Source organism: Odontesthes bonariensis, chromosome 14 (genome assembly GCF_027942865.1).
Source record: "Odontesthes bonariensis isolate fOdoBon6 chromosome 14, fOdoBon6.hap1, whole genome shotgun sequence".
Classification (NCBI taxonomy): Eukaryota; Metazoa; Chordata; class Actinopteri; order Atheriniformes; family Atherinopsidae; genus Odontesthes; species Odontesthes bonariensis.
This window is the reverse complement of record NC_134519.1, coordinates 14686807-14830985: the sequence shown is the minus strand read 5'-3', so window position 1 is coordinate 14830985 and position 144179 is coordinate 14686807. Positions and strand designations below refer to the sequence as shown.

The 144179-nt window shown below is 42.0% G+C and overlaps 2 protein-coding genes and 2 long non-coding RNA genes across 10 annotated transcripts; 2 read left to right on the top strand and 2 right to left on the bottom strand.

Moving 5' to 3' along the window:
- Nucleotides 1-5996: 5996 nt before the first annotated feature.
- LOC142398854 (uncharacterized) lies at nucleotides 5997-10758 on the bottom strand. The gene is made up of 2 exons (XM_075483067.1): nucleotides 8038-10758; nucleotides 5997-7824 (listed from the first exon to the last, which is right to left on the bottom strand). Exon 1 carries the CDS (start codon nucleotides 10704-10706, stop codon nucleotides 8046-8048), a length of 2661 nt encoding a protein of 886 aa, XP_075339182.1. The 5' UTR covers nucleotides 10707-10758; the 3' UTR covers nucleotides 5997-7824; nucleotides 8038-8045.
- Nucleotides 10759-25230: 14472 nt separating this feature from the next.
- LOC142398279 (uncharacterized) lies at nucleotides 25231-26054 on the top strand. Its single transcript, XR_012772776.1, has 3 exons — nucleotides 25231-25449; nucleotides 25622-25711; nucleotides 25831-26054. It is a non-coding gene; the product is annotated as an uncharacterized LOC142398279 (long non-coding RNA).
- Nucleotides 26055-45059: 19005 nt separating this feature from the next.
- On the top strand, nucleotides 45060-45884 carry LOC142398850 (uncharacterized). 2 transcript variants are annotated; one of them, XR_012772831.1, is made up of 3 exons: nucleotides 45060-45271; nucleotides 45444-45530; nucleotides 45654-45884. It is a non-coding gene; the product is annotated as an uncharacterized LOC142398850 (long non-coding RNA). The 2 variants fall into 2 exon arrangements; XR_012772830.1 differs by having other exon boundaries at nucleotides 45444-45533.
- Nucleotides 45885-50138: 4254 nt separating this feature from the next.
- On the bottom strand, nucleotides 50139-98315 carry LOC142398849 (uncharacterized). 6 transcript variants are annotated; one of them, XM_075483061.1, is made up of 6 exons: nucleotides 95992-96096; nucleotides 79180-79268; nucleotides 75222-75278; nucleotides 74876-74932; nucleotides 52240-60396; nucleotides 50139-52026 (listed from the first exon to the last, which is right to left on the bottom strand). In XM_075483061.1, the coding sequence occupies exon 5, from the start codon at nucleotides 60339-60341 to the stop codon at nucleotides 52248-52250; it is 8094 nt and encodes a 2697-aa protein (XP_075339176.1). In that variant the 5' UTR covers nucleotides 60342-60396; nucleotides 74876-74932; nucleotides 75222-75278; nucleotides 79180-79268; nucleotides 95992-96096; the 3' UTR covers nucleotides 50139-52026; nucleotides 52240-52247. The 6 variants fall into 6 exon arrangements, 4 of the variants coding, with proteins under 4 accessions (XP_075339176.1, XP_075339177.1, XP_075339179.1 ...); XM_075483062.1 differs by lacking the exon at nucleotides 95992-96096 and adding an exon at nucleotides 80405-80454; XM_075483064.1 differs by lacking the exons at nucleotides 79180-79268; nucleotides 95992-96096 and adding an exon at nucleotides 98226-98315.
- Nucleotides 98316-144179: the final 45864 nt, after the last annotated feature.

Genomic DNA, 144179 nt, shown 5'->3' with positions numbered 1-144179 from the left:
ATTTCAGGATGACGTCGTCTCTGGAGGAAGCTAAGAGCACAAGAGATAGACTTGCAGCAGAAAAGATGAATCACATGATGAATGATGTCACTGAGATGAATCTGCGGGAGGACCTGTTTTCACAGTACTGTGAAACTCTTCAAGATATTTACAAGAACACAGATGGAGATGAAGAAAGAGCTGTTGTTGCGATCATGAACGAGTACTGGGGGATCTGGCTGCAAACTAAGTCAGAACAAATTGACCAGCTGAAAAGAGATGAATTGCAACAGAGTTTGAAAGCAGATTTGACAAAGGCAAGATGTCAGTCTCAAAGTCAAATGTCACCATGTTCTAGCATTTATCACTACATCAAGTTTGGAAATATTGCTGTGGATGAAAAACAATGGGACCTTGGCGCCAGGCTCTTTGAAAAAGCCATGAATCAAGATGAAACTTGGGCAGCTGTAGCTTTTTACAGCCACGCATACTGCACTATCAAGCAGCAGAAGGCAGAATACCTTAGTAATGCTGGAGAAGATCTAAGAAAGGCACAGGAGTCTCTGAAGTATCTCACTGAAGAATCCATGGCCTGTTTGCAGTTCATAAAAATGGCCTCTGCAGACTCAACAAACAATGAATCAACCAGCCTTGAAACACAGTTAACAACCAGGTGCTGTATGTACAGATTATTTGATGAAAACATCAGTGAGGCCATCCAAAAGCTTGATGAAATTAAAGAAAGAGATCGGGATGCATTGGCCAAAAAATCACCAGTTTTCTCTTTGGTGTCAAATGCTGATGAGGAACTCCAAGTGGAAGCCTACAACCTCTTCAATCAAGGTCTGAAATATGTATTTGCTGTGGAAGAGGAGCCTCGTTTCTCATGGGGAGGTCTGCTGGTGTTCTGTTTAGGACTTTTGCAAATTGTTGGAGGAGCATTGCTCACTGTATTTACATGTGGTACATTAGCTCAAGTCGGCAATGGGTTGATCATTGAAGGAATATCAGACTGCATCTCTGGCGTAGAGGCCATGGTAACGGGAGAGTTCAGCTGGAAATCATGGGCTATACAGAAAGCAATTTCTGTTTGTGTATCTATCATAACATTTGGAGTTGGGAAGTTGATTGCAAAGGGCTTCAAACCTTGCAAAGTTCTAATTAAAAGTTTAGGCAAAAAGTTTAAGTCATTGCCAAAGTTCTTCTCAAGGCAGACTGCAAACAGTTTAAGTGTTGTTGCAAAGGCAAACATGAAGAATGCAGTAAAGCACACGGCTAAAAAGGTAGTAGAGGAAATCATTACCTATGGACTTGGGAAGGCAGAGGAAGAAATACTGAAACAAATCTTAAACAAGATCAAAAGTGAAGTGCAGAAGGGAATAACTGACGACGTAAAATCCAACATAGAAAAAAAGCCTTTGGCTACATTAGTGGACTCCATTATCCTCTCACACCTCCAGGATAAAGATCAACTCAATGATCTGCTGAGTGACAAAAACCGAAGGAGTGATCTGCTGGCCATTTTCAGACAGTTAAGCAAAACTGCAGTCAAGCCATTCCATGCAGACCTCAAGTGGCAAAACAAGCTGAACTCATCCCTCATCAAAATTATGGATGCTGCGAAAGGCAATGAAAATGTGAAGAAACTACTATCAGCCATTCAAGCTATCCACTACATGACACTTGCAGGAGATGCCATCGCTGCAGTACTCACCCTCTCCAGCAAATTCTTCTCAAACCTTCAGGAAGAGCTGAATGAATTCAAAGAAGAAAAAGTAAATCCAGAGAAAGTGATGGTAAATGATCTATCTTCCTCAGACACTGAGATGTTGAAGGCATTTAAACAAGATTTAGCCAAAGTCATCAGTGATTTATTGGCTGATGCTTTAGTAGAAGTCTTCCACCAGAAGTTCTCTGGTCACATTGTTTCTCGTGTTCAAAGTGAAGTGAATGGTGTCGTTCGGAAACATGTAAGAAGTGGATTAAAGAGTGACAGAACAGATGAAAAACTCAGAGCTGGACAAAACAAATACATTGCAAACATCATAGTAAATCTGAATTCTAAACTTGCAGGAGATGCAGGTAAACAGTCAAGGTCACATGCTGAGAGGATCAAGAACCCTGAGACTGCGGGCACCATTCTCGATGTCAGAGTCCTGTCAGAGGCCACTGGTACTAAGGTTGTCATCCTAACAGAGGATAAACGTGGCAGACTCAACAAAATGCAGGAGGTGAACCCAAGTACTAAACCTGCAAGCCAAACTGTGACACTGATCTACAGACCAACGACTTCCCAATATCCCAGTGGCCATTATGATGTGCGCATCAATAATGAGACAATGATCATTGAAGGAAAGGGCAAGAGCTGCCTGTTTCATGCTTTGGCACGAGGCATGAAACCAAAAGCTTGCGAAGAAAAAATTGCTTTGGAGGCAGACCACCTCCGATCTCTGGAGGCCGCAACTCTTCTTGGACATCCAGGTCAATGGGAGCCTTTCATTAAACGAAAAGTGTGGACTGAAACACTCACAGGAGGAGACTGGTACATGGCAGAGGAAACTGTGCCAAGAAATCTCATGAAAGAAAAGAAAACTGTACTTATGACAGAGATTGGAATGGTACAATTACTCAAACAAAGGAAAAACTATCCAAGTGAAAGTACAAGACTAGGACAAATCATTGGTGTAGGTCACCAACCACCAATCAGTAGTATATTGAAAGCCAGACTATTGAACCAGAATAGCAAACTAGCAGAAGCCATGTTTGATGTGGGAAAAAAGTCATTTCCTCTGGATCCCAGTCAGATAACTGATGTGCAGAAATATGATTTCCGTGAACTTCCAGCTATTTATGTGCCTAAAGAAATGCATAGTGAGTTTCCTGGTCCAAAATCAAAACCCTTCTAACTGTACTTAGCTGACACTAAGTAATGATGATGTTGTGGGAACCTTCAAACTGTCGATCCTTGGTGCAATGGTGAAATGCCAGCTGGATAGCAAGAAGAATTTCAAGACCTTTCAAAGCAACCAGAAGAGTAAAACCAGACTTACCACTTTCGAGAAGAGTTTTCAGGAACACAGCATAAAGATGGTGCAGGACTGGTTTAACCAGCTTCAAGGAAAGGATGTCATGACAAACACCAAACTCAACACCATAATTGAATGGATCTCAAACAAAGGCTACGACAATCAAAATGATCCACACAGGAAGTGTCTCACTTCCGGTCAAGAAGAGGTAACAGCACATTAACTACAATACTACAATCAAACATATTCACATCACTACTTTTTATATCCCAAATACACATATTTGTTGAAAAGTAACACATTTAGAGACCACTGTTACGCTGTATAATTCAAATAACAACAGCTGACAATGGGTTTGTATTTCCTTTACAGTGTGAACACCTGAGAATGACCAGTCAACAAGAAGAATGACAGCAACAGAGATCTTCCACTACCTGATCTCACCGGATATGTATCATATATATTTAATGGCTTTTCTTTGTAGTTCAATTCAAAATTCTTTTTATTTACAGTAAAGTTCAAATGTCAGTTAGTATGTTTGTGTACTAAATACTAAATATTATACTGGCAGTCAGGAACATAAAATCATAATCATTTGTATAAATCATCTTTAGATCCAGATTTCTTGAATGTTTTAAAACTGACTATAACTTATTTGCAGGATTCATAGCTGAGAAATGTGTTTTGCAGGTGAAGGTTGAGGTTTTATTAACTTATCAGTTATCAATAATATTAACATCTTGGTGATAATTTTGAAATATGAGCAAACATGCTATTTAAATATACTTATTTGTAGATCAACAGTGATCTATTCTTGTCATTTTATTTGATAATATATGTTAATCGTGTTATTCCATGCACTTAAGTTAAAATAGAGTACTATTTGAGATTTTCATTTTTTTAATTATGATTATATTATTCAATTATTATGATATGTTTATGCATCTTATGCTTATGCATTTGGCAGATGCTTTAACAACAAGCGACTTACACTCATATCCCAGTTAGACAGGCAGTGAAAGGGGATCTTGCCTAATATTATGATATTATGAAATCATAATAACATTTCATGTTTGGCTGTTTTATGGTAATAGGCACTTCACAAACTAATATGTATAAATTTAATGATTCACTGGTATAGATTTTTTTTTAATTCTTCTGGACAACAAAAGAGTCGTGAAACCAAACATCAGCTAAATTTATCACGTCCTTTCTTGCACCATTGGCCTGCTTAAAATGGATTTTGCAGCAACCTTCCAAGTCAGAGTAAAAATTTAAAAATCTGTTTGTTGACTGATTGTTTATTATGTGGTTATTCAAAACTGCTTATTTGTTGTTGGTAGATTTTAAGATTAATAAATATCCATAAACCAAGTTGTTGTTCTTTATGTTCCTTTGTGTGAGAAAAGTGACGAGAAGTGAAAATGACAATACTCTGTTTTATTTATATTTCTAATTAACCAAGTATTCTAACTACAGACCGATTCAAATTCATCTGATTTAACAAGAATGTGATGCCTTTTAAAAATGATGGTGAGTGGAAAAATAATATCTTTGTGAAGGATGCAGGTTTGCCTAGCAGAACATTGCATTTTAACAAAATCCTTTGTGTTAACAGTTTGGCTGATTGGTGTATTTTTCCTCTCCACTTAGCCTAGAAATGTTTCAGGTCAACATACCTGATATAACAATCTTGGATTAGTGTTGCCAGATCTTCAGAGTGAAACAGGAAACCCACTCACTACTGAATTAAAAACATATCTACCATGCTGCTTGCATCCAGGAATAAACTGTTCTTGGTATTTTTAAGTCAAAGCAGAACATTATAATTATTTGATGGTTCATGTATACATATTAGCCGCATTCACACTGTAGGAACCTTCTGCAGTTCCTATAACCTTTTAATCCACGGGGCCGTTTTTTCCCGCTTTCGCACATATAGGAACTCGGGACCATCGCCCTCAGTTCCTATAACCATTTTAGCTCCTTCTCCGAGGTCGGGTCTTTTCATGGTTCTATAGAACGCATCTGACGTAGGTGTTTGGTGGTCGGTAGCTACGCCCCATGTCATGCCGTCACGGCTGAAATGTTTACTCATACGACACAGACACAACCTGCGCGTGTTTAATAAGTTAAACTTACACGTTGTCTCCTTTGTCTGCGGCGCTCTGCTCTCCTTCCTTCATGAAACGAAGAAGTATCGCCTGCGCTCCATCCTGACTCTCTCTGTGTGCTGTTCCAGCCTAGATTGTTAGACGCCCGTGATGTGATCGTCCATGATTAATATCACCATCATGCAGACCATGAACACGGTGGCCTCCCCGCTCTCCATATTAGCTTCTTTGTGGTGTTTTTTTCTTCTCTCCTTACTTTTCGCGGGTTTTGTTTTGTTGTTGAATGTGGCGCTAAAGTAACACGTCACTGTCGCAGACGGTTGCGTCCCATCAGTCCCGACCTGGTCCCGACTCATGTGCGAATGCAGACTGAAACAGTTCCGCCGGGGAAGGGCAGCTATCACAACGAAATTTGAGGAGGACACTCTGTCCGAATGCGGCTATAGACATCCCGAATAAGATTGACGATTTTCATCCTGTATCACCACTAGGGAGAGCTAAACTGAAATGATGAAGATTGCTTTGGAATAACTAATATTTCTGTTAACAGAAAGAAACGCGTTTTCAGTTTCAAGATGTTGAAAACATTCTGCTCCCAATTATTTAGTTATTGTTTGTACAATATCGCATGCATAAAATCAAAATCATTTGTGTGCACGTTATGTTTTCCGTGGATTATGTGTAAGTGCATACTACTGTATGTTTACAGTTTTTAAAGTTTACCAGTATATATGACGGATGTGAAAATGCCTTGTGTCGTCTATTAGACTGAAGTTACGTTTGGATTTTTTGTCACTTTTCTTTATTTAAAGAGAAAAATGAGGTCTGATTAGAATGGTTATTTCTTGGGTCAATGTAGAAAGAACTGCGCTACCAGTTTTGTTGCATACGCAGTTTATTACAGCCTTCATTTGAACATGTACAGTTGTTACGAGAAAAAATCTGACACAATTTTCAAGATAATGCATGAGATGCTACTGACACAGCACAGTGGCTCAGTGATAAACAGAATGATCGGAATTAAATCAAAAACATTTCTGTAGCAAGATTACTTTATGGTAGAAGATTTTATTGAGGGTTAAATTATCTTTGTTAAAAGCATTGTTGCAATCCAAATTGTCTGAAGTCTGTTTCACTGTCTTAAAACCCTGCCTGTGTTCACTTCATCAAATCAGCGATTCAGTAAATTAAATGTCCACATCTGCAACATATCTTAAGCTTTATCCTAAAATATTCCCCTAAATTATTTCCCAGCATTATTCTCAGTTATTTTCTGTAAGCATTTTATTAGCATCAAATATTGCACTAGAAAATATTTACCTCTGAATGCTGGGTTGCACTTTGTTGTCCTATGTTTTAACACTTTTCAAATTAAATTCAGTTTATTTATATAGCGCCAAATCACAACAAATGTCATCTCAAGGCACTTCAATGATACAGTCCTATTCAAGCCAATTAGAGTTAATTAAGTATTTTTAATTACTCAGAGAAACCCTTTATATGAATAAAGCACACTGGCTTTGGATCTCAGAGCAGCAGAGCATTTACATTCAGTTTCATTTGTTCTACAGCAAGTCAGAAAACATTAGCTTGTATATATGAGTACCCGCTGGCATGACAAACACAACTACAACACAACACAGATAAGATGAATAGGTGCATTTCTTACATTTCTCATTTGGTGCCTGCTGACTGTCCATTCAAAGACTTTACTGTTCAGAGTAGCTACACACTGAAGAAATGTCACCTAGCTGCACGCGAGCACACAACACAAAGAAATACTGTTGCATTAATGTGTAATATTCATGCACATTTCACAAAACATTATGCTAATTTGATATGGAAGACATCTTTATCATCACTGTGGGTCTAAAACAATATCATATCAGAAATCGCTCAGTAAAAGCATATGATTATTAGCAACAACAATAATAACAATTAGTACTGATATCATGGCTATATATCATGGCTATGTCTTATGGCTTAGGGCGTCAAAGCCACCAATACAAGTATCATCTGTGTTGTATAACACATTGAGCTGTCAGTGAACCTTTTGCACAGAGGACACTCAAGTGTCCAGCAGAAGAACCTTGATGTTATTGGGTAAAGCTCAAATCAGAGAGAGAACACTAGCCAATCAGAGGCAATAAAGTGTTGATGGCCTACATACCATCCATCCATTAATCCATTTTCTATTTCCACTTAAAGCAATTCAGGATTGCACATGTGCTAAACCCTTTCCCAGCTGTCATTGGGCAAAAAAACAGGGTTTTTTGTATTTTTTGTTATTTTATGTATCAGTCTAGAAAACGAGACAAGGACATACATTGTCTTTTTTTATTTTTTTACTTTTACTCCAAGTCCAATATGAAAAACACCCCATTTCTGTTTCTGCAGGTGTCATTAATACTGAAAACAAAATCAAATGGTGCAAATGTGTCTTGGTTTTCAAACCCCAATAACCCAATAATGGCTACAGTTAAAAAATGGGGAATCTGAAAGCCAAACTTTTCTTAAATTTGAAACCAACTATATCTTTTCTATGTCTTTGAAAAATGGTGAAACATAAACATATGCTGGGGAGATAAATAGAAATATGTATGAAATGAGCCCCATTTTGATTTCCAAATATGTTTCTATCCAATCCACATTCCAGAGCGGAGAGGGAGGACGACACTGGGCGGGTCGCAGGTCCATCACAGGGCCTGTCAGTACATCAGTACATGTATAAAAAAGAGCACAGATTCACTCTGGTCAACTGTTAACTGGTCAACCATAACACAAAGTATATAGCTACAGTTACTCCTCAATAATTGTTAACACCATAGATTATTATAAATGATAATATTTTAGATTTAAACAAAAAATGATTGATATCTATGTGCTTTAATTTAGTATTATGTCAAATGGGATCTCACCTTTGTCATTATAGAAGGTCGGCAACTTTGTTCCTGAGAGGATCGTTTTGATTGTTGTAGTCCTTGTTGTTGATCCATGTTTTAATGGTGTCACAATCTTGCTGAGTCATGACATCTTTTCCTCTGAACTCTTTAAACCAGTTGTCAACCATCTTTTCACTGTGTTTCTGAAAACTATTTTCAAAAACATCTCGCTGGAATTTAGAGCGATTATCTTTCTTAAAATCCGGAAAGCCCTTGGTGGAATTCAGCTGGAATCTGGGCATTGACCCAAGGATCGTCAGTTTAAACGAATCCACAACATTGTCTTTGCTGATGGTTTCAGTCAGCAATTTTCTGAAGGCTGGTGATTTTGTACTGGGAAACTCATGATGACAGTCTGCGGGCACAAAAACAGCTGGAAGTTCACCGCCGTGGGATTTCTTCACACCAGGAATCAGTCTGTGATTCAGAGGAGAGGAGTTTGTTGCCACTTCAAGCATGGCTGTTGCTAATTTGCTATTTTGGTTCAAGGTTATAGCTCCTCGTATACAGCTGACTGGTGGCTGGTGATCAGCATTGATGAATTGCCCCATTTTTCTTTTTTGTTGATGTTTTTGCATTAATTTGTATTTTCCTACTCCTCCAACCTCTTTCATACATATTTCTTTCTGTTTTTTTGTGAGTTTTGGTGCAGCTCCCTCTGCCATGTACCAGTCTCCTCCTCTGAGTGTTTCAGTCCACACTTTTCGTTTGATGAAAGGCTCCCAATGGCCTGGATGTCTGAGTAGAGTATCGGCCTCCAGAGATCGGAGGTGGTCTGCCTCCAAAGCAATTTTTTCTTCACAAGCTTTTGGTTTCATGCCTCGTGCCAAAGCATGAAACAGGCAGCTGTTGCCCTTTCCTTCAATGATCATTGTCTCATTATTGATGCGCACATCATAATGGCCACTGGGATATTGGGAAGTCGTTGGTCTGTAGATCAGTGTCACAGTTTGGCTTGCAGGTTTAGTACTTGGGTTCACCTCCTGCATTTTGTTGAGTCTGCCACGTTTATCCTCTGTTAGGATGACAACCTTAGTACCAGTGGCCTCTGACAGGACTCTGACATCGAGAATGGTGCCCACAGTCTCACGGTTCTTGATCCTCTCAGCATGTGACCTTGACTGTTTACCTGCATCTCCTTCAACTTTGGAATTCAGATTTACTGGCATGTTTGTGATATATCTGTTGTTTTGTCCAGCTCTGAGTTTTTCATCTGTTCTGTCACTCTTTAATCCACTTCTTACATGTTTCCGAACGACACCATTCACTTCACTTTGAACACGAGAAACAATGTGACCAGAGAACTTCTGGTGGAAGACTTCTACTAAAGCATCAGCCAATAAATCACTGGTGACTTTGGCTAAATCTTGTTTAAATGCCTTCAGCATCTCAGTATCTGAGGGAGATAGATCATTTACCATCACTTTCTCCGAAATTTTTTTTTCTTTTTTAAACTTATTCAGCTCTTCCTGAAGGTTTGAGAAGAATTTGCTGGAGAGGGTGAGTACTGCAGCGATGGCATCTCCTGCAAGTGTCATGTAGTGGATAGCTTGAATGGATGATAAAATTGCCCACACTTTTCCTTTGGCCCCTGCTTTAGCGCCTGCTTTAGCTGCATCAATCACTGTGATGAGGGATGAGTTCAGCTTGTTCTGCCAGTTGAGGTCTGCATGGAATGGCTGTATTGCTGTGAGGCTTAACTGTCTGAAAATGGCCAGCAGATCACTCCTTTGGCTTTTGTCACTCAGCAGATCATTGAGTTGATCTTTATCCTGGAGGTGTGAGAGGATAATGGAGTCCACTAATGTAGCCAAAGGCTTTTTTTCTATGTTGGATTTTACGTTGTCAGTTATTCCCTTCTGCACTTCACTTTTTATCTTGTTTAAGATTTGTTTCAGTATTTCTTCCTCTGCCTTCCCGAGTCCATAGGTAATGATTTCCTCTACTACCTTTTTAGCCACATGCTTTACTGCATTCTTCATGTTTGCCTTTGCAACAACACTTAAACCGTCTGCAGTCTGCCTTGAGAAGAACTTTGTCAATGACTTAAACTTTTTGCCTAAACTTTTAATTAGAACTTTGCAAGGTTTGAAGCCCTTTGCAATCAACTTCCCAACTCCAAATGTTATGATGGATAGACCAACAGAAATGGCTTTCTGTATAGCCCATGATTTCCAGCTGAACTCTCCCGTTACCATGGCCTCTACACCAGAGATGCAGTCTGATATTCCTTCAATTATCAACCCATTGCCGACTTGAGCTAATGTTCCACATGTAAACACAGTGAGCAATGCTCCTCCAACAATTTGCAAAAGTCCTAAACAGAACACCAGCAGACCTCCCCATGAGAAACGAGGCTCCTCTTCCACAGCAAATACATATTTCAGACCTTGATTGTAGAGGTTGTAGGCTTCCACTTGGAGTTCCTCATCAGCATTTGACACCAAAGAGAAAACTGGTGATTTTTTGGCCAATGCATCCCTACCTTTTTCTTTAATTTCATCAAGCTTTTGGATGGCCTCACTGATGTTTTCATCAAATAATTTGTACATACAGCACCTGGTTGTTAACTGTGTTTCAAGGCTGGTTGATTCATTGTTTGTTGAGTCTGCAGAGGCCATTTTTATGAACTGCAAACAGGCCATGGATTCTTCAGTGAGATACTTCAGAGACTCCTGTGCCTTTCTTAGATCTTCTCCAGCATTAATGAGGTAATCTGCCTTCTGCTGCTTGATAGTGCAGTATGCGTGGCTGTAAAAAGCTACAGCTGCCCAAGTTTCATCTTGATTCATGGCTTTTTCAAAGAGCCTGGCGCCAAGGTCCCATTGTTTTTCATCCACAGCAATATTTCCAAACTTGATGTAGTGATAAATGCTAGAACATGGTGACATTTGACTTTGAGACTGACATCTTGCCTTTGTCAAATCAGCTTTCAAACTCTGTTGCAATTCATCTCTTTTCAGCTGGTCAATTTGTTCTGACTTAGTTTGCAGCCAGATCCCCCAGTACTCGTTCATGATCGCAACAACAGCTCTTCTTTCATCTCCATCTGTGTTCTTGTAAATATCTTGAAGAGTTTCACAGTACTGTGAAAACAGGTCCTCCCGCAGATTCATCTCAGTGACATCATTCATCATGTGATTCATCTTTTCTGTTGAAAGTCTATCTCTTGTGCTCTTAGCTTCCTCCAGAGACGACGTCATCCTGAAATCCTGCTGCATGTGTTCAGTGGACATGATTATCTGAGCAGATCCAGGTTTACCTTTTCGTGCTGTTCGACCAAAAGCCTGCAGTTCCACTCTTGTATTTTCAGAGAGGAAGGAGAGGATTACAAATAATCCTCCACTTTTGTTCACCGTTTTGGACACTTTAATGTCTGTGCCACGCCCAGCAAGGTTTGTGGCAACAAGGACATCACCAGGAAGCAGTTCCTTGTCTATTTTGCTCAAACTTTCCTTGTCACTGCGGCAGTAGAGAACGATTTCACCTGGAATGCTGCTTTTCAGCTCGTCATAGATCTCTTTAGCTTTGTTGATTGTTTCACAGATTACCAGGGCTGCTCTTCCATCTCTGTATGAGTTTGGGAAAATCTGAGCCATAACCACACGTTTTATTTCAGATTTCCACTCTTCAGATGATTTCTTCACAGTACCTTTGACTTCAAACAACTTCTTCCTGTTGAATGTTGGCATTTTTTAGGCAGACAAATTTGGATATAGATTCTGCAAAAACAAAATGTCTGTTTTGCTGCCAAGTGTACCCGTTGTTCCATACATCTTCCCCTGGTACTTTTCAAAGAAGGAGATGTTAGAAATGTAGTTTGTCACTGTTGAAATTGTGCTCAGTTTGATTTGATGTTTAATCTCAACGAACTGCTGCAGGCCATCACCCCATTTCTTATTCAGTTCTACAATTCCAGTAGATCTGAAGTCCACAGGACAGACATTGTTGTTTTCTGTAACATAATCTTGTCCTTCCCTCAGCTTCATTGCCAGAAAGGCATTCTGAACCCACACTGACACTTTCTGCTCAATCAGATACTTCAAGAATCCAGGTATACTGATTTTGTCTTTATTGTTTGTACAAGGGGTGTACTGAATTTTGTCTGAGATTAACTCTGCAATGGGCTTAATGAGAATATCCTCTGAGTCATAGAGAGCACAGCACACGCCTTCTTCCAAGACAAGAAACTTCAGCTCTGGAATGTGGTGTTTGTTGTACGGGCTGAGCTTTTTCAGACAGAGCAATCCCTCTTCATTTAAAGTGTACACGGTAAAGCCATAGGGGACATAGTTCTCCAGTTCTTCAAAAAGATCAACCACAGCATCCTGACTCACAGTTTTCAGTTTTCTAAGAAGTTCATCCTTTCCACTTTTGTAGATATCCTCTGTAAAGCCTTCTGGTACAGTGTTTGTTTTCTCAGCAATGTATAAAATGTCCATTGGATCATTAATTTCACTTTCTTCTGTGTTGATTGAGTCAAAGATGGCCTTGAAGAATGAAGCAGGAGGACCCTGTACAAGTACCTGGTGCCCTGAAGACAGGTAGCCATACTGGCTGACATGGCCCCAGATCATGGCCAGAATAGTGTTCAGATGCTGCATGGAGACCATGGGGCTGGACAGGTAGGTCAGCTGCACTCCCTGATCCAACAGTAGTGAGTCTACTTCATCAATTATGATACACTGATAGCTGCGATCAGATCTCACATCCTTCATCTCAAATACCTGGCGAAGGTGATCTGCAGCAAAGGTTTCAATAGTTCCATAGACAACATCCCTCTGGTAGCACTTTTTTCTATCCTTGTCCTCAGTCTTATTTGTGTTTGTGTCAACTGTAATGCCAAAGTACTTGTAGAATTCACTCCATTCTTCTGCATCTCTTTGACATAACACTGACGAAGTTGACACCACATCTACTTTTTCGCCTCTAAGCACACGCAGCGCTGCAAACATTGCTATGACACAAGACTTCCCCTCTCCAGTGCCCATTTCCAGGAGCTTCCCAGTGTCAGACAAGGCCAAAAGGCACCAGCTAATCATCTGAGTGGCTCTGGGCCACCACTTCCCTCCAGCAATTCTCAGGTGAACTGCATTGCATAAGACTGCCAGGAGCTCCTGGAGGTTTTCTGTTTCCATGTCGTGACTCAGATTTTTTGCTTGTTGTACATCTTTGTGTTGTTCAATTTCACCAGTTTTAATCAGATTGGCTACATGAGTTACTACACTGTATGTTTTACTCAGTGTTTGTTCATCGATGTCTTTCATCTGTCGTATTTCATCAAAAAGAGTGTAAATATCTTTCATTTTCTCATCTCTAAGGTTCTTTTCTAACTGTTCAACCAGACTCTCAGTCTGATGTGAACCTAAGAGTTTGAGAAAGGACCGGTTCCTCTCATCTGTCCACTTGGAAGAAACTTGGTATGTTGCCATCAAATGTAAAATCTTCATGATGGAAATACATCCTTCATCATAATGGTGGTCAGTTAATTCTCCAAGGAGGTTCAAGGTTTCTGCTGGTGACCAAAGTCCAAGGTCTGAAACCATCTGAAAGATGTCTTTGACTTCTTCTTTTAGGCCCAGGAGTTCTTCTGCACAGGCAAATAAAACCTCTAAACACCATCTGTCAGCAGATGATGTCAGGTTTTTTTCAGCCTCTTTTTCACCAGTGACAAATCTCAGGAGGTTCTCAAGAAAGGTCAAAATGAAGATCTCCTTAGAAGACAATCCCTTCCCAGTAGTTTTCTTTAAGATGTTGGTGATTTTACTCTCAGGATTTGTGTCTTTGTTTAGGTTCATGTGGAGTAGCTTGAAAAAAGCCTTGATAAAGCTTTGTTTTTGTGCCATGTCATGACTTTGGAATTTACGCATGAGGTTTTTCAAAACTTTGGCAGCAAACTCCAGGGAATCATTGTCATTGAGCCTTGAAAGTTTCAGATTATGGAATGAACTCAAACATTGTTCTTCAATGATGTATCCTCGAATACGCTCAGGAATCCCTGTTTCCATCAACTTGATGCTGTTCTCAAAGTAATCTGACACAAAGTTTTCCAGTGTACCATACACAATGTCTGCCTGATACACATCCTGGAATGCTGCATCGTTTTCTCTTGTGTTTGTGTTGAGAGAAACTCCAAGATTCTTGTAGAAGTCAGACCACTCATTAGTTTGCTCTTCTGCCTGACCATCCGAGCTCAGCACAATGTCCACTTTGTTTCCAAAGCGGACTTGTATGGCTGCAAACATGGCTATAGCACAAGGGTCTTCTTCCACACCAACTAGTTGTGGCACTCCAGTCTTCTCCTTCAGCATCAGTACGCACCACTGCAACATGTGCTTCACCGTGGGCCACCAGCCTTTTGTGTCAAAGACTGCTTTGCAGAGCTGAGACAGACATTTCTGTAAGTCAGCAGCATTTAAGGCTCCACATTTCAGGTCATCTTTTTGTAGCATTGCAACCTTTTCTGAATGCCGCAAGACATCAGTGGTGATGTTTTCTATCATATCAATCACACACTCATCCAATTTCTGTGACAAACTTAGTTCTTCCAGAGCTACACGTAGACTGCTCCCATCTATCTTTCTGAGAATCTTTTGGAAATCTTCATGGAACCTTTCAGAGTCAACAAAATCGAGAACCTTGAGGAGAGAGTGCCCAGACTCATCTGTCCATTCTGGTGATATGTCATATACTTGAATCAACATTAGGACTTGAGTTATTGACACATCGTTTGTACATTTCCCTGACAGTACTTTGAGCAGAGCCAGTGCCTCCATTGGGGTCCATTGGTTTGTTTCCACAATTCTAAGGACCATTTCAGTGGATTCTGAGTGGGTTTCTTTGTCATTTAAATGTGTGAGTGTGGATAAAAGAAGCTTCAAGCACTGGATCTCCATATTAAAAATAAACATGGAGTTTCTGTTAACTGCATCATCCAGTGATGATGTGAGGATGCTCAGGAATTCTGTAGCAATGAGGTGCTCAGTGGTGAGCTCACCTTCAGCCCATTGATTGGCTATCAGAACTGCGTCAGTGTCAGAGCTATTGCTGTTGGTGAAAAAGTGCATCAGGGTAAGATACAGGGCTTGAGTCAACATGAAACTCTCAGAAACATTACATGCTGATTGGCTGATGGACTCCACCAGGGACTGCACATGATTGCAGATGCTTTCTAGAGAAATTTCCTCAGATATTTCCAGAGACAGGGCACACAGCTCTGTGATGTACACTTGAGCGTGCTGCAGAGTGCCGAGAGATGGAGGAGCACTAATCCATTCATCAAACAGAAGTTTGTCCAGAGCTGACAAGATCTTTCCCAGCTGATCAGCTGGCAGCTCGGTGAGACTGAGATCTGAAACCTCAAAATTACATTTCAAAGAGAGGATTTCTAGAAGCTCATCATTGCCACTGTCTGAGTCATAGTCAATCTCAAATTGATCAAAATGACCTTTCAGAACCTTTTGCTTGGATTCCTGCTCCTCTGATATGCTGCTGCTCAGTTGTCTGTCATATTGCTCTTTTGCTTGTTGCTGTGATTCTTCAAGTCTTTGATTCAGTTGTTTTTGTCGTTCCTCTTCTCTTCTCCTTTCCTCTTCTCTCCTCTGTCTTTCCTCTTCTCGTCTCCTCTCTTCCTCTCTTTTCCTTCTCTCCTCCGCTCTTCTTCTTTCCTCCTCCCTTCTACTTTCCTCTTGATCCCTGATTGGCTTATGAAAACAGTATGCACACTCGTGTAAAAAAATATCATATGGCCTGTAGTATTCACCTCTGTTGAACACATATACGTATTTTCCATGAACGGTATCACAATACAAATCATTAAAGGATTTGCATGGAGGCAGGACTTTATTACACTTGCAGCATCTCAGCCTGTCGCCCATGTTACTCTCTGATGGTACTTTGTTCCCCATTTTTGTCAAGCAGTTATGTGGTTGTTTTCATGTGAATCCACGTATTCCTGCAACAAATATACACCCATGAGAAACATTTAAAAGAACACATACAGTGCCTTCCATAACATTTGTGACACAGTATTATTTTTTCTAATTCCTCCTCTGCTCTTCATTTTAAAATTCTAAATCAAATCATTCATATGTGATTAAAGTGCACATTCCAGGCTTTAATTCAAAGTAATTTTCATTAATCTAAGTTCCACCATGTGAAATTACAATACTTTTTATAAACAGTCCCCTCATTTCAGGGCAGCATAATTTAGGATGCTTGGCTTCTCAGGTATTTGTGATTTGATATGATTTCATCTGTGGGGTTCATTGTTCAACATGAGGAGAGAAGCTGTGCCAGTGAAAGTCAAACTAGACACGAAAAAAAAGAAAAAAACTTTAAAGACATCGGTCAAACCTCAGGAGTACCAAAATCAACTGTCTGGAATATCATTAAGAAAAAAGAACGTACTGGCGAGCTCTGTAATCACAAAGGGACTGTTAGACCAGGGAGTACCCAGAGAGAACCCATGCATGTACAGGGAGAACATGCAAACCACATACAGAAACACCTGCAACAGTGCTACCAACTGCACCACTGTGCAGCCTCAAAACTGTAAATTTACACGTAATAATAGCCGCTTTCGGACAGAGTAGTTATAAGAACGCAGTTATCAGAACTGTCCTACTCGAATTTCGTTCTGATAACTGTCCTTCCCCAGCGGAACTGTTTCAGTCTGCATTCGCACGAGTCGGGACCAGGTCGGGACTGATGCGCCGCGCGCAGCCGTCTGCGCCAGTGACGTGTTATGTTAGCCGTTTAGCGCCACATTCAACAACAAAACAAAACCGGTAAAAGTAAGGAGAGAAGAAAAAACACCACAAAGAAGCTAATATGGAGAGCGGGGAGGCCACCGTGTTCATGGTCTGCATGATGGTGATATTAATCATGGGCGATCACATCAGGCGTCTAATATCGAGGCTGGAAAAGCTCACAGAGAGTCAGGAGATACTTTTTAATTTCATGAAGTAAGAAAGGAGAGCAGAGCGCTGCAGACAAAGGAGACAACGTGTAAGTTTAACTTATTAAACACCCGCCGGTTGTGTCTGTGTGGTACGATGAAACATTTCAGCCGTGATAGCATGACATGGGGCGTAGCTACCGACCACCAAACACCTCCGTCAGATGCGTTCTGTAGAACCATGAAAAGACCCGACCTCGGAGAAGGAGCTGAAATGGTTATAGGAACTGAGGGAGATAGCCCCGAGTTCCTGTATGTCCGAACACGGGAGAAAATGGCCCCGCGGATTAAAAGATTATTAGAACTGCCAATGGTTCCTACAGTCCGAAAGCGGCTATTAACCCAATTTTAGGTCTTTTGCAGCTTCACAATAAATCATTTTCAGGTGTATAAGGCTAAATTGGTGTGATTTTTATGGAGTCATTTCTAGTTGGTAAGCAAGTTTTTATCTGCATCTACTTTTGTTAATAAATTCATAATAAATAAAGGTTCTGGACCAAATGAGTCCACCTCCATTATAAGTATCATACATGGACCCGAAATGGCTCCGGGCCGGATGATGCGTTCTATGAATGGATCCAAAACGGATCCGGGCCAGATGATGTGATCTATGAACGGAACCAAAACGGATACGGGCCGGATGATGTGATCTATGAACGGATCCAAAACGGATCCGGGACGGATGATGTGATCTATGAACGGATCCAAAATGGATACGGGCCGGATGATGTGACCTATGAACGGATCCAAAATGGATACGGGCCGGATGATGTGACCTATGAACGGATCCAAAACGGATACGGGCCGGATGATGTGATCTATGAACGGATCCAAAATGGATACGGGCTGGATGATGTGATCTATGAACGGATCCAAAATGGATACGGGCCGGATGATGTGACCTATGAACGGATCCAAAATGGATACGGGCCGGATGATGTGACCTATGAACGGATCCAAAACGGATACGGGCCGGATGATGTGATCTATGAACGGATCCAAAATGGATACGGGCCGGATGATGTGACCTATGAACGGATCCAAAATGGATACGGGCCGGATGATGTGACCTATGAACGGATCCAAAACGGATACGGGCCGGATGATGTGATCTATGAACGGATCCAAAACGGATACGGGCCGGATGATGTGATCTATGAACGGATCCAAAATGGATACGGGCCGGATGATGTGATCTATGAACGGATCCAAAATGGATCCGGGCCGGATGTGGCATTTAATGTGTGGATCCGTGATCTGGATCTGTTCCAGATCCGTTCCTGAGCCTACCCTAAATCCGGAACGAATCCGGTCTGGCGTCCGTTTGTTATCTGGGCATCCTAACTGGTAGCATCTCAGTGTGGTTCGGGAGCTGCACAGCCATGGACCGTAAGGCCCTACGCAGTGTGGTCCGATCTGCTGAGTGCATCATTGGTAGGAAACTACCAACCCTTCAGGACATCTACCACACAAGATGTCTTCGTAGAGCTGGCAGAATCCCAAAAGATTGCCATCACCCATCTTTCAGACTGTTCACTATGCTGCCTTCTGGTAGGCTGTACAGAAGCATCCGGTCTCGCACCCACAGAATGGAGAACAGTTTCTATCCTAAGGCCATCAGGCTTCTAAATAGACTATAATGCACTCTCATCACTTACACACTCGTCACTTTATACTTTACACATGCCTACCTCCACTGCTGTTTCCACTGCAACTTGCAATATTGCACAATATTGTATTTTTTAAGTTACCTTATGTTCTAGGTTAGTATAGGTCTTAGATTAGCATAGGCTATTATGTGTATTATATGTTCAATATAGCTCTTTTAATTAGCGTAAAATGTATATTGTAGTATCCACATTGCCTATTTATTGTTAATGTTTTTCTTAGAATACTTATGTCATGACATGTTACGGCATGTTATGTCTTGTTATGGTAGCTGCTATACGGTGTCCTGTCCTAAGAATTTCAGTGCCCAGTCCGACTCTGTTGTTCTGTGTATCTGACAATAAAAGACTTGACGTGACACCACTTTCAATAATATTATAGACAGGTTTCCTCCCAATAAATAAACATCTCCAAACGCAGTTCTGGAACAAGGTTTATAAATGTCGGCACAATAGATTTAAAATAGAAGGAGCTTCTTTAATTCCTGGATTGATTTGGGGCTAATCAATAACAGATTAAATAGTAAGTAAGTCTGATAGATTCCCAGCTCCAGTATCAGGTAAAATATGCATTGCTATCCACAGCTTGAGTCAATAAGTTAAACAAAAAACACTAAATAAGCTTGTTACATTACCTTAATGTGGAGGCTTGGATGGAGAGTGCTATCTGTGCCACAGAGCTGAAAGTGAAACTGAAAGTAACATTCCCAGAGAGAGAGAGAGAGAGAGAGAGAGAGAAGGAAATTCACCTCATTCCAGTAAACAGGGGTGAATGTCTGGCCCTAAACTTGTACTTCTTTCTTTAATCATGTTTCCCTGTTTTGCACTTTCATGCTGACATATAAATAGAGGATACATTTGATAGGATGGATTTTACACGGCAAAATTAAAGGGACCAATTTTGTCTCACCAAATAACAGATTAAATAAAGTCTGATAGATTCCTAGCCCGAATATCAGGTAAAATACATATTGCTGTCCACAGATTGAGTCAATAAGTTAAACAAAAAACACTAAATAAGCTTGTTACATTACCTTAATGTGGAGGCTTGGGTGGAGAGTGCTATCTGTGCCACAGAGCTGAAAGTGAAACTGAAAGTAACATTCCCAGAGAGAGAGAGAGAGAGAGAGAGAGACGGAAAATCACCTCATTCCAGTAAACAGGGGTGAATGTCTGGCCCTAAACTTGTACTTTTCTTTAATCGTGTTTCCCTGTTTTGCACTTTCATGCTGACATATAAATAGAGGATACATTTGATAGGATGGATTTTACATGGCAAAATTAAAGGGACCAATTTTGTCTCACCAAATAACAGATTAAATAAAGTCTGATAGATTCCTAGCCCGAATATCAGGTAAAATACATATTGCTGTCCACAGATTGAGTCAATAAGTTAAACAAAAAACACTAAATAAGATTGTTACATTACCTTAATGTGGAGGCTTGGGTGGAGAGTGCTATCTGTGCCACAGAGCTGAGAGTGAACCTGAAAGTAACATTCCCAGAGAGAGAGAGAGAGAGAGAGAGAGAGAGAGAGACGGAAAATCACCTCATTCCAGTAAACAGGGGTGAATGTCTGGCCCTAAACTTGTACTTCTTTCTTTATTTGTGTTTCCCTGTTTTGCACTTTCATTCCAACATTTGATAGGATGGATTTTACATGGCAAAATTAAAGGGACCAATTTTGTCTCACCAAATAACAGATTAAATAAAGTCTGATAGATTCCCAGCCCTAATATCAGGTAAAATACCTATTGCTATCCACAGCTTGAGTCAATAAGTTAAACAAAAAACTCTAAATAAGCTTGTTACATTACCTTAATGTGGAGGCTTGGGTGGAGAGTGCTATCTGTGCCACAGAGCTGAGAGTGAAACTGAAAGTAACATTCCCAGAGAGAGAGAGAGAGAGAGAGAGAGAGAGATAGAGACAATTTTGGCTCATCATGCAGGCATTGCCTTAGCTCTATACATGGGACAGTTTTATACGTTTCTTTTGAAAACTGTTTGTGAGCTTCGGTTATTGTCTAAACTCAACAAAGAACACTGAGCAACAACATGGTCTCTTGCCCAGCTCATGTGTATAAAGACTCCCTGCAGATCTTCCTCTCTCACTCTGCAGACTGCCATGTTTTCTGTATGACCGATGGACCTTTCTTACTTCGAACTAAATACACTTAAGACTCACTTAAGAAAAAAAAAACAGTGGTAATTTTATCCTAAAATAATGTTTTACTAGAAACTTTATTTGCAGATCATGATAGATAAGTATACCTTTGATAACATCTCCTGTCAACTTACCAGGTAATGGGGAGTAAGTGTTATCCATTAATGTCCCCTTCCTTGCAGTTTCATTACCTCTGGACCTACCGCTGATTGGATTTGACTTCTTAGAAAACCATCCCTGAAAGGATTCTTGATCAAGACAAGGAGTACTATCAAAGGTTTATGGCAGAAGGTTCATGATATATCTTCCAAATGCACTATAGGTGTAATGACCATAGACATGATTAGGATCAAGGCAGGTTGAATAGGAATCAGCTAGTGACAATGGATGACATTATTTAGAGTAAAAAATTATCTTTGTCAATGTATAACGTTACCATCATGAAATATCATTAATATGTAACTGTAAAACTTTGATCTTTGCTAAAAGGCATGAAACAAAAAGGGTATTTTTTGTGTCAAATTTTGAATCACAAGTGCTGGGAAGGAACTGGGTTACATACTAATAAAAAGGAGTTGACTGTTTACCACACTACTTATTTGGAGCCGTTTTTGTCACATTTTTGCGTTGCTTCATTATTCATCTGTGGAACGTGTTGGTGGTGAAATTATTTGAACTCCCACGCCCTGATGTGGCAATGCAGTCAAATCTCTGCAGGAAAGCACTCATGTTAAGTAACAGCCCACGTCAGACTGTACACATGCAACTTCATTGTTTCATCATGGATTTTTCCACAGCAATCTAAACACATACAGCAGCTTAACTTTCATTCACTCAAACTGGGAGCTGACCACAGTGAGTCTCAAAGTGTTTACATCCTCAGTGCAGAAAAGCGCATCCATCTGCAGTCGATAATTAAAGATGTAGCCTATTGTTAAAGTATTTTACCCCAAACTACCACTAAGTACCTATTTAGTTTCTGCAGTGTATGGTTTTGTTTGGACAACATATTAATTAATCTTGTTACGTCACAAAATGTTACTTTTATTTCACAAAGCAAGAGTATCTTGTTAAAAACAAACTTCAAGATGCAAGTTCACAGAAGGGCTGGAACCATTTAGAAAGCGAGTCAGACTACGTTCAGACTGCAGGCCTTAATGCTCAATTCCGGTTTAATATTCAGATCTGTTTTTTGTTTTTTTGTTGGCATGTTCTTTTTAATGTGGCCAATATCAGATTTCAGTGTGAACAGCTCACTGCACTGAACGACCCCTCGTGCAAAAAACAACAAAAACAAACGCACTCATGTGGTGACTTCCACCTGCGCAGAATTGTGACGAACGTCGATCGAGAGTGACATAGAGGTCGCATGAATTCCGATGTGACCATACAGACTGAGGTTGCATTGCAAAACATCTGATCTTTATAACCACATACTAAAGTGTCCCAAATCCAAATTGAAAAAATATGGTTCCATGTGATTTGTGCTGTTTACACTGACATGAAAAACTCAGATCTGAGTCACATAAGAGCAAAAAAAAAAAAAACAGATTTGGGCCACATTTGACATGAGGTCGGAACTATCCGAAGATGTTAATGGGGCTACTGCACATGACAAGTCAGATGTTTACCGATGTTGTTTTTCCCCCAAAAATATTCAATATTTCCTGTAGTGTCTGCAGCATTACAATATATATTCTATCGTCAATTGACTTATTGTAAGAATGTGGTTTGGTTACACAGGACCAAACTAGGGTTTGGACAGGAAGTCAGTAAAGAGACGCCAAAACCGGAGTGATGTGCTCTCGTTTTGCCTGCACCAGCCATCCAGGCGTGAGGTAATAAAAGCATGAATCACTGTCTCTAGGTGGCATCAAGACAGGAGGGACTTCATTTTTGACAGCTGCCTCAACTGAAAAAAAGAAAAAAACAGGAGATAAGACATGTTATGAAACGGCAAACTTTATATCAAAGTGTTGTTTATCACACTAGTATTCATACTAGCAATAACCTCCATTTTGTAATTTATTCTAAGACATTTCACTCCTAATTGAATTAATCCCACCAGAACATAAGAGTTTAGGCACTAACTCCGCTTAGATAAAACCTTAAGTATGAACTTAATTACTAAAAAAAAGAAATCCTGTGATTCAACAAAAAGAAGAAAAAAAAAGGTTTTAACAGTTTTTCATGTATTAAGCAGAACAGGTATCCTATCTGAATCTGAAGATCTTTGATATCTTATTTCACACATGCGCGCGTGCACACACAATGATATTAATTCATATATACCTTAAGAAATTGTGTATAAAATAAAGGGGAAAATCACACAAAAAAAAGATTTTCAAATAAAAATTGGTTGAAAGAAATAGGTTGAAAACCAACATTTGAAAACCTCACCAACCTATCTAAGAACACGTACAAACCTCTAAGATCATGTCTTCAGTACTTTGCTCACTCCAAAACAAATAAATGATCAGATTCACAAAGTTCCTGCAAAGGTTGACCAGCAACTTTTGAGCTAATCTTCATTTGGTGGAAAAAACACGACTTTAAAGTCGTGGACAAACACATGTATCATGTCGTTTTTCACAACTGTAAAGCACTCATAACCTCAGAGCTGAAAAACAAGAAGAATCTGTTTCATTTCAACTGAAATGAATTCAGTTTTATTTCTATAGCGCCAAATTACAACCAATGTCATCTCGAGGCACTTCAAAGATAATTGGTTTGAATCCGATTCAAGTCAATTAGAATCCAAGTCATTGTAATAGAATCATAATCCAGTTGCCCCCGAGGACTGAAGAAACAATCTCAATGTCAGAGTTATCTGAGTCACTTAACAAAGATATACCATCCCATTTTATTTCTAAAGCACCTTGAAAACAACGTAACAGTTGACCAAAGAGTTGTACAATACAGTATAAGAGAAATAAAAATAAAAAACATAGCACATACGTGAAATTAAAATGCAGATAGAGATAAAATGGACAATTAAAAAGAATGAAATAAAATTGAATAAAATGAAAACACAGGACCAGTGGTGTCAAAAGTACACACATTTGTTACTTAAGTAGAAGTATAGATACTGCAGTTTAAAAACACTCTGGTAAAAGTTGAAGTATCAACTTGACCTCTTTACTCAAGTAAAAGTGAAAAAGTATGTGCTCCAAAACCTACTTAAAGTATAAAAGTATAAAGTAACCTTTAAATAAAAAATAAAAAAACATTTAACGTTTGCAGTTTGTAGAACACTTGGTTGCTTCTGACGAATGACGATTTCCTTGTGTGTCAGCACAAATTTGACGAATAGCCTAACCGATGAGTGTTTGCGTTATGTGATTCATCCAATTACACTCGTTCTCACTAGGTGTGGATGGCGCCACTGATCTGTATCGGATGGCGCACATGACGTGAAATACATAAACATTAAACTGAATGCAAGAGTAACGAGGCTGTTTGTTTTGAACATGTAAGGAATAGAAAGTACAGATACTTGTGTGAAAATGTAATGAGTAGAAGTCAGAAGTAGGCAGAAAAATAAGTAATGGAGTAAAGTACAGATACCTAAAAAGTGTACTTAAGTACAGTAACGAAATATTTGTACTTCGTTACTTGACACCTCTGCACAGGACCTATAAAAATTTTGAAGAAAAGAGTACAAGAATAAGATTTAAATCACAGACAACGACTCACACTGGGTCAAAGGCCAGTGAGTACAAGTGAGCTCTTAAAAGAGTTTTAAAAAATGGCAACAGAGGGAACCTGTCTGACCTGCAGTGGTTCCACATTTGGGGAGCTGCAGCTGAGAAGCCTCTGTCTCCTATGGATTTATAAATGTTTTACATCCTGTTAAAAGCATCTGGTCAGCTGGTCTGAGAGCATGTGGTGGTACATAAGGATGAAGCAGTTCAGACAGATAAAAAAGGGGCAAGACCATTAACGGATAAAATCTTTTTAAAATGGATTCATGATATGGACAGGAAGCCAGTAAAGAGACGCCAAAACCGGAGTGATGTGCTCTCGTTTTGCCTAAACCAGCCATCCAGGCGTGAGGTAATAAAAGCATGAATCACTGTCTCTTGGTGGCATCTAGACAGGAGGGACTTGATTTTTGACAGCTGCCTCAACTGAAAAAAAGAAAAAAACAGGAGATAAGACATGTTATGAAACTGTGATTACTGTCATCATTTTGTCTGCACAATATTTGGGTCTCTGTAAACAAAACTCCATATTTCTCCATATACAATGTATATCAAACAGCTGTAATTTCTACACAACTTACCAGATATTTTATCACTCAAGATGTGGTCAAGCCCCAACTCGTGAAATACTCCTGTGACGACTTTAGATGGTGTAAAGCATTGGTACCGTTGGTGCTTCCTCTTTGTTCACATGAAAGAAGCCGGTGGGCAGCTAGTATATAAAGACCCGTGTGTTTCACACTCTTTAGTTCCTCAGCCATGGACAAAGGTTTACTGCTGGCCCTGTTGACTCTGGAGGTCTTCCTGCTCACCGCAGCCTTCACCTCTTCAGGTGAAGCTGCTCTTCTGACCGATGACCGTCAACAAGGAGAGCAACAACAGCCCGCTGATCTGGTAAGACAACGGTCAGACATTTTTATTGTGATGTCAGAACCTTGTGTTTTCACATCAGATTTGTTTACTTGTGAAGTAAAAAGTTTTAGTTAAAACTCATATTACAAGGTAACAGCATGAGAGGGCATTTTTTTCATGCAACATTGATACATTTATCTTTATTTTGTCACAGAATGTGAGAAAAGGAGAAGTGGAGAAGGTGAGGGTACCAGTCAGGAGATTCTGTAGCTTCAAACGAGGAGGATGCGGTCCTTTCATAGTGGTAAGCTTGCTTCGCTCTGAACGGATTTGTTGGTTAAGAAAGTGGAAAAAAACAAATCTAATCAAAATACTGAAAATGTGGATAACAGTTGGTTAACTCTTCCTCTTTCTACTATTTAGAAGCCAAAAACAAAACCCACCGAGGCTGCTTTACTTTTTTGAAGGAAAATGTCAAGATGATGGAAACACATTCATGTGTGCACGTCAACATCAGAAGTTCAAAGCAAGTTTTTAAGGAATTGCTATGTTATGCTTCAACCCACAAAGGAATCTCTGCTTTGCCATTTATTGCCATGCTTCTAATCTGCTGATTGTTATTACAAAAATAAAATATTTCACATTGATTTTGTGTTATTTCTGTCCACATTTGAAATGCCATGTATCAGATTAAAATCCTTTTAGTACCAACAGACTCTAAATAGTTAATAACCTGGCACATATTTAAAATCAATACTGATCTAAACTGGGAAGCTTTTTTTTAATAACAAATAATAAACGGCAAACTTTATATCAAAGTGTTGTTTATCACACTAGTATTCATAAGATTTATGCCAACCTACCTATAACCTCCATTTGGTCATTTATTCTAAGACATTTCATTACTAATTGAATTAATCCCACCAGAACATAAGAGTTTAGGCACAGCTACTAATTCAAAAGGAATGAGTCCAAACTGTTGAATAGAAGGTAAGGGACTAACTTCTCTTAGGTAAAACCTTAAGTATGAACTTAATTACTAAAAAATAGAAATCTGGTGATTCAACAAAAAGAAGAAAAAAAAGGTTTTAACAGTTTTTCATGTATAAAGCAGAACAGGTATCCTTTCTGAATCTGAAGATGTTTGATGTTTTATTTTTCCCCACATGATTATGATTTTTTATCACTGGATGGCAGTATAATACTATGAGACTGTTGACAAAGGGATGATACATTACTGATTTTATAGAGTCGTGGCAATGTTTGTTGCGGTTTGAGTGTTAATAATTTGTTACCTTCAGCACCATGGACAGAGGAGCCACGGAGGCCGCAGCTGAGGGTTCATTAACCCTCTGGAGTCTAAGGACTTTTCAGAGACTTTGAGGCAGTTGTCAACTTGTCACCACCTTGACATTTTCAAGTATTTCAACTAACTGTAAACATCTATGCAAAAGTGACACATATTGTTGTATTCTGAAAAGCCTAACAAAAAATAATATGAGAGTAAAGTGAATGTAATACAAACAAGTTTTATTTAAATTGAGGGTAAACACAACTGTACAAAAAAAAAAGTTTTAGAGGTCTTCAAACAGTGCAAGAAAACACACTATAAATATATCTAGCCAAGACTTTTGAACCTTGTAAACAAAAGTATTGGCTGAATAAAAGAAAAAAGTGCAGTCAGAAATGTTTTTTTGTTTCCACACAAACTGTAAAAAAGTAATTGTAACTCAAGGCAGTGTCTCTGTTAGTTGAATACTAATTAGATGGGTGTGTAACACCCCTGATTGCCCCCACTCCCCTGTCACTCTCCATGTGATAATTGTCTGTCTCGGGCAGGACATTGTTGTTGAATGGGGTGTGTTCTCACCTGTGAATAGCCACTCAATCATCTGGTATTTAACATGTGAATAGCGATAGGTGTGGCCTAGGAGGCTGCTGCAGTCAGAGAGTACAGAAAATCCAAAGATTTCTTTTCACTCTCTTTAAAAAGGGCCAGCTATATAGCTTATTTATTTATTTATATATATTTGAAAAGTAAAAGTTTTAAGGTTTTTAATGGTGTCACTTATATGTTTGAATGACAAAAACTCACAGAGTTACAGATGTGTTTTTGGAGAAGTGTCAAAAAAATCATGCCGGCGGGATTTAGACTCCAGAGTGTTAAGGGCTGATGTGCGACACCTGCGAGCAGCCACACAGAAACGCCCCTCTCGCCACCAGAGAACTTTTACCACCTACCCTTTCCCCTGATTTTATATAGGAATTTGTGAAGTAAATAAACTATCCATTTTTATTCTTCCAAACCTCGACTCCTCATATGTCAACGTTTATAAAAAGCAACCTGAAATCCACTTCTTGTTATGAGTGGGAATTCATGTCAAATAATACTTAGAACCTAACAAGTTAACTCCTTGTTGATGTTGATATTTTATTGAGCATCTGAAAATAACTGCTCATCTCAAACCCTCACACGAGCTGATTGTTTTTCTAGTCTTCCTCTAATCCTCTTTTAATCAGCAGAAAACTAAAAGAGCTTTGTTTAAGAAAAAAAAGTTTTAATCCCTGTCTCATGTAATTTTGTACATCATTTAGAAGTTTTCCAATTACAGATCAAACCCTCTCAACTGCTATAGAAATTGTTTTCAACCTTGCTTGTAGTCAGGATTCAGATGTTCCTGAAGCATCCTAAATAGCTAAGATAAAAAAAGCAACTCCAAACTTTAAAACAGTGTAAAGCTGCAATGAATATTAGCTCAATATGACTGCCCAGTATAACTAATATCATCATTGCTAAAAAAGATTAAGCATGATATATAATTATTCAACCATATACCGTGTGCAAACATGCTATTTAAATATTCTTATTTGTAGATAAACAGTGATCTATTCTTGTCATTTTATTTGATTATATATGTTAATCATGTCATTCCATGCACTTAAGTTAGTATAAGGTACTATTTGAGATTTTCATTTTCATGATTTTCATTTTTTTAAATTATGATTATGTTATTCAATTATTATGATATGTTTATGCATCTTATGCTTATGCATTTGGCAGATGCTTTTACAAAAAGCGACTTACACTCATATCCCAGGTAGGCAGGTAGAAAAAGGGGGTCTTGCCTAATATTAAGATATTATGAAATCATAATAACATTTCATGTTTGGCTGTTTTATGGTAATAGGCACTTCACAAACTAATATGTATAAATTTAATGATTCACTGGTATAGATTTTTTTTAATTCTTCTGGACAACAAAAGAGTCGTGAAACCAAACATCAGCTAAATTTATCACGTCCTTTCTTGCACCATCGGCCTGCTTAAAATGGGATTTTGCAGCAACCTTCCAAGTCAGAGTAAAATTTTAAAAATCTGTTTGTTGACTGATTGTTTATTATGTGGTTATTCAAAACTGCTTATTTGTTGTTGGTAGATTTTAAGATTAATAAATATCCATAAACCAAGTTGTTGTTCTTTATGTTCCTTTTGTGTGAGAAAAGTGACGAGAAGTGAAAATGACAATACTCTGTTTTATTTATATTTCTAATTAACCAAGTATTATAACTAAAGACCGATTCAAATTCATCCATCCATCCATCATCTTCCGCTTGTCCGGGGATCGGGTCGCGGGGGCAGCAGCTTGAGCAGAGAGACCCAGACGTCCCTGTCCCCGGCCACTTCCTCCAGCTCTTCTGGGGGACCCCGAGGCGTTCCCAGGCCAGCCGAGAAACATAGTCTCTCCAACGTGTCCTGGGTCTTCCCCGGGGTCTCCTCCCAGTGGGACGGGCCCGGAACACCTCACCAGGGAGGCATCCTAACCAGATGCCCGAGCCACCTCATCTGACTCCTCTCGATGCGGAGGAGCAGCGGTTCTACTCCGAGCCCCTCCTGGATGACCGAGCTTCTCACCCTATCTCTAAGGGAGAGCCAATTTTGCAATTTCAAATATTTATTTCAAATGTCCTTGAAATGGCTCGATATTTATGATTCTATAGGATGCAGTAATCTACAGATAGCTGATCTTTAGTGCTGTAAATTGTTCAACTCGCATATGCTGAGTTACATCGAGCAGTGACTCACATCAGGAAAAGACATCGTAAAACTGTTTTGGTTTATAAGCCTGAAACCATGAGGCTAGAAAAGCAAGTCTGATGTCTATGCAGTCATTGGTTGACTGCAGTTAATAAATTCATTATCTTAAATGGGGAAATGTGTGTGGCCTGCTGTGATAGAAAGAACTGCGCTACCAGTTTTGTTGCATACGCAGTTTATTACAGCCTTCATTTGAACATGTACAGTTGTTATGAGAAAAAATCTGACACAATTTTCAAGATAATGCATGAGATGCACTGACACAGCACAGTGGCTCAGTGATAAACAGAATGATCGGAATTAAATCAAAAACATTTCTGTAGCAAGATTACTTTATGGTAGAATATTTTATTGAGGGTTAAATTATCTTTGTTAAAAGCATTGTTGGAATCCAAATTGTCTGAGGTCTGTTTCTGTCTTAAAACCCTGCCTGTGTTCACTTCATCAAATCAGCGATTCAGCAAATTAAATGTCCACATCTGCAACACATCTTAAGCTTTATCCTAAAATATTCCTCTAAATTATTTCCCAGCATTATTCTCAGTTATTTTCTGTAAGCATTTTGCAAGCATCAAATATTGCACTAGAAAATATTTACCTCTGAATGCTGGGTTGCATTCTGTTGTCCTATGTTTTAACACTTTTCAAATTAAATTCAGTTTATTTATATAGCGCCAAATCACAACAAATGTCATCTCAAGGCACTTCAATGATACAGTCCTATTCAAGCCAATTAGAGTTAATTAAGTATTTTTAATTACTCAGAGAAACCCTTTATATGAATAAAGCACACTGGCTTTGGATCTCAGAGCAGCAGAGCATTTACATTCAGTTTCATTTGTTCTACAGCAAGTCAGAAAACGTTAGCTTGTATATATGAGTACCCGCTGGCATGACAAACACAACTACAACACAACACAGATAAGCTGAATAGGTGCATTTCTTACATTTCTCATTTGGTGCCTGCTGACTGTCCATTCAAAGACTTTACTGTTCAGAGTACACACTGAAGAAATGTCACAAAGGTCATCCCATTTTTAAATCAGGTATGATGTGCTTTAGTCACCAAGCTGTACGTGAGTACACAACACAAAGAACTACTGTTGCATTAATGTGTAATATCCATGCACCTTTCACAAAACATTATGCTAATTTGATATGGAAGACATCTTTATCATCACTGTGGGTCATAAAACAATATCATATCAGAAATCGCTCAGTAAAAGCATATGATTATTAGCAACAACAATAATAACAATTAGTACCGATATCATGGCTATGTCTTATGGCTTAGGGCGTCAAAGCCACCAATACAAGTATGATCTGTGTTGTATAACACATAGAGCTGTCAGTGAACCTTTTGCACAGATGACACTCAGTGTCCAGCAGAAGAACCTGTTATTGGGTAAAGCTCAAATCAGAGAGAGAACACTAGCCAATCAGAGGCAATAAAGTGTTGATGGCCTACTCACCATCCATCCATTAATCCATTTTCTATTTCCACTTAAAGCAATTCAGGATTGCACATGTGCTAAACCCTTTCCCAGCTGTCATTGGGCAAAAAAACAGGGTTTTTTGTATTTTTTGTTATTTTATGTATCAGTCTAGAAAACGAGACAAGGACATACATTGTCTTTTTTTATTTTTTTACTTTTACTCCAAGTCCAATATGAAAAACACCCCATTTCTGTTTCTGCAGGTGTCATTAATACTGAAAAATAAAATTGTGCAAATGTGTCTTCAAGCCCCAGAAATGGCTACAGTTAAAAAATGGGGAATCTGAAAGCCAAACTTTTCTTAAATTTGAAACCAACTATATCTTTTCTATGTCTTTGAAAAATGGTGAAACATAAACATATGCTGGGGAGATAAATAGAAATATGTATGAAATGAGCCCCATTTTGATTTCCAAATATGTTTCTATCCAATCCACATTCCAGAGCGGGGAGGGAGGACGACACTGGGCGGGTCGCAGGTCCATCACAGGGCCTGTCAGTACATCAGTACATGTATAAAAAAGAGCGCAGATTCACTCTGGTCAACTGTTAACTGGTCAACCATAACACAAAGTATATAGTTACAGTTACTCCTCAATAATTGTAAACACCATAGATTATTATAAATGATAATATTATAGATTTAAACAAAAAATGATTGATATCTATGTGCTTTAATTTAGTATTATGTCAAATGGGATCTTACCTTTGTCATTATAGAAGGTCGGCAACTTTGTTCCTGAGAGGATCGTTTTGATTGTTGTAGTCCTTGTTGTTGATCCATGTTTTAATGGTGTCACAATCTTGCTGAGTCATGACATCTTTTCCTCTGAACTCTTTAAACCAGTTGTCAACCATCTTTTCACTGTGTTTCTGAAAACTGTTTTCAAAAACATCCCGCTGGAATTTAGAGCGATTATCTTTCTTAAAATCCGGAAAGGCCTTGGTGGAATTCAGCTGGAATCTGGGCATTGACCCAAGGATCGTCAGTTTAAACGAGTCCACAACATTGTCTGTGCTGATGGTTTCAGTCAGCAATTTTCTGAAGGCTGGTGATTTTGTACTGGGAAACTCATGATGACAGTCTGCGGGCACAAAAACAGCTGGAAGTTCACGGCCGTGGGATTTCTTCACACCGGGAATCAGTCTGTGATTCAGAGGAGAGGAGTTTGTTGCCACTTCAAGCATGGCTGTTGCTAATTTGCTATTTTGGTTCAAGGTTATAGCTCCTCGTATACAGCTGACTGGTGGCTGGTGATCAGCATTGATGAATTGCCCCATTTTTCTTTTTTGTTGATGTTTTTGCATTAATTTGTATTTTCCTACTCCTCCAACCTCTTTCATACATATTTCTTTCTGTTTTTTTGTGAGTTTTGGTGCAGCTCCCTCTGCCATGTACCAGTCTCCTCCTCTGAGTGTTTCAGTCCACACTTTTCGTTTGATGAAAGGCTCCCAATGGCCTGGATGTCTGAGTAGAGTATCGGCCTCCAGAGATCGGAGGTTGTCTGCCTCCAAAGCAATTTTTTCTTCACAAGCTTTTGGTTTCATGCCTCGTGCCAAAGCATGAAACAGGCAGCTCTTGCCCTTTCCTTCAATGATCATTGTCTCATTATTGATGCGCACATCATAATGGCCACTGGGATATTGGGAACCCTTTGGTCTGTAGATCAGTGTCACAGTTTGGCTTGCAGGTTTAGTACTTGGGTTCACCTCCTGCATTTTGTTGAGTCTGCCACGTTTATCCTCTGTTAGGATGACAACCTTAGTACCAGTGGCCTCTGACAGGACTCTGACATCGAGAATGGTGCCCACAGTCTCACGGTTCTTGATCCTCTCAGCATGTGACCTTGACTGTTTACCTGCATCTCCTTCAACTTTGGAATTCAGATTTACTGGCATGTTTGTGATATATCTGTTGTTCTGTCCAGCTCTGAGTTTTTCATCTGTTCTGTCACTCTTTAATCCACTTCTTACATGTTTCCGAACAACACCATTCACTTCACTTTGAACACGAGAAACAATGTGACCAGAGAACTTCTGGTGGAAGACTTCTACTAAAGCATCAGCCAATAAATCACTGGTGACTTTGGCTAAATCTTGTTTAAATGCCTTCAGCATCTCAGTGTCTGAGGGAGATAGATCATTTACCATCACTTTCTCCGAATTTTTTTTTTCTTTTTTAAACTTATTCAGCTCTTCCTGAAGGTTTGAGAAGAATTTGCTGGAGAGGGTGAGTACTGCAGCGATGGCATCTCCTGCAAGTGTCATGTAGTGGATAGCTTGAATGGATGATAAAATTGCCCACACTTTTCCTTTGGCCCCTGCTTTAGCACCTGCTTTAGCTGCATCAATCACTGTGATGAGGGATGAGTTCAGCTTGTTCTGCCAGTTGAGGTCTGCATGGAATGGCTGTATTGCTGTGAGGCTTAACTGTCTGAAAATGGCCAGCAGATCACTCCTTCGGTTTTTGTCACTCAGCAGATCATTGAGTTGATTTTTATCCTGGAGGTGTGAGAGGATAATGGAGTCCACTAATGTAGCCAAAGGCTTTTTTTCTATGTTGGATTTTACGTCGTCAGTTATTCCCTTCTGCACTTCACTTTTTATCTTGTTTAAGATTTGTTTCAGTATTTCTTCCTCTGCCTTCCCGAGTCCATAGGTAATGATTTCCTCTACTACCTTTTTAGCCACATGCTTTACTGCATTCTTCATGTTTGCCTTTGCAACAACACTTAAACCATCTGCAGTCTGCCTTGAGAAGAACTTTGCCTTGAGAAGAACTTTGCCTAAACTTTTAATTAGAACTTTGCAAGGTTTGAAGCCCTTTGCAATCAACTTCCCAACTCCAAATGTTATGATGGATAGACCAACAGAAATGGCTTTCTGTATAGCCCATGATTTCCAGCTGAACTCTCCCGTTACCATGGCCTCTACACCAGAGATGCAGTCTGATATTCCTTCAATTATCAACCCATTGCCGACTTGAGCTAATGTACCACATGTAAACACAGTGAGCAATGCTCCTCCAACAATTTGTAAAAGTCCTAAACAGAACACCAGCAGACCTCCCCATGAGAAACGAGGCTCCTCTTCCACAGCAAATACATATTTCAGGCCTTGATTGTAGAGGTTGTAGGCTTCCACTTGGAGTTCCTCATCAGCATTTGACACCAAAGAGAAAACTGGTGATTTTTTGGCCAATGCATCCCTACCTTTTTCTTTAATTTCATCAAGCTTTTGGATGGCCTCACTGATGTTTTCATCAAATAATCTGTACATACAGCACCTGGTTGTTAACTGTGTTTCAAGGCTGGTTGATTCATTGTTTGTTGAGTCTGCAGAGGCCATTTTTATGAACTGCAAACAGGCCATGGATTCTTCAGTGAGATACTTCAGAGACACCTGTGCCTTTCTTAGATCTTCTCCAGCATTAATAAGGTAATCTGCCTTCTGCTGCTTGATAGTGCAGTATGCGTGGCTGTAAAAAGCTACAGCTGCCCAAGTTTCATCTTGATTCATGGCTTTTTCAAAGAGCCTGGCGCCAAGGTCCCATTGTTTTTCATCCACAGCAATATTTCCAAACTTAATGTAGTGATAAATGCTAGAACATGGTGACATTTGACTTTGAGACTGACTTCTTGCCTTTGTCAAATCAGCTTTCAAACTCTGTTGCAATTCATCTCTTTTCAGCTGGTCAATTTGTTCTGACTTAGTTTGCAGCCAGATCCCCCAGTACTCGTTCATGATCGCAACAACAGCTCTTCTTTCATCTCCATCTGTGTTCTTGTAAATATCTTGAAGAGTTTCACAGTACTGTGAAAACAGGTCCTCCCGCAGATTCATCTCAGTGACATCATTCATCATGTGATTCATCTTTTCTGCTGCAAGTCTATCTCTTGTGCTCTTAGCTTCCTCCAGAGACGACATCATCCTGAAATCCTGCTGCATGTGTTCAGTGGACATGATTATCTGAGCAGATCCAGGTTTACCTTTTCGTGCTGTTCGGCCAAAAGCCTGCAGTTCCACTCTTGTATTTTCAGAGAGGAAGGAGAGGATTACAAATAATCCTCCACTTTTGTTCACCGTTTTGGATACTTTAATGTTTGTGCCACGCCCAGCAAGGTTTGTGGCAACAAGGACATCACCAGGAAGTAGTTCCTTGTCTATTTTGCTCAAACTTTCTTTGTCACTGCGGCAGTAGAGAACGATTTCACCTGGAATGCTGCTTTTCAGCTCGTCATAGATCTCTTTAGCTTTGTTGATTGTTTCACAGATTACCAGGGCTGCTCTTCCATCTCTGTATGAGTTTGGGGAAATCTGAGCCATAACCACATGTTTTATTTCAGATTTCCACTCTTCAGATGATTTCTTCACAGTACCTTTGACTTCAAACAACTTCTTACTGTTGAATGTTGGCATTTTGCAGGCAGACAAATTTGGATATAGATTCTGCAAAAACAACATGTCTGTTTTGCTGCCAAGTGTACCCGTTGTTCCATACATCTTCCCCTGGTACTTTTCAAAGAAGGAGATGTTAGAAATGTAGTTTGTCACTGTTGAAATTGTGCTCAGTTTGATTTGATGTTTAATCTCAACAAACTGCTGCAGGCCATCACCCCATTTCTTATTCAGTTCTACAATTCCAGTAGATCTGAAGTCCACAGGACAGACATTGTTGTTTTCTGTAACATAATCTCGTCCTTCCCTCAGCATCATTGCCAGAAAGGCATTCTGAATCCACACTGACACTTTCTGCTCAATCAGATTCTTCAAGAATCCAGGTATACTGATTTTGTCTTTATTGTTTGTACAAGGGGTGTACTGAATTTTGTCTGAGATTAACTCTGCAATGGGCTTAATGAGAATATCCTCTGAGTCATAGAGAGCACAGCACACGCCTTCTTCCAAGACAAGAAACTTCAGCTCTGGAATGTCGTGTTTGTTGTACGGGCTGAGCTTTTTCAGACAGAGCAATCCCTCTTCATTTAAAGTGTACACGGTAAAGCCATAGGGGACATAGTTCTCCAGTTCTTCCAAAAAATCAACCACAGCATCCTGACTCACAGTTTTCAGTTTCTTATAAAGTTCATCCTTTTCACCTTTGTAGATATCCTCTGTAAAGCCTTCTGGTACAGTGTTTGTTTTCTCAGCAATGTATAAAATGTCCATTGGATCATTAATTTCACTTTCTTCTGTGTTGATTGAGTCAAAGATGGCCTTGAAGAATGAAGCAGGAGGACCCTGTACAAGTACCTGGTGCCCTGAAGACAGGTAGCCATACTGGCTGACATGGCCCCAGATCATGGCCAGAATAGTGTTCAGATGCTGCATGGAGACCATGGGGCTGGACAGGTAGGTCAGCTGCACTCCCTGATCCAACAGTAGTGAGTCTACTTCATCAATTATGATACACTGATAGCTGCGATCAGATCTCACATCCTTCATCTCAAATACCTGGCGAAGGTGATCTGCAGCAAAGGTTTCAATAGTTCCATAGACAACATCCCTCTGGTAGCACTTTTTTCTATCCTTGTCCTTAGTCTTATTTGTGTTTGTGTCAACTGTAATGCCAAAGTACTTGTAGAATTCACTCGATTCTTCTGCATCTCTTTGACATAACACTGACGAAGTCGACACCACATCTACTTTTTCGCCTCTAAGCACACGCAGCGCTGCAAACATTGCTATGACACAAGACTTCCCCTCTCCAGTGCCCATTTCCAGGAGCTTCCCAGTGTCAGACAAGGCCAAAAGGCACCAGCTAATCATCTGAGTGGCTCTGGGCCACCACTTCCCTCCAGCAATTCTCAGGTGAACAACATTGCATAAGACTGCCAGGAGCTCCTGGAGGTTTTCTGTTTCCATGTCGTGACTCAGATTTTTTGCTTTTTGTACATCTTTGTGTTGTTCAATTTCACCAGTTTTGATCAAATTGGCTACATGAGTTACTACACTGTATGTTTTACTCAGTGTTTGTTCATCGATGTCTTTCATCTGTCGTATTTCATCAAAAAGAGTGTCAATATCTTTCATTTTCTCATCTCTAAGGTTCTTTTCTAACTGTTCAACCAGACTCTCAGTTCGATGTGAACCTAAAAGTTTGAGAAAGGACCGGTTCCTGTCATCTGTCCACTTGGAAGAAACTTGGTATGTTGCCATCAAATGTAAAATCTTCATGATGGAAATACATCCTTCATCATAATGGTGGTCAGTTAATTCTCCAAGGAGGTTCAAGGTTTCTGCTGGTGACCAAAGTCCAAGGTCTGAAACCATCTGAAAGATGTCTTTGACTTCTTCTTTTAGGCCCAGGAGTTCTTCTGCACAGGCAAATAAAACCTCTAAACACCATCTGTCAGCAGATGATGTCAGGTTTTTTTCAGCCTCTTTTTCACCAGTGACCACTCTCAGGAGGTTCTCAAGAAAGGTCAAAATGAACATCTCCTTAGAAGACAATCCCTTCCCAGTAGTTTTCTTTAAGATGTTGGTGATTTTACTCTCAGGATTTGTGTCTTTGTTTAGGTTCATGTGGAGTAGCTTGAAAAAAGCCTTTATAAAGCTTTGTTTTTGTGCCATGTCATGAATTTGGAATTTACACATGAGGTTTTTCAGAACTTTTGCAGCAAACTCCAGGGAATCTTTGTCATTGAGCCTTGAAAGTTTCAGATTATGGAATGAACTCAAACATTGTTCTTCAATGATGTATCCTCGAATACGCTCAGGAATCCCTGTTTCCATCAACTTGAAGCTGTTCGCAAAGTAATCTGACACAAAGTTTTCCAGTGTACCATACACAATGTCTGCCTGATACACATCCTGGAAAGCTGCATCGTTTTCTCTTGTGTTTGTGTTGAGAGAAACTCCAAGATTCTTGTAGAAGTCAGACCACTCCTTAGTTTGCTCTTCTGCCTGACCATCAGAGTTCAGCACAATGTCCACTTTGTTTCCAAAGCTGACTTGTGTGGCTGCAAACATGGCTATAGCACAAGGGTCTTCTTCCACGCCAACTAGTTGTGGCAGTCCAGTCTTCTCCTTCAGCATCAGTACGCACCACTGCAACATGTGCTTCACCGTGGGCCACCAGCCTTTTGTGTCAAAGACTGCTTTGCAGAGCTGAGACAGACATTTCTGTAAGTCAGCAGCATTTAAGGCTCCACATTTCAGGTCATCTTTTTGTAGTGTTGAAACCTTTTCTGAATGCCGCAAGACATCAGTGGTGATGTTTTCTATCATATCAATCACACAATCATCCAATTTCTGTGACAAACTTAGTTCTTCCAGAGCTACACATAGACTGCTCCCATCTATCTTTCTGAGAATCTTTAGGAAATCTTCATGGAATCTCTTAGAGTCAACAAAATCGAGAACCTTGAGGAGAGAGTGCCCAAACTCATCTGTCCATTCTGGTGATATGTCATATACTTGAATCAACATTAGGACTCGAGTTATTGAAACATCGCTTGTACATTTCCCTGACAGTACTTTGAGCAGAGCCAGTGCCTCCATTGGGGTCCATTGGTTTGATTCCATAAGTCTAAGGACCATTTCAGTGGATTCTGAGTGGGTTTCTTTGTCATTTAAATGTGTGAGTGTGGATAAAAGGAGCTTCAAGCACTGGATCTCCGTATTAAAAATAAACATGGAGTTTCTGTTAACTGCATCATCCAGTGATGATGTGAGGATGCTCAGGAATTCTGTAGCAATGAGGTGCTCAGTGGTGAGCTCACCTTCAGCCCATTGATTGGCTATCAGAACTGCGTCAGTGTCAGAGCTATTGCTGTTGGTGAAAAAGTGCATCAGGGTAAGATACAGGGCTTGAGTCAACATGAAACTCTCAGAAACATTACATGCTGATTGGCTGATGGACTCCACCAGGGACTGCACATGATTGCCGATGCTTTCTAGAGAAATTTCCTCGGATATTTCCAGAGACAGGGCACACAGCTCTGTGATGTACACTTGAGCGTGCTGCAGAGTGCCGAGAGATGGAGGAGCACTAATCCATTCATCAAACAGAAGTTTGTCCAGAGCTGACAAGATCTTTCCCAGCTGATCATCTGGCAGCTCGGTGAGACTGAGATCTGAAACTTCAATATCGCATTTCAAAGAGAGGATTTCTAGAAGCTCATCATTGCCACTGTCTGAGTCATAGTCAATCTCAAATTGATCCAAATGACCTTTCAGAACCTTTTGCTTGGACTCCTGCTCCTCTGATATGATGCTGCTCAGTTGTCTGTCATATTGCTCTTTGGCTTGTTGCTGTGATTCTTCAAGTCTTTGATTCAGTTGTTTTTCTCGTTCCTCTTCTCTTCTCCTTTCCTCTTCTTGTCTCCTCTCTTCCTCTACTTTCTGTCTCTCCTCCGCTCTTCTTCTTTCTTCCTCTCGTCTCCTCTCTTCCTCTCTTTTCCTTCTCTCCTCCGCTCTTCTTCTTTCCTCCTCCCTTCTACTTTCCTCTTCTCTCTTCTGTCTTTCCTCATCTCGTCGCCTCTCTTCCTCTCTTTTCCTTCTCTCCTCCGCTCTTCTTCTTTCCTCCTCCCTTCTACTTTCCTCTTGATCCCTGAATGTCTTATGAAAACAGTATGCACACTCGTGTAAAAAAATATCATATGGCCTGTAGTATTCACCTCTGTTGAACACATATACGTATTTTCCATGAACGGTATCACAATACAAATCATTAAAGGATTTGCATGGAGGCAGGACTTTATTACACTTGCAGCATCTCAGCCTGTCGCCCATGTTACTCTCTGATGGTACTTTGTTGATGTTGTTCCCCATTTTTGTCAAGCAGTTATGTGGTTGTTTACATGTGAATCCACGTATTCCTGCAAAACAAATATACACACATGAGAAACATTTAAAAGAACACATACAGTGCCTTCCATAACATTTGTGACACAGTATTATTTTTTCTAATTCACCCTCTGCTCTTCATTGTAAAATTCTAAGTGAAATAATTCATATGTGATTAAAGTGCACATTCCAGGCTTTAATTTGATGATGATTTGATTTGATCTGTAGGGTTCATTGTTCAACATGAGGAGAGAAGCTGTGCCAGTGAAAGTCAAACTAGACACGAAAAAAAAGAAAAAAAACTTTAAAGACATCAGTCAAACCTCAGGAATACCAAAATCAACTGTCTGGAATATCATTAAGAAAAAAGAACGTACTGGCGAGCTCTGTAATCACAAAGGGACTGTTAGACCAGGGAGTACCCAGAGAGAACCCATGCATGTACAGGGAGAACATGCAAACCACATACAGAAACACCTGCAACAGTGCTACCAACTGCACCACTGTGCAGCCTCAAAACTGTAAATTTACACGTAATAATAGCCGCTTTCGGACAGAGTAGTTATAAGAACGCAGTTATCAGAACTGTCCTACTTGAATTTCGTTCTGATAACTATCCTTCCCCAGCGGAACTGTTTCAGTCTGCATTCGCACGAGTCGGGACCAGGTCGGGACTGATGCGCCGCGCGCAGCCGTCTGCGCCAGTGACGTGTTATGTTAGCCGTTTAGCGCCACATTCAACAACAAAACAAAACCGGTAAAAGTAAGGAGAGAAGAAAAAACACCATAAAGAAGCTAATATGGAGAGCGGGGAGGCCACCGTGTTCATGGTCTGCATGATGGTGATATTAATCATGGGCGATCACATCAGGCGTCTAATATCGAGGCTGGAAGAGCTCACAGAGAGAGTCAGGAGATACTTTTTAATTTCATGAAGTAAGAAAGGAGGGCAGAGCGCTGCAGACAAAGGAGACAACGTGTAAGTTTAACTTATTAAACACCCGCTGGTTGTGTCTGTGTGGTATGATGAAACATTTCAGCCGTGATAGCATGACATGGGGCGTAGCTACCGACCACCACACAACTCCGTCAGATGCGTTCTGTAGAACCATGAAAAGACCCGACCTCGGAGAAGGAGCTGAAATGGTTATAGGAACTGAGGGAGATAGCCCCGAGTTCCTGTATGTCCGAACACGGGAGAAAACGGCCCCGCGGATTAAAAGGTTATTAGAACTGCCAAAGGTTCCTACAGTCCGAAAGCGGCTATTAACCCAATTTTAGGTCTTTTGCAGCTTCACAATAAATAATTTTCAGGTGTATAAGGCTAAATTGGTGTGATTTTTATGGAGTCATTTCTAGTTGGTAAGCAAGTTTTTATCTGTATCTACTTTTGTTAATAAATTCATAATAAATAAAGGTTCTGGACCAAATGAGCCCACCTCAATTATAAGTATCATACATGGACCCGAAATGGCTCCGGGCCGGATGATGCGTTCTATGAATGGATCCAAAACGGATCCGGGCCGGATGATGTGATCTATGAACGGATCCAAAATGGATACGGGCCGGATGATGTGATCTATGAACGGATCCAAAACGGATCCGGGCCGGATGATGTGATCTATGAACGGATCCAAAATGGATACGGGCCGGATGATGTGATCTATGAACGGATCCAAAATGGATACGGGCCGGATGATGTGATCTATGAACGGATCCAAAACGGATCCGGGCCGGATGATGTGATCTATGAACGGATCCAAAACGGATCCGGGCCGGATGTGGCATTTAATGTGTGGATCCGTGATCTGGATCTGTTCCGGATCCGTTCCTGAGCCTACCCTAAATCCGGAATGAATCCGGTCTGGCGTCCGTTTGCTATCTGGGCATCCTAACTTGTAGCATCTCAGTGTGGTTCGGGAGCTGCACAGCCATGGACCGTAAGGCCCTACGCAGTGTGGTCCGATCTGCTGAGTGCATCATTGGTAGGAAACTACCAACCCTTCAGGACATCTACCACACAAGATGTCTTCATAGAGCTGGCAGAATCCTAAAAGATTGCCATCACCCATCTTTCAGACTGTTCACTATGCTGCCTTCTGGTAGGCTGCACAGAAGCATCCGGTCTCGCACCCACAGAATGGAGAACAGTTTCTATCCTAAGGCCATCAGGCTTCTAAATAGACTATAATGCACTCTCATCACTTACACACTCGTCACTTTATACTTTACACATGCCTACCTCCACTGCTGTTTCCACTGCAACTTGCAATATTGCACAATATTGTATTTTTTAAGTTACCTTATGTTCTAGGTTAGTATAGGTCTTAGATTAGCATAGGCTATTATGTGTATTATATGTTCAATATAGCTCTTTTAATTAGCGTAAAATGTATATTGTAGTATCCACATTGCCTATTTATTGTTACTGTTTTTGTTAGAATACTTATGTCATGACATGTTACGGCATGTTATGTCTTGTTATGGTAGCTGCTATACGGTGTCCTGTCCTAAGAATTTCAGTGCCCAGTCCAACTCTGTTGTTCTGTGTATCTGACAATAAAAGACTTGACGTGACACCACTTTCAATAATATTATAGACAGGTTTCCTCCTAATAAATAAACATCTCCAAACGCAGTTCTGGAACAAGGTTTAAAAATGTCGGCACAATAGATTTCAAATAGAAGGAGCTTCTTTAATTCCTGGATTGATTTGGGGCTAATCAATGACAGATTAAATAGTAAGTAAGTCTGATAGATTCCCAGCTCCAGTATCAGGTAAAATATGCATTGCTATCCACAACTTGAGTCAATAAGTTAAACAAAAAACACTAAATAAGCTTGTTACATTACCTTAATGTGGAGGCTTGGGTGGAGAGTGCTATCTGTGCCACAGAGCTGAGAGTGAACCTGAAAGTAACATTCCCAGAGAGAGAGAGAGAGAGAGAGAGAGAGAGAGAGAGAGATAGAGACAATTTTGGCTCATCATGCAGGCATTGCCTTAGCTCTATACATGGGACAGTTTTATATGTTTCTTTTGAAAACTGTTTGTGAGCTTCGGTTATTGTCTAAACTCAACAAAGAACACTGAGCAACAACATGGTCTCTTGCCCAGCTCATGTGTATAAAGACTCCCTGCAGGTCTTCCTCTCTCACTCTGCAGACTGCCATGTTTTCTGTATGACCGATGGACCTTTCTTACTTCGAACTAAATACACTTAAGACTCACTTAAGAAAAAAAAAACAGTGGTAATTTTATCCTAAAATAATGTTTTACTAGAAACTTTATTTGCAGATCATGATAGATAAGTATACCTTTGATAACATCTCCTGTAAACTTACCAGGTAATGGGGAGTAAGTGTTATCCATTAATGTCCCCTTCCTTGCAGTTTCATTACCTCTGGACCTACCGCTGATTGTATTTGACTTCTTAGAAAACCATCCCGGAAAGGATTCTTGATCAAGACAAGGAGTACTATCAAAGTTTTATGGCAGAAGGTTCATGATATATCTTCCAAATGCACTATAGGTGTAATGACCATAGACATGATTAGGATCAAGGCAGGTTGAATAGGAATCAGCTAGTGACAATGGATGACATTTTTTAGAGTAAAAAATTATCTTTGTCAATGTATAACGTTACCATCATGAAATATCATTAATATGTAACTGTAAAACTTTGATCTTTGCTAAAAGGCATGAAACAAAAAGTGTATTTTTTGTGTCAAATTTTGAATCACAAGTGCTGGGAAGGAACTGGGTTACATACTAATAAAAAGGAGTTGACTGTTTACCACACTACTTATTTGGAGCCGTTTTTGTCACATTTTTGCGTTGCTTCATTATTCATCTGTGGAACGTGTTGGTGGTGAAATTACTTGAACTCCCACGCCCTGATGTGGCAATGCAGTCAAATCTCTGCAGGAAAACAATCACGTTAAGTAACAGCCCATGTCAGACTGTACACATGCAACTTCATTGTTTCATCATGGATTTTTCCACAGCAATCTAAACACATACAGCAGCTTAACTTTCATTCACTCAAACTGGGAGCTGACCACAGTGAGTCTCAAAGTGTTTACATCCTCAGTGCAGAAAAGCGCATCCATCTGCAGTCGATAATTAAAGATGTAGCCTATTGTTACAGTATTTTACCAAAGCAAGAGTATCTTGTTAAAACAAACTTCAAGATGCAAGTTCACAGAAGGGCTGGAACCATTTAGAAAGCGAGTCAGACTACGTTCAGACTGCAGGCCTTAATGCTCAATTCCGGTTTAATATTCAGATCTGATTTTCTTTTTTTGTTGGCATATTCTTTTTAATGTGGCCAATATCAGATTTCAGTGTGAACAGCTCACTGCACTGAACGACCGCTCGTGCAAAAAACAACAAAAACAGACGCACACATGTGGTGACTTCCACCTGCGCAGAATTGTGACGAACGTCGATCGAGAGTGACATAGAGGTCGCATGAATTCCGATGTGACCATACAGACTGAGGTTGCATTGCAAAACATCTGATATTTATAACCACATACTAAAGTGTCCCAAATCCAAATTGAAAAAATATGGTTCCATGTGATTTGTGCTGTTTACACTGACATGAAAAACTCAGATCTGAGTCACATAAGTGCAAAAAAAAAACAGGTTTGGGCCACATTTGACATGAGGTAACTATCCGAAGATGTTAATGGGGCTACTGCACATGACAAGTCAGATGTTTACCGACGTTTTTTTCCCCAAAAAAATATTCAATATTTGCCTGTAGTGTCTGCAGCATTACAATATATATTCTATCAGCACTTGACTTATTGTAAGAATGTGGTTTGGTTACACGGGACCAAACTAGGGTTTGGACAGGAAGCCAGTAAAGAGACGCCAAAACCGGAGTGATGTGCTCTCGTTTTGCCTGCACCAGCCATCCAGGCGTGAGGTAATAAAAGCATGAAATGAATCACTGTCTCTAGGTGGCATATAGACAGGAGGGACTTGATTTTCGACAGCTGCCTCAACTGAAAAAAAGAAAAAAAACAGGAGATAAGACATGTTCTGAAACTGTGATTACTGTCATCATTTTGTCTGCACAATAATTGGGTCTCTGTAAACAAAACTCCATATTTCTCCATATACAATGTATTTCAAACAGCTGTAATTTCTACACAACTTACCAGATATTTTATGACTCAAGATGTGGTCAAGCCTCAACTCGTGAGATACTCCTGTGACGACTTTAGATGGTGTAAAGCATTGGTACCGTTGGTGCTTCCTCTTTGTTCACATGAAAGCAGCCGGTGGGCAGCTAGTATATAAAGACCCGTGTGTTTCACACTCTTTAGTTCCTCAGCCATGGACAAAGGTTTACTGCTGGCCCTGTTGACTCTGGAGGTCTTCCTGCTCACCGCAGCCTTCACCTCTTCAGGTGAAGCTGCTCTTCTGACCGATGACCGTCAACAAGGAGAGCAACAACAGCCCGCTGATCTGGTAAGACAACGGTCAGACATTTTTATTGTGATGTCAGAACCTTGTGTTTTCACATCAGATTTGTTTACTTGTGAAGTAAAAAGTTTTAGTTAAAATTCATATTACAAGGTAACAGCATGAGAGGGCATTTCTTTCATACAACATTGATACATTTATCTTTATTTTGTCACAGAATGTGAGAGAAGGAGAAGTGGAGAAGGTGAGGGTACGAGTCAGGAGATACTGTAGCTTCAAACGAGGAGGATGCAGCGCTTTCAAGGTGGTAAGCTTGCTTCACTTTGAACGTATTTGTTGGTTAAGAAAGTGGAAAAAAACAAATCTAATCAAAATACTGAAAATGTGGATAACAGTTGGTTAACTCTTCCTCTTTCTACAAATTTAGAAGCCCGAAAACCCAAAAAACAAAACCCACCAAGGCTGCTTTACTTTTTTGAAGGAAAATGTCAAGATGATGGAAACACATTCATGTGTGCATGTCAACATCAGAAGTTCAAAGCAAGTTTTTAAGGAATTGCTATGTTATGCTTCAACCCACAAAGGAATCTCTGCTTTGCCATTTATTGCCATGCTTCTAATCTGCTGATTATTATTACAAAATAAAATATTTCACGTTGATTTTGTGTTATTTCTGTCCACATTTGAAATGCCATGTATCTGATTAAAATCCTTTTAGTACCAACAGACTCTAAATAGTTAATAACCTGGCACACATTTAAAATCAATACTGATCTAAACTGGGAAGCTTTTTTTAATAACAAATAATAAACGGCAAACTTTATATGAAAGTGTTGTTTATCACACTAGTATTCATAAGATTCATAAGATTTATGCCAACCTAGCTATAACCTCCATTTGGTCATTTATTCTAAGACATTTCACTCCTAATTGAATTAATCAGCAGAACATAAGAGTTTAGGCACAGCTACTAATTCAAAAGGAATGAGTCCAAACTGTTGAATAGAAGGTAAGGGACTAACTCCTCTTAGATAAAACCTTAAGTATGAACTTAATTACTAAAAAATAGAAATCTGGTGATTCAACAAAAAGAAGAAAAAAAAGCTTTTAACAGTTTTTCATGTATAAAGCAGAACAGGTATCCTATCTGAATCTGAAGATGTTTGATGTTTTATTTTTCCCCACATGATTATGATTTTTTATCACTGGATGGCAGTATAATACTATGAGACTGTTGACAAAGGGATGATACATTACTGATTTTATAGAGTCGTGGCAACGTTTGTTGCAGTTTGAGAGTTAATAATTTGTTACCTTCAGCACCACGGAGGCCGCAGCTGAGGGTTCATTAAGGGCTGATGTGCGACACCTGCGAGCAGCCACACAGAAACGCCCCTCTCGCCACCAGAGAACTTTTACCACCTACCCTTTCCCCTGATTTTATATAGGAATTTGTGAAGTAAATAAACTATCCATTTTTATTCTTCCAAACCTCGACTCCTCATATGTCAACGTTTATAAAAAGCAACAAAATGACTGCTGTCACACCGCGGTGAGGTCAAGTGGGTTTTTTGTCTCCATGTCATGTCTCGTCACTTCCTGTTTTATTTTGAAAGATTAACTCCCCTCTCGTTTCAGGTCACTTGCTCTTCCTCTTGTGTTCCTGTCTGATTGTATGAGTGATTCCACCTGTTCCCCGTTAACCCTGTGTGTATAAGAGTTGACGTCTCCCTTTGTCTTGTGCCAGTGTGTCGTTCTTGTTGTAGCCAACGTACCTCACTCTTGCCTTCTTTTCAAAAACCTAAGTCCATGTTCCATGCCACGTTTCTAATCTCGCTAAGAGAGTTTTTGTTTTTGGATAACTTTTGTATTTATAGCCTTGTAAAAGTGCAATTTAAGTTTAATAGCATTATTGCTTTTTCCTCCGAGTGGAGTGATTATTATTTCTATAACTTTTCATAGATATACTTCTCTCATTTTGGGAGAAGTATATGTAATTATTGATAACTTATATATAGTCCTTTTTGTTCTCTCTTGGAGAGTTTGATCAACCTTGTTCCTCCTGAATAAAAGCTTTGGATTTACATCACCTGCTCCTGTGTCCTGCATATCTCTGGGTGTGACAACTGCCCAGTATAACTAATATCATCATTGCTAAAAAAGATTAAGAATGATATATAATTATTCAACCATATACCGTGTGCAAACATGCTATTTAAATATACTCATTTGTAGATGAACAGTGATCTATTCTTGTCATTTTATTTGATTATATATGTGTTAATCATGTCATTACATGCACTTAAGTAAGTATAAGGTACTATTTGAGATTTTCTTTTTTTTTAAATTATGATTATGTTATTCAATTATTATGATATGTTTATGCATCTTATGCCTAAGCATTTGGCAGACGCTTTTACAAAAAGCGACTTACACTCATATCCCAGGTTGGCAGGTAGAAAAAGGGCGTCTTGCCTAATATTATGATATTATGAAATCATAATAACATTTCATGTTTGGCTGTTTTATGGTAATAGGCACTTCACAAACTAATATGTATAAATTTAATGATTCACTGGTATAGATTTTTTTTTTAATTCTTCTGGACAACAAAAGAGTCGTGAAACCAAACATCAGCTAAATTTATCACGTCCTTTCTTGCACCATTGGCCTGCTTAAAATGTGATTTTGCAGCAACCTTCCAAGTCAGAGTAAAATTTAAAAAATCTGTTTGACTGATTGTTTATTATGTGGTTATTCAAAACTGCTTATTTGTTGTTGGTAGATTTTTAGATTAATAAATATCCATAGACCAAGTTTTTGTTCTTTATGTTCCTTTTGTGAGAAAAGTGACGAAGTGAAAATGACAATACTGTAGGCCTACTATGTTTTATTTATATTTCTAATTAACCAAGTATTCTAACTAAAGACCGATTCAAATTCATCCATCCATCATCTTCTGCTTGTCCGGGGATTGGGTCGCGGGGGCAGCAGCTTGAGCAGAGAAGCCCAGACGTCCCTGTCCCCAGCCACTTCCTCCAGCTCTTCTGGGGGGACCCCGAGGCGTTGCCAGGCCAGCCGAGATACATAGTCTCTCCAACGTGTCCTGGGTCTTCCCCGGGGCCTCCTCCCCGTGGGACGGGCCCGGAACACCTCACCAGATTCACCGATTCAAATTCATCTGATTTAACAAGAATGTGATGCCTTTTAAAATTGATGGTGAGTGGAAAAATAATATCTTTGTGAAGGATGCAGGTTTGCCAAGCAGAACATTTTAACAAGATCCTTTGTGTTAACAGTTTGGCTGATTGGTGTATTTGTCCTCTCCACTTAGCCTAGAAATGTTTCAGGTCAACATACCTGATATAACAATCTTGGATTAGTGTTGCCAGGTCTTCAGAGTGAAACAGGAAGCCCACGTAGCACTCACTACTGAATTAAAAACATATCTACCATGCTGCTTGCATCCAGGAATCAGCTGTAGCTCGTTTGTCAGCCAGCTTTTTGCAAGCCTGTCATTGGTGTGCATTGGGTAGGCTTTCCCCTCTCTGTCTCTCTCTTCTGTGCCAAAGTAAGGAGATTCAGGCTGGTGTTGTGAAACAGTGCATCAAAGGAAAGGTGCTCACAGGTGCAACTTTAAAGCTTTGATGTTGAGATTACCCATTGGCAAAACTCTTGATTTGAGCTACTAAATGGTTAATCAATAGTAACACTGGTGACTGGCAAAGGTTGATATTTGAATAACAGGAACGATGCACATTATCTTATGGTATTAAAACTGAAGAAACACATTTGATGACATGATAGTGGGATACTAAATGAGTCAAAACTATTATTCGGATCTTATTAATTCCTTATTGATTTAAACCAATCCTCTCCAACTATGACCGTTAGATGGCAATGTGGTTTCATGGCAGAATTAAACATCATTCATTCTTGTAAGTTATATAGAAATTAAGATCTAGATCTTAGTAAACACTCCAAATATCCAGTTGTGCAGCCTACTTGCACTGCCCGTATGGACGAGGTTTCCGTCTCTTGGTGATTGCTGACCGTCTGGTCAGCCTGAGTCTCCCCAGAGACCGCCTCATCTCGGCTCGTGGTTCTATCACTTGCTGCTGCCTGTTATGTGTTTGTAGTGGGTAAACATGAGATATTACTGTAGATTGTAGAACATAAATAAATAGTTTGTTCCCAACAAAACTGCAGATAGCAGAGTTAAATTGTACTTTTATCAAACTTTAATGTTTCAATTTAGCACTTTCTATGTGATTTTGAAAACCCATCCATCCATCCATTATGAGCAGAGAAACCCAGACGTCCCTGTCCCCGGCCACTTCCTCCAGCTCTTCTGGGGGGACCCCGAGGCGTTCCCAGGCCAGCCGAGAGACATAGTCTCTCCAACGTGTCCTGGGTCTTCCCCGGGGCCTCCTCCCAGTGGGACGGGCCCGGAACACCTCACCAGGGAGGCGTCCTAACCAGATGCCCGAGCCACCTCATCTGACTCCTCTCGATGCGGAGGAGCAGCGGTTCTACTCCGAGCCCCTCCCGGATGACCGAGCTTCTCACCCTATCTCTAAGGGAGAGCCAATTTTGCAATTTCAAATATTTATTTCAAATGTCCTTGAAATGGCTCCATATTTATGATTCTATAGGGTGCAGTAATCTACAGATAGCTGCTCTTTAGTGCTGTAAATTGTTCAACTCGCTGAGTTACATCGAGCAGTGACTCACATCAGGAAAAGACATCTTAAAACTATTTTGGTTTATAAGCCTGAAACCATGAGGGTAGAAAAGCAAGTCTGATGTCTATGCAGTCATTGGTTGACTGCAGTTAATAAATTCATTATCTTAAATGGGGAAATGTGTGTGGCCTGCTGTGATAGAAAGAACTGCGCTACCAGTTTTGTTGCATACGCAGTTTATTACAGCCTTCATTTGAACATGTGCAGTTGTTATGAGAAAAAATCTGACACAATTTTCAAGATAATGCATGAGATGCACTGACACAGCACAGTGGCTCAGTGATAAACAGAATGATCGGAATTAAATCAAAAACATTTCTGTAGCAAGATTACTTTATGGTAGAAGATTTTATTGAGGGTTAAATTATCTTTGTTAAAAGCATTGTTTTAATCTAAATTGTCTGAGGTCTGTTTCACTGTCTTAAAAAACCTCTGTTCACTTCATCAAATCAGCGATTCAGTAAATTAAATGTTCACATCTGCAACACATCTTAAGCTTTATCCTAAAATATTCCCCTAAATTATTTCCCAGCATTATTCTCAGTTATTTTCTGTAAGCATTTTATTAGCATCAAATATTGCACTAGAAAATATTTACCTCTGAATGCTGGGTTGTACTCCTATGTTTTAACACTTTTCAAATTAAATTCAGTTTATTTATATAGCGCCAAATCACAACAAATGTCATCTCAAGGCACTTCAATGATACAGTCCTATTCAAGCCAATTAGAGTCAATTAAGTATTTTTAATTACTCAGAGAAACCCTTTATATGAATAAAGCACACTGGCTTTGGATCTCAGAGCAGCAGAGCATTTACATTCAGTTTCATTTGTTCTACAGCAAGTCAGAAAACGTTAGCTTGTATATATGAGTACCCGCTGGCATGACAAACACAACTACAACACAACACAGATAAGATGAATAGGTGCATTTCTTACATTTCTCATTTGGTGCCTGCTGACTGTCCATTCAAAGACTTTACTGTTCAGAGTACACACTGAAGAAATGTCACAAAGATCATCCCATTTTTAAATCAGATATGATGTGCTTTAGTCACCAAGCTGTACGCAAGTACACAACACAAAGAAATACTGTTGCATTAATGTGTAATATTCATGCACATTTCACAAAACATTATGCTAATTTGATATGGAAGACCACTTTATCATCACTGTGGGTCTAAAACAATATCATATCAGAAATCACTCAGTAAAAGCATATGATTATTAGCAACAACAATAATAACAATTAGTACCGATATCATGGCTATATATCATGGCTATGTCTTATGGCTTAGGGCGTCAAAGCCACCAATACAAGTATGATATGTGTTGTATAACACATAGAGCTGTCAGTGAACCTTTTGCACAGAGGACACTCAGTGTCCAGCAGAAGAACCTTGATGTTATTGGGTAAAGCTCAAATCAGAGAGAGAACACTAGCCAATCAGAGGCAATAAAGTGTTGATGGCCTACATACCATCCACCCATTAATCAATTTTCTATTTCCACTTAAAGCAATTCAGGATTATGTGCTAAACCCTTTCCCAGCTGTCATTGGGCAAAAAACAGGGTGCACCCAAGACGGGTCAGTAAATCTGATTTGTCGATAGCAACAGAAAATTAGAAAAATATTTTTTTGTATTGTTTGTTATTTTATGTATCAGTCTGGAAAACGAGACAAGGACACACATTGTCTCTTTTTTTGGACTCATATTGGACTCCAAGTCCAATATGAAAAACACCCCATTTCTGTTTCTGCAGGTGTCATTAATACTGAAAAATCAAATTGTGCAAATGTGTCTTCAAGCCCCAGAAATGGCTACAGTTAAAAAATGGGGAATCTGAAAGCCAAACTTTTCTTAAATTTGAAACCAACTATATCTTTTCTATGTCTTTGAAAAATGGTGAAACATAAACATATGCTGGGGAGATAAGTAGAAATATGTATGAAACGAGCCCCATTTTGATTTCCAAATATGTTTCTATCCAATCCACATTCCAGAGCGGGGAGGGAGGACGACACTGGGCGGGTCGCAGGTCCATCACAGGGCCTGTCAGTACATCAGTACATGTATAAAAAAGAGCGCAGATTCACTCTGGTCAACTGTTAACTGGTCAACCATAACACAAAGTATATAGTTACAGTTACTCCTCAATAATTGTAAACATCATAGATTATTATATATGATAATATTATAGATTTAAACAAAAAATTATTGATATCTATGTGCTTTAATTTAGTATTATGTCAAATGGGATCTTACCTTTGTCATTATAGAAGGTCGCCAACTTTGTTCCTGAGAGGATCATTTTGATTGTTGTAGTCCTTGTTGTTGATCCATGTTTTAATGGTGTCACAATCTTGCTGAGTCATGACATCTTTTCCTCTGAACTCTTTAAACCAGATGTCAACCATATTTTTACTGTGTTCCTGAAAACTATCTTCAAAAACATCTGTTAGGGATTTAGAGCTGTCATTTTCCTGAAGATTCGGAAAGCCCTTGGTGGAATTCAGCTTGTCTCTCAGCATTGACCCAAGGATCGTCAATTTGAACGAGTCCACAACATTGTCTGTGCTGATGGTTTCAGTCAGCAATTTTCTGAAGGCTGGTGATTTTGTACTGGGAAACTCACGATGACAGTCTGCGGGCACAAAAACAGCTGGAAGTTCACGGCCGTGGTATTTCTTCACACCAGGAATCAGTCTGTGATTCAGAGGAGAGGAGTTTGTTGCCACTTCAAGCATGGCTGTTGCTAATTTGCTATTTTGGTTCAAGGTTATAGATTCTCGTATACAGCTGACTGGTGGCTGGTGATCAGCATGGATGAATTGCCCTATGTTTAATTTTTGTTGAAGTTTTTGCATTTCTTTGTATTTTCCTCCTTTTCCAAGCTCTTTCATACATATTCCTTTCAGTTTGTCTGTGAGTTTTAGTGCAGCTCCCTCTGCCATGTACCAGTCTCCTCCTCTGAGTGTTTCAGTCCACACTTTTCGTTTGATGAAAGGCTCCCAATGGCCTGGATGTCTGAGTAGAGTATCGGCCTCCAGAGATCGGAGGTTGTCTGCCTCCGAAGCAATTTTTTCTTCACAAGCTTTTGGTTTCATGCCTCGTGCCAAAGCATGAAACAGGCAACTGTTGCCCTTTCCTTCAATGATCATTGTCTCATTATTGATGCGCACATCATAATGGCCACTGGGATATTGGGAACTCGTTGGTCTGTAGATCAGTTTCACAGTTTGGCTTGCAGGTTTAGTACTTGGGTTCACCTCCTGCATTTTGTTGAGTCTGCCACGCTTATCCTCTGTTAGGATGACAACCTTAGTACCAGTGGCCTCTGACAGGACTCTGACATCGAGAATGGTGCCCACAGTCTCAGGGTTCTTGATCCTCTCAGCATGTGACCTGGACTGTTTACCTGCATCTCCTTCAACTTTAGAATTCAGATTTACTGGCATGTTTGTGATATATCTGTTGTTTTGTCCAGCTCTGAGTTTTTCATCTGTTCTGTCAGTCTTTAATCCACTTCTTACATGTTTCCGAACGACACCATTCACTTCACTTTGAACACGAGAAGCAATGTGACCAGAGAACTTCTGGTGGAAGACTTCTACTAAAGCATCAGCCAATAAATCACAGATGACTTTGGCTAAATCTTGTTTAAATGCCTTCAGCATCTCAGTGTCTGAGGAAAATAGATCATTTACCATCACTTTCTCTGAAATTTTGTTTTCTTTTTTAAACTTATTCAGCTCTTCCTGAAGGTTTGAGAAGAATTTGCTGGAGAGGGTGAGTACTGCAGCGATGGCATCTCCTGCAAGTGCCATGTAGTGGATAGCTTGAATGGATGATAAAAATGCCAGCACTTTTCCTTTCTTCCTTTTTCCTTTCTGCACTTTTCCTTTGGCCCCTGCTTTAACGTCTCTTTTAGCTGCATCAATCACTGTGATGAGGGATGAGTTCAGCTTGTTCTGCCAGTTGAGGTCTGCATGGAATGGCTGTATTGCTGTGAGGCTTAACTGTCTGAAAATGGCCAGCAGATCACTCCTTTGGCTTTTGTCACTCAGCAGATCATTGAGTTGATCTTTATCCTGGAGGTGTGAGAGGATAATAGAGTCCACTAATGTAGCCAAAGGCTTTTTTTCTATGTTGGATTTTACGTCGTCAGTTATTCCCTTCTGCACTTCACTTTTGATCTTGTTTAAGATTTGTTTCAGTATTTCTTCCTCTGCCTTCCCGAGTCCATAGGTAATGATTTCCTCTACTACCTTTTTAGCCACATGCTTTCCTGCATTCTTCATGTTTGCCTTTGCAACAACACTTAAACCTTCTTCAGTCTGCCTTGAGAAGAACTTTGGCAATGACTTGAACTTTTTGCCTAAGCCTTTAATTAGAACTTTGCAAGGTTTGAAGCCCTTTGCAATCAACTTCCCAACTCCAAATGTTATGATGGATAGACCAACAGAAATGGCTTTCTGTATAGCCCATGATTTCCAGCTGAACTCTCCCGTTACCATGGCCTCTACACCAGAGATGCAGTCTGATATTCCTTCAATGATCAACCCAAAGCCAACTTGAGCTAATGTACCACATGTAAACACAGTGAGCAATGCTCCTCCAACAATTTGCAAAAGTCCTAAACAGAACACCAGCAGACCTCCCCATGAGAAACGAGGCTCCTCTTCCACAGCAAATACATATTTCAGGCCTTGATTGTAGAGGTTGTAGGCTTCCACTTGGAGTTCCTCATCAGCATTTGACACCAAAGAGAAAACTGGTGATTTTTTGGCCAATGCATCCCGATCTCTTTCTTTAATTTCACAAAGCTTTTGGATGGCCTCACTGATGTTTTCATCGAATAATCTGTACATACAGCACCTGGTTGTTAACTGTTTTTCAAGGCTGGTTGATTCATTGTCTGTTGAGTGTGCAGAGGCCATTTTTATGAACTGCAAACAGGCCATGGATTCTTCAGTGAGATACTTCAGAGACTCCTGTGCCTTTCTTAGATCTTCTCCAGCATTAATGAGGTAATCTGCGTTCTGCTGCTTGATAGTGCAGTATGCGTGGCTGTAAAAAGCTACAGCTGCCCAAGTTTCATCTTGATTCATGGCTTTTTCGAAGAGCCTGGCGCCAAGGTCCCATTGTTTTTCATCCACAGCAATATTTCCAAACTTGATGTAGTGATAAATGCTAGAACATGGTGACGTTTGACTTTGAGACTGACTTCTTGCCTTTGTCAAATCAGCTTTCAAACTCTGTTGCAATTCATCTCTTTTCAGCTGGTCAATTTGTTCTGACTTAGTTTGCAGCCAGATCCCCCAGTACTCGTTCATGATCGCAACAACAGCTCTTCTTTCATCTCCATCTGTGTTCTTGTAAATATCTTGAAGAGTTTCACAGTACTGTGAAAACAGGTCCTCCCGCAGATTCATCTCAGTGACATCATTCATCATGTGATTCATCTTTTCTGCTGCAAGTCTATCTCTTGTGCTCTTAGCTTCCTCCAGAGACGACATCATCCTGAAATCCTGCTGCATGTGTTCAGTGGACATGATTATCTGAGCAGATCCAGGTTTACCTTTTCGTGCTGTTCGGCCAAAAGCCTGCAGTTCCACTCTTGTATTTTCAGAGAGGAAGGAGAGGATTACAAATAATCCTCCACTTTTGTTCACCGTTTTGGACACTTTAATGTTTGTGCCACGCCCAGCAAGGTTTGTGGCAACAAGGACATCACCAGGAAGCAGTTCCTTGTCTATTTTGCTCAAACTTTCTTTGTCACTGCGGCAGTAGAGAACGATTTCACCTGGAATGCTGCTTTTCAGCTCGTCATAGATCTCTTTAGCTTTGTTGATTGTTTCACAGATTACCAGGGCTGCTCTTCCATCTCTGTATGAGTTTGGGGAAATCTGAGCCATAACCACACGTTTTATTTCAGATTTCCACTCTTCAGATGATTTCTTCACAGTACCTTTGACCTCAAACAACTTCTTTCTGTTGAATGTTGGCATTTTGAAGGGAGACAAATTTGGATATAGATTCTGCAAAAACAAAATGTCTGTTTTGCTGCCAAGTGTACCCGTTGTTCCATACATCTTCCCCTGGTACTTTTCAAAGAAGGAGATGTTAGAAATGTAGTTTGTCACTGTTGAAATTGTGCTCAGTTTGATTTGATGTTTAATCTCAACGAATTGCTGCAGGCCATCACCCCATTTCTTATTCAGTTCTACAATTCCAGTAGATCTGAAGTCCACAGGACAGACATTGTTGTTTTCTGTAACATAATCTTGTCCTTCCCTCAGCATCATTGCCAGAAAGGCATTCTGAACCCACAATGACACTTTCTGCTCAATCAGATTCTTCAAGAATCCAGGTATACTGATTTTGTCTTTATTGTTTGTACAAGGGGTGTACTGAATTTTGTCTGAGATTAACTCTGCAATGGGCTTAATGAGAATATCCTCTGAGTCATAGAGAGCACAGCACACGCCTTCTTCCAAGACAAGAAACTTCAGCTCTGGAATGTCGTGTTTGTTGTACGGGCTGAGCTTTTTCAGACAGAGCAATCCCTCTTCATTTAAAGTGTACACGGTAAAGCCATAGGGGACATAGTTCTCCAGTTCTTCAAAAAGATCAACCACAGCCTCCTGACTCACAGTTTTCAGTTTTCTAAGAAGTTCATCCTTTTCACTTTTGTAGATATCCTCTGTAAAGCCTTCTGGTACAGTGTTTGTTTTCTCAGCAATGTATAAAATGTCCATTGGATCATTAATTTCACTTTCTTCTGTGTTGATTGAGTCAAAGATGGCCTTGAAGAATGAAGCAGGAGGACCCTGTACAAGGACCTGGTGCCCTGAAGACAGGTAGCCATACTGGCTGACATGGCCCCAGATCATGGCCAGAATAGTGTTCAGGTGCTGCATGGAGACCATGGGGCTGGACAGGTAGGTCAGCTGCACTCCCTGATCCAACAGTAGTGAGTCTACTTCATCAATTATGATACACTGATAGCTGCGATCAGATCTCACATCCTTCATCTCAAATACCTGGCGAAGGTGATCTGCAGCAAAGGTTTCAATAGTTCCATAGACAACATCCCTCTGGTAGCACTTTTTTCTATCCTTGTCCTCAGTATTATTTGTGTTTGTGTCAACTGTAATGCCAAAGTACTTGTAGAATTCACTCCATTCTTCTGCATCTCTTTGACATAACACTGACGAAGTCGACACCACATCTACTTTTTCGCCTCTAAGCACACGCAGCGCTGCAAACATTGCTATGACACAAGACTTCCCCTCTCCAGTGCCCATTTCCAGGAGCTTCCCAGTGTCAGACAAGGCCAAAAGGCACCAGCTAATCATCTGAGTGGTTCTGGGCCACCACTTCCCTCCAGCAATTCTCAGGTGAACAGCATTGCATAAGACTGCCAGGAGCTCCTGGAGGTTTTCTGTTTCCATGTCGTGACTAAGATTTTTTGCTTGTTGTACATCTTTGTGTTGTTCAATTTCACCAGTTTTAATCAGATTGGCTACATGAGTTACTACACTGTATGTTTTACTCAGTGTTTGTTCATCAATGTCTTTCATCTGTCGTATTTCATCAAAAAGAGTGTCAATATCTTTCAATGTCTCGTCTCTAAAGTTTTTTTCTAACTGTTCAACCAGACTCTCAGTTGGATTTGAACCTAAAAGTTTGAGAAAGGACCGGTTCCTGTCATCTGTCCACTTGGAAGAAACTTGGTATGTTGCCATCAAATGTAAAATCTTCATGATGGAAATACATCCTTCATCATAATGGTGGTCAGTTAATTCTCCAAGGAGGTTCAAGGTTTCTGCTGGTGACCAAAGTCCAAGGTCTGAAACCATCTGAAAGATGTCTTTGACTTCTTCTTTTAGGCCCAGGAGTTCTTCTGCACAGGCAAATAAAACCTCTAAACACCATTTGTCAGCAGATGATGTCAGGTTTTTTTCAGCCTCTTTTTCACCAGTGACCACTCTCAGGAGGTTCTCAAGAAAAGTAAAAATGAAGATCTCCTTAGAAGACAATCCCTTCCCAGTAGTTTTCTTTAAGATGTTGGTGATTTTACTCTCAGGATTTGTGTCTTTGTTTAGGTTCATGTGGAGTAGCTTGAAAAAAGCCTCGATAAAGCTTTGTTTTTGTGCCATGTCATGACTTTGGAATTTACACATGAGGTTTTTCAGAACTTTTGCAACAGACTCCAGGGAATCATTGTCATTGAGCCTTGAAAGTTTCAGATTATGGAATGAACTCAAACATTGTTCTTCAATGATGTATCCTCGAATACGCTCAGGAATCCCTGTTTCCATCAACTTGATGCTGTTCTCAAAGTAATCTGACACAAAGTTATCCAGTGTACCATACACAATGTCTGCCTGATACACATCCTGGAATGTTGCATCGTTTTCTCTTGTGTTTGTGTTGAGAGAAACTCCAATATTCTTGTAGAAGTCAGACCACTCCTTAGTTTGCTCTTCTGCCTGACCATCAGAGCTCAGCACAATGTCCACTTTGTTTCCAAAGCTGACTTGTGTGGCTGCAAACATGGCTATAGCACAAGGGTCTTCTTCCACACCAACTAGTTGTGGCACTCCAGTCTTCTCCTTCAGCATCAGTACGCACCACTGCAACATGTGCTTCACCGTGGGCCACCAGCCTTTCGTGTCAAAAACTGCTTTGCAGAGCCGAGACAGACATTTCTGTAAGTCAGCAGCATTTAAGGCTCCACATTTCAGGTCATCTTTTTGTAGTGTTGAAACCTTTTCTGAATGCTGCAAGACATCAGTGGTGATGTTTTCTATCATATCAATCACACAATCATCCAATTTCTGTGACAACCTTAGTTCTTCCAGAGCTACACGTAGACTGCTCCCATCTATCTTTCTGAGAATCTTTTGGAAATCTTCATGAAATCTTTCAGAGTCAACAAAATCATCAAAAAACCCAAACTCATCTGTCCATTCTGGTGATATGTCATATACTTGAATCAACATTAGGACTCGAGTTATTGAAACATCGTTTGTACATTTCCCTGACAGTACTTTGAGCAGAGCCAGTGCCTCCATTGGGGTCCATTGGTTTGTTTCCATAAGTCTAAGGACCATTTCAGTGGATTCTGAGTGTGTTTCTTTGTCGTTTAAATGTGTGAGTGTGGATAAAAGGAGCTTCAAGCACTGGATCTCCGTATTAAAAATAAACATGGAGTTTCTGTTAACTGCATCATCCAGTGATGATGTGAGGATGCTCAGGAATTCTGTAGCAATGAGGTGCTCAGTGGTGAGCTCACCTTCAGCCCATTGATTGGCTATCAGAACTGCGTCAGTGTCAGAGCTATTGCTGTTGGTGAAAAAGTGCATCAGGGTAAGATACAGGGCTTGAGTCAACATGAAACTCTCAGAAACATTACATGCTGATTGGCTGATGGACTCCACCAGGGACTGCACATGATTGCCGATGCTTTCTAGAGAAATTTCCTCGGATATCTCCAGAGACAGGGCACACAGCTCTGTGATGTACACTTGAGCGTGCTGCAGAGTGCCGAGAGATGGAGGAGCACTAATCCATTCATCAAACAGAAGTTTGTCCAGAGCTGACAAGATCTTTCCCAGCTGATCAGCTGGCAGCTCAGTGAGACTGAGATCTGAAACCTCAATATCGCATTTCAAAGAGAGGATTTCTAGAAGCTCATCATTGCCACTGTCTGAGTCATAGTCAATCTCAAATTGATCCAAATGACCTTTCAGAACCTTTTGCTTGGACTCCTGCTCCTCTGATATGCTGCTGCTCAGTTGTCTGTCATATTGCTCTTTGGCTTGTTGCTGTGATTCTTCAAGTCTTTGATTCAGTTGTTTTTGTCGTCTCTCTTCTCTTCTCCTTTCCTCTTCTCTCCTCTGTCTTTCCTCTTCTTGTCTCCTCTCTTCCTCTATTTTCTGTCTCACCTCCGTTCTTCTTCTTTCTTCCTCTCTTCTCCTCGCCTCTTCTCTTCTCCTTTCCTCTTCTCTCCTCTGTCTTTCCTCTTCTTTTCTCCTCTCTTCCTCTATTTTCTGTCTCTCCTCCGCTCTTCTTCTTTCTTCCTCTCTTCTCCTAGCCTCCTCCCTTCTCTTTTCCTCTTCTCTCTTCTGTCTTTCCTTTTGATCCCTGAATGGCTTATAAAAACAGTCTTCACACTTGTATACATAAGTATCACTTGGCCTGTAGTATTCACCTCCGTTGAACACAAATACGTCTTTTCCACGAATGGTAGCACGATACAAATCATGATTGGATATGCATGGAGGCAGGACTTTATTACACTTGCAGCATCTCAGCCTGTCGCCCATGTTTCTCTCTCTTGGTAAATCGTTCCCCATTTTTGATGAATTGTCAAGCAGTTATGTGGTTGTTTACATGTGAATCCACATATTCCTGTAAAACACACGAGAAATATTTAAAAGAACACATACAGTGCCTTCCTGTCACAGCTCCTGACGAGCTGCAACCACTCTCACCTGTCCCTCATTCCATAATCACCAGCTGGTGCTACATAAGGGCGGAGTTCCATCTACTCATCGTCAGATTGTTGTGAAACCCGATGTGGTAACACCTTCAGGCCTCAGTAAACCTTTGATATTGCAACCTTGTCACTGACCAGTCTGTTTCCCCATCTTGACCAGTTCGACCCTCTCTCCAGCCAGTTCCACTCTGCTTGACGCCTACCCCTCCTTGGACTCGGATTCCCGGATCTTGGACCTGTCTGCAGCTATAACCCTCATAACTGGACCACAGCTCTGGATCTCATCACCCGGCTCTGTTCCCCTGCTAGTCAGACCCCGTGTACCTCAGGCCCGTTGGCCCCGGACCTTGCAGCCTAAAATAAAAGACTTTGATTTTGAATCTGTCGCTTAGTCCTAGTGTCCTTCTGTGCCTGAACCGTGACACTTCCATAATATTTGTGACAGTGTATTTTTTTTTCTAATACCTCCTCTGCTATTCATTGTAAAATTCTAAGTGAAATAATTAATATGTGATTAAAGTGCACATTCCAGGCTTTAATTCAAAGTAATTTTCATTAATCAAGTTCTACCGTGTGAATGGCTCCGGGCCGGATGATGCGATCTATGAACGGATCCAAAACGGATCTGGGCCAGATGATGTGATCTATGAACGGATCCAGGGGCGTAACCACCATAGACATTGAGGGGGACACGTCCCCCCCAATGTTGGGAAAGTACCAATCTGTCCCCTCCAATATTTTGTCTAGTATGTGACATATAAAAGTCCTCCTTCTTTCCTAGATCAGTCCCTTGCTGTTCCAGATTTACTTTCAATGTGGGAAACAAGAACGAATCAACCAAACAATCAAGGGAGAAAACATTGCGAGCCCCTTCCCCCGTTGTGAACTTGGTTTAGCCCAGAATGTCAAGTTGCGGATTCGTTTGGCTATCCCGGTTGTCACTCCAAGCACCACAGTTCCCACAGTGGCCGCGCCCACCCATCGACCCACCCAAAGACCCCCGTCCCCCCGTCCCTATCTCATTCTCTCTCTTGAGCTTCTGGGCATCCTAACTGGTAGTATCTCAGTGTGGTTCGGGAGCTGCACAGCCATGGACCGTAAGGCCCTACGTAGTGTGGTCCGATCTGTGCATCATTGGTAGGAAACTCCCAACCCTTCAGGACATCTACCACACAAGATGTCTTCGTAGAGCTGGCAGAATCCTAAAAGATTGCCATCACCCATCTTTCAGACTGTTCACCATGCTGCCTTCTGGTAGGCTGTACAGAAGCATCTGGTCTCGCACCCGCAGAATGGAGAACAGTTTCTATCCTAAGGCCATCAGGCTTCTAAATGGACTATAATGCACTCTCATCACTTACACACTCGACACTTTATACTTTACACATGCCTACCTCCAATGCTGTTTCCACTGCAACTTGCAATATTTCACAATACTGTATTTTTTATGTTACCTTATGTTCTAGGTTAGTATAGGTCTTAGATTAGCATAGGCTATTGTGTGTATTATATGTTCAATATAGCTCTTGTAATTAGCGTAAAATGTAAATTGTAGTATCCACATTGCCTATTTATTGTTACTGTTTTTACTTACTTAGTACTTATGTCATGTTACGGCATGTTATGTCTTGTTATGGTAGCTGCTGTACGGTGTCCTGTCCTAAGAATTTCAGTGCCCAGTCCGACTCTGTTGTTCTGTGTATCTGACAATAAAAGACTTGACGTGACACCACTTTCAATTATGTTATAGACAGGTTTCTTCCTAATAAATAAATGTCACCAGTAGACCGAGGCTTTGTGGGGAAATGACTGTTTGTGGACTGAGGTGTGGTGGACTGGCTTTGTCAACAATAGTTTTGTACATGGACTGATGCACCTTGGACTTTTTAATCATATATGGAGTAAAAAGTGGGGACTGTCAAGTCTGTGGGGGGGGGGTGTGTGCTTTTCGTCCACAGCTGATAGTAATGAGTCTGACGATTGAGACTGGTGGCTGATTGGTCAGCCACAGGACGGGCCCTCCAGGTGAGCGCACTGATTGGCGTAGAGGGAGGTGTGCCGGCATCTACCTGAGGCGAAAAGAGAGGCAAGGGAGAGACACGGGAGATCGTTTTTCGGGGGACAAGCCAGCGGAGCGGACGAGGAGTCGGGAGCCTGAGGGAGCTGGTCAGCAACGGTGAGGGATCCAGCGTGCCCGTTCGGAGCTACAGGACGGAGTGACAGGACGGAGCGACAGGACGGAGCGACAGGACGGAGCGACAGAACGGAGCGACAGAACGGAGTGACAGACCGGAGCGATCGTGAGGAAGCCCGAGAGACCCGATACAACGCTCACAATTTCATGAGTGAAGGGAAGTGTAAAGCCAAGATCTGCGTCCCCCGTTTGTGTGAGTGAAACCCCACTAACAGAGGAAACCACTGCTGATTTTCCCTTGTTTTTATACTGGCAGCCATCAGCCGCCGGACGCCGTGGAGGAGGATCTCTGGACGCCCGCTCCTGGAGACGCGCGCCGCCACGGACAGCTGTGCCGCCGCCCTGTTGCTCGGACCCCGCCGGTGGTGTTCCAGGGCAGTTTTAGAGACAGTAGCTGGTTCGTTTTGATTCTCTCGGTCGCAGCCCCCGACCGAGAGCGGACATTTAACTTCCTCATCCCGCTGTGCGGGCAGCAACCACTACCCCTGCGTCTCGCCGTGACATTGTATGGCAGGTAATTCCACACCCTACAGTGGCTAGGGAGTGCCCCAAGGGTGTGTTTACTGGGTACGGTGTGCTGTGGTTTATGAAGTGACAGACGTGTGCAGTGATTCATTTGGAAGTGTTTGCTGTGAAATTTCCTCTCTTCAATGAGCGTGTGTAGTGGAACGGTGTGGGGTAACTGCTTGTAGTACTTGTTCTTTTGCTACTCTTTTAGCACCCCTAGCCAGGAAGAAAGAGGGGAGTTATGGGGCAATAACATATAGTGGCCCTCATTTATCAAGCCGTCGTAGAAAGCATCGTTGATATGAGCGGAGAACTCGTCATACGCAGAAGCTCAAGTGAGATTTACAGAACATGCGTACCACACCAATCCCATCGTAAAACAGAGCGGCTGTTGATAAATCCGGCGGGTGAAATCCATCGTAATGATCCTAACCACGCCTTCTATAAAAGGGCCGCACCTCTAGATTTGCGACATGGAAAGACGAAAGGCGGCAAAGAAACGCTGTCAACGCTGTTGACAGCCGTCCCAGCTGTCAACAGCGTTGGCGATGTAAATCGCAGACCGGACGAGTTATGTATTTTCCCCTACTGTGATGGTCAATAAAATGTGATAAACTCCAGATTAAATGAAATCTAAAATTTAACGATGTTTTACTTTTTCTCCAATAAGATCAGGAAGAAGTGGTCCGATATGAAATTGGCCACAAAAAAGGTCGCAGCTCTCGGACGCAGCATGTCACAAACAGGGGGGTGGGGGCGGGGGCGGGGGCTCCGATCCAGGTTTGGATTTGAGTGCCTTGGAGGAGAGGGTGGCTGGCCTGCAGGCTGGTGGGATCTCTGGGTACGGGGTCCTCTGGATGTACATCTGGAAATGGCACTCCATTTTTTTGGGCAATGTATGGAGAACCCCGCATGCAATAATAATATTGCATACCTTTTCGGGCGTATATAGAAGGGTTCCCCCGCAGCCGAGAGACAGATCCACCTGCCCTTTAGGTGCCCTAACCTCTCCACAGTGCGCAGTGTTAAAGCGCCTCTCCTGTTCGGTGTGAGGGTGTGCGGTTGAATAATGAGCCATCACTCTTCCAATTACGGAGTTGTACTTGTTTAATTTATTTAATTTGCGTTTATGTTTATATTTATGTTGAAGTCAAATAAAACATGGGCCTTCTTTGAAGTGATAAGTCTGTCATTTTAACCTAGGGATTTGTTGCGACTCATGAGGCACGCACTAGTGACGCTGCTGTTTATGTATGCTATTGCAGTCACCGCAAGTCAGAATGGAAAAGTGCGTACACGGCCTCAGACCTGTCGTGGCGATTTCATCTTTCCTGCGCTCACGATGGATTTGATAAATGCCAACCTTTGCGCAGAAAAGAACGTACACACGACCTACGCACGTTTTTCGTCTTACGCAAGTTTGATAAATGAGGGCCAGTGTGTCCAGAATATTACAGGTTTTTGTTACGGGTTGAAGACCTGGGGGGTGGGGGTAACTGCAGGGGTTTTGTGCAATGATTTTACTTGTGAAATGATTTTACTTATGCATTGAAATTACAATAAAGCTGTTTTATTTTTCTATACCTACATCGCCTACTGCCTGTGTGATTTGGGGGATCTCGGCAGGATCCCCCTACACACACATTCAGTATGTCGAACGATGGTAATGAGAACCCAGCTGCCCCGGCTCATGTATCACCAAATATTGTTAACAATGTCATGTTTCCTTGGTATACGGGAGGGCCATGGTTGCCCATTTTTGAAGGAAAGAGGGGAGAAAAGGTTGAGGAATGGCGGGCTAAAATTGAAATGTTTGTACGGGCACAAGGTCTTCCAAATGAACAAAAGACTGATTTTATATTGAGTGCTTTGGGGGGCGAAGCCAAACGTGAAGTCCTATTGTTGCCTGATAACGAAAGGGACAGTGATGTGAAGATATTGGACTTCCTGACAACACTATATGGGGTAAGTCAGTCTCTGGCTACACTGAGGGCTCAGTTCTATGAGTGCATGCAGGGCGCAGAAGAAGAAATGTGTGCTTTTATTCTCCATTTTCGGGAGCTCTATCACAGGTGGCAGTTGAAGGAACAAGTGGATGTCGCAGTGGAAGATGACCTGTTACGCACCCAGTTCATCAGGGGACTACAGGAACGTCATGTGAAGCAAGAGTTGAAAAGGCTACTTCGTCGCACACCGGCTATCACCTTCCCTGCTATTTGTAAGGAGGCAAAGGCACTTGAACAAAAGCACACTAAAGAGGAAACGGAGACCTGGGCCTGCCACACGTACACATCCAGGCCTCCCCCGAACCAGCGGCCGCCCCCGCCTACACACCAGGCAGCGCTACAGCAGGCTCCACCTACCCATCACTTAGAATCCCCTCCTGGCCAAGACACTCAGGCATTGTGGGAATCCCTGCGGGCAGAGCTATAACAAGACCTCAAGAAACAGATTTCAGTGTTGGGCAGGTCCCTGGCCGAGGAGTTGCGGGCCCAAATAGCTAATCTCTCTGTGGGGCCTGCTGACCCAACCGTACAGACTGTCCAACCAGGGTCAACCTTCCAGCCAAGGCCCCGCCGGTCCGCCCCTGAGGTGTCTCAAAGTCAGTTCCAGTGGGACCTTCAGGGCCGGCCTATTTGCCTGGAGTGTGGACAATCGGGCCACACTCGCCGGTTCTGCCCCAAGCGACGCCGTGGCCCCCAGGATTTTTAGCTTCCTCGGTCGCTGTAGGGCGAGCGGTCGAGGAGGGGACCCAGACCACACCCCCCACCAAGCCCTCATTCGTTGGAGAAAGTCTTGAAGTGAACGTTACCATGGGAGGTAAAAGCATGTCATGTGTTAGACTCTGGTTCTCAAGTCACACTAATGAAGCATTCTGTGTTTCAGGAGCAATTTGGGGAGGGACTAGTCAGGGGCACAATCCCCTGGCTCACCCTGAAGGCTGCAAATGGACTGTCGATCCCATATATTGGGTATGCGCTTTTTGACTTTGAGATAAATGGGGTCAAGGTATTGGAGAAAGGGGTGGTGGTGGTCGAAGACGCGTGTTTGCAACATGACGGTTGTTTACTCGGGATGAATGTGATTGGGGACTGTTGGATGAGTGTTTTCCAGGGTGGCTCCCAAGCAGAGGAGAGGTTCAAGCCCGCAATGACCCCCACAGCGGCCGCCAAGTGGGGGAAGGTCTTTGCAGTCTGCTGGCGCATCAGCCTAGCAGAGCCCTCTGGAGTCCTACAGGGTGTCGCCAAGCTGCCGCGTCAGGACCCCATAGTGATCCCCCCGGAGACTGAAATGGTGGTTTGGGCCCAGGTCCCCCAAGCGATTGGGAGGCCAGACTGCTGCATCATGGTGGAGAACCTGCAAAGCGACGACCAAGAGTGGCGGGTGGCGAGGACCCTGAGTTGGGTGAGGGGTGGGAGAGTACCAGTAAGAGTGTGTAACCCTCACCTTTTCCCTGTGGAGCTCCCTCAGCGTCGGGCCCTCGCTGCAGTCTCACAGGTGGATCCCCAAGATGTGCGAACTGAGGAAGAGTTGGTGTTAACAGCTGATGGACCCTCAATAGTAGAGGTGAGGAGAATAAATGATCTGTCACCCCCAGCAGAGGCGTCATCACCGAGCCATCCAGCCTTGGCACTGCAGGGGGAGGGCCTAGACCTCGATGAACAACGGAAGTTGGCCGAGCTGCTGCAGAGATGGACCAAAGTCTTTGCGGCAGATGAGGATGATTTCGGCCGCTCTACTGCAGTCCTCCATCAGATTCCCACCGGGGACGCACCGCCAGTGCGTGAGAGGTACAGGCCAGTGTCCACCAAATCTGTACACAGAGTTGAGGTCGCTGTTGGAAGGTATGTTGGACAATGGAGTAATAAAGGAAAGTGCCAGCCCGTGGGCTGCACCCGTGGTGCTGGTTCGGAAGAAAGAAGGGTCCTGGCGGTTTTGCGTTGACTACCGAAAATTAAATGCAATCACTCACAAGGATGCTTTTCCTTTGCCCAGGATTGAGGAGTCCCTGACCCATCTCAAGGAGTCGGCCTGGTATTCCACTCTGGATCTTGCAAGCGGGTATTGGCAGGTCGAGGTGGAGCCGCGGGACCAAGAAAAGACTGCCTTTACCACGCCCGTGGGCCTCTTCCAGTTCGAGCGGATGCCCTTCGGCCTGTGCAATGCCCCTGCTACCTTCCAGCGGCTCATGCAGCGCTGCTTGGGAGGCCAGGTGAACGATTTCCTCCTGATTTACTTGGATGATGTCATTGAGTATTCCCCCTGTTTCGGCAGCCATCTGGAACATCTTGAGAGGGTATTTGAGAAACTGCACCAGCACGGCCTCAAACTCCAGCCCCAGAAGCGTCACCTTTTTCGTAAAGAGGTCCAGTACCTGGGGCATGTGGTCAGCAAAAGTGGGGTGGCCACAGACCCTGACAAGACGGCAGCAGTACAGAACTGGCCTGTTCCTAAGACAGTCACCCAAGTCCGCTCCTTCCTCAACTTCGCAGGTTATTACGGCCGTTTCATCCCGGGATTCTCCAGAGTGGCAGCCTCCATCAACGCTCTCCTTCAGGGCACGGCAGGGGTCAAGAAGGCAGCTATTCAGTGGTCCCCCAAATGCCAGCAGGCATTCGAGGAACTTAAACAAGCACTGCTTCAGGCACCGGTGCTGGCTTACGCTGACTTTAACTTACCAATTTTGCTGTATACAGATGCCAGCTTTGAGGGACTCGGGGCAGTGCTGTCGCAGGTACAAGGGGGGAGGGAGCGGGTGATTGCCTATGCAAGCCGGAGCCTGAAGCCCCATGAGAGGAATGACCAGAACTATAGTTCATTTAAGTTGGAGTTGCTGGCACTGTTTTGGGCGATCACAGAAAAGTTTAAGCACTACCTGTGGGGGTCGGAGTTCACAGTGTTCACGGATAACAACCCCCTCGTACACCTGGGGACAGCAAAGCTGGGGGCGGTGGAGCAGAGGTGGGTGGCTCAGCTGGCAAATTTCACCTTTTCAGTAAAATACCGGCCTGGTAGGACGAACCAGAATGCAGACGCGTTGTCCCGACTCCCAGGAGAGGCACATGTCCAGGCTGTTCACCTTGCCCCTCCTGGGGAGAGGGGGCTGGAGGAGGCTCCTCGGGCAGCTCAAGACGATGGCTGGGGGTCCTGGCAGGAACGCCAGCAGCAGGACCCGGAGTTTAACCAGGTGAGCCAGCTGAAAAGTCAAGGTCTAACAGTGTCTCCCCAGGTTCGCAAGTGGGGGCGAGAATGGGATCGGCTGGAGCAACGCAAGGGCGTCCTGGGACGTTGCATTCAGGAGCCAGATACTGGCCAGCTGACCTTCCAGTTGATTGTCCCAACCCGGTATACTCAAGACTTGTGGAAGGACTACCACAAGGCAGCTGGACACGCTAATAGTGAAAAGGTTCTGGGCCTGATGCGCCGCCGGTTCTACTGGCAAGGAATGGGAAAAGACATAAAGGTATGGACAGCCGAATGCCCCGAGTGTGCAGTTGCAAAGGCCGGCCCCGCGGTACGGGCCCCCCTCCAATCGACTGTGTCCAGCTACCCATGGGAGGTGGTGGCCTTGGATTATTTGTCTTTGGGGTGGCCAACCGACACCCACCAGTATATCCTCGTGATGACTGATCTGTTTTCTAGATTTGCAGTGGCCGTGCCTACTAAGGAACAGACTGCTCAGACCACGCCCAGTGCCCTGTGGGCCGCCCTCATCCAACCGTTTGGTTGTCCGGAGCGGTTTCTGACAGACCGTGGGGGGGCTTTTGAATCTGAGGTAATGCGTCAGCTCTGTGAATTGTATGGTTGTACCAAAAGCCGGACCACCCCATAACACCCACAGGGCAATGGTGCGTGTGAGCGCTTCAATAGGACCCTGCTATCCCTTTTGAATACCCTCTGTGCAGAGGACCAGCTGAGGTGGAGAGACAAGCTTCCAGCCTTGGTGCAAGCCTATAACAACACGGTGCACTGTAGTACTGGTGTGACCCCTTATTTTGTGCTCTTTGGACGTCATGCCCGACTACCCATTGACCTGTGTGTAGATGTTGTCCCCCCACAGGATCGGAGGACGGTGGTGGGATGGGGGGGACAAGCACCATCGGACGCTGGTGGAGGCCTATAGCCGGGTCCGAACCCACACAGAACAGAGGCAGAGCTGGGATCAGGCTCGGTATGACAAGAAGACAAGGGCCGTACCCTTGTTGCCGGGCGAGAGAGTGCTGATCAGGAATTTCAGACGGAGAGCTCGGGGCAAGTTGGCACCCCATTGGATGCCCTCTCCTTTTGTTGTGCTTTCGCAGATACGGTCTGGCCACCCAGTGTACAAAATCCGACCCGAGGGGAAGGAGGGACCAATTCAGACAATGCACCGGAACAACTTGCGCCCCTGTCCTGCAGGACTTGAGGCTACAAGGACTGAGCCCAAGGTGTGTACCCTGAAGATGGACTCTTTGTCTAAACAACCTACGTTCTTTTTACCTTTTGCCCCCTTAGCCCGACTGGCCCCCTTGGCCGTTACAGAGCCTGCCATTCCTCAACCGGGGGGTGAACCTGTGCAGTTTGCTGAACCAGCTCAGGCCCCAGTTTTGTTGGAGCCAGCTGGACAGACCGGGGCTGCCTTGCTGTCAGAGGGGGGGGTCAAACCCTCTGAGGCGGTCACAGCGGTCTAATATGGGCATGCCTCCAGACAGGTTTGGGGAGTGAAGGGGTGGGCGAGGACGACCACCGAAATGGGGGGGGGGTGGAAAATGTCACCAGTAGACCGAGGCTTTGTGGGGAAATGACTGTTTGTGGACTGAGGTGTGGTGGACTGGCTTTGTCAACAATAGTTTTGTACATGGACTGATGCACCTTGGACTTTTTAATCATATATGGAGTAAAAAGTGGGGACTGTCAAGTCTGTGGGGGGGGTGTGTGTGCTTTTCATCCACAGCTGATAGTAATGAGTCTGACGATTGAGACTGGTGGCTGATTGGTCAGCCACAGGGCGGGCCCTCCAGGTGAGCGCACTGATTGGCGTAGAGGGAGGTGTGCCGGCATCTACCTGAGGCGAAAAGAGAGGCAAGGGAGAGACACGGGAGATCGTTTTTCGGGGGACAAGCCAGCGGAGCGGACGAGGAGTCAGGAGCCTGAGGGAGCTGGTCAGCAACGGTGAGGGCTCCAGCGTGCCCGTTCGGAGCGACAGGACGGGGTGACAGGACGGAGCGACAGGACGGAGCGACAGAACGGAGTGACAGAACGGAGTGACAGACCGGTGCGATCGTGGGGAAGCCCGAGAGACCCGATACAACGCTCACAATTTCCTGAGTGAAGGGAAGTGTAAAGCCAAGATCTGCGTCCCCCGTTTGTGTGAGTGAAACCCCACTAACAGAGGAAACCACTGCTGATTTTCCCTTGTTTTTATACTGGCAGCCATCAGCCGCCGGACGCCGTGGAGGAGGATCTCTGGACGCCCGTTCCTGGGGATGCACGCCGCCACGAACAGCTGTGCCGCCGCCCTGTTGCTCGGACCCCGCCGGTGGTGTTCCAGGGCAGTTTTAGAGACAGTAGCTGGTTCGTTTTGATTCTCTCGGTCGCAGCCCCCGACCGAGAGCGGACATTTAACTTCCTCATCCCGCTGTGCGGGCAGCAACCACTACCCCTGCGTCTCGCCGTGACATTGTATGGCAGGTAATTCCACTCTGGGTTAAATTCCTACTGTCGTCCAGACCCCCCCCCTACAGTGGCTAGGGAGTGCCCCAAGGGTGTGTTTACTGGGTACGGTGTGCTGTGGTTTATGAAGTGACAGACGTGTGCAGTGATTCATTTGGAAGTGTTTGCTGTGAAATTTCCTCTCTTCAATGAGCGTGTGTAGTGGAACGGTGTGGGGTAACTGCTTGTAGTACTTGTTCTTTTGCTACTCTTTTAGCACCCCTAGCCAGGAAGAAAGAGGGGAGTTATGGGGCAATAACATATAGTGTGGCCAGAATATTACCTGTTTTTGTTACGGGTTGAAGACCTGGGGGGTGGGGGTAACTGCAGGTGGGTTTTGTGCAATGATTTTACTTGTGAAATGATTTTACTTATGCATTGAAATTACAATAAAGCTGTTTTATTTTTCTATACCTACTTCGCCTACTGCCTGTGTGATTTGGGGGATCTCAGAACCTTATTCGGTGTCTGTGGAAGTTAAACCCGCGACATAAACATCTCCAAACGCAGTTCTAACAAGGTTTAAAAATGTCAGCACAATAGATTTTAAATAGAAGGAGCTTCTTTAATTCCTGGATTGATTTGGGGCTAATCAATAACAGATTAAATAGTAAGTAAGTCTGATAGATTCCCAGCCCTAATATCAGGTAAAATACCTATTGCTATCCACAGCTTGTGTCATGATTTGTGTTCGTTGTCCCTGTTCTCCCCTGTGTTTTTGGTTTCAGCCTTGTTAATTACCCCCAGGTGTTTCTTGTTCCCTTGATTACCCTCAGTGTATTTAAGTTCAGTTCTGTCCGTGGCTCCCTGCTGGAGTCTTGTATTGTCAACTCCTGTGTTCGTCTCCCAGTGAGTCGAGTCCCTGTGTGTTTTGCTTATTAAATGCACGTTTTCCAGAAACGAGGAGGTAGTCTGTCTGCACTTGGGTCCTACTTTACCATCAACTCCCTGACAGAAGACTCCAGCCAGGCATGGACCCAGCAGCAGAACCGGAACTGATCACCCTGTTCGAGTATCTGCGTCGGGAGGCCGCCAAGTCCCAGCGCCGCGCCGACGAAGAGGCTGCGCGGTGCTCACCATTCTGGGGCACCCGGCTGGCGATCGCCCCTCCCGGGTGCGGCCCCCGGCGATACTTGAACGTTCCACCTCCTCTGAACCGGCCGTCCTCGGGACGAGGAGGACGCCGGTCTCGTGGGTACTCATCAGGGGCATCTACCGTGGGTGGCACCTCCCAGTTTCTCCGGGAGGGTCACCACGTCCAGGCCCCTACATACCCCCGGCGGGGTGACACCTCCCACAGTCTCCGGGAGGGTCACAATATGAGTCCTCGGGTGAACGCTCCCCACTGTTCCCGGGGAGGTTCCCGTGCTCCTCGCCAGGGGGTCCCTGCCACCGCCGCCACAGCCCCGCGCCGTCTGAAGACCCCAGAGCCCGCTCCGCACCGTCTGAAGACCCCAGAGCCCGCTCCGCGCCGTCTGAAGACCCCAGAGCCCGCTCCGCGCCGTCTGAAGACCCCAGAACCCGCTCCGCGCCTTCTGAAGACTCCAGAGCCCGCTCCGCGCCGGCTGGGGACCCTGGGGCCCGCTCCTCGGCGGCCCCGGGCACCGGAGCCCCGCTTGGCTGCGCCGGTTCCGGCTCCTCATCGGCAGGCAGCTCCTGAGCTCGGGGTGAGCTCGGGAGAGCCGCAGGATCTGTCCGGCCTGTCTGCCTTCCTGCTGGGGTTCCTTCTGCAGCTCTTGGAGGAGCCTCAGTCTCCAGAGCTTCCGCCTGTTCCCAGCGTTCCGCCACTGGCCCAGCCGGTTCCCAGCGCTTCCACGCCGCTGGCCCAGCTGGTTCCCAACGCTTCCACGCCGCTGGCCCAGCCGGTTCCCAGCGCTTCCACGCCGCTGGCTTCGCCTCGCTCCAGGGCTTCCACGTCGCTGGCTTCGCCTCGCTCCAGGGCTTCCACGCCGCTGGCTTCGCCTCGCTCCAGGGCTTCCACGTCGCTGGCTTCGCCTCGCTCCAGGGCTTCCACGTTGCTGGCTTCGCCTCGCTCCAGGGCTTCCACGCCGCTGGCTTCGCCTCGCTCCAGGGCCTCCACGTCGCTGGCTTCGCCTCGCTCCAGGGCTTCCACGTCGCTGGCTTCGCCTCGCTCCAGGGCTTCCACGTCGCTGGATTCGCCTCGCTCCAGGGCTTCCACGTCGCTGGCTTCGCCTCGCTCCAGGACTTCCACGCCGCTGGCTTCGCCTCGCTCCAGGGCTTCCACGCCGCTGGCTTCGCCTCGCTCCAGGGCTTCCACGCCGTCGCCACAGCTTCGTGGGTTCTGTCGGCCTCCCGGCCGCCTTCCAGGGTTCCGTCGGCCTCCCGGCCGCCCTCCAGAGCTTCGTCCCGGCCGCCTCCGTGGCTTCAGCCGGCCTCTCGGCCGCCCTCCAGAGCTTCGTCCCGGCCGCCTCCGTGGCTTCAGCCGGCCTCTCGGCCGCCCTCCAGAGCTTCGTCCCGGCCGCCTTCGTGGCTTCAGCCGGCCTCACGGCCGCCCTCCAGAGCTTCGTCCCGGCCGCCTTCGTGGCTTCAGCCGGCCTCACGGCCGCCCTCCAGAGCTTCGTCCGGGCTTCAGCCGGCCTCACGGACTGTCCTCCTGAGCTCCGCCAGACTTTTGTCGGCCTCCTTGTTTCCACCCACCTTCTGTGGGTTGGGGGTTTTGTTTCTTGGACTCTGTTTTGGACTTTTGTGTTGTTGCTTGCCCTCCCTCCGAGGCCCCCACCGCCCACCCTGGTTGGGTCGGTTTGTTTTTGTGTTTTATGGACTAAAGGGCGTCTGGGATCCGCCCTTAAAGGGGGGGTACTGTCATGATTTGTGTTCGTTGTCCCTGTTCTCCCCTGTGTTTTTGGTTTCAGCCTTGTTAATTACCCCCAGGTGTTTCTTGTTCCCTTGATTACCCTCAGTGCAGTGTTAATTTTGTCAACTAGGACGATGACGAAAATATTTCGTTAACGCCCCTTTTACCCGTGACGATGACGAGACGATGACGCACAAAAATGCTTCCAGAAAATAAAAATATGACGAGAATAAAAAATGATTTTCGTTAACGAGACTAAGACAAGACGAAATTTACAAGCCATGGACGAATGGACATTAACAAATTTAATTGTTTATAATCAATTTGTAATTTGTAATTGTTAATATAAGTGTTTCTTGATGTAGAAAAGGCTCCAAAGTTGTGTTGGTCAGTTCAGAGCGGAGCGGCCCCCTGCTGGTCATGTAGCGTAACTGTCGGTGCTCGGTTAGAACAGGTGTGTGCTCTGATGAGTCGACAGAGTGAAGATCGAGCTGTTGATTAATGTCCCGGCAAGTGGTGTGTGCGTAAATGAAACGTGAGTATGGCTGTATATATTGTTCATGTAATGTATTCAGGTTGCTGCAGCCATAGCTTCTGTTGCTTTGATGTGTAACTCGCCATGTGCATGCTAGTTGTAGCATTTAGCTCACCTGCCGGTATATGGTTTGTTGGAGCTGGAGCCATTTCGTTTACAACAAGGACAACAAAACAACCTGCATGATAATGATTGATCATGCCGCCGTGTGTAGAGAAGTTCTATTATGTACAGTCAGTGTTGACTAAAATGACTAAAATTTGACTAAGACTAAAATTGATTTTCGTCATTATGACTAAGACTAAGACTAAATTGGGAAGGCAATGACTAAATATGACTAAGACTAAAATTGATTTTCGACATTGTGACTAATACTAAGACTAAATTAAAAAAAGCTGACGAAATTAACACTGCCTCAGTGTATTTAAGTTCAGTTCTGTCCGTGGCTACCTGCTGGAGTCTTGTATTGTCAACTCCTGTGTTCGTCTCCCAGTGAGTCGAGTCCCTGTGTGTTTTGCTTATTAAATGCACGTTTTCCAGAAACGAGGAGGTAGTCTGTCTGCACTTGGGTCCTACTTTACCATCAACTCCCTGACAGCTTGAGTCAATAAGTTAAACAAAAAACACTAAATAAGCTTGTTACATTACCTTAATGTGGAGGCTTGGGTGGAGAGTGTTATCTGTGCCACGGAGCTGAGAGTGAACCTGAAAGTAACATTCCCAGTGAGAGAAGTAAAAACACCTCGTTCCAGTAAACAGGGGTGAATATCCGGCCCTAAACTTGTACTTCTTTCTTTATTCGTGTTTCCCTGTTTTGCACTTTCATGCTGACATAAATAGAGGATACATTTGATATGATGGATTTTACACGGCAAAATTAAAGGGACCAGGTCTGATAGATTCCCAACCCTAGTATCAAGTAAAATACCTATTGCTATCCACAGCTTGAGTATATAAGTTTAACACAAAACACTTAATAAGCTTGTTACATTACCTTAATGTGGAGGCTTGGGTGGAGAGTGCTATCTGTGCCACGGAGCTGTGAATGAACCTGAAAGTAACATTCCCACAGAGAGAGAGAAGTAAAAACACAGAATTCCAGTAAACAGGGGTGAATGTCCAGCCCTAAACTTGTACTTCTTTCTTTAATCGTGTTTCCCTGTTTTGCACTTTCATTCCAACATTTGATTTGATGCAGTGGCGGCTCCTGACATTTTTTTTAGGTAGTGCAATTTCCAGTCTGTGAAAGCTGCATCAGAGTGTGCTGTGCAAAGCTGAACCGATTGCACTGATGCAAACCTGTTATGTTCCCAAACAGGAAATAAAATGTCCAATCGTCCAGAAACTCCTTGTCTTTCTTAAATAAACACAACGTAGAGTCGAGGGGTTATTTGGTCTGCCAAATAACCAAAGTGACTCTGCAATTTCCCCCCGTTATGTCCATAAGTACCATAAAAGTCCATAGGACTGAGGTATATTTGTCTAGGTAGCATCATTTATTGTAATAATTTTTAGTTATTTTTTGCATAATTTGCCAATCAGTTAATATTACACCTTAACCATTATTTATTTATTTTCCTCATATTGTTCCAGGATTCTATGAAATAAGTAAACACATAAGCTCTTAATGATAAGATTCATTCAATTTTCATTCTAAAGAATGTAATTTAAATGACAGCATATAAATCCAAGTCAAGTGTTCATTGAAGTTTTGGAAAATATGACTTAGAAAAGCATAACCAGTTGTCAAACATGGTTAAAGTGCAGCTTTCTTATGTGAGATTTCTCTCTTTTTTAAATATAATACTGCACCATTGACAATGAATGTGTCATTATACATTCTGCTATCATTGTCAACATTATATAAAAGATTTAAATCATTTCAAGTCAATGACTGAGCACAAAAGGTTAAGTTATTTAGCTACATCAAAAACTACCTCGAAAAATAGCAGGGTTGGTGGAGCCCTCGGTTTCATCTTTGCCTCGCAAGGCGAGCCCGAAAATCTCGCAAAATTCTTCCAAAGTTCTTCGTAGAATGTTTTTTTTTTTCTTTTCTTTTTTTCTTTATTGAAAACCACAATGTTACAACAACAACGTAGAATGTTCATGGTCCCGTGCAACAGACATATGACGAAAGCACGTCGTGCGTCATTTGTGTGAGCACATAAACCCTCATAGAAAATGCATTGGGAGCAGGATTTTTGAAAAAAACAGACGTACTATTCATGTCAATGGGAGCTTCCTGGTGCAAATTCGACCCTGACAGAAATCGCACAAAATAGGCGTAGCAACACCAGGCGCGACCTTAATCTGATAGGACAATGACATATACAACCAGTTTGCCTGCTGTAGATCAGTCCCGCCTTAGCAACTAGATTAAAAAAAAAAAAAAAAAACTCCGTGTTTGGTAGTGCGTCACACAAATCGCCCCTATGGAGGAGCCGCCACTGATTTGATGGATTTTACAAAATTAAGGGACCAAATTTGTCTCATCAAATAACAGATTAAACTAAAAAGCTGAAAGCAGCTGTATGCGGGACCGAGATGTGCGCACATTGGAGCATGCGCTGGACGTGGTAGTCGCTCAGCTCTGCCCACACGCACGATACCCTCTGCGTACGTACGAGCACATAATAACCCCAATGCAGAGGGGTTTTTGAACATTTCTAGGGGGCGCCACTGAGCCATTTTGCTCCGCCCACACACGATACCCTTTACATACGTATGAGGTTGTCAGGGTGGACGTGTGTGCCAAGTTTCATGACTTTGCAATGATGATAAGGCGTTCAAATCAGAAACACCATCACACGATTTTCACCGCCTGGCCACACCCACACCGTTCAGAGTTTGGAAAAGTTTCTCCAAGATTTTTTCCCTCCATGTCTTAAAGGTTGGGTAGGGGATCTTTTTCTGGAACATTTTTTTTTACATATTGCTTGAAATACTCTTCACACCCCCATTGCAACCAATTAATTAAAAGTTTTGACACAAATATGAAAAGTTTTAGTGGCCTCTAGAACGTACAATCTAGGAAAAACAGTATCCAATCATTGTGAACGGACCGTTCACAATGATTGGATACTAATGCCGTCTATCAAACTGCAATCTGCTCCTCCCTCCCCCTCCTTCCCCCTGTGCGCGTACCCTACTCCGTGAACGAATTACGCGTCCAGAAGCTTGGCAGGAAGCTAAACTAGAGCCAGCTTGGCTAGCACCTAGCATTATTAAACGTATAGTTAGCATATACTAAATACTAAATACGGCAACGATCGATGCTTGCTGTCAGAACAGCGCTCGTGCACCTTCGTGCTCGTTCATGTACTCTAGAGGAGTGCCTTCGGGGGGAAAGTGAAGAAAAGGGTTGGGACTTTTTACCTGTGTATTTTCAAAATGCAGCTTCGCTGGACTCAAAATCCAGGATCTCCTACCCTACCTTTAAGAGTGACCTGGCCAAGTTTGAAGCTTGTAGCATTAAATCTGTAGGAGAAGTTAGATAAAATGCGAGTTGTTGAAAAAAAAGACGTTTCCGACCACCAGCAGGTGGCGCTGTAGGTGGATGTCACTATGTTATATGTGCGCATTCAGGCTGGGTCCAGCAATCACCGTATGAAGGTTGGGACAAATTGGATAATGTGTATGGAAGTTATAAGCGACTTAATTTTTTATGGAGAGTCATAAATTTGAGGCGTCGCCACGGCCACGCCCTTTGAGGTTTGAAAAAGTTTCTCCATGATTCCCCCCCCCCCCCATGTCTTAAGAGCTACCTGGCCAAGTTCCTGTGGACGTGGGACCATGGCGAAATGAGACTTTTTTGTGCATCTGGACATGATGAATGAGTGTACCGAATTTTGTCGTCCCACGCTAAACTAACCCCAATGCGGGGACCATTTTTAAGCATCCTAGGGGGCACTACAGTGTCAATGAAAGACTCCCAAAAATATAAAGTTTAGATTCTTTCATGTCGTCGACTGGCACGTGGCGCTTGCAAAATTTCCTGAGTTTTCGAGTACCTTTTGCAAAGAATCGGAAGAATAATAAACCTTACAGATACAATACGGTCCTTGCAGTTTCACTGTTCGGTCCCTAACTAGACAGCTGCAAGCAGCTGTATGTTTCAGTGTAGTCATTATTGTCATGTGTTTCTCAGCAAAGTCATGCTATAGAATAAAACAGATATTTTAAATGAATACATGCAATAAAAGGTCAAAATTAAACAGAAAACTTTTCAAAACTCCAGTTCCAGTAATTTCACTCTTCATTCAGAGAAGCTTATATAAGAGACACCACTAAAACCTGTTTTTCAAGTGATGTTTCAAACAGATTTTCAAAAGAAAAGTATAAAAAAAACTGTAAGATACTTGAAAAGGTCACAAGATAAACAATAATTTTCAGCTAATCTCCAGATAAATTATGTGTTGTTGCAGCTCTAATTTAGCAACACAATAGAGCAGATGTAAAATATGCTGGAATTTAAGTTTGTTTGTGGGATGAAGAGACATTTTTATTCAGTGAAGACAGGAAACTGAACACGGAGAAACAAGGAAAAACTGGTCTGCCGTGTACAGATTGTACTGGAACATGGAGGTGGGTTATGATCAAGGTGATGGAATTTAAAAACCTTGAAAAACCTGTCTGACTCACTGAGTTACACAACAAGAAAACCTCCATCCATTGTCTTTAAGAGATAAACAGCAGAGAGTTTCTGTGTCTGACTTCAATGGAAGAAACCGCAATTATTCCCACAAATTAAAACACAATGTGATTTATTTTGGGAATAAAACAATCAATAATATGTTTCTAATCGACAACAATGTAAATGATGATCATGCAGATTTTTCTTCAAAGTTCTTCGAGTGATCAAACTGGACCTGAAATAAGAAGTGAACATGTTCCCGAAATATTACAGAGCAGAAATAAACAGGAAGGTTACTGAAGACAAAGTCCAAACTCACCGTTCGTTCAAGCCAAGTGTTGAATAAGACGACGCTCCGCTCCACAGACACAGGTGAGCTGCTTCCTGGAATCAGTCAGAGCTCCACCCCTGATGGGGGCAGGACAGGTATGTTAGCTCGATTCTTTCATTGGAGGCTCAAGAACAAGCCGCAGGAATCTCAAGTTAAACGAGATGTGCGCACGTTGGGGCATGCGCTTGACGTCGTAGTCGCGAAGCTCTGCCCACACACACGATACCCTTTACATACGTACGAGGTCGTCAGGGTGGACGTGTGTGCCAAGTTTCATGACCTTGCCATGATGATAAGGCTTTCAAATCACCAACGCCATCACATGATTTTCACCGCCTGGCCACGCCCACACCGTTTAGAGTTTGGAAAGGTTTTTCAATGAGTTTTCCCCCCCATGTCTTAAGAGTAACCTGGCCAAGTTTGAAGCGTTTAGCATTAAATCTGTAGGACAAGTTCGATCATATGCAAGGCGTGGAATCGGGCAAAAATGGCACCAAAACGCATCTTCCATCCAAAATGACCGCCTTCCAGTGTAGTCCGGACCATGGCGGCAAGAGACTTTTTTGTGCGTCTGGGCACGATGAATGACTGTACCGAATTTCGTCATCCCACAAAAATTAAGCCCAATGCCGGGACCATTGTTAAGTATCGTAGGGGGCGCCAATGAGCCATTTTGCTTCACAAACACACAATACCCTTTTTATACGTACGAGGTGGTCAGGGTGGACATGTGGGGCCAGTTTCATAAACTTGCGATGATGATAAGGCTTTCAAATCACAAACGCCATTACACGATTTTCACCGCCTTGCCACGGCTTGAAGTTTGAAAAAGTTTCTCCATGAATTTTCCCCCTCAATGTCTTAAGACTAACCTGGCCAAGTTTGAAGGGTGTAGCATTAAATCTGTAGGAGGAGTTCGATCAAATGCGAGGTTTGAAAAAAAAAAGACTTTTCCAACCACCAGCAGGTGGCGCTATAGGTGGATGTGGATGTTCGCGTTCAGGCTGGGTCCAGCATTCACCGTAGGAAGTTTGGGACAGATTGGATAATGTATGTGGGAGTTATAAGCAACTTGCTCCATGCAGTTTCATTGCTCGGTCCCTAATACAGTCTGATAGATTCCCAGCCGTAATATCAGGTAAAATACCTATTGCTATCCACAGCTTGAGTCAATAAGTTAAACAAAAAACATTAAATAAACTTGTTACATTACCTTAATGTGGAGGCTTGGGTGGAGAGTGCTATCTGTGCCACGGAGCTGAGAGTGAACCTGAAAGTAATATTCCCAGAGAGAGAGAAGTAAAAACACCTCATTCCCAATTGCCAAAACAGTCAACACAACACAGAAGGCTATAGCCTACATAGATTCTCAAGTTCTAAAAAAATAAAATAAAAATAAGAAAAGAAAAGAAAAGAAAAAAACTATTTTTTTTTGCTATTTTGAGAGACATAGAGACAGAGAGAGAGACAATTTTGGCTCACCATGCAGGCATTGCCTTAGCTCTATACATGGGACAGTTTTATATGTTTCTTTTGAAGACTGTTCGTGTGAGCTTCAGTTATTGTCTAAACTCAACAAAGAACACTGAGCAACAACATGGTCTCTTGATAGCAACCCTGTTATCTTGCCCAGCTCATGTGTATAAAGACTCCCTGCAGCTCTTCCTCTCTCACTCTGCAGACTGCCATGTTTTCTGTATGACCGATGGACCTTTCTTGCAAGAACTAAATACATAAAAGACAACTTGGTTGTTCTCTTAAGACTCACTTAAGAAAAATTTCAATTGTCCCTTTCCTTGCCATTTCATTACCTCTGGACCTACCGCTGATTGGATTTGACTTCTTAGAAAACCATCCCAGAAAGGATTCTTGATCAAGAGAAGGAATACTATCAAAGGTTTATGGCAGAAGGTTCATGATATATCTTCCAAATGCACTATAGGTGTAATGACCATAGACATGATAAGGATCAAGGCAGGTTGAATAGGAATCAGCTCGTGACAATGGATGACATTTTTTAGAGAAAAAAATTATCTTTGCACCAACAAATTTCAGTTTTATCAATAAGTGTCGAAGTGGTAAGAAGGGCGGGGGAGTTGCCGCCATTTTTAAATCAGTCTTTCAGTGCAAAGAAATTTTACTTGGTGATTTTAGCTCTTTTGAATATCTCTGTTTTTAGTAAAGGGGGATCCAAAAGTTATCTTCCTAATCATTTATAGACCACCAAGATACCCAGGAACTTTCTTTGATGAGTATGCTGAACTGCTGTCAGTTATCTAGCCTAGCAAGCCAGAACCGTACAGCAAAAAGCTGTACAGGGGTCTAGTGATGCTGGATAGCAGTGTGGGCGGGATAAACGGTTGTCTGTCAAGTTGCCTCTGCACTCAACGCCACGCAATAGGATGGCGCAACAACCAATCAGAGCGATGAAGAAGGATTAAAGACCAGGGCGACGGACCAACGGAGCAGCTGGTAAATTAAACTTTTACCGTACCCGGTGGGCAAAACTCCGAAAACGTCCTTTTTAAAAAAAAAAAACTTAAGTGCAGTTATCTGTTCGTCTCGCAAAGAAAACTGTATATCTAAATTTTCTAGAGTCGCTGCCAAAGCCAAATCGAAAGACTGTTCGCTGGGCGCAGCCATTGTTTACCTCTCTCTGGAACTACACACTGAAACGTCGCACCTCTGTCGTCACTAGGTAGCCCGGCCTCCGACCCCGCTCCTCACGATTTGATTGGCCCGATTAAGTTTCAATTTGCAGCCCTGCAAAACGACCACAAGTGACTAGACTAGCCCCGGAGCAAATTCAATATGCGGTTGCTAGGGGCGTCTAGATTTCTAGGCTGTCAGTTATCTGCACTGACTATAACTTTTTCATCATAACAGGGGATTTTAACATTCACATGGACAATAACATGGACACTAATGCCAAAGAACTCTGCTCTCTACTTGACACTTTTGGCCTCCTTCAACATGTGAATGGGCCCACACATACTCAAGGCCACACACTGGATCTGGTTATCTCTAAAGGTGTTGACATTTCTTCTGTGGATATTAAGGACTTGGCGCTCTCTGATCATTTCTGTGTATTCTCTGACTTACAGTTAACTCCAAACATTCAGTTAACCCGTGTGTCTGTTAGAAAAAGGTACATACATGAGAATACCAGTGCTAAGTTTATGGAAGTTATAGCTATGTCATCAACTGCGAGTGCAGAGACAGTTGATGAACTCTTAGATAACTTTAACTTGAAAATCTCAAATGTCATGGATACTGTTGCACCTATTAAAAATAAGATGATCTTGAGCAGAAAGCGAACACCATGGAGGAACACTATGATGGTAAAGGCCTTGTAAACAGAATGCAGGAAAGCAGAGCGTAAATGGCGAAAAACTGAACTTTAAATTCACCTTGACCTCTACAAACAAAGTCTTTGTAATTTTAACCACGGGTTACTCCGGGCTAGACAGCAACACTTATCTGAAATGATTAATAAGAACATCAACAACACTCGTGCTCTATTTGCTATGGTTACTAAGCTGACAACCCCCCCAAAACGAAAGTTGCGTATGTAACTACGGTTCTATGAATCCTGGATGACCGCCAGAGGCGGTGCTTTCAAGCACTGAATGATACATCTCGCGCATGCGCAGGTCTAGTGTTTATGCCAACAACGTCACTCGTGACCCCCTGCTGACCCCGGAGAGCCTATATCTTCCGGCAACATTAGCAGGTCAGTCCTTACAGAATCTTCTCGCGAGTATACGAGGATTCTGAGTGACAGAACGCTCTGGCGGTCATCCAGGATTCATAGAACCGTAGTTACATACGTAACTTTCATTCTATTTCATCCTTACTGACCGCCAGAGGCGGTGCTTTCAAGCACTGGATGACTAATACCAGAAAAGTCACGAGGAATCCAGCACCTACTCACTTTACTGAGAGGAAGCAGCAGAGTTGGGCAGCAGGACCACAGCCAACGGGTGGGGAGTGGCAACATTCACTCGATAGAACCTGGAGAAGGTACTCGGTGACGCCCATGACGCTGCCTCACATATGTCTTCCAGGGGAACGCCCCGTAGGGCTGCCCATGATGTCGAGACAGCTCTGGTGGAGTGGCAGCTCACCCCAGCTGGCTGGGGGTGCCCACTTCCCAGTGGGACAGTCGCTGTTTAGAGAGCGCACAGCCTCTCCGAGGGCCACAATAGCAGCGGAAGAGCTGGTCCGACTGCCTGATACCGGCAGTCGCGGCCACGTAGGCTCTCAGAGTCCGCACATGGCACAGTAGGCGTAACCTGTCCTCCCCCTCCGGGGGAACAAACTGTACCAGGTGGATAGGTCTGTTGAGGTTTGATGAAGACAGCACCTTCGGGAGAAAAGCGGAGTTTGGCCATAGGGAAACCCCTGAGCCATCCGAGTTCCACCTCATGCAGGAGTCGCTCACCGACAGAGCATGCAGCTCCCCGACGCGCTTCGCTGATGCAATAGCGAGTAGAAAGGCGGTCTTAGCGGAGACCCACCTCAGCCCTGCCTGAGCAAGGGGTTCAAAGGGAGGCGAGCACAGGGCGCCGAGCACCAGGTGCAGATCCCATGGCGGGGTGCGCCGCACTCGTGGGGGGCGCAGCTGCCGCGCACCTTTCAGGAAAAGGGACACCAACCTGTGGCTCCCCACCGTGCCGTTATCCACTCGAGCATGCTGAGAGGAAATGGCCGCCACGTACACCCTCAGGGTAGCGGGGGACCTAGGGTTGCCAGGCGGCGGCGCGCTTCTGTGAAGCTCAGACAGCTGCTGTCGGGTCTTCCCAGCTTGGACCGTGCGCTCGAGGGCTTCCAGAGCCGCGGAGCCAAACAGCTCCCCCGGTTCCACCGGAACACTGCGGAGGGTTCTTCTGCAGGCCTCCGAGAGAGGGGACTGCGCCAACCAAACCTGGCGGCGAGCCTGAACGAGAGTTGCCATTACCCGTCCCAACTCACTAGACATCAGTGCAAAGGCCTGTAGAGAGGCGTCAGTAACACTGTGGACAGAAGTGTCCAGTTCGGTCTCCTGCAGGGATGATGACAGGGCGAGCAGCAGGTGGGACATGGAATTACCCATGCGAGCCATGCGTGCTGCCGCCTCATAGGCCTTCGACAGCAAATTATCCGTAACCCGGCACTGGGGGCGAGGACACCTCCAAAGCATGGGCGCCCAGGCTTAGTTGGTTGCACAAAGGCCAATCCAGTATGAGCAGACACGGATTCATTAAGCCAGGTGAAAGCGATCCTGGATAAGTGCTGCACACGGCTTTCTTAAATAGACCCCACGATCGATCATAGATTCACTGATTCACCATGGCAACAAGGGCGGCGTATTTCTCCCCAGCGGAGCAAGAATTATTAATGGAAGCATATGAAGAGGTGAAGGAGAAAATAAAACACAAAGGAAATACTGCCACAGTCAAAAAACAAAGGGAGCAAGCGTGGCAAACCATTGCTGACCGCCTGAATGCGTAAGTAGTGCACAAATACACACTCACCACTCCACTGAAATTATCACAATTAGGCAGTGTTCGAACTACGGGGGACTCGGGGGATCCGAGACCCCCTGAAACTGACACGAGACCCCCCCGAAAACATGATTTGGGAAATGTTGGGGGGTCTCTAAAATATTGGCAAAATGTGATTTCCCCTGATGAGTTATGATTGCAGACGCGATGCGTGTGGAGGTGTGGAGCCTGTGTGCGTAATTGGCATTAAGCTGTGCTGCCCGCCGCGTATGATTCTGTATAGCTTCTCATGTGTTTTCGAGATCCGCGCTCTGAGTCAAGCGCAAGCAAGCAACCAAAATGGACATGGCAGCAACTTTTTATTAAGAATGTGCCTGCCCACACATTGCCTGTACTGTTTTAGCAGTGAAAAAAAAACGCAATTAAAGGACTTGCAAGCATCTTCATCTCCTTCCCTGGGCATAGAAGACTCTGTGACTTCTATGATCAAGGAGGAGTTCTATAGGATTGCAGGTAAGAATTTTTTTTTTTTTAAATTACAGTTACAATTACAATGTTAACATTCAGAGTTAGATACTCATTGCATCGTATTAAAGGTTTCCCCAATGTCATTGGTGCAGTGGACTGCACACACGTCAAAATAAAATCCCCCTCAGGTGGCCATGAGGGGGATTTTGTGAACAGGAAAAACTTCCACAGCATCAATGTACAGGTGAACATGACTTTTGATAAAGTTAATTAATGAACACTGTACATTGCCTGTGATGTGCATTAATTGGTTTAACATCTTATCATTTCAGATGGTCTGCAATGCTAACTATTTGATCAGTAATGTTGTGGCAAAGTGGCCCGGCTCGGTCCACGACTCCCGAGTGTTTCGGAACTCGGAGATCTATTGGCGCCTATCACAAGGTGAGCCACAGAACCTCTATTGATAACCACTTTTAACATAATGGCTGTGTTAAGAATGTCACTACTTATGAGGTTGTGATGGTAACATTTTGTATTCACAGATGAATTCCTGGGTGTATTGCTGGGTGGCATACCCTCTGTATGCCTGCCAGCCTTTTCTGCTCACTCCATTTGCAACTGGTATACAACCATGCCCATACCAGAACAAGGGCCCGGATCGAAATCACATTTGGCCTACTGAAGGCACGTTTTCAGTGTCTGAACCACCTGAGAGTCAGCCCAGACAGGGCATGTGATATCATTGTGGCCTGTGCTGTCCTCCACAATGAGAAAGGAGAGGGCCCCCAGTGCCAGCTCTCATAGACTGGGACAATCCTGCCATCTTCCCAGATGACGACTGTGGTCGGCTGGTCGGAGACCAATATGTGTTAAATTATTTTAATTAATATTGCATGTTTATTTAAGTTGGGCCTTCAATGGCAGAGGAATTTTTGTTAGGTTTTTGTGCTGTATAGGCAAGGCAATCTTATTTGTATAGCCCATTTTTACAAACAGTTTGTCTCAAACTGCATGCTTTGATTCTGTGCTTTTTGTCTTGTAGAGCACTGTGTGACTTCAGTTTTGAAAGGAGCTGATGGTTTACTTGCTTTGATTCATCCTTGTTCAATAAAGGAACATCATGGTACACTCTTTATGTGTAATCTGTGGGAAACTAAATTATCTAGTGGTTCATCTAAAATCATTTATCTAAAATGATTGTAATTAATGATCACAAATGTTTCAATAATGATAGTGGGTATAGTTAAATGTTTTAACAATATGTTCTAGGCAGTGGAATAAATATTGGTTTCCATTTGTGGCGACCGCTGACTGAGATGAGGAATGAGATTAGATAGATCCTGGAACTTAGCCTGGTCTGGAGCAGGCTAGCTTCACAGAATAAATCTCCATGGTAACTTACATTTGAACATATCCCACTTCCCTCTATCCCACTTTTGTGCAACTGGATCACGGATAAGTTGATCTAGGATAGCCAACATATCCCGGCTTAATCCCTTGCACAAAGTGGCACAAAAGTAGGATAAGGGAAGTGGGATATGTTCAGACGTAAGTTACCATGGAGATTTATTCTGTGAAGCTAGACTGCTCCAGACCAGGCTAAGTTCCAGGATCTATTTAATCTCATTTCTTATCTCAGTCAGCGGTCGCCACAAATGGAAACCAATATTTATTCCACTGCCTAGAACATATTGTTAAAACATTTAACTATACCCACTATCATTATTGAAACATTTGTGATCATTAATTACAATCATTTTAGATAACTGATGATTTCAGATGAACCACTAGATAATTTAGTTTCCCACAGACTACACATAAAGTACATCACCATATAAATATAAATACACATTAGAGAGTACCATGATGTTCCTTTATTGAACAAGGATGAATCAAAGCAAGTACACCATCAGCTCCTTTCAAAACTGAAGTCACACAGTGCTCTACAAGACAAAAAGCACAGAATCAAAGCATGCAGTTTGAGACAAACTGTTTGTAAAAATGGGCTATACAAATAAAATTGCCTTGCCTATACAGCACAAAAACCTAACAAAAATTCCTCTGCCATTGCAGGCCCAACTTAAATCAACATGCAATATTAATTAAAATAATTTAACACATATTGGTCTCTGACCAGCCGACCACAGTCGTCACCCGGGAAGATGGCAGGAATGTCCCAGTCTATGAGAGCTGGCACTGTGGGGGCCCTCTCCTTTCTCAGACAGGCCACATTGTGGAGGACAGCACAGGCCACAGTGATATCACATGCCCTGTCTGGGCTGACTCTCAGGTGGTTCAGACACTGAAAGCGTGCCTTCAGTAGGCCAAATGTCATTTCGATCCGGGCCCTTGTTCTGGTATGGGCATGGTTGTATGCCAGTTGCAAATGGAGTGAACAGAAAAGGCTGGCAGGCATACCCTCTGTCACCCAGCAATACACCCAGGAATTCACCTGTGAATACAAAATGTTACCATCACAACCTCATAAGTAGTGACAGTCTTAACACAGCCATGATGTTAAAAGTGGTTATCAATAGAGGTTCTGTGGCTCACCTTGTGATAGGCGCCAATAGATCTCCGAGTTCCGAAACACTCGGGAGTCGTGGACCGAGCCGGGCCACTTTGCCACAACATTACTGATCAAATAGTCAGCATTGCAGACCATCTGAAATAAGATGTTAAACCAATTAATGCACACTACAGGCAATGTACAGTGTTCATTAATTAACTTTATCAAAAGTCATGTTCACCTGTACATTGATGCTGTGGAAGTTTTTCCTGTTCACAAAATCCCCCTCATGGCCACCTGAGGGGGATTTTATTTTGACGTGTGTGCAGTCCACTGCACCAATGACATTGGGGAACCCTGTAATATGATGCAATGAGTATCTTACTCTGAATGTTAACATTGTAATTGTAACTAATTTTTGTTTTAAAAATTCTTACCTGCAATCCTATAGAACTCCTCCTTGATGTCACAGAGTCTTCTATGCCCAGGGGAGGAGATGAAGATGCTTGCAAGTCCTTTAATTGCGTTTTTTTTCACTGCTAAAACAGTACAGGCAATGTGTGGGCAGGCACATTCTTAATAAAAAGTTGCTGCCATGTCCATTTTGGTTGCTTGCTTGCGCTTGACTCAGAGCGCGGATCTCGAAAACACATGAGAAGCTATACAGAATCATACGCGGCGGACAGCACAGCTTTATGCCAATTACGCACACAGGCTCCACACCTCCACACGCATCGCGTCTGCAATCATAACTCATCAGGGGAAATCACATTTTGCCAATATTTTAGAGACCCCCCAACATTTCCCAAATCATGTTTTCTGGGGGGTCTCGTGTCAGTTTCAGGCTGTCTCGGATCCCCCGAGTCCCCCGTAGTTCGAACACTGCCTAATTGTGATAGTTTCAGTGGAGTGGTGAGTGTGTATTTGTGCACTACTTACACATTCAGGCGGTCAGCAATGGTTTGCCACGCTTGCTCCCTTTGTTTTTTAACTGTGGCAGTATTTCCTTTGTGTTTTATTTTCTCCTTCACCTCTTCATATGCTTCCATTAATAATTCTTGCTCCGCTGGGGAGGAATACGCCGCCCTTGTTGCCATGGTGAATCACTGAATCTATGATCGATCGTGGGGTCTATTTAAGCAAGCCGTGTGCAGCACTTATCCAGGATCGCTTTCACCTGGCTTAATGAATCCGTGTCTGCTCATCCTGGATTGGCCTTTGTGCAACCAACTAAGCATGGGGGCCCATGTTTTGGATTCCTTGAACCTGGCTAAGTAATTAATCCTGGATGTCTAAATCCTACTTTTGTGCAACGGGCCCCAGGTTTTGAGTTTCAGTCTTGTTATTGTTTTTCCACCTCACTCTGGTCTTTGGTTCATTCACATCATTAGTTCATTCACTGCACCCGTTAGTCATTGTCACCAGCTGTACTCACTCTCCAATCACTCCCAGCCCTCTATTTAGTCTCTTGTCTCCCCTGTCTGTTTGTCGGATCTTTGTGCTTGTCACCTGCCCGTCATGCCCTGCCACAACCTGTTCAGTCCAGAGATAAGTATTTATTTGTTCCAATGTTATTTTGCCTGAATTAAACCAACCTTTCTTCTGAAGTCTGCATCCGTGTCCTTCCCTAAACCGCACCCTGACATGTTTGTAGTGGGTAAACATGAGATATTACTGTAGATTTTAGAACATAAATAAATAGTTTGTTCCCAACAAAATTGCAGATAGCAGAGTTAAATGGTACTTTTATCAAACTTTAATGTTTCAGTTTAGCACTTTCTATGGGAAACGTTTTTTGCATTCCAAAGTTCAAAATCTGAGTTTTAGTTTCAAAACATATTTTTGCAATTTCAAATATTTATTCCAAATGAACAAACATGTCCTTGAAATGGCTCGATATTTATGATTCTATAGGATGCAGTAATCTACAGATAGCTGACCTTTAGTGCTATAAATTGTTCAACTCGCACATGCTGAGTTACATCGAGCAGTGACTCACATCAGGTAAAGACATCTTAAAACTGTTGTAGTATATTCGAGAGAGGTCGCAGAGCCGGTAGAGATGAGTGATGAAGGAGTCTGCTGACACGAACTTAATCGAACCAAGAAATCTTTATTTCTGTCGTCAGGTTCGTGTCCAATTTACAGAAAATGCATCTTCTGGAGAAAGTCTGTGTCCAATAGCCCTATGAAATCCTCTCTGCCTTGAAGAGAGAAGAGCAAGCCTTTTCAAGGGATTCAGTCCCCAGCCTCTGTCATGTCCGGGCATCTAGCCAAGAGATATGGTCTGATTTTAAGGATGTCTCCTATCAAATCTACCTTATTTGGTCATGTTAAGTGTTTATTTTCCAGTGTATCTCAGTGCCTTGCACGGAGACGCGCGTAACAATTATGCACTTGATGAAACTAACCAGCTGTGTACTCAGTGAACTCAGTAAGGCCTGTTCCTCCATTTTGTCTGTGGGTCCATACACCTCACTGTTTTGGTTCATAAGCCTGAAACCATGGGGGTAGAAAAGCAAGTCTGATGTCTATGCAGTCATTGGTTGACTGCAGTTAATAAATTCATTAACTTAAATGCGGAAATGTGTGTGGCCTGCTGTGATATAAATGGGCCACAACATTTTTCTGCCATTTTAGGAATATACTTTTAGTCCCTTTTCCACTTAAGCCAATATTTCTCACAGAACTTTTTACATATCATATTTAAATCCAGCCTAAACTCTCCATTTGGTATAAAATATATTTTTGTTCTCTGATTTGCTGATAAACCTTTGTGGCATACTTAGGGATGCTCAGTTGCTGAGAGACTTATCAACACTCCTGTGTGGGAATGTTGATTCAAAGACACAGATGGGGGATTTCAAACCCAGTAAAAAACATTAATTTTATTTACCTTAACCTTTGTCCTCGGAAAACAATTTGAAGGGCTCTCTCCCACATGACCTTTCTCCTTTATCTGCCATAATGCAGCTGGAAAACATTGACACTCTAATGCCAACTAGCAAGCTTTCCGTGAACAGAACCCCTTTCATGTGAAAATGGAGGGAGAATCCAGACCAAATGTCTTCCTCCTTAGTTGGACATGTAAATCAAAGGTGACACCTATCTGCCTTTTCATCTCACAGGACAAAAAACAGACCTATAACACCTCTAGGAAAATAACTGTTTTATTCAGATACGCTCTTGTTTTGATGCAGCATTTTCTGACATCACCTGCCTCTTAGGCCCCGAGACGCAAGAGGAAGAAAACGTCAACTTACCAGAGGCACTGAAGGCCCCTCCCGCTGAACCAACGAACAGATACCTCACCCCTCCTGAGCAGCAAAGCCCGAGAGTTAACAAGTGGTGGTTGTTAACTCTCGGTCAATTCAAACAACAACTCTTGAAGTAGCACTGTGAGCCTGATTTAACATAAACGAAAAATTTCCTTTTCAGGATTTTAGGATACCTTTATCAAGGCTTATTTAATTCAATGAATGCTAAACTTTTCTTGGTATTTTTAAGTCAAAGCAGAACATTATAATTATTTGATGGTTTATGTATACATAATGACATCCCGAATAAGATTGACGATTTTCATCCTGTATCACCACTAGGGAGAGCTAAACAGAAATGATGAAGATTGCTTTGGAGTAACTAATATTTCTGTTAGAAGAAACAAACGCGTTTTCAGTTTCAAGATGTTGAAATAATTCTGCTCCCAATTATTTAGTTATTGTTTGTACAATATCGCTTGCATAAAATCAAAATCATTTGTGTGCATGTTTTCAGTGGATTACGTGTAAGTGCATACTACTGTATGTTTACAGTTTTTAAAGTTTACCAGTATATACGACGGATGTGAAAATGCCTTGTGTCGTCTATTAGACTGAAGTTACGTTTGGATTTTTTGTCACTTTTCTTTATTTAAAGAGAAAAATGAGGTCTGATTAAAATGATTATTTCTTGGGTCAATGTAGAAAGAACTGCGCTACCAGTTTTGTTGCATACGCAGTTTATCACAGCCTTCATTTGAACATGTACAGTTGTTATGAGAAAAAATCTGACACAATTTTCAAGATAATGCATGAGATGCTACTGACACAGCACAGTGGCTCAGTGATAAACAGAATGATCGGAATTAAATCAAAAACATTTCTGTAGCAAGATTACTTTATGGTAGAAGATTTTATTGAGGGTTAAATTATCTTTGTTAAAAGCATTGTTGCAATCCAAATTGTCTGAAGTCCGTTTCACTATCTTAAAAAACCTGTGTTCACTTCATCAAATCAGCGATTCAGTAAATGAAATGTTCACATCTGCAACACATCTTAAGCTTTATCCTAAAATATTCCCCTAAATTATTTCCCAGCATTATTCTCAGTTATTTTCTGTAAGCATTTTGTATCCTCGAATACGCTCAGGAATCCCTGTCTTTCCTCCTCTTGTCTCCTCTCTCCCTCTATTTTCTGTCTCTCCTCCGCTCTTCTTCTTTCTTCCTCTCTTCTCCTCGCCTCCTCCCTTCTCTTTTCCTCTTCTCTCCTCTGTCTTTCCTCATCTCGTCTCCTCTCTTCCTCTCTATTCCTCCGCTCTTCTTCTTTCCTCCTCCCTTCTACTTTCCTCTTGATCCCTGGAATTGCTTATCAAAACAGTCTTTACACTTGTATTCATAAGTATCAGGTGGCCTGTAGTATTCACCTCCGTTGAACACAAATACGTCTTTTCCATGAATTTTACCACGATACAAATCATGATTGGATATGCATGGAGACAGGACGTCATTACACATGCAGCATCTCAGCCCGTTGCCCATGTTTCTCTCTCTTGGTAAATTGTTCCCCATTTTTGATGAATTGTCAAGCAGTTATGTGGTTGTTTTCATGTGAATCCACGTATTTCTGTAAAACAAATATACACACATGAGAAACATTTAAAAGAACACATACAGTGCCTTCCATAATATTTGTGACTGTATTTTTTTTTCTAATTCCTCCTCTGCTCTTCATTGTAAAATTCTAAGTGAAATAATTCATATGTGATTAAAGTGCACATTCCAGGCTTTAATTCAAAGTAATCTTCGTTAATCAAGTTCTACCATGTGAATGGCTCCGGGCCGGATGATGCGATCTATGAACGGATCCAAAACGGATCCGGGCCAGATGATGTGATCTATGAACGGATCCAAAACGGATCCGGGCCGGATGATGTGATCTATGAACGGATCCAAAACGGATCCGGGCCAGATGATGTGATCTATGAACGGATCCAAAACGGATACGGGCCAGATGTGGCATTTAATGTGTGGATCCGTGCTCTGGATCTGTTACGGATCCGTTCCTGAGCCTACCCTAAATCCGGAATGAATCCGGTCTGGCGTCCGTTTGCTATCTGGGCATCCTGACTGGTAGCATCTCAGTGTGGTTCGGGAGCTGCACAGCCATGGACCGTAAGGCCCTACGCAGTGTAGTCCGATCTGCATCTACCACACAAGATGTCTTCGTAGAGCTGGCAGAATCCTAAAAGATTGCCATCACCCATCTTTCAGACTGTTCACTATGCTGCCTTCTGGTAGGCTGCACAGAAGCATCCGGTCTCGCACCCACAGAATGGAGAACAGTTTCTATACTAAGGCCATCAGGCTTCTAAATGGACTATAATGCACTCTCATCACTTACACACTTGAACCTTTATACTTTACACATGCCTACCTCCAATGCTGTTTCCACTGCAACTTGCAATATTTCACAATATTGTATTTTTTTATGTTACCTTATGTTCTAGGTTAGTATAGGTCTTAGATTAGCATAGGCTATTATGTGTATTATATGTTCAATATAGCTCTTGTAATTAGCGTAAAATGTATATTGTAGTATCCACATTGCCTATTTATTGTTACTGTTTTTATTTTAGAGTACTTATGTCATGACATGTTACAGCATGTTATGTCTTGTTATGGTAGCTGCTGTACGGTGTCCTGTCCTAAGAATTTCAGTGCCCAGTCCGACTCTGTTGTTCTGTGTATCTGACAATAAAAGACTTGATGTGACAGGTTTCCTAGTAATAAATAAACATCTCCAAACGCAGTTCTGGAACAAGGTTTAAAAATGTCGGCACAATAGATTTCAAATAGAAGGGGTTAGGGTAAAAAAACACTAAATAAGCTTGTTACATTACCTTAATGTGGAGGCTTGGGTGGAGAGTGCTATCTGTGCCACGGAGCTGAGAGTGAACCTGAAAGTAACATTCCCAGTGAGAGAAGTAAAAACACCTCGTTCCAGTAAACAGGGGTGAATGTCCGGCCCTAAACTTGTACTTCTTTCTTTATTCGTGTTTCCCTGTTTTGCACTTTCATGCTGACATAAATAGAGGATGCATTTGATATGATGGATTTTACACGGCAAAATTAAAGGGACCGGTCTGATGGATTCCCAACCCTAGTATCAAGTAAAATACCTATCGCTATCCACAGCTTGAGTATATAAGTTAAACACAAAACACTTAATAAGCTTGTTACATTACCTTAATGTGGAGGCTTGGGTGGAGAGTGCTATCTGTGCCACGGAGCTGAGAATGAACCTGAACATTCCGAGAGAGAGAGAGAGAGAGAGAGAGAGAGAGAGAGAGAGAGAGAGAGAGAGAGAGAGAGAGAAACCACATAATTCCATTTCTAGGGGGCGCCACTGAGCCATTTTGCTCCGCCCACACATGATACCCTTTACATACGTATGAGGTTGTCAGGGTGGACGTGTGTGCCAAGTTTCATGACTTTGCAATGATGATAAGGCCTTCAAATCAGAAACACCATCACACGATTTTCACCGCCTGGCCACACCCACACCGTTCAGAGTTTGGAAAAGTTTCTCCAAGATTTTTTCCCTCCATGTCTTAAGAGTAACCTGGCCAAGTTTGAAGCTTGTAGCATTAAATGACGTTTCCGACCACCAGCAGGTGGCGCTGTAGGTGGATGTCACATATGTTATATGTGCGCATTCAGGCTGGGTCCAGCAATCACGGTATGAAGGTTGGGACAAATTGGATAATGTGTGTGGAAGTTATAAGTGACTTAATTTTTTAGTCATAAATTTGAGGCGTCGCCACGGCCACGCCCTTTGAGGTTTGATTCCCCCCCCCATGTCTTAAGAGCTACCTGGCCAAGTTCCTGTGGACGTGGGACCATGGCGAAATGAGACCTGGGCATGATGAATGAGTGTACCGAATTTCGTCGTCCCACGCTAAACTAACCCCAATGCGGGGACCATTTTTAAACATCGTAGGGGGCACTACAGTGTCAATGAAAGACTCCCAAAAATATAAAGTTTAGATTCTTTCATGTCGTCGACTGGCAGGTGGTGCTTGAAAATTTCATGAGTTTTCGAGCACCTTTTGCAAAGAATCGGACGGAAAAACGGAAGGAAGACGGCGGAATAATAATAAACCTTACAGATACAATACGGTCCTTGCAGTTTCACTGCTCGGTCCCTAACTAGACAGCTGCAAGCAGCTGTATGTTTCAGTGTAGTCATTATTGTCATTAAATATGTTTATCAGCAAAGTCATGCTATAGAATAAAACAGATATTTTAAATGAATACATGCAATAAAAGGTCAAAATTAAACAGAAAACTTTTCAAAACTCCAGTTCCAGTAACTTCACTCTTCATTCAGAGAAGCTTATATCAGAGACGCCACTAAAACCTGTTTTTCAAGTGATGTTTTCAACAGATTTTCAAAAGAAAAGTATAAAAAAACTGTAAGATACTTGAAAAGGTCACAAGAAAAACAATAATTTTCAGCTAATCTCCAGATAAATTACGTGTTGTTGCAGCTCTAATTTAGCAACACAATAGAGCAGATGTAAAACATGCTGGAATTTAAGTTTGTTTGTGGGATGAAGAGACATTTTTATTCAGTGAAGACAGGTAAGTGAAGACGGAGAAACAAGGAAAAACTGGTCTGCCGTGTACAGATTGTACTGGAACATGGAGGTGGGTTATGATCAAGGTGATGGAATTTAAAAACCTTGAAAAACCTGTCTGACTCACTGAGTTACACAACAAGAAAACCTCCATCCATTGTCTTTAAGAGATAAAGAGCAGAGAGTTTCTGTGTCTGACTTCAATGGAAGAAACCGCAATTATTCCCACAAATTAAAACACACTGTGATTTATTTTGGGAATAAAACAATAAATAATATGTTTCTAATCAACAACAATGTAAATGATAATCATGCAGATTTTTCTTTAAAGTTCTTCGAGTGATCAAACTGGACCTGAAATAAGAAGTGAACATATTCCCGAAATATTACAGAGCAGAAACAAACAGGAAGGTTACTGAAGACAAAGTCCAAACTCACCGTTCGTTCAAGCCAAGTGTTGAAGAACACGACGCTCCGCTCCACAGACACAGTTGAGCTGCTTCCTGGAATCAGTCAGAGCTCCACCCCTGATGGGGGCAGGACAGGTATGTTAGCTCGATTCTTTCATTGGAAGCTCAAGAACAAGCCGCAGGAATCTCAAGTTAAACGAGATGTGTGCACATTGGGGCATACGCTGGATGTCGTACCTTACAGATAAAATAGGGTCCTTGCAGTTTCACTGCTCGGTCCCTAACTAGACAGCTGCAAGCAGCTGTATGTTTCAGTGTAGTCATTATTGTCATTAAATGTGTTTCTCAGTAAAGTCATGCTATAGAATAAAACAGATATTTTAAATGAATACATGCAATAAAAGGTCAAAATTAAACAGAAAACTTTTCAAAACTCCAGTTCCAGTAACTTCACTCTTCATTCAGAGAAGCTTATATCAGAGACGCCACTAAAACCTGTTTTTCAAGTGATGTTTTCAACAGATTTTCAAAAGAAAAGTATAAAAAAACTGTAAGATACTTGAAAAGGTCACAAGAAAAACAATAATTTTCAGCTAATCTCCAGATAAATTACGTGTTGTTGCAGCTCTAATTTAGCAACACAATAGAGCAGATGTAAAACATGCTGGAATTTAAGTTTGTTTGTGGGATGAAGAGACATTTTTATTCAGTGAAGACAGGTAAGTGAAGACGGAGAAACAAGGAAAAACTGGTCTGCCGTGTACAGATTGTACTGGAACATGGAGGTGGGTTATGATCAAGGTGATGGAATTTAAAAACCTTGAAAAACCTGTCTGACTCACTGAGTTACACAACAAGAAAACCTCCATCCATTGTCTTTAAGAGATAAAGAGCAGAGAGTTTCTGTGTCTGACTTCAATGGAAGAAACCGCAATTATTCCCACAAATTAAAACACACTGTGATTTATTTTGGGAATAAAACAATAAATAATATGTTTCTAATCAACAACAATGTAAATGATAATCATGCAGATTTTTCTTTAAAGTTCTTCGAGTGATCAAACTGGACCTGAAATAAGAAGTGAACATATTCCCGAAATATTACAGAGCAGAAACAAACAGGAAGGTTACTGAAGACAAAGTCCAAACTCACCGTTCGTTCAAGCCAAGTGTTGAAGAACACGACGCTCCGCTCCACAGACACAGTTGAGCTGCTTCCTGGAATCAGTCAGAGCTCCACCCCTGATGGGGGCAGGACAGGTATGTTAGCTCGATTCTTTCATTGGAAGCTCAAGAACAAGCCGCAGGAATCTCAAGTTAAACGAGATGTGTGCACATTGGGGCATACGCTGGATGTCGTACCTTACAGATAAAATAGGGTCCTTGCAGTTTCACTGCTCGGTCCCTAACTAGACAGCTGCAAGCAGCTGTATGTTTCAGTGTAGTCATTATTGTCATTAAATGTGTTTCTCAGTAAAGTCATGCTATAGAATAAAACAGATATTTTAAATGAATACATGCAATAAAAGGTCAAAATTAAACAGAAAACTTTTCAAAACTCCAGTTCCAGTAACTTCACTCTTCATTCAGAGAAGCTTATATCAGAGACGCCACTAAAACCTGTTTTTCAAGTGATGTTTTCAACAGATTTTCAAAAGAAAAGTATAAAAAAACTGTAAGATACTTGAAAAAGTCACAAGAAAAACAATAATTTTCAGCTAATCTCCAGATAAATTACGTTATGTTGCAGCTCTAATTTAGCAACACAATAGAGCAGATGTAAAACATGCTGGAATTTAAGTTTGTTTGTTGGATGAAGAGACATTTTTATTCAGTGAAGACAGGTAAGTGAAGAAGGAGAAACAAGGAAAAACTGGTCTGCCGTGTACAGACTGTACTGGAACATGGAGGTGGGTTATGATCAAGGTGATGGAATTTAAAAACCTGTCTGACTCACTGAGTTACACAACAAGAAAACCTCCATCCATTGTCTTTAAGCTTTAACAGCAGAGAGTTTCTGTGTCTGACTTCAATGGAAGAAACCGCAATTATTCCCACAAATTAAAACACACTGTGATTTATTTTGGGAATAAAACAATAAATAATATGTTTCTAATCAACAACAATGTAAATGATAATCATGCAGATTTTTCTTCAAAGTTCTTCGAGTGATCAAACTGGACCTGAAATAAGAACATGTTCCCGAAATATTACAGAGCAGAAACAAACAGGAAGGTTACTGAAGACAAAGTCCAAACTCACCGTTCGTTCAAGCCAAGTGTTGAAGAAGACGACGCTCCGCTCCACAGACATAGCTGAGCTGCTTCCTGGAATCAGTCAGAGCTCCACCCCTGATGGGGGCAGGACAGGTATGTTAGCTCGATTCTTTCATTGGAAGCTCAAGAACAAGCCACAGGAATCTCAAGTTAAACGAGATGTGCGCACGTTGGGGCATGCGCTGGACGTCGTAGTCGCGAAGCTCTTTCCACACACACGATACCCTTTACATACGTACAAGGTCGTCAGGGTGGACGTGTGTGCCAAGTTTCATGACCTTGCGATCAGAGGTGTCAAGTAACAAAGTACAAATACTTCGTTACTGTACTTAAGTACACTTTTTAGGTATCTGTACTTTACTCCATTATGGCCCTGTCACACTGTTGCGTATGAGAGAAGCGTATGAGTTGCGTATGAAAATTAATAATATAATTTTCATACGCACGAAAAGTCCTTGAAAATAAAGAATTGTGCGTATACTTACCGTATTGAACCTATGAGTAGCGTATGAGTAGCTTATGGTCAGCGCATTGACAGCGTATGGATAGCAAATGTTAGCAAATGTCAGCGTATGAACAACGTATAACCAGCGTACTCTGCGTATGACTAGCGTATGAGTAGCATATGAACTGCGCATGCCCAGCGTACGTTTCAACGCGCCTATATCAGCAGCCTTTCCACATTGCTCCATTATTGCAGTAGACCACGCGCTATCAACATCTCTCGAGACATTCATCTCGATCATGCCTCCCAAGAAGCAATCGTCGTTTGCCCGGGCCCTGGGCCGAGGCCGAGGTCGAGGAAAAGGCAAAAAAACACAAGAATCATTCTCACCCAAACCTGCTGAAATGCCTGATGCACCTACGGCTGAATAGTTACATGCTTCTGAGCGATCAAGATCCCCAACTCCTCCTTCTGACCGCTCCCGTGAATCGTCGGTTGCGTCAGATATGTCAGTTGCCGCCTCCCATCTCCGCCCGTCTGGCGGAGATGGAGGCGGCAGACGGGCGGAGGCTATAAATACGCTAGCTGTACGGTACACCTTCATGCCAACATATGGCAACTTATGTCCAGCGTTCTCGACCTATCAGTAACGTACCTATATCGTACCTCTAGCGTATTCAGCCTATACCTAGCGTATGCTTAGCGTATTAACCATATGCACAAAAGTTTTGAGCATGTTCAAAAATTTATTTCTGCCTCAGCGTATGCCAACGTATGCCAGCGTGCTTGAAACGTATACAACCTATGCCTAACGTTCCCCAAGCGTATGTCAGCGTATACCAGCGTATGAGTGATAATTTTCATACGCTGGCATACGCTAGTGCCATACGCAACAGTGTGACAGGGCCATTACTTATTTTTCTGCCTACTTCCGACTTCTACTCATTACATTTTCACACAAGTATCTGTACTTTCTATTCCTTACATTTTCAAAACAAACAGCCTCGTTACTCTTGGCTTCAGTCTTTTTTTTTTTTTAACTCTTGGCTTCTGTTTAATGTTTATGTATTTCACGTCATGTGCGCCATCCAATACAGATCAGTGGCGCCATCCACACCTTGTGAGAAGGAGTGTAATTGGATGAATCGTATAACGCAAACACTCATCGGTTAGGCTATTCGTCAAATTTGTGCTGACACACAAGGAAATCATCATTCGTCAGAAGCAAGCAGGTGTTCTACAAACTGCAAACGCAAAGCTGCGCGAAGTGTGTGCCACGCCACAAGTCGGACACAGGCGAGAACGTATCGGGAGATGGAGACGGAGATCAACAAGACCTTCCTCATCCTTGGCCCTATCTCAAATAATTTTTCGAAATAGTCGGGTGCAAAAATGACTCATGGAAAATGCAATGCAAACTCTGCACACCCAAGACCCACGTGTAGAACTAATCAGTTTTCAAATTAAGCTTGCAATTCATATAGTGGCATCTACCTTTTTTTTTAAATTTAATTTAATTTTTTTATTTAAAGGTTACTTTATACTTTTATACTTTAAGTAGGTTTTGGAGCACATACTTTTTCACTTTTACTTGAGTAAAGAGGTCAAGTTGATACTTCAACTTTTACCAGAGTGTTTTTAAACTGCAGTATCTATACTTCTACTTAAGTAACAAATGTGTGTACTTTTGACACCACTGCTTGCGATGATGATAAGGCTTTCAAATCACCAACGCCATCACATGATTTTCACCGCCTGGCCACGTCCACACCGTTTAGAGTTTGGAAAGGTTATTCAATAAATTTTTCTCCCCATGTCTTAAGAGTAACCTGGCCAAGTTTGAAGCGTTTAGCATTAAATCTGTAGGACAAGTTCGATCATATGCAAGGCGTGGAATCGGGCAAAAATGGCACCAAAACGCATCTTCCATCCAAAATGGCCGCCTTCCTGTGTACGTCGGACCATGGCGGCAAGAGACTTTTTTGTGCGTCTGGGCACGATGAATGACTGTACCGAATTTCGTCATCCCACACAAAACTAAGCCCAATGCGGGGACCATTTTTAAATATCGTAGGGGGCGCCAATGAGCCATTTTGCTTCACAGACACACAAAACCCTTTTTATACGTACGAGGTGGTAAGGGTGGACGTGTGGGGCAAGTTTCATAACCTTGCGATGATACGGCTTTCAAATCACAAACGCCATTACACGATTTTCACCGCCTTGCCACGGCCACGCCCTTTGAAGTTTGAAAAAGTTTCTCCATGAATTTTCCCCCTCCATGTCCGTTTGAAGCGTGTAGCATTAAATCTGTAGGAGGAGTTCGATCAAATGCGAGGTGTGGAAAAAAAAAGACTTTTTCAACCACCAGCAGGTGGCGCTATAGGATGTCACTATGATAATATGTACGCGTTCAGGCTGGGTCCAGCATTCACCGTAGTGTAACAAATTTAGAGACCACTGTTACGCTGTATAATTCAAATAACAAACAGCTGACAGTGGGTTTGTATCAGTGTTAATTTCGTCAACCAGGACAATGCCGAAAATATTTCGTCAACGCCCCTTTTTCCCGTGACGATGACGAGACGATGACGCACGAAATTGCTTCCAGAAAATAAAAATATGACGAGAATAAAAAATTATTTTCGTTAACAAGACTAAGACGAGACGAAATGTACAAGCCATGGACGAATGGACATTAAAAAATTTAATTGTTTATAATTAATTTGTAATTTGTAATTGTTAATTGATTTTCTCGAACTTCATAGAAGATTACGCGCTGTTGCCGTTTTTGTCCCTGCGCGGCTCAATCAAGTTCAGTGTATCGAGTTCAGTTGAGTTTCGGCCAGGTCAACTGACGCAGCCGGTAGCTAGTTCAAATTTGCAGCCTGAGTCCAGTCATGGCGTCGGGCTCGGATACCGGTGTGCGGTTCGTTGGAGCTGGGCGCAAACAACGCCTGGATGTATGGAGCCATTTCAATTATAACGCGAAGGACAACAAAACAACCTGCATGATAATAATTGATCATGCCGCTGATGCCGGTGGTGGCCAAGATGTGGGGGGACCGGAGGAAGGACGCCGCCAAAGAGTCTGCGGCTTCAAAATGGCAGGGAAGAACACGACGAATCTCAAGCGACATCTGAGGTGCCAACATGCTGCCATATGGAAGAAGGTAAGGAACGGGTGGGCCTGTCGGTTCTTAAAAGCTATTTAACGGGCCCTAGTAGTAGTACCGCCTGTATTCTTGTCATCTACTACTAGCCATTAGTTAGCTAACTAGCTCTGACAGCGTCACGCTGAGGGTGTTATTCTAGAATGCGTTGTTAGGGTGTTATTCTATTCTAGAATGCGCTGCTGAGGGTGGCAGCATGTTGGAGTAGCTCTGTACCTCACATTGAGATTTTTCTTTTTTTCTAAATTTCATTCCTGTTATTTCTTGGAAGAAATTGCATTTTTTGGACAACTGTTCCTTCCTGCCTTGGATGCTGTGCAGCTGGATTAATTTTTCCCAATACTTTTGTATATTTTACTCTCTTGTCATGATGCATCACCATAGCAACAAGGTGGTTTACAACAGGGAGCAGCTGATTAACATTGGAAAAGCAGAAATAATTCGACAACTGAAGCCAGAAATCCCACTGGAATTGAAAAGGAGGCGTCGTGGATGCAGAGCAGGAGCAAAGAGGAGAGAAAGAAAGAAGAATTTCAAACCATCTCTGCCATCCTGCATCATGGGAAATGTAAGATCGTTAGCTAACAAGTTGGATGAACTTTTAGCCTTGATAAGGACTCAGCAAGAATATCGGGAATGTAGCATTATGTGTTTTACTGAGACATGGCTACAGGATCATATACCCGACTCCAGCGTCTCTCTGCCGGGCTTCCTGACTGTACGAGCAGATCGAGATTTAAAGAGTAGCAGGAAAAGGAAAGGGGGTGGATTGGCAGTGCTTGTCAACAACAGATGGTGTCACCCAGGACATGTTACTGTGAAGAGTCGTACCTGCAGTCCTGACATTGAACTATTGGCAGTAAGTTTTCGTCCATATTATTTGCCAAGAGAGTTCACCAGTGTTGTTTTGGTGGCTGTTTACATTCCACCCTCAGCTGTTGCCGACACTGCATGTGATGTCATCAGTTCCGTTGTTGCTCAGATACAGACACAACACCCCAATTCTTTTGTGGCAATATCTGGTGATTTTAATCATGCCTCACTCTCTGCTACACTGCCAACTTTTCAACAGTTTGTCAGCTGCTCTACCAGAGAAAACAAGACATTGGATTTGTTTTACACAAATGTCAAGGATTCATACATTTCCAAATCAAGACCTCCCCTGGGAAAATCAGATCACAACCTTGTTTTTCTCTGTTCAGCATATAAACCCCTTGTCCAGAGACTACCTGTCACAAAAAGGACTGTTAGAAAGTGGTCAGAGGAAACTGAAGAAGCCTTACAGGGTTGTTTTGATGCAACCGATTGGATTTCTCTTTGTAAGCCACATGGAGAGGACATTAATGCCATGACTGAGTGTGTGACTGACTATATAAACTTCTGTGTGGACAACACCATCCCCACCAGAACAGTGAGATGCTTCCCTAATAACAAACCCTGGATCACCAGTGAGCTAAAGGAACTATTGAACAGGAAAAAAAGAGCCTTTAGGGAGCGAGACAGGGAGTTACTGAGGAGTATACAGAAGCAGCTCAAAGTCAAGATCAGAGAGAGCAAGGAGGTGTATAGAAAGAAGCTTGAGAGTAAACTGCAGAGGAACAATATCAGAGATGTGTGGTCAGGAATGAAGAAGATCACAGGCCTCAAGCAGAGGGAGGATCGGATGGATGGAAGTCTGGACAGAGCAAATGAGCTGAACAGGTTCAGTTCAGGAACAAGCTCACCATCCTCCCCTCCTGTTCCCAGCCAAAGAGACATCCCACCCTCCTCTGACCCACAGCTTTCCTGTAACATCTCCACCTCCACCTCAGTCATGGATTATTCTGCTTCCACTAGTTTGTCTTCAACCCAATCAGGAGATGCTGCTGTCCCCTTTGCCTCCCCCTCCCACTTTTCTGTTTCTAGAAGTCAGGTGAAGAGGCAGTTGGAGAGACTGAACCGGAACAAGGCTGCAGGTCCAGATGGTGTCAGCCCCCGAGTCCTGAAGGCCTGTGCAGAGCAGCTCTGTGGGATTCTGCAACACCTTTTCAACCTTAGCTTGACCCAAGAGAAGGTACCACTGTTGTGGAAGACATCATGTCTGGTTCCGGTACCAAAGAAAACTCACCCTTCAGATATCAATGACTACAGACCTGTTGCACTGACATCCCACATCATGAAGGTCCTGGAGAGACTCCTGTTGACCCACCTGTGTAAGCAAACCAGCACATATCAGGACCCCCTGCAGTTTGCTTATCGCCATGGAGTTGGAGTTGAAGACGCTATCATACACCTGCTTCAACAAACCCACTGTCACCTGGATAAAGCAGGCAGCACTGTGAGGATCATGTTCTTTGATTTCTCCAGTGCATTTAACACAATCCAGCCTGATCTGCTTAGTCTGAAACTCCAGAAGACTCAGGTGGAGGCCTCAACAATCACCTGGATTAATGACTACCTGACAAACAGACCACAGTTTGTCAAACTGAAGAATTGTGTGTCTAACCAGGTGATCAGCAGCACAGGAGCACCACAGGGGACTGTACTCTCACCATTCCTTTTCACTCTGTACACTTCAGACTTCCAGTACAAGTCAGACTCCTGTCATCTACAGAAATATTCAGATGACTCTGCAGTTGTCGGGTGTATCAGAGATGGACAAGAAGCTGAGTACAGAGAGCTGGTGGACCGCTTTGTGGCATGGTGTGGGAACAATCATCTCATCTTGAATGTTAACAAAACAAAGGAGATGATTGTAGATTTCAGGAGAAACAAGGTCAGATCAAACCCTGTTTCCATCATGGGAGAAGAAGTGGAGGTGGTTGAGGAATATAAATACCTTGGTGTTCATGTGGACAACAGACTGGACTGGAGACACAACAGTGAAGCCATCTACAAGAAAGGACAGAGCAGACTGTACTTCTTGAGGAAGCTAAGGTCCTTCAAGGTTTGCAACAAGATGTTGCAGATCTTCTACAAGTCTGTTGTTGAGAGCGTCATTTCCTCTTGCGTCATCTGTTGGGGCAGCAGCATCAGAACCAGGGACCTAAAAAGACTCAACAACCTGATAAAGAAGGCTGGTTCTGTTCTGGGGACGACTGTGGAACCTCTGGAGACAATAATGCAAAGAAGGATTTTGCATAAAATCAAGAGAATTATGGACAACCCTGAACATCCTCTCCATGAGACTGTTATCAGAAAACAGAGTCTCTTCAGTCAAAGGCTTCTTCAGTTTGGATGCAAAACGGACCGCTACAGGAAATCATTCCTGCCCACAGCCATCAGCATCTATAATAACTCTTTGATTTAATTGAGCTACATCAACATTTAATTTCCCTCTGGGATAAATAAAGTATTTTTGAATTGAATTGAATTGAATTATTTGTCGCCCATATCAAAACAATTGGAGAGAGATGCTTTTACGCACAGAAGCTTTTGGAAACATTGGTCATGACTGATCATTATATTGAATTGGTTATTTTCCAACAAGCATGGTGAACAGCACTCAACATTAACATGATCAGAAGTGTGTCAGAATCATAACAGTTAGCGTAGTGTGTTCGGACAGTGGGATAATGACAAATACACGTCTGCCTGTGTTGTGTTGATCAGAATATTTTGGCGAGTAAAATATGGTAGTAGTTCGCCAAACCAGAGCTAGCTACTATGAGAGTGGCAAATACTGACCGAAAAGTAGTCGAACTTAGATGCACGTGGTGTTGAAATTGATTGGGTATAGTAGTAAAGCCAGTCATGATCAACCTACCGGTAACTAGCTAATGTGTGTGTGTGTGTGTGTGCCTTCCTGTGCCTGTATCTGTCTGTCTCTCTGTCATAGAAGAAAGATGTTCTACTGATACACAGGATATTAATCATTTAAAATTCTTCCTCCCAACTTGATACCTGACACAGTGACACCACAGCCAAATCAGACGTTGGGGAAGGACGGGAAGTCTGTTGCAGAGATGTTGGGAGCACCCCCACTGTACAAACCTGACGCCAAAGAGCAGAAAGCCCTGGAGAACTCAATGGCAAAGTGGATTGGGCGTTCTGGCCTGCCTGCAAGGACCATTGAGGATGAAGACTTTGTGGATATGATGAAACAAGCCGACAAAAGGTTCAATGTGCCCAAAAAAAACAAAATTAACAATTTAATCAATAAGCAGTACAACGATAAAAAAGCGGCATGCAGGGAGCAGGTTGCAGCAGCAAAGAACTTGACAATTGGTCTGACATTTGGACAAAAAAATGTCACAGCATCATTTTTGGCAATCAGCGCTTGTTTTTTTTGCAATATAAAAAAAAACCCAGTTCACATCATGTTGCAGCTAGTGGAGATTGATCACCCTCACACTGCAGAGTCCATTAAAACAGTGGTCGAGAAATGCCTGGAGGACTGGGGCATTCCCAAAGAGAAAGTTTTAACTTTCATAACAGACAACGGGAGCAACAAGGACGAGAATGAGGAAGATGAAGGCGAGCCCAGCTCCTCTGAAGAAGACGAAGAGGACGAAGAAGATGCAAGATCCATGACTGAAGAGCAACGGTACGGTTAGAAAACATCAGGCACTTGGCCATGTTTGGCTGTTAATCTCAGGGTATCACGATTGTGTGTTATTAAAACATGATTCATTGTAGCAACGCACTAGAAGTGTCTTGCTCTCTTGTTGGTTGTAATTGAATTTAGATAAGGAATGAATGATTAAGCTTGCTTTCTCTTTCTCTTGTCTGTCATCACTACCTAGCTATGGAGGACTGAAGAGGACACCATGTGTTGTACACACTCTGCAGTTGGTTGTCAACCTGATCAACAAAGACAGCACTGTTCAACGGGTCGTAAACAAAGCCTCTGCGAAAGTCATCCTTGGCCCTAGAGAAGCTTATCCACCTCTGCGGGTTGACTCTGACAAAAGACTGTCCCACCAGATGGTCAAGCACCTATCTAATGATTTCCCGCCTTCTGCGAGTGAAGGACTCAGTTGTCAAGGTTTGATTTGATTTTTAATGTGAAAATTAATTAAGCCATAAGACCTGAGATGCTGTTCTTTACGGTGTTTATGGATATAACAGGGATGTGGTAGTAGGCCGAGTTATGTACACAGCCCTGGAGTACCCATAAACATTGTAAAGAATGGCATCGAGGGTCTTATTGCGATCCTACAGATTTCTCATAAACAATATGTTAAAAAGCCCAAAGCCATAAGCTACTTCCATAACTGTGCTTACACGCCAATCATAATCCTAGCCTTCCTCTCCAAGTTCTAGAAAATGTAAAAAGCAAACATGATCTGATGAACTGTTCAACAGCTGTAACAGCTATTATGATTTAGAGAAACAAAAATTAATAGTTATAACTATAGTAACATGCCTTGGTGGCTGATGCAATGAACTGGGACTGCCTCCAAGCCAGTGAGTGGCAGAAGCTGGCTGCCGTGCGAGACCTCCTGGCACTAGGGGTGGGTGATATGTATCGTTTGCGAAATTATCGTGAATGTTGTTTTGACGATGAGTAATTTTGCAATATCGAGATATATATATATATATAATTTTTTTATTTATTTATTTTTTTTCAATCGCCAAAAATCAATAAAGTGCGGCGCCAGTGGTCCTCTGCCCTTACCACGGCGCCACGCCCTGCTTTGAACACTCTAATTTTTTCAAAGTAAACGCTTCGGAGTTCGGACCCAGCGGGACACTCAGCTAAGAGCATCGAGGGGGCGCCGAGAGGCAGGGGCTGGGACAGACGGTAGCTCGCCTCGCGGCGGACCGTCAGCTCGATCACGAGATCCAACTAAGAGCTTTTTAACTGCAGCAATTTTAAGATACGCTATTGGAGCTGGAATTACCGCGGCTGCTGGCACCAGACTTGCCCTTCAATTGATCCCCGTTAAAGGATTTAAAGAGTCCTGTATTGTTATTTTTCGTCACTACCGGCTCCCCGAGTCGGGAGTGGGTCATTTGCGCGCCTGCTGCCTTCCTTGGATGTGGTAGCCGTTTCTCAGGCTCCCTCTCCGGAGGGAGAAGCCTGAGAAACGGCTTGCGGTTATCTAGAGTCACCAAAGCGGCCGCGGCACCCCGAGAGGCATCCCGCATGGGTTTTGGGTCTGATAAATGCACGCATCCCCGAAGGTCAGCGCTCGTTTTGCATGTATTAGCTCTAGAATTGCCACAGTTATCCAAATAACGGTAGAGCGATCAAAGGAACCATAACTGATTTAATGAGCCATTCGCAGTTTCACTGTAGGCTACCGGCCGTGTGTGCTTAGACTTGCATGCTTGTGTTCATTTTATTGTGATCTTAATGCAAGTTTTAATTTTTTTTTTAAAATATCGTCAAAATATCTTTATCGTGAAAATCCTAAAAAATATCGAGATATTTTTTTTTGCCCATATCGCCCACCCCTACCTGGCACCATTTGCAGAGCACACCCAGACGCTGCAGAGTGACACATCATCACTCTCTCTGGTGGTGCCCACCATCCTGGACCTGCGTGTCCATCTTACGGAGTTCAGCACTACCAGTACCTACAGAGACCTGAATCTCCTGGCAGAAAAAAATGAAGACCAATCTGGATGAGCGCTTCAGGTGACACCTCCCCCTGTGTGTGTGTATGTGTGTGTGTGCCGCATGCATGCGTGTGGAATTATGGGGGCAGGAGGGGGGTTGTGATAGTAATACAATTACTCAAAGGGTTGATATAGTTTGAATTCTGATTCCTCCTTTGTGAATGTGTATGTGATCTGAATCTTCTTGTAAGTGCTTTGGGTTGCTGATAGGTGCTTTAATTTTAATTCACATTTCTTTTCATGTTATAGTTGTTTCTTTAACCGACACGGGGAAAAGTTTTCACCACTTGCTGCCACTGCCACCTTCCTGGACCCCACTGTTGCCGCTGAAGCTCTACTGGAGAGTGAAGATCCAGAAATCCAGGGCCCTCATTTATCAAGCGTTCTTAGGAACAGATCTGTGCGTAAAGCGTGCGTGCGATCATTCCTGAGCAAAGTGTGGGATTTATGAACATGTACTTGAACTTAGAAATGTGCCTAAATCTACGCACAGCTTTGACCATGCTTACGCACATTGCCTAGTGGTAGAATTACGAAACTGCAAATGGTGTTGATCGCTGCACAGGGGAATATTACAATGTTCATTCAATTGTTGCATTACAGTATGTCTGACGGCATTTGGGTCCGTGTAGCCTATGCAATTCCAAAGCACGGTGCATTAGACCTACCTGGCGTTCATTGCATTTCATTCAGAGTGTAACAATAATTGTTTCACCAGAAGACCTGACAATAATCAGCCTAGTTTAATTGATATGGGTATAAAAGGCACACGTAGGACATGCCATTCAGAACGCAACATGGCCCATCTTGCATTGCTTGAGGATCTGGAAAACCGTGCGCTACGGAGGGAGCGCGTGTTTAGGGAGCGTGCAGATTTATTGGCAGAAAGTAGTGAGTGGCTTCTAAGCAGGTTCAGATTTCCAAAACATATATTGCTCGACCTCTGCCGTGAATTGGGGCCATTTCTCGAGCGAGGAACTAAGCGCACGCAAGCCATACCTGTGCATATACAGGTGCTGTCCACTCTGGGCTTTTTGGCTACAGGTACGTTTCAGCGCGAGGTAGGAGATCGATGCGGCATTTCTCAGCCGTCCATGAGCCGAATTCTGCCCACAGTGTTGGATGCGATTATTTCTTTAGCACCAACTTACATTTGATTCCCTTATGGGGGTCCACGCCAGGCAGACATTAAGCGAGGGTTTTATGGTATCGCGCAGTTCCCCAACGTCATAGGAGCAATAGACTGCACTCACGTCGCACTAAAAGCACCATCACAGCACGAATACAACTTCGTGAATAGGAAGGGATAGCACTCCATTAATGTACAGCTTATGTGACAGTGATATGCTGCTTCTCAATGTTGTTGCCCGATGGCCAGGGGGGACGCATGATTACTTTATTTTGCAGAACAGCTCCGTGGGTCTTCGTTTACAAGAAGGAGCTGTTGAAGCTGAAACTGACACGAGACCCCCCGAAAACATGATTTGGGAAATGTTGGGGGGTCTCTAAAATATTGGCAAAATGTGATTTCCCCTAATGAGTTATGATTGCAGACGCGATGCGTGTGTGGAGGTGTGGAGCCTGTGTGCGTAATTGGCATAAAGCTGTGCTGTCCGCCGCGTATGATTCTGTATTGCTTCTCATGTGTTTTCGAGATCCGCGCTCTGAGTCAATCAAATCAAATCAAATCAAATTTATTTGTATAGCACATTTCATGTACAAACAGTTCAAAGTGCTTTACATAAAATAAAAGCATTGCAGCAGGGAGTGGAAGAAGCATTAAAAATACGTAAAAGAATATAAAGAGAAACAAATAAAATCATTTAAATGAATTTAAAAACAGGCAACAGTCTAGATAAGTTAAAAGATATTTCATGCATAGACACATGAGAAAAGAAATGTCAAGCGCAAGCAAGCAAGTTCCGGTGGCTTTTAAAGGGAATGTTGGTGCCATATATGGTTAATTGGGGGCGTTCCATGATGCTAATTAGTCTGATCGTGCCCGCGCAAGGTGAACTGGCAGGTGTGGTATTTATCATTGCAGATTACCTACCTGTGTGCGTACAACCTGTGTAAGAACGTTTGATGAATGCCGATTTTTTTTGTACATGGGCACATTCTAAATTTCACTCATACGACAGGATTTAGAAGGGATTCTACGCACTAATGATAAATGAGGGCCCAGGAGCTTGTGACCCAGGTAGAGACTTACATTTCCCACACACTTTCACCACCAGCAATACGAGAGGAAGCAGACAACGCAGAAGTTTTACCAGAACAACCAACCACTTCCCAATCCCATGGCAAGCGACTAAGGTTTAGATTCCTATCCAAAGGTACTAGCCGGCCAAAGCCTAGCAAGCCCAGTATTCTAGATGACATTAGGAAGTACAAGGAGCAGCTTTCTGAGCCCATCAATGAAGAGAGTGCTTTTCATTTTTGGGATGCACAGGGTCCTACTGCTTATCAGACCCTGAGACCTATTGCCCTTGACCTTCTTGCAATGCCAGCATATCAAGCATTTGTTGAACGCGTTTTTAGCATTACTGGTGACCTCAGCCGAGGGAAAAGAAACAGGGCAAAGGACATACTGGAGAGAAGTGCTTTCCTTAAACTTAACTGACCTGAGATTGGCTCTGTTTTCTCAGGATGGTCAGGTCAGGATAGGGAGAAGGAGAAAGTAAAGGGGGCTAAGGGGTGGAATGGTTCAGTTTTATACATGTTTACTATAGAATGGGAGGTGGAGAAGTTCTATTCTGTACAGTGTTATATAAATAAAATAGAGAAAAAGAGAAGCCGTGTGTGGAGAAGTTTTATTCTGTACAGTGTTGACTAAAATGACTAAAATTTGACTAAGACTAAAATTGATTTTCGACATTGTGACTAAGACTAAGACTAAATTAAAAAAAAGCTGACAAAATTAACACTGGTTTGTATTTCCTTTACAGTGTGAACACCTGAGAATGACCAGTCAACAAGAAGAATGACAGCAACAGAGATCTTCCACTACCTGATCTCACCGGATATGTATCATATATATTTAATGGCTTTTCTTTGAAGTTCAATTCAAAATTATTTTTATTTACAGTAAAGTTCAAATGTCAGTTAGTATGTTTGTGTACTAAATACTAAATATCATACTGGCAGTCAGTAACATAAAATCATAATCATTTGTATAAATCATCTTTAGATCCAGATAGAATTCTTGAACGTTTTAAAACTGACTATAACTTATTTGCAGGATTCATAGCTGAGAAATGTGTTTTCAAGGTGAAGGTTGAGGTTTTATTAACTTATTTTATTAACTTATCAGTTATAATAATATTAACATCTTGGTGTCGGTGATAATTTTGAAATATGCGCAAACATGCTATTTAAATATACTTATTTGTAGATCAACAGTGATCTATTCTTGTCATTTTATTTGATAATATATGTTAATCATGTTATTCCATGCACTTAAGTTAAAATAGGGTACTATTTGAGATTTTCATTTGTTTAATTATGATTATATTATTCAATTATTATGATATGTTTATGCATCTTATGCTTATGCATTTGGCAGACGCTTTTACAAAAAGCGACTTACACTCATATCCCAGGTAGGCAGGTAGCGAAATGGGGGTCTTGCCTAATATTATGATATTATGAAATCATAATAACATTTCATGTTTGGCTGTTTTATGGCAATAGGCACTTCACAAACTTATATGTATAAATTTAATGATTCACTGGTATAGATTTTTTTAAATTCTTCTGGACAACAAAAGAGTAGTGAAACCAAACATCAGCTAAATTTATCACGTCCTTTCTTGCACCATTGGCCTGCTTAAAATGTGATTTTGCAGAAACCTTCCAAGTCAGAGGGATACAGGTCGTTTAGGCCATTGGCGTTTAGGCCCCCCTGCAGTCGTTTAGGCCGACATAGGAGTCGTTTAGGCCAGGCTACCTGAGCAGCTGAAATCTTTATTATTGTACATTCGTTATTATAAGATATAAGTCAGCTCTACTGGTTTGTCTGGGTAGCCTACATATCTATGGTAAATTATTTAATAACCAACTTTAGTGTGGAAACGTTTTTTTAATTTAATAAATGGTGATTTATAAATTCATAAAATTGTGGAAATAATCATCCGCATTGCCACATTCATTGGACAATAATGCTGTAATTATTTAGAAGCCCGTTAGATTCGTGCGGCTTGTGAGAATTAAAATAGTGATTTATAAGATAAGCATCGAATTGGCATCCGCATTGCCACATTCGTTGGACAATAATGCTGTAATTATTTAGAAGCCCGTTAGATTTGCGCGGTTTGTGAGAATTAGAATAGTGATTTATAAGATAAGCATGCATTGTCATCGAAAGGGTGACTGATCTGAAACACCACATTCGTTGGACAATAATTATTAATACCTAATAATTTGTTATTCAGAAGCCAGTTTGATTCGTGGTTTGTGAGAATATTTTTGGAATCCTGATCACATAATTTCCGCAGTAGCTGGGGCGTGTACAATTGCTTCCCTGGTTTATCTATTTTTAGAGAGAGCGCGTGAAAATGTACAGATGGCTGGTTGGCATGTGTGTCATTGATCTGCGCGGATAGTAATCGCTCTGCATACAAAGCTGCAAGTGGCTTTGATGGGTTAACATTCCATACCCTCGCCTCGTTCACAACTGGCACATTTAATTGGTCTACGCCAGCACTAATCGCCCGGCATACCAACACCTACCTCTAGTCAGGTGAGAGTGGTTTCGATGGCTTGGATGGCTAGACTATATATGAACACATGTTCACTAAATATTGGCCATGTTTATTTTGCAGTTATTCATAGGATATAAACATTAAACATTAAAACACACACAAGCGCACGAAAGACGCTTAAGAGAACTGCGAGTTGCTTGGAAATTGGAAGAGGAGATGCAAAACTGCCAACAAACGTTGTGTGAAAATAAACCACATGCACACATTTGTTGGACAATAATGCTGTAGCCTAAGGTTGAAAACAATTTCTATAGCAGTTGAGAGGGTTTGATCTGTAATTGGAAAACTTCTAAATGATGTACAAAATTACATGAGACAGGGATTAAAACTTTTTAATCATAATAAAATTTCATGTTTGGCTGTTCTATGGTAATAGGCACTTCACAAACTAATATGTATAAATTTAATGATTCACTGATATAGAATTTTTTTAAATTCTTCTGGACAACAAAAGAGTCGTGAAACCAATCATCAGCTAAATTTATCACGTCCTTTCTTGCACCATTGGCCTGCTTAAAATGTGATTTTGCGGCAACATTCCAAGTCAGAGTAAAATTTTAAAAATATGTTTGTTGACTGATGGTTTATTATGTGGTTATTCAAAACTTATTTGTTTATGGCAGATTTTTAGATGAATAAATATTGGTGTATTTTTTCCTCTCCACTTAGCCTAGAAATGTTTCAGGTCAACATACCTGATATAACAATCTTGGATTAGTGTTGCCAGGTCTTCAGAGTGAAACAGGAAGCCCACATAGTACTCACTACTGAATTCAAAACATATCTACCATGCTGCTTGCATCCAGGAATCAGCTGTAGCTCGTTTGTCAGTCAGCTTTTTGCAAGCCTGTCATTGGTGTGCATTGGGTAGGCTTTCCCCTCTCTGTCTCTCTCTTCTGTGCCAAAGTAAGGAGATTCAGGCTGGTGTTGTGAAACAGTGCATCAAAGGAAAGGTGCTCACAGGTGCAACTTTAAAGCTTTGATGTTGAGATTACCCATTGGCAAAACTCTTGATTTGAGCTACTAAATGGTTAATCAATAGTAACACTGCTGACTGGTTTGCCAGGTTGTAAGCCAGGTATCTGCAAAGGTTGATATTTGAATAACAGGAACGATGCACATTATTTTATGGTATTAAAACTGAAGAAATACATTTGATGACATGAAAGTGGGATACTAAATGAGTCAAAACTATTATTCGGATCCAGCGGCGGTTCCTTCATAGGGGCGATTTGTGCGACGCACTACCAAACACGGAGGTTTTTTTTTTAGGTTTTTTTTTTTAATCTAGTTGCTAAGGCAGGACTGATCTACTGTAGGCAAACTGGTTGTATATGTCATTGTCCAATCAGATTAAGGTCGTGCCTGGTGTTGCCACGCCCATTTGGGGCGATTTCTGTCAGGGTCGAATTTGCACCAGGAAGCTCCCATTGACATGAATGGTACGTCAGTTTTTTTCAAAAATCATGCTCCCAATACATTTTCTATAAGGGTTTATGTGCTCGCACAAACGACGCACAACGTGCTTTCGTCATATGTTTGTTGCACGGGACCATGAACATTCTACGTTGTTGTTGTAACATTGTGGTTTTCAATAAATAAAAAAAACAAAAAAAACATTCTACGAACAAGATGGCGAGTGTCGAGTGCAACAATACGGTAGTGTTTCTGAAAGAAGTACCCTTTAGTCGTCATACTAATGCGGAGAAGGAAGTTTGGAAGAACTTTGCGGGATTTTCGAGATGAAACCCAGGGCTCCACCAACCCTGGTATTTTTCCAGGTAGTATTTGATGTAGCTAAATAACTTAACCTTTTGTGCTCAGTCATTGACTTGTAATGATTTAAATCTTTTATATAATGTTGACAATAATAGCAGAATATATAATGACACATTCATTGTTAATGGTGCTGTATTATATTTAAAAAAGAGAGAAATCTCACATAAGTAAGCTGCACTTAACCATATTTGACAATTGGTTATGCTTTTCTAAGTCATATTTTCCAAAACTTCAATAAACACTTGACTTGGATTTATATGCTGTCATTTCAATTACATTCTTTAGAATGAAAATTGAATGAATCTTATCATTAAAGCGATACTCCGGAATTTTCGACATTGGACCTCATTTCCTAGTCAACCAGAGTGTAAGAAATGTGTACAGATGTTTTTTTTTTTTTTTTTTTTTTTCAAATTCCATGCAGCCCTTGTGAAACCACTGGTCGCTGTTGCTGTTGTAAGGTTGGTTTTACTCCCTAAATCTCTCTATCAACGTAGATATTTGCATCGATAGCCTGGCAAGACAATTGATGTGCTTTGAGTGTTTATTGAATTGGGCAAGACTGTTTTCTTGTGGCAGGCTACCAAAAGTCGATCACTTGCGCTAGCTTAGCAACAGCGACCAGTGGTTTCACAAGGGCTGCATGGAATTTAAAACATCTGTACACATTTCTTACACTCTGGTTGACTCGGAAATGAGGTCCAATGTCGAAAATTCCGGAGTATCGCTTTAAGAGCTTATGTGTTTACTTATTTCATAGAATCCTGGAACAATATGAGGAAAATAAATAAATAATGGTTAAGGTGTAATATTAACTGATTGGCAAATTATGCAAAAAATAATTAAAAACTATTACAATAAATTATGCTACCTAGACAAATATACCTCAGTGTCCTATGGACTTTTATGGTACTTATGGACATAACGGGGGGAAATTGCAGAGTCACTTTGGTTATTTGGCAGACCAAATAACCCCTCGACTCTGCGTTGTGTTTATTTAAGGAAGACAAGGAGTTTCTGGACGATTGGACATTTTATTTCCTGCGTGGGAACATAACAGGTTTGCATCAGTGCAATCGGTTCAGCTTCGCACAGCAAACTCTGATTGTTGTTCAAGTATTTAAAACATTACAACAATACATGCCCAGTAATATTGTTGTAATGTTTTAAATACTTGAACGCAGTTTTTCTAGAGAAGATAATTGTTTTGTATATGGGATTATCGTCCATTGACTCTTTTGGGCTTTCACATGCGCGAGCATACAAACAACCGGTTAGTGACATGCTGTTTATAAAGTTGTTTTGTAACGTCCCCATGCCAGTAATGTGAGAACCATGCATATGGTTTTGATGGTAAGGCTTGTGACTTTATTGTCGGATGGTTTATAAAGTGGTGTGACGTTTCTGCAGTGTGCAAGTTGTTGTTTTACATGGAAGGGTTAGCGCTTGCCCCTTAGCCACCACGTACTAGCCTCGCATGACAGGCTGCGCAAACAGCGCGATCTCCGCACAGGGAGCACCGATTTGCACCTGTCTGTGTCCTACTATCAGTATTTGACAACGTCTAGCAATGGGATTGCGCTTCAAATGCCCCGGAGTTCTCCTTTAAGTCTCGGTCAATTCAAACGAGAGCTCTTGAAGTAGCACTGTGAGCCATATTTAACATAAATGAAAAATTTATTTTTTCAGGATTTCAGGATACTGTTATCAAGGCTTATTAAATTCAATGAATGCTAAACTGTTCTTGAAAAAAAAAAAAAAAAAAAAAAGGAATATGCGCATTAGTCTGCAAATATGTCCAAATGTTTCAGGCACGCACGCCAATCAGGCTGAATTGATTTGAGATCATCCCCGGTCAGCTGAATGATTTAATGGTTTAACCTTATTTTGTTTAAAATAAGCCAGTATAGACATGGCAACGTGTGAAATTGCCATTTAGATAGAGTTGAATGTAACGAATGGGTTATAAAAGTGACGTTTTGGGGTAGCCTGTAACTTTCGTTTAGACTGATTTAACTTGACACTCGCCAGATGAATGGGCTCCGCTTTGTTCCCCGAACATTCTCAGAAAGTTCAGCGGACATACACGCGGGTCTGGCGATAAATAAAAGTACCCTTAACATGATTCCCTTGGTCAAGTGAAAAATGGTTGATGAAATGTGCAGTTTATGAGCGCTAAATGTATAAAATAGTGTGAGTTTTATTGTGGTAGGATTTTGAAAGCCATAACTCCACTCAGTCCATATCCATATCCAGGCAAAGTGGTAAATAATCCTTTTTTTTTTTTTTTTTTTAATTGTTTTTATTAGAGCTGAGGAACGGAACAGAAAAAACAATATGTATACATATATACGACATCCCATTATGGACCTATGTCAGTCAACACAGTGAGTACAATAGTGACAAAACATTGCCCAAAAAATTAAACAGTTTCAGCCCTCTTTTAATATTTTCCCCCAACAGAAAAGGAAAATTAAACAATATAACTATACAAAATAAGCCCCCCACCCCCCTCCCGTCCCAGCTCAAAGTTGACCTGATGAAAAAGAAAATACATAAATTTATAATTCTTCAAATATGGCTACCCATATTGATACTCAAATCCAGATAAAGCGGCAGGCACCTTCAGTTGGGCAAAACATCCAAGTTTGCAAAATAGGAAAGAAAACATTGCCATTTTTGATAAAACTTCTGTGTGGACCCTCGGAGAGTGTACTTGATTTTCTCAAGCTTCAAAAAGAACAACATGTCTGTAACCCAAAGGGATATCGAGGGACATTTATCAGACTTCCAGTGTAACAGTAAAATACGCCTAGCCAATAAAGATGTAAAAGCAACAATTTCCCTTTGATCAAAACTTAGCACCAAAGTAGGGCTGAGGATACCAAATATAGCAACAAGAGGACAGGGTTGCAAATTCATTTTCAGAACAGAAGATGTAATTGAAAAGTAGTCAGACCAAAAATTATATAATTTGGGACAAAGAAAGAACATGTGGCCAAGATTACAAGGGGAGCCTTTGCATTTATCACATATATCCAAAACATCAGGGTAAATCTGAGAGAGTCTAGATTTAGAGAAATGAATCCTATGCACAACTTTGAATTGAATCAAACTAAGACGAGCACAGGACGAGGAAGATCGAATTCTGTCCATAGCGTCGTCCCAAAGATCTTCGGTCAACTGGATTCCCAACTCATTGTCCCATGCATCTCTAGTTTTGACATTAGAATCGACCCTTAGATCTAAAATAAGACTATAAATCTTTGAAATCATACCTTTCTGAGGTGGAATACATGCAATGATCTTTTCCCAGGGCTGTTCAGGGGGTACAGAAGGAAAATTTGGAAAACATTTAGAGGCAAAATTCCGAATTTGTAAGTAACGAAACAAATCCGTACTAGGTAGACTGTATTTGGAAGATAAATTTGCAAAGCTATCAAATACTCCTGATGTATATAGGTTTTTTATTTGTTTTAGACCCCTTTCATACCAAACTGAAAATGTAGGGTCAGAGAGAGACGGAGGAAACAAATGATTATTCGTCAAGGGGCTTGAAGATGAGGCATCAAAAAACTCAAAGCGCCTTCTAAATTGAAACCAGATTTTCAGTGTGTTAAGAAGAACTTGATTCTTGGTATATAAAGAGGGTCTTACAGGTAGTGAAGAAAAAATTAGAGCAGATAATGAAGACTCAGTACACGACGATAACTCCAGCTTGCACCAAGGTGGAGTGGACGATTTAAACCAATAACTAATTTTTTGTATGTGAGCAGCCCAATAATAGGCTTGAAAATCAGGCAAAGCAAGTCCACCACTGAGTCTACATCTTTGCAACAATGTTTTGCGGACCCGAGGAGGTTTCCCTTTCCAAATAAAGCCACTGATCAACCTATCCAAGGAATCAAAAAAGACTTTTGGCATAAAAAGAGGAATAGACTGAAATAAAAAAAGGAATTTAGGCAAGATATTCATCTTGACAACATTGATCCGACCCAAAAGGGAGAGAGGAAGATTACGCCAACTCTGGAAATCAGATGTAGTTTTTGTAACAAGAGGCGAAAAGTTAGCAGAAGCAAGGCCAGATAAAGTACGCGTCACATCTATACCAAGGTATTTAAATCCTGTGAGACTGAGTTTGAATGGAAAGTCTGAATGTTGAAGACCGCAAGCAGTAGTGTTTATAGGAAAGCATTCACTCTTTTCCAAATTCAATTTGTAGCCTGAAAAGGAGCTGAAGTTGTTTAAGATATGCAAGACAGTGGGGACAGAAGTATCGGGCTTAGATACATATAACAACAAGTCGTCCGCATATAAGGACAATTTATACTCTGTCCCATTTCGAGAAATCCCTGTAAATGAGGGGGAAGCGCGCAAGGCGATAGACAAAGGCTCAATTGCAATGGTGAAAAGCAAAGGCGACAACGGGCAGCCTTGACGTGTTCCCCGCCCAAGAGCGAAATAATCAGAGTATATATCATTAGTATGGACACTGGCTTTGGGAGATGCATAGAGGAGACGAATCCAGGAAACAAATGTATCACCGAAACCAAACTTCTTCAAAACCGCAAACAGGTAATCCCACTCCACCCTATCGAATGCTTTTTCAGCGTCAAGGGAAATGACCATTTCTGGTATATCAGAAGAATGCTTTGAATAGATTATATTAAAGAGGGTGCGCGTATTGAAGAATAACTGACGTCCCTTGACAAAGCCATTTTGCTCCTCAGATATAACCAAGGGTAGGGCTTTCTCCAAACGAATAGCAACCAACTTGGCTAGCACCTTTGCATCTGCATTTAGCAAGGACAGCGGTCTGTAAGAACCACATGAAGTTGGGTCCTTGTCCTTTTTGTGAAGTAAAACTATAGTAGCCTGTGTCAATGTTGGAGGTAAAGTCTTACATTTTAAAGATTCGTTAAACATGGCCAATAATAGTGGTGCCAATTTTACTATAAACTTTTTATAGAATTCGATGGGAAACCCATCAGGGCCAGGGGCTTTGTTAGACTGCAGCGCTTTTATTGAATTTATCACTTCCACAAGACTGAGTGAAGAATCCATGCTTCTGACCGTATCCATATCAATAGTAGGAATTAAAAGACTTTGAAGAAATTCTTCCATTTTATCATTGTCTGTGGGAAATTCTGATGAATATAAAGAAGAATAAAATAATTTAAAAGTGTCATTAATTTCGGTGGGGTCCGTCGTAACTACCCGTTGGGTATCTTGAATACTAGGTATTATACGAGAGTTGACCTGACGCCGTAACTGATGTGCCAATAAACGACCAGCTTTGTCGCCGTATTCATAATATGAACCTTTACTATGTAAAAGTAAGCGTTCAGCTTCTTTGGTAGAAATTAAATCAATCTCTGATTGAATACCCATACGCTCTTTAAATAATTCTGGCGAGGGACTTATGGCATATTTTTGATCAAGCTTAGCCAAGGTTGTTGCCAATTCAGTAAGCCTTGAGTTATGTATTTTATTAGAACGAGATGTATAGTAAATTATTTGTCCTCTGAGATAGGCCTTAAGTGTCTCCCATAACAACGAATGAGAAGTGGAGTCATTCTTATTAAACACCAGAAACTCATCAATGGCATTAGAAATAAAGTCACAAAATTCCTCATCTGCCAGTAAGAGAGAATTAAACCGCCACAAAGGTCGGCTACGTTTGTAGGAAGTTAACTGAATATCTAACAACAACGGAGCATGGTCTGATATCATTATAGTCAAATAATCAGAGAGAACTACACATGGATTGAGAGCCTGGTCGATAAAAAAATAATCAATTCTGGAATAAGAGTGATGTACTTTAGAAAAGAAAGAAAATTTTTTACTGGTTGGGTTTCGGGATCTCCATGGATCAATAAGACCACTCTGTCTCATGAAGTCAGAGAATGCTTGGGCCATTAAAGATTTAGTTGAATTTCGGGGATTCGATCGATCTAACTCTGGATCTATGACACAATTTAAGTCACCCCCTAAAATTAGCAAATGAGAATTCAAGAATGGGAGGCTGCTCAATAACCTATTTGCGAACTCGGCATCATCAAAGTTTGGAGCGTATATATTCACCAGAAGAACCTTTTTCTGCATTAATATTCCAGCAACTATTACATATCTGCCATATTTATCAGCTATGACATCAGTTGGCGTGAATTGTACTGTTTTATTAATCAAAATGGCTACTCCTCTTGATTTAGAATTAAAATCTGAATGGAAAACTTGATTCATCCAAGAGCAACGTAACCTATCGTGATCCTTGATGCGAAGATGAGTGGCTTATGGTTAATGGCTTATTTCTGTCATCTGTGTTTCTCCTGAATCTGTCTGTTGTTTCTTTGTGGGTTATGTTAACTCTGCAGTTCCAAGAAGCCGATTTTCACATGAATCATTTGTTTTCACAAAAACATTTATGTAATTACTGAAGGAATCTCCATCTGTGTACATTCGGTCTGACTGAATCATACACACACACACACACTGAAACACAGATTAAAAATCTATTTTAGATTCTAAATTGTAACGTGTTTAATTCCAGGAAAGCAGGAAGCAGCTGCAGAGATTCACTGAAACGTGTTTGAACATAAACCCAGAATCTGAGGCAGAACCAGAGTTAGTTCAGTTCTGAGCAGCTTTAAAGTGAATATCTGCAGATGTTTCCATGGTAACAGCTGCAGAGATTCACTGAAACATGTTCCAACATGAACATAAACCCAGAATCTGAGTCAGAACCAGAGTTAGTTCAGTTCTGAGCAGCTTTAAAGTGAATATCTGCAGATGTTTCCATGGTAACAGCTGCAGAGATTCACTGAAACATGTTCCAACATGAACATAAACCCAGAATCTGAGGCAGAACCAGAGTTAGTTCAGTTCTGAGCAGCTTTAAAGTGAATATCTGCAGATGTTTCCATGGTAACGGCTGCAGAGATTCACTGAAACATGTTCCAACATGAACATAAACCCAGAATCTGAGTCAGAACCAGAGTTAGTTCAGTTCTGAGCAGCTTTAAAGTGAATATCTGCAGATGTTTCCATGGTAACAGCTGCAGAGATCCACTGAAACATGTTCCAACATGAACATAAACCCAGAATCTGAGTCAGAACCAGAGTTAGTTCAGTTCTGAGCAGCTTTAAAGTGAATATCTGCTCTGAGCTCCTTTCTCCTCCAGCACAGCCTGAACCCTCTCAGACGAGCTTTCTGTCCTTTCTTTAAGGAGTCTTCAGGAATAGTTCTCTCAGGTCCTGTGTCAGGTCTTTGCTGGATTTTTTCCTCTTTCTTAAGGACATCACTTTCAGATCCTGTTCATCTGCTGTAGATAGTTCTTTAGGCCTGACACTTCTTCTTTTGTCCTCCACTTGTCCAGTTTCCTCAGATGTTTTAAGGACACACTGCACACCATGCTGAGATATGCCAAGTTTTCAGCTAACAGTTCTTTGTAGCTTTTATGCTAAATAGTTTAATTTATTATTTCTTTGGTCATTTGTGAGCAAAGGTACCGATGCTGGTGGTGTTTGGGGTGGTGTAAAGGCTTCGTCCTGTAAACTGGGTCAACTGGTCGGACAGTTTTACGGCTGCAGCTCGTTTCTGTGTCCCAGATTTAAATTAAATGGGGGCTTGTCCGGGATCACTCTTGTTTCTGGTTTCTGGGCCTGTTTGCTCGTTACTCTTTATTTAAAGGAGCCTTTCGGTGAAATTGGCCCAATCGAGCATTTTACATCATGCCTTCACAAATGATGTCCATTTTTTACGAAGTGATGACAGTTGTGGAGATTGATCTGTTTTATTGTTATTTCGTTTTCACGACGGATGAATATAAAATGATTTAGAGTTTATCACAGATGAGCTCTCAGACACTTCTCATGAGACCGGGATGAAGCTCAACGTGATCTGAAAACTATGCTGCAGCTATTCGTGTTACCGTGGCAACTTAAAACTTCAGTGACATGTTCAAGAGAGTAAAATACGAAAGAAATTTAGGAACGAGAAGATTTAAATCTAGATTAAAGTCATATGTGAGAGTTTTTCAAACTGGATCTTTGGATAGAGACGCAGCTTTGGTGGGTGAATAGTCGTGTTTAACAATCTTTCAGGTAATCTCCTCAGGCATGGCTCCGTTTTTCTTCCTTTTATAAGACTGTAAAACGAGTTTTGGACTGTTTGGTCGGGGGAATGTCGGCTCTGGAGTCTGTTTTTCTGATATTCTAAGGTCATAAAATGCTTTCTTACAATAACCAAAGTGAAAAAAGAACTTTTTATGGCCAAAGAGCCTCAGCATCCTCCCAGAAAACCCTCCGACTCAGCTCAAACACTGCACACATCCTCCAGCTGCTCCTGAACTCATTTCTCATGTCACAGCTCTGATCTGAACTCATTGTGAGGAGGAGAAAGGCTCGGTTTGCTCACGCCGGGCTACAGAAAGGACAACGCAGCTCCTGGTGGGAACCATTAGCTGCTTTAAACGCCGCCTGACTCCAAAACCTCTGACCGCTGCTGCCGAGTCAGCAGAAAGAGTTAAATGTGTGTGTGTGATGGTAGCATAATGATGAGTGAGTGTGTTAAAGCTCAGATGTGGCAAACACATAATGAGAGCGTCTTCACACACACATGTTGACCCATGGTGCGTTCACTGTCTCCATGTTGTTTCAGTGGAAGTGACTCTTTACATGTTGTAAAGTGTGTTTATAATCAGTTAATAATCTGATATAATCTGAAGCATCCGTGTTGTTGTCAGAGTAACGTTCAGTTTTCTGTCATCTACAAATACAATTGTTTTTTACCTCCTTTATTTATCGTTTTGGTGCTGATGAAGGTAGTCCGGCTAGTTGGCTGGGGTTTAAAAAATAAAGTGTTTTGCTTCTCAGAACAATATGCGTTCAACAGAGTAATACATTTGCATCACAAAATGGTTCTCCAGGAAAAAGTCAGACATCACAATCTCTTGGCCCTATTTTCTCTCCCTTCGTATCACTACATACGATTGATATACGATTGATCATATATAGAATAAATAAAGGTGGCTCCAGGACCCAGAAGCCTGTGGAACACCGCTGATGTCAAAACCTTCAATCTATACACACTCAGATCAATCGAATGGTGACTGTGGTGTACCCCAAGGGTCGATATTAGCACCTGTTCTTTTTGCCCGGTACATGCTCCCCCTGGGTTCCATTTTTAAAAAGCACAAAGTCCTTTTTCATTGCTTTGCAGACGACGTTCAAATGTATCTGCCTGTAACCACCAACGGCAGCCGGTCCGCAGTACAGATGCTGCAGGATTGTCTCGGGGAGGTAACAGGCATGTTTGAACCTAAATAAAGATAAAACTGAGATTCTGGTGTTCGGAAAAAGTAATCCCCTGCATGGACATGACATTACTCTTTTGAACGCATATTGTTTTGAGAAGCAAAACACTTTATTCTTTTAAAACGCAGCCAACTAGCCGGACTACCTTCTTCAACGCCAAAACGAGGCTGAAACTCGTTAGTGTTTCTTCAGGAAACGCTACCCTGATCCGCCCTCTGAGGACATCACCTGTTTCGTCCCAGCTTCTTACGCACTTATTTGTTTTCTAAATTGTCTTCCCATGTGTCTTGGTACCTAACTTACCGCACTTCCTCTAGCACTAGTTCTGCTCTTAGCTGTTTGGTTTTGGAAGGAAATGCTCTTATGATTTCTTGTGACCTGAAGTTCTTTTGCCTACCGATGTGGAACACACTGATTGTAAGTCGCTTTGGATAAAAGCGTCTGCAGAATGACCGTAACGTGATGTAATGTAAGAAAATGTTCATAAATGATGTTGCTAGTATGGGATGTCATACAGCTTCAAGTCAAAAGAGGCGAACTGTCCCTTTAATGACTGGTAAAGATGAAACATCATGGTGGATGTGTGAGACCTGAGATATGTTTGCGGTAGCCGGACCTGGTGTAACGCTCTCCGTCTCTGTCTCCCTCAGGTGAGGCTCCCGGCCTGGTCAACTTCGTCCTCTCTAAAGAAGGCGGCGACATGTCTCTGGTGGAGCAGGCCAACGTCTGGCTCTTCCTCCGATTGGCCAAGGCCAACCGAAGCCGGGCCAAAGTCACCATCCGTCTCTTCCAGCAGCGCCGACTCCCCAACGGACGCCCGTCGCCGCCGCAGGACGACCTGCTGCTGGCGGAGAAGAGCGTGGACACGCGGCGCAGCGGCTGGCACACCTTCCCGGTGTCCGCGGCGGTGCAGGCGCTGCTGGAGGGCGCGGGCGCCACGCTCAGCCTCCGGGTGTCCTGCCCGCTCTGCGCCGACACCGGCGCCACCATCGTCCTGGTTTCCGGGGGCTCGGAGGCGTCGCAGCGCGGCAGCCAGCGGGAACAGTCCCACCGGCCCTTCCTCATGGCGGTGGTCCGGCAGGGCGGTGGTCCGGCAGGGCGACGGCAGCGACGCGCGGCGGAGACAAGGTGCCTGAAAAAACTACGAACTGAATCTCAAAACTATGCAACTTGTTTCACGTATTACGATCTTATTGTATTTTACTTTGTTTATGTTTGTTCTCCCAACTGTTTACTTTTTGAAAATGTTGGAGGAAGAGGGAGGAAGACTCTTATGTATTATTATGGAAGTGCACGTGTGCGTGTGTGTGTGTGCGTGTGCGTGTTGAGAGATACTTGAAAGAAACAAGTTGGCCCGGCTGCTGGAACCAAACACTTCTTTATGTTACCATGTTGTTGTTATAATTATTATTGTTAGTAAATATATTAATAATATTAATGTTATTGTTAATAATATTATGTCTGTTTTTTTTCGTTTTTTTTTAAAGAAACGTTACAAACGTTTTCATATTTTGCACTATAGCGACACTCGAGTTCAGATTAGGCCGAAAATCACCGTCAGAGACGCCGAAGTTACGTAGGAGTTACGCCGGAGTTACATCCGGAGTTACATCCGGAGTAACGCCAGAGTTACATCCGGAGTTACATCCGGAGTAACGCCGGAGTAACGCCGGAGTTGCGCCGGAGTAACGCCGGAGTAGCGCCGGAGTTACGCCGGAGTAGCGCCGGAGTTACGCCGGAGTAGCGCCGGAGTTACGCCGGAGTTACGCCGGAGTTATGCCGGAGTTGCGCCGGAGTAGCGCCGGAGTTACGCCGGAGTTATGCCGGAGTTGCGCCGGAGTTACGCCGGAGTAGCGCCGGAGTTACGCCGGAGTTATGCCGGAGTTGCGCCGGAGTTACGCCGGAGTTGCGCCGGAGCGAATTAGCCCGAAGCTTTCTTTTCGCTCAAAGAAAAGCACGATGTGGCCGGGACAGGACTGAAAACAGAATTCCAGTGAGACCCAAAACGAGTCGTTTTAACGAGTTTTCGAGGAACTCTAAAAAAAAAAAAACATTAAAAGTAGCAACAAAACTTTTTTTTTTCGTGTGTAAAAACACTTAAACATTGAATCTGATTTCATGATGACGTTATTGCTGCTTTAAATTCTTCTCCTAATTGCCCTAAATAAAAAACAAAAAAAAGCATAAAACTGCATCTCTTTCTGTTTGTTTTTGTAGATTTCAAATTGGGTGTTTCGGTGGTAAAATGTTAAACCTTTCAGAGGCATCTGGGGCCCTAAAAAAAGTCCCCGAATTCTCCCCGAGACGCTAAAACCCGCAAAACATTTCCACTGAGTTTGTTTAGTCCCAGAACATTAGCATCAGACGATTTAAATAAATCGATTCCTCACATTTTGACTGTAGGACCATCGTGATGCAACCGGATCTAAGGATCCAGTACAAGTCTGACCCAAAGACTCTAAAATACCATCAAATATCTGTCAAAAACACCAGCTTTCCCCTCTTTCCTCGCCTGTTATCAGGCTTTAACCTCTGAGGCACAGAAACTGTCCGTCTGTTTCGGACGTTTCACGACATCGTCAAACTGCTTCTTCTTCCAAACCAAATTAAAGGCCATCTAAATAGCTTCCCAAGTATCCACGTTAAAACCGCTCTGTTCTGCACCTGCAGCCTTCTCCCCTAGCTAAGTAGCGTTAGCGACATACGCTAATAGCTTGAAGAAGTTGCATTTCTGGCTGGTCAGAAAGTTTATTGAAGGTGTGTCATTGTGTGGTTTTTCAGCACAATATAAGAAGAAAAGATTTTGCTCCTTTTCACAGCAGATTTGGGCATTTTAAGGTTTCTGTTGTTAGCATTGTGGGTACCTAGCATGAATAAAAAGATACTCAATCATAGAGAGGCTCCTCTGTAATGTTGCAGAGCTTAACTCTGATTAACAGATTAGCATCACAGTCCTGTCTGCTACTTACAGAAGTAGTTTTATGGAGAAAGAAAAGCTCTTAAGACGAAGTGGAATTGGATGATGGAGCGAAGACGTAAATAAAACGTGAGACCTAGCATGACAGCTAGCTAGCACAGCCTTGGAGTGCTAAAACAAACCACTTTAACTGGAAAAAGTGCTGTTTTTATAAAAGTAAGGGAGCTTTTTCCACCCTGAAAGGCCCATCTGCTCTGATTGGCTCCTGCACTCAGTTTCTTTGGATGGATAAAAAAGCTTTTGCACATTATATCCATGAAAAGGACCTTCAAATCCGATTTGATGTAAATTTGAAAAGATCGTTATATCTTTGTGTCTGATTTCTGTATTCAGGATTTCCCTTGAATCTAGTTTCAAGCAACAAATTTCCCGCAGGACTGTAGAATTTGAGATGTTTTTCAGTTAACAATGACTCATCAGAGTCTGGCTACAACCGTATGCTAACGTGCTAACGTGCTACATCTCTGTAGCGAGGTTCTTCCTTTGCTTTCTGATGTTTGGCTTTGGAGCTACTGTTTAAAACTGGCCACAAAATAAAGAACAAACCACACAATTACTTCACCTCTTCTTTAAAAGATCAATAAAAATAACTAATTGTTAAAATGGGGAAAAAAAAACATTTTTACAAACCAAAACAGAAACCAACCAAGCAGCCTCCCCTCGTATGTTAAACCGAGTCTTTGCAGCACTTTGGATCAGCTGAAGTGGTCTTTTTATGGGTGAATTATCCATCAGTAACACGCCTAAAAGCTTATTTGTGTTTAATAAAGATAGTTTGGGTTGGTTAGCTCACACGATCCTTTGTTTTAGCTTTTTTTTTAGCTTTTAGAAACACCAAAGAGTGAGTTTTTGAGCTCACTGATGGTGAGAGGTTAAAAATAAAAGTTCAAATTCCCAATTCAGTATTTCTAAAATCTGTAAAATGTGGTGTCATTATGTGGACAAACGTCTTCAGAGTGGACCTTTGTTGTCAGAGAGATTGATGACCATGTTTAACTTAACGTGGTTTTCATTTCAAATTAATCGAGTTATTTGTTCGTTTCTGGAACAGAATTCTTCATTTTTGTGATGTTTCGATCGTCTCGTTTCTCCCTGCACATGGAGAAGTTCCCACCATGCTTTACTTTGTCGTCCCTTTAAAGAGAGAAAAGACAATCAAACCGCCGCCGCTTGGTTTTCCGTCTGGGAGAAGACGAGCGTCCGCTCAGTGTTTCCGTGTCGTACGTGTTTATAGCAGTACCGTTGATTTTGTCCACCAAATGTTTTAGAGTATCGGTGGCCTTTTTGATGAAGTCTCATAGTTTTTTTTGTGTACTTTTATTTTCTCTTTGCTGTCAGTGTTTTAACGGAGAGCCGAGCCTCTTCTGTTGGACTCCTGGGGACAAACCGTCCCCGTGTGAACGTGGACACACAAAAAAAAGCTGAAAAAAGCGAGTAAAACAAGTGTTTGTGTTTGTTCAGACTTCCTTCTGACTCTGAACAAAGTGGACAAAGAATAAAAAGTCTATTTTTTATTCTGTATATATGGAAATAAAGACTTCAGTATGTTGCATTGCATTGTTGTACAAATCAAATGTGCTTGTGGCATTTTTCTAATCTAATTTATTTTACAATATTTCTGGAGTCTTTTGTTTTTTTGGCTTCACCATTAAAGGATGTACACGAAGGACGAGTGTCCCTGATCCTTCTTCTTCTTCTGCTCTTTTAATGCTGAAACGCCTCATTTCTGCCCCGAACACGTCGTCCGTCTCTCCTCCAGCAGATGCAGACTCATCGAAATGAAAGTAATCAGCCGCCGCCCTCGGCCTCGGTGAGAAAGTGACTCCAGGGTGGAGGACGTGGGAGAGGAGGAAAAACTTCAGGCCCTATTAAAGCCGGTGGGGGAGGAAAAGAGCCGCCTGAAGCCCCGCGGTTTCTGCTCTCTGCACGGTTTAACTTTAGAGCTGTTAAAAGGCCGAGTGTTTGCTCAGGAAACAACCTGAGAGGCAGGTACAGCAGTTAAATAATCCCATACACTCTGCTTAAAGGGACAGTTCGCCTCTTCTGACATGAAGCTGTGTGACATCCCATATCAGCAGCATCATGTATGAACATCTTCTTACCCCCTGCTGCGTCCTGTGAGCAGAGTTCCAGCCTCGTTTTGGTGCTGATGAAGGTAGTCCGGCTAGTTGGCTGGGGTTTAACAAATAATTGTGAGGTCTGACTTTTTCCTGGAGAACCATTTTGTGATGCAAATGTATTACTCTGTTGAACGCATATTGTTCTGAGAAGCAAAACGCTTTATTTTTTAAGTGTGTTGGAGCTGAACACCTGCATAGGAAACAGTTTAAAGAGCTCCTCGAGGGCCAATGAAACGCGACTGTATGCTGCATGTGACAACGAGGGTGACAGAGTTGTAGGCTGTGTTCGAAACCGCATATTTCCATACTACATACTACATACTACATACTGCATACTACATACTGCATACTACATACTGCATACTATATACTACATACTGCATACTGCATACTATATCCTACATACTGCATACTACATACTACATACTGCATACTACATACTGCATACTATATACTACATACTGCATACTACATACTACATACTGCATACTGCATACTACATACTGCATACTACATACTGCATACTACATACTACATACTGCATACTGCATACTACATACTACATACTGCATACTACATACTACATACTGCATACTACATACTACATACTTCATACTACATACTTCCATACTACATACTTCCATACTACATACTTCCATACTACATACTTTCATACTGCATACTGCATACTGATCGATCAGACAGTATGCAGAGCGTTTACCCACAATGCATTTCGCTCCTGCCCGAGCCGAAATCAGCCGGCCTGAAGCTGATTTCCCTTAAGCTCTAAACTCTGTAAACTTTAGCAACATTTGAAACATTTTCAGGTGAGAAAGTAGTCGTTTAGATCCCCAACGTGTTGAAAACCTGACAAAATACCGGCTGTTTACAATTTAGTTCCCACGAATTCGGCGCTACTAAAGCTAGCCGCAGTGAGCAACGCACTTCCGGTTATTTTCACAAAATAAAATACCCGTTGCCTTTTATCACAGGGAAAGCCATTACCATACAATTGGTGCTTTTGTTTTGAAAACAGGAAGTGAACCTACCCTCGTTGTAGCTAGCTTGAAACTGCCGTTTTGACAGGAAATGACGATCGGCGACGTCACGTTACGTTGCATCTTGGGTAGTTTGAGTACGAGTAGTAACCTCATGATGCATACCCAACATTTCAGAGAATCTAGTATGCATCCGGGAACTTCTCGCTTACTCAAACTCGCATACTAACTCAGAACGTTAGTAGGAGTAGTATGCGGTTTAGAACACAGCCGTGGTCATCAAGCCTTTCAACTAGAATGTTTGGGGCTATTTTAACGACCGTTAGTCCTCAATCTCCAGAGTAAAAGGGGCGCCTACCGTACCTGGAAGCATGAAAAACGCAGGGTAGGGACCAGGAGGAACTAGGACTGGGCCAAACTGCCACATTTTATGTGAAATCAAAGTCTTTTCTTGAATAACTGAAGCCTCCGAGTGTCATTTTACTCTCTGACTTCCTGAGGAAGGTCTTAGCAGGGCTGAGGAGACTCGGATACGTTTCATTTACAAGCTTTAAGTGAATAAACTCGGCTGTGTGGTGGCAGCAGAGTGGGGAAAGGTTTTGTTGGAAATTCAGCAGAAGAAATAGTTGTATTAACTGGAAACAAACTATGGTGAGCATCCAAAAAGAGGAAGTGGAGGAAGCTGTGGGATATTATATCCTCTCTGTGAAGATGCTGGTCAGTCACTGAGTTTATCGTTGTTGGCTCAGAGGTCCCGGTGGCCCCGGTTGGATCCTTTAAACCCCCCTATGATGCACTTTGCCACACTTTGAGGGACGCAAGAATGAGTTTGAGGCATTAATGCGACCTTCAGATTTTACAGATCCCCAAGTGAAAAACTGTGGGACGCACCCAGTCAGGGACCTGCTACTCACAGTCCGGTGCCAGATACCCCAGCCGACCTTCAGAGGTTCAGAAGAGTCGACATCTCAAAGGGTCAGGGCTGCTTTGGTGGAAAAAAAGACCCACCCAACAGCCGGCAGGTGGTCTTAATGTTACGGCCGAGTGGCGCACATATAAATCAGGTGTGGTGTCACAGATCTGAGGAAGATTGAGTTGGTTTCCTCATGAAATCAAGCAACTCATCGCTGTGAACCAGGAAGGTTGTAAAAGGGTCTGACGGGATATTCTCCTGACTTTAACGTCTAAAGTTGGTCCTCCTGTAAAAACACCACCGAGGGTTTTAACCGCTTGAGGTGGGAAAAAACTTTTGATCTTTTAACAGGGTGGCCCATGCCCCTGATATTCCAGCTAATGAAACGAAGAGAGGTGCCTGGTCCTGTCGTAGTGGGGTCTACAGTGGTATTAACCATTTAAGAAAATGAAAATAAGAACAACCATAAAGAGCTGAGATAGACCTCCCCCAACCCATACCCAAAAGTAAACCCATAACGAAACAACACCCAAAGTCTCCATACAAACAAAACAATGGAGACAGCAGAGCTATACACAGCAGTTATTCACAATAAAACGTGAACTCGGAGATAAAGCAGAGCGAACAGATACTGAAGTGTATTTAACAAAAACCGGCTAATAACCCCCCCCAACCTACAAATCAGAATAATAGTATGTGCATTATTATGCTACTTTAGGATTATTTTTATTATATTGCAACAAGATCGAGAACCGCAAAGTCCCTATATAATGGAGGAAAAAAACTACACAACGATAAATATCAATATAGATGCTCAGGAGCATTACCAATTTCCAAACTGAGCGGCATGTAAACATATCTTTAATATCTACGTGATATAAGTAGAAATAAAGTCTGAATGAATATTAAGAACGCTATATTCACCCAAGCACAGGGTTCACTCAGAAATCAAAGTCTGAACATATTGCTTTGCATCCTCGGCTGCCGTAAACTCTTTTACAACTCCCTTGTAAGTAATGCGCAGCTGCGCTGGGTAGAAAAGTCCGTACCTGATCCCTTCGATACCACGAAGTAGCCGCTTTACCTCATTGAAGGCTGCCCGAGCCCGGGCAACCTTAGCAGTGTGATCCGGAAAGATTGATATAGTCCCGGCTCCAACTTTAATCCGCTGGCGCTCCCTCGCACGACGTAAAATGTCCAGACAGTCACTGTAGTAATGAAGCCTGCACACAATCACTCGAGGTCGTTCGCCTGGTTTGGGTTTGGGTTGAAAAGAACGATGAGACCGGTCCACCAGCGGTTCCTTTTCCAGCCCGAGCGCTTCCCTCAGTAACGCAGCCACAGCAGTGGGTGAGCAGGAGTCAGCAGCCTCCTCAACGCCAATGATCCTGATATTGTTGCGGCGCGATCTTGACTCCAAGTCCTCACACTTGTCTTCCAACATGGTGACCTTAGCCTCCAGCCGCTCCACAGTGGTTTTCATACCGGCGATGTCATCAGTGCACCCCGTGAGCGCCTCCTCCACATCCCCCACCGTAGCCGTTAGCTTAACCAACTTAGCATCAGTAGCAGCATAGTCACTTGCTAGCTGCGTCTTCACGGCTTGTATCTCAGTTTTAATGGATGACAACGCATCTCCTAGAACCTCTTGAAGCTCCTTCTTAATAATGCCGGCGATATCTTCCTTCAAAGTCGACAGTAGTTCGAACTTTAGGGTGTCGGCGTCCGGGTTCATCTGAATCGGGGCAGTTACGACACATGGTTCTGGAGACGAAGAGGCCGCGGTCTGTGAGCATGACTTTAGCTGCGTCTGAATAGTACGAGATCTTCCCCTTCCTGACATTGCCAAGAGGTGTAAAAGTATATACACAGGACCGGACAGCAAAAAAGTAGATAACTAAAACTTGGTTTACAAGGATAAGCACAGTTGAATAATAGTTTTAAACGAAATTGGCAGGAGCTACCACCACCCACGTCCTACTCCATTGACCACTCCCTTTTTCCTCTAAATAATCCTTTTGGTTTATCCGCAATAAATGAGAGACTGGGAAAGTAGAGGTGGGTGTGGGTGGGTTACTACGAGGGGGGGGGGGCATTCAGAGAATTTTGTCCCGGGCCCAGCCAAACCTGTCAGCGGCCCTGGCTACGCCCCATGTCATGCCGTCACGGCTGAAATGTTTACTCATACGACACAACCTGCACGTGTTTAATAAGTTAAACTTACACGTGGTCTCCTTTGTCTGCGGCGCTCTGCTCTCCTTCCTTCATGACACGAAGAAGTATCGCCTGCACTCCATCCTGACTCTCTCTGTGTGCTGTTCCAGCCTAGATTGTTAGACGCCTGTGATGTGATCGTCCATGATTAATATCACCATCATGCAGACCATGAACACGGTGGCCTCCCCGCTCTCCATATTAGCTTCTTTGTGGTGTTTTTTTCTTCTCTCCTTACTTTTCGCGGGTTTTGTTTTGTTGTTGAATGTGGCGCTAAAGTAACACGTCACTGTCGCAGACGGTTGCGTCCCATCAGTCCCGACTTGGTCCCGACTCATGTGCGAATGCAGACTGAAACAGTTCCGCCGGGGAAGGGCAGCTATCACAACGAAATTTGAGGAGGACGCTCTGTCCGAATGCGGCTATAGACATCCCGAATAAGATTGACGATTTTCATCCTGTATCAACACTAGGGAGAGCTAAACTGAAATGATGAAGATTGCTTTGGAATAACTAATATTTCTGTTAACAGAAACAAACGCGTTTTCAGTTTCAAGATGTTGAAAAAATTCTGCTCCCAATTATTTAGTTATTGTTTGTACAATATCGCATGCATAAAATCAAAATCATTTGTGTGCACGTTGTGTTTTCAGTGGATTACGTGTAAGTGCATACTACTGTATGTTTACAGTTTTTAAAGTTTACCAGTATATACGACGGATGTGAAAATGCCTTGTGTCGTCTATTAGACTGAAGTTACGTTTGGATTTTTTGTCACTTTTCTTTATTTAAAGAGAAAAATTAGGTCTGATTAGCCGTGACAACATGACTTGTGTCAATGTAGAAAGAACTGCGCTACCAGTTTTGTTGCATACGCAGTTTATTACAGCCTTCATTTGAACATGTACAGTTGTTATGAGAAAAAATCTGACACAATTTTCAAGATAATGCATGAGATGCTACTGACACAGCACAGTGGCTCAGTGATAAACAGAATGATCGGAATTAAATCAAAAACATTTCTGTAGCAAGATTACTTTATGGTAGAAGATTTTATTGAGGGTTAAATTATCTTTGTTAAAAGCATTGTTGCAATCTAAATTGTCTGAGGTCTGTTTCACTGTCTTAAAAAACCTGTGTTCACTTCATCAAATCAGCGATTCAGTAAATTAAATGTCCACATCTGCAACACATCTTAAGCTTTATCCTAAAATATTCCCCTAAATTATTTCCCAGCATTATTCTCAGTTATTTTCTGTAAGCATTTTATTAGCATCAAATATTGCACTAGAAAATATTTACCTCTGAATGCTGGGTTGCACTCTGTTGTCCTATGTTTTAACACTTTTCAAATTAAATTCGGTTTATTTATATAGCGCCAAATCACAACAAATGTCATCTCAAGGCACTTCATTGATACAGTCCTATTCAAGCCAATTAGAGTTAATTAAGTATTTTTAATTACTCAGAGAAACCCTTTATATGAATAAAGCACACTGGCTTTGGATCTCAGAGCAGCAGAGCATTTACATTCAGTTTAATTTGTTCTACAGCAAGTCAGAAAACGTTAGCTTGTATATATGAGTACCCGCTGGCATGACAAACACAACTACAACACAACACAGATAAGATGAATAGGTGCATTTCTTACATTTCTCATTTGGTGCCTGCTGACTGTCCATTCAAAGACTTTACTGTTCAGAGTACACACTGAAGAAATGTCACAAAGGTCATCCCATTTTTAAATCAGATATGATGTGCTATAGTCACCTAGCTGTACGCGAGTACACAACACAAAGAAATACTGTTGCATCAATGTGTAATATTCATGCACATTTCACAAAACATTATGCTAATTTGATATGGAAGACATCTTTATCATCACTGTGGGTCATAAAACAATATCATATCAGAAATCGATCAGTAAAAGCATATGATTATTAGCAACAACAATAATAACAATTAGTACCGATATCATGGCTATGTCTTATGGCTTAGGGCGTCAAAGCCACCAATACAAGTATGATCTGTGTTGTATAACATAGAGCTTCTTCTTCCTCTTTTCTCTTCTCTTCGCCTCCTCCCTTCTCCTTTCCTCTTCTCTCCTCCTCGCCTACTCCCTTCACACGTTATTAAAGCAACAATTACACTCGTACATGTTATCTAAGCCAACTGGTCTGTAGTATGCACCTCCATTAAACACATATACACTTCGGCCATTAATGCAACATTTCTGTAAATTATCAAAGGAATTGCATGGAGGCAGAACTTTGTTGCACTTGCAACATCTCAGGCAAGTGCCCATGTTACTTTCTGATGGTACATTTCCCATGTTGAATTAGTTATTCAGTGGTTAACGGATGCTTTTCAGATGATAGTCTTCCTAGAAAAAAATGGATAAAATTGCTTTATTATATATTTGTGCAGTTGGATCATTGTGGATCATTTGAAAAAATATATATGAATAGCTACATTATTTGACCATAGGGTCAGCCTGTGTAATCAGTTGCTGGTAACAATGTTTCTAAAAATAGGGGATGAAGGTGTTTCACTGTGTCCCAGTTTCACTAAGATAATATAGCTTTATCATCACAATATATAACATGTTCAAGGTCAGTTGATTAACTAACATAAGTAAGAGAGTGAGGGGGTTCTGATGTCAAACACTGAGATAAGAAACAATACTTAAATTCTCAACAATACTCTGGTGTTCTATAGCTGTGGTGTGCCTTCTGATATATAAAACACACCCAGTTGGAGCTCTGGTCATATAGTGTTGGAAATCAGATTTAAAGCAATTTCACTGAACAATCATTCTCTTTGCTGCCTTATGCTCTTTTTTCTTTGACTTAAAAGCTGATCCTACATTACTGCTCGGTAGTAATAGGTGTTGTTACTAGTATGTGGATTGGGAGTACAATGTGAAAATATCATCTCAAATTAAAGGTTGTTGGTCTCAATAAGAATCCTTATGACCTACCAAAGAATATATGACCCACGGATATTAATATCTGGCCAGGTCTCCTGATGAATTGTCAAGCTGTTATGTGATTGTTTTCACGTGTAAGCCACGTATTCCTGCAAAACAAATATACACACATGATAAACATTTGCAAGAACACATACAGTGCCCTCCATAATATTTGTGACAGAGTATTTTTTTTTTCTAATTCCTCCTCTGCTCTTCATTGTAAAATTCTAAATCAAATCATTCATATGTGATTAAAGTGCACATTCCAGACTTTAATTTAAAGTAATTTTCATTAGTTCCACCAAGTTCCACCATGTGAAATTACAACACTTTTTATAAACAGTCCCCTCATTTCAGGGCAGCATAATTTAGGATGCTTGGCTTCTCATGTATTTGTGATTTGATTTGATTTAATCTGTAGGGTTCATTGTTCAACATGAGGAGAGAAGCTGTGCCAGTGAAAGTCAAACTAGACCCAAAAAACAAGAAAAAAACCTTAAAGGCATCAGTCAAACCTCAGGAGTACCAAAATTAACTCTCTGGAATATCATTAAGAAGAAAGAACGCACTGGCGAGCTCTGTAATCACAAAGGGACTGTTAGACCAGGGAAGACCTCCACTGCTGATGACAGAAGAATCCCTTCTCTGGTAAAGAAAAATCCTCAAATGCTGTCCAACAACTCAGAAACAATCTTTAGGAGGCATGTGAGTCCTTTCAGAAGACTCATGAACAAAAATACAAGGGCAACAGAGTAAGATGCAAACCACTAGGGAGCCACAAAAAAAATGTGAAAAAAGTGAAAAGGTGTTATGGACGCACAAGACCAAGATGAAACTTGGTCTTGTGCGTCATTTTGTGACATTTTGTACTGGATGTTCGTTGATATTACTCCGCCACCGCTAAGAAAATAGTTTGAGCATGAACGAGCTGCCAAATAAAACACGACAGAAGCAACTTTTCGCAACGAAATTTGATATGGATTACCAGTGCACACCAGTAGCCACTCCGGTGAGTTGATGATTTTGAAAACGGACGTTTATGGTGCTTTTACGGATCTTTTTGGACATGCATATGACTTGCCGTTCTGAAGCAGGTTGAGAAGAATCAAAATTAGGCAAATACCGGAGACAGCAGTAAACATCAAAAAAGCGGTGAGGGGGGTTCTAAAACATTGCAGACAACTCATAAAAGAGGCTTAATGTTGAAAATACCGCAATTCTCCTTTAATTCCACTTTCAATAATATTATAGACAGGTTTCCTCCTAATAAATAAACATCTCCAAATGCAATTCTGGAATAAGGTTTAAAAATTTCGGCACAATAGATTTTAAATAGAAGGAGCTTCTTTAATTCCTGGATTGATTTGGGGCTAATCAATAACAGATTAAATAGTAAGTAAGTCTGATAGATTCCCAACCCTAGTATCAGGTAAAATACCTATTGTAAAAACACCTCGTTCCAGTAAACAGGGATGAATGTCCGGCCCTAAACTTGTACTTCTTTCTTCATTCATGTTTCCCTGTTTTGCACTTTCATTCTGACATTTGATATGATGGATTTTACACTGCAAAAGTAAAAGGACCAATTTTGTCTCATCAAATAACAGATTAAATAAAGTCTGATAGATTCCCAGCCCTAATATCAGGTAAAATACATATTGCTATCCACAGCTTGAGTCAATAAGTTTAACAAAAAACACTAAATAAGCTTGTTACATTACCTTAATGTGGAGGCTTGGGTGGAGAGTGCTATCTGTGCCACAGAGCTGAAAGTGAACCTATAAGTAACGTTCCCAGAGAGAGAGCGAGAGAGAGAGAGCGAGAGAGAGAGAGAGAGAGAGAGAGAGAGAGAGAGAGAGAGAGAGAGAGAGAGAGAGAGAGAGAGAGAGAGAGAGAGAGAGAGAGAGAGAAGAAAAATCACCTCATTCCAGTAAACAGGGGTTAATGTCCAGCCCTAAACTGTTCTTCTTTCTTTATTCATGTTTCCCTGTTTTGCACTTTCATTCTGACATTTGATATGATGGATTTTACACTGCAAAATTAAAAGGACCAATTTTGTCTCATCAAATAACAGATTAAACTGGAAAATTTCTGAAGAAATTTTGATGGGTGCCAATCTACTGCCCGCCCAATAAATTTTTTTTTTAGTTGAGTTGAAGTTGAGAGTCTCCTGTCACATATAAACTTTGAATGAGGTCTCTGTGAAGTCGTATGGCTGAGTTATGAGAACTCCAAAATAAGGCAGTTTTTGGCATTTGAGGCAAAAGTGCCTTCTTTTTCTCTCCTTATGACCATGAGTTTTAATCCTGATGCATATGTCTGGAAGAAACCTATAAATATGAGAGACTCCTGTCACATATAAACTTTGAATGAGGTCTCTGTGATGTCGTATGGTTGAGTTATGAGGCCTCCAAAACAGGGCATTTTTTTGGCATTTTTGGCTCGTTAAGTGCTTTTCAATCGATTTTCCCATTGTTCCCATTGTTTCCCATTCCAGTTCGTGCTTCTTGTTGGGGACTCCCACCTGCGTTCCATCGCAGATGGCATTGTGCAGATGCCAGAGGGTTGTCTGTCCTTTGGTGTTATGTCAATGCCGGGGGCCAGTGCTGACCAGCTGAAGACTGAAGTGGTGCACGCTGCTCTTCCTCGGATGCCCGACGTCGTGTGCGTCTTGGCCCCTAGCAACAATCTAACAAGCAGCAGGACGGTTGATGAGGCGGGTGCCTCCTTCCACGATTTCCTCTGTAGTTATTGGAAAAAGGTATATTCATGTAATTTGTATTCTGTTTATTGTAATGGCATTATGCAGTGTATCTACTTTAATGGTGTGGCATTATGCAGATAATACAATTGATAATGAATCCCTATTTCATCCGTTTAGGTTTTTGTTGTGGACATGGTTCCACGGTTGACGGTTGACATGGAGTACCTGATGAGGGACGAGTTTCACCGTATGGCATCATGTCTTAGTATGTTTTAAAAAAGGAATGTTTTGAAAAGGGTGTACGATGGATTATGTTTTATTGTGTAAGTACTTATAAATTAACATTGTTTAATTTGTGTTAAGGTGTGAAGTTTTGGAACACAGCTTACTTTTTCCCTGTCAACCGCCTTGAGTTGTGGAGTCATGATGGCGTAAGTAGCTGTTGTGTTGTTGTTTTTGTATAAGAATTGGAAAAATATGTAACGTAATTTGAAACTTAATATTAAATCTTTCATTATTTTTTGACATTATTTTTTCTTCACAGGTGCACCTCAGCGATGACTTCGGGATGCCGCTCCTTGTGCAGCTGATGTGGATTGTCGCTTACCACCAACTGGAGATACCAGTACCTCAGGCACAGGTGCCTCACTCGGTGTCTGCTCCACCCGCTTCTGAGTGGACGCTTGTAGGATCGGGTAGGAAGGTAAGAAGGTTGACAGTTATGATATTTGAATTGAAAAGTGCTATTGTTGTTAAAGAGCACATCAAAGCTAGGTGAAATGGTTGTTATATTCATGTGCTATTTGTCTTTACAGAGGAACCGTTCCGGTGAGCCTGAGCTTGCTTCTGGTGCATCCAAGAGGAGAACGGTTCAACATGAGGTTTGCTATGTTTTTGTTTTTTTTAATTCATATATAACTAAGATGAGTACGCAATGTTGATCTGAACTAATTTTGTCTACATTGTACAGGTGGATGGAAGTCCAGTGGTCTTGAGGGAGTGTTTCATCCCACTGAATCCTGTCCGGTTCTCCAGTGCTATGTTGGCTGCCATGGAGAAGGCGGTTCCACCAGCACTTGATAGTGATGTTCCCACAAATAAAGAGGTACATTGCTTTGAAATTGTGTGTGATGGATTAAGCATTATTGTAAAATGACTTATTCTCCCTCATCCTTGACACTGTGCGTATTGTGTACACAAATCTATTGCACAAATATTTTAAAACGCAATTGTGTTTGTCTCACATTAGACGCTGCCTGTGGAGCACCGGAGAAAAACAGCTGTCTTGAAACGCAGACAAGTTCGGCGTCAGGTATGTAATGATTGAATTAATTTGAAAAGCATATGTGGTGCATTTTCAGTTGGAGAGCAGGAGCGAAATATTTAGTATTTGTGTACTCATGTACTGTATTCATGTCGTGTATTTTTGTAGGTGTTGGCCACACCAGGTGCGGAGGTGTCTGTTGGAGGCATAAAAGTGGAGGCGCTGGAGAAGGTTGGTTCAATTTGTTTGAAGGGTTTCTCCTGAATTTAGGGAAATGATTTGGGCTTGCAGTATGTGAGGTTATATTTTGTGTCAGTTAAATATCATTTGACTTTCAGAGAAACTGAGTTAAACCATTGTGACAAAAAAGTGAAAAGTACCAGTGTTAATTCAGATGTAGTTTTTGTTAGCGATGTTGGAAGTAAATGCCTAGAATTGAATCCATTGTGTAGAGGAGTTGCAGACTCCCTATGCAAGCGATTAAATATAGTCAGAGATTAGTCATGTAGCATCTGGTACAGTTGGTGTGTTAGGGGCTCCATGTAGGACAGAGGAAATAGTTGGTGATGGAAACTGTTTCTTTAGGGCAGTTAGTCAGGCCATTAGTGGCACACAAAAGAATCATAGGAAGATTAGGCTTGCTGCTGTCAAGCAGATGGAAAACAATCCTGTGGCATATCAAGGTATTTTGAGGAATCCAGATTCCTCAATGGCAGAATATCTGGTGGTGTCAAGGATGCGTTATGTTGGCAGTTGGGCTACAGAGCTCGAGATTCAAGCTGCAGCAGACTGTTTAGGTGTGAGTATTTTCACATATCACAATGACCGTTGGCTTGAATATGGTTGTCACAAACATCAATTCTCCAAACAGGCAGTTTATGTAAAGAATTGCAATGGTAACCATTATGACAACGTAGTGTGTGTTCAACAGCCTGAAACACAGGCGTGTTATGGTTATTGTAAAGTGCAGACATGTGATGGATACAATTTCAGACACCAAACACCGTATGTATTTAACGAGCAAACTGCAGAACGTCAGGTATCAAGCCAAGAAGAAGGAAATGAGTAGGGCCATGTGCAGGACTAATGTCACGTATCAAGCCAAGAAGAAGGAAATGAGTAGGGCCATGTGCAGGACTAATGTCACATATCAAGCCAAGAAGAAGGAAATGAGTAGGACCATGTACAGGACTAATGTCACGTATCAAGCCAAGAAGAAGGAAATGAGTAGGGCCATGTACAGGATGTCACATATCAAGCCAAGAAGAAGGAGATGAGTAGAACACAGTATGCAAAGGTTGAATATAAACAGCGTGTTGCAGCAGGTATGAAGCTGAATAGGCAGCAGTTGAAAGAAAAGCGCCTGCCATTTGACTTTGTTATGCAGCAGTTTTTAGATAGAGTCAGAGATGGACCAGATTTTGTGTGTTGTGTTTGCCACAGGTTATTGTTTAAACATCAGGTTTTAACCTGTAAAAGGGCAGATTATAATAAGACTGGAGTTGTAGCTGCTGTAGCCGCAAAGTGCATTACTGACCATTATCTGCACAAATGTGATGCCAGTTCTGTGATGCCGTGTCACTTGGTAGACACACCTAGAGGGAAGCTTTCGATCTGTTACACCTGTCATAGTAAGATACTAAGAGGACAGGAACCGGCAGAATCTGCAGGGAACAATTTGACTGTGTATCTCATTCCAGCAGAACTGGCCTGTTTGAATAGTTTAGAACAGCATTTGATTGCGCTACATATACCGTTGATGAAGATGTTAGCTTTGCCCAAAGGTGGACAAAATGGAGTACATGGCCCAGTGACATGTGTTCCAGCAAACATTGTTCAAACGAATAATTTGTTACCCCATTCCAATTCTACCCAATTCTACATGTGTGAGGCCAGGGTGATGTTGTAAATTTGGACATGGCATGATTTTATGTTGTAAAGGTTTGGCACTTGTATTTATTATGTATGTGTGTACATGAAATGATTATGTATCATTATTAAAGGCACATGTGTATATATTGTCAATATTTATATAATAATGTATTTTGTGTTTGTAATCAATTGTAACATGTATTTGCTGTTTAAAATTATGCATGAATTTATTGTTTATCACTAAGAAATTGTAAGTACTGATACCATCATTTATTATTTTAGTGATCATGAGGCGTTACTTCATATTTTTGAATAACTACAAAGAGTGATGGTGTCAGTGTTTACAACTGTCCAAAGTTTATTGTACATAGCTTACAAAGGTTTTGTTTCCTGCATTAGGACATCATTGAAGTAATATGTGTATTCATAACCACTTTATAGCCCAAATCTAAACAGATGTGACCATTCAATTATACACATTTCATCAACAATATATAGTGTAGTTAATCACAGTAAAACATAAAATTCTGACACAGATATGCTGTTCCTAATGCAGGTTTTGCTTTACCTTTTCATGTGGTGTTAAAAAGTAAAAGATACCGGTAGTGGTACTCCTGGTTTAATCAGGATGGGGTTCAATTCCCTGCGGTGTCAATCTCCTTTTCACATCTACATGAAAGGTTGTAAGTGATCATGCAACAATACTTTGTACTTTCAGGTAATAATCATTATGTTGGAAATGTTTGTAACTTGTATTTATTATATATATGTGTACATGAAATAAATGTATATTATTAATAAATGCACATGTGTAAGTTTGTGTAGTTTCAGGTAATAATCATTATGTTGGAAATGTTTGTCACTTGTATTTATTATGTATATGTGTACATGAAATAAATGTATATAATTAATAAATGCACACGTGTAAGTTTGTGTACTTTCAGGTAATAATCATTATGTTGGAAATGTTTGTAACTTGTATTTATTATGTATGTGTGTACATGAAATAAATGTATATTATTAATAAATGCACATGTGTAAGTTTGTGTAGTTTCAGGTAATAATCAAATGTTTGTAACTTGTATTTATTATGTATATGTGTACATGAAATAAATGTATATTATTAATGAATGCACACATGTAAGTTTGTGTAGTTTCAGGTAATAATCATTACGTTGGAAATGTTTGTAACTTGTATTTATTATGTATATGTGTACATGAAATAAATGTATATTATTAATAAATGCACATGTGTAAGTTTGTGTAGTTTCAGGTAATAATCAAATGTTTGTAACTTGTATTTATATGTATATGTGTACATGAAATAAATGTATATTATTAATAAATGCACAAGTGTAAGTTTGTGTACTTTCAGGTAATAATCATTATGTTGGAAATGTTTGTAACTTGTATTTATTATGTATATGTGTACATGAAATAAATGTATATAATTAATAAATGCACACATGTAAGTTTGTGTACTTTCAGGTAATAATCATTATGTTGGAAATGTTTGTAACTTGTATTTATTATGTATATGTGTACATGAAATAAATGTATATTATTAATAAATGCACATGTGTAAGTTTGTGTAGTTTCAGGTAATAATCAAATGTTTGTCACTTGTATTTATTATGTATATGTGTACATGAAATAAATGTATATTATTAATAAATGCACACCTGTAAGTTTTTGTACTTTCAGGTAATAATCATTATGTTGGAAATGTTTGTAACTTGTATTTATTATGTATATGTGTACATGAAATAAATGTATATAATTAATAAATGCACACATGTAAGTTTGTGTAGTTTCAGGTAATAATCATTATGTTGGAAATGTTTGTCACTTGTATTTATTATGTATATGTGTACATGAAATAAATG

Excerpts from the sequence above, each read along its gene's own strand:
- LOC142398849 (XM_075483064.1), bottom strand. The coding sequence starts at position 60,341 with ATGGGGAACGATTTACCAAGAGAGAGAAACATGGGCGACAGGCTGAGA.
- LOC142398854 (XM_075483067.1), bottom strand. The coding sequence starts at position 10,706 with ATGGCCTGTTTGCAGTTCATAAAAATGGCCTCTGCAGACTCAACAAAC.